We start from the raw sequence: 144,179 nt of genomic DNA, 5'->3' as shown, positions 1-144,179 counted from the left end.
CAGCAGGGGCGTAATGCTGTTGTTACACTCACCATCACAGATCGGAGAGGCTGCACGCTGTTACATTTATTTGACATTTTGTATATCATTTAAGACAGAAAAGAGATGAGTGGTAGTCAGGGGCTGGGGCAGGAGGAGGAGACGCACAACAAAGGTCTTTTGTATCTTGGTCGTAGTAGTTACAGGACCGTATGAATTTGTCCAAATTAGAATTCTACACTTAAAGTGAGTATGTTCTACTGTGCTAGTTTTTAAAAACTCATGAAATTTTACACTTAACATCTGTATGTAAATATTTTCTCATTAAAAATAAAGTTGTAAAGCCCTCACCGACATAGAACTGAATTTAAACCACTTTAATTAAAAAGAAGGGGACTGGCTGGGGAGGGAGCTTAATTATGAACCAGCAAATAGAAAACCATGGGTAGAGAATATAACCTGTCGCTTTTCTTTCTAAAAAATTGGTGTGTAGGACTTCTCTTCTACTTTATATAATGCCATACTTCTCCTAGGCTTGACCAACATCTCAGTTAGTCAGGGATAATCTGACTCAAACCATCAAAGGCCTGGGTGGTATTTCAAGTGTCTTCCATTTATTTCCACTTACTGTTTACCATTGTGCATGATAGTTCAAGGAAGTGGACCGTCCATAATCCTCCCAAGCCTCAATATTCTATTTATTCTTGCCTGTCAGGATCAATCACTGTGGCTTTTTTATCCCTCTAGTGGCATGAGACGTATGGAACAGACAGAGGTCATTTGGCCTTCACTGCACCCATTGTTGTCCCTGACTGGAAGACTTTCTCCCAGGACTAAAACCTTTACACAAGCATAACTCAGAATTGGGAGAGAAAAACTATCAATTTTGAACATGGGACATTATACCCAGACATGGCAATTAGTACAAGGAAATGACCCAAACATAATGTATTTCCAGTAACTATTGTAGAGAAACCCCCACCCCATCCCTGCCTTTTTAACTTTATAAAAACAACCACTGTATTTTTTCCCTTCATTTTAAAAAATCTGCTCTCCTAATGACAAGAGCTTAAAAAGCTCCGGTGGCATTCAGCTTCTGATTTAATGATACCATTACCATTTGCCTAACAGAAGAATTCCTCCATTTGGTGCTAAAAACAAACCTCTGTATCACCAGAACCCAGAAGCATGAGATAAAGAACCAAAAGTTTTACTGCGAGTCCTTCAGCACACACCTACCCTTTCTGTAGGATTTTTAATCCATTCCTGATAAAAGTGCCACTAAGTGAAAGCCTGTTTAAATGAAAAAAAAAAGAAAAAAAAGATTCCCACTATAATGTAAAAATGATGACGCTTTTACATCCCAACCCTAAGTACTCAATTTTTGCAGATAGAAAAAGAGATCAACTGAACAGTGAACACAAGTTTACAAGAGTAAAAAATATTGCGAGCAAAAAATACAGTTAACACATAAAATGTAACCTGATGAAGATTCATCGTACTTGCTCAAGTGGAAACAGAAGACAGTGGGTTGTGGTGCCAAGGAGTCATTTTTTCAGGAAGAACATTCCTCTTTCTGCTCCCCCTCAGTGTTTCAACCTTTTGGGGGGCTTGAGGTTATCTTGTACGTTTCTGCTTGCGAGTAGTCACGTCACAGAAAAAAGAAAAATATGTAGGCAAAATATAGGCTAAAAGTGATACAAAACATACCTCTTGCTTATTGTATGCATTAAAAAGCACAATATTTGGGTTCTACACGTGGCATGCAAGTCAAATTTGTTCCACATGATAGTCCCTAACTAAAAACTGTTATGCTGAGTAAACTGGTAGTGTGCTTTGTCTGAAACCCTATGCTGAAGTACTGCTCTTTATAGTGTACTTAGTGTATCTACTTCTTAGTGATGGGGAGGGCAAGGAGTAGACACTTGCTCTTCAATATGCCTCCCAACCACTGGGCACACAGGGAACTCACTAAGGTGGCAGTTCCCAGTGTTGTCTTGGGATGTGATTCAGGCTGGGGTGACTGTTACCAAACCAAGGAGGAATAACTAGTTTTGAGTTTGTCTACCAAGCTTTAGTCAGGAAACACACACACCATGGGGTTCAGTAGAGGGAATTTAACACAGGGAACTAATTTAATAACAAAGGTGCTGGGAGAGGTGAGAGGAAGAACAGGGAGGCTACTCAGATCAGTAATGGGAGAGCAGTTACCAACCTGGAGCTTGAAGGCCAAAGGGTGGAGGGGATATTATCACAGCCAGGAACCAGGGCCACCTAGAGGAGCTAGACAGATCCATAGGGACGTCCCTAGCAGGAGGGCAGACCATTATTAGGGGTGACTGGAGGAAGGCAGGACAGAGGCGATGTAGCTATCACCATAGTCACCACCCAAAGCAGAGCAAGTGAGAGAGAAATACGCTGACTTCTCCCCAACTCTCACCTTCTGGTATATTGCTAATGCTTCCCACTTAGTAAACCAGACAGAAAACCAGCTGTCAAAGGACTCTGGGAAACATCACCTGCAGAGCTTAAACATATGCAATAGAGTGTAGAGCAGGGGATAAAGCAGAAAAAGGATCTTAGAGCGAAAAGGCAAATGACTGGCACAGGATCTCATAGGGCCCACTCTGAGCTGGACCAGGGCAAGAACTGCCCCGTAATCCTCCAGAATGACTGCAGTACATGTCCTTGTAACCTAGAATTCTTCCTGAAATGCTATTTCCTTTTCCTTAGGATGCACTTACCTTGGTAAATGGCTGCAATTCTTTTGGGGATCCTAGGAGTAAAGGTCATAGTGGTGTAATAGGAAGGTTTTCCTCGGGAGTACCCAGCCTCCTGTCCATACACCCAGATCTGGGAACATGGTGACAGGCAGTTTCTAGCATGGGTGATAACTGGACTGAGGCCTCCGTGACCAGACATGAAGTGTTTTTAGACAAATAACAAAGTAAACTTCAGTGTTTGACTACTGATCTCATTTGTAGACCTGCTGGTAATCACAGTCAGCAATCTGTCAGGCATCAGTGGTATGCTGGGTTGACGTGAAGTTTGACGTGAAGCTTCCCAAGGTAAAGAAGTGTGTGTATACTGTGTGTAGTAAGTTTATTGTAGTTTTACAGATGTGTAGTACCTATTTACAAATGATAGCAAAATATAATACTCTTGGATTGTCAATTCTGTATAGCAGTTGATTCTCTTAGGATGCCTTTGTTGACCTTTACCATGCTTAAAATTGACAAATGGGTATAATTCTGACAATGTTGGTTGATATTTTCATTTACGTTAAAGAGTAAGATCAAAGTGAAACGAGATGAGGACATAGGTCAGAACTTCGCTCGTGTCAATGACAGGACTGAGCTCTTTGATAAATAATAGCTTTTGAATACTGGAAGAATATTTCCTCTACTTTTTGCGCAGTTCACAATGTACAGACATGGCACATTTTTAAGTTTAACCTGAATTCCTAACATTTTCCCTGTCAACTTTTAAAATCGACCAGCCTCGATCTGTAGAGTATACTGTTAAATACTCCCATCAGACTTGAGTTAAAGCCACCAACATGTTGACACCGAGCGCAGAGCTGGAAAGAGGTGCACAGCAGCAACTATTATGTGGTATGTCCCCCCTACCAGTGTTAGTCGTAAATAAAATATGGTAAGTAAATGCTCAAAACTCAGTTTCCAAACTATTGTCTGTTTTTAATATAACTTACTGGTTATAATAAAAATTTAGACTATAACCTATAAACATTTGTATACAATACATACATGTTATATATTATCCAGTACAGACATGAATTTACACGTATATATTTCTACACACACATAAACACACATACGTATCTACCTTTTAACAACCAAGTTCACAAAACTTCTAAAAATATAACAATTAGCTCTTGCAAGCCAGAATGAACCTGCCCAACTGCACCACTAAACCAACTGCTTTGCTTCTGGGGAGTTATTGCGAGGGCTCCGCATTCCCTGGGCTGCTACACCTGCTAGAGATCAGAAATCGCTTTCTAAGCGCAGTCCCCCTTCCCAGCAAGCCAGACATCTTAAGGTTGGCAAGTACTCTCGGAAGATAGTGATGCTTTCCTCATGGCACAGGTTCAAAGAAAGGCATTTTGGCCCTGTCTCAGGGAGCCTAATGACAAGGTAAGTGAGAAACTCAGACATGAGAAAGCAAATTCAGCATCCCCAATGTTCCAGTTCCTTCCTGTGTATCAGGCAAGGTCATTTCTGTGCTTTAAATATCGTTCAGTTTCAGTCAGGACTTAAGAGATTTGCACTTATCTACCCAGAAAATTATGAGAAAAGCAATAAACTGCACAAATTAGCACATCAAATATGTAATACCCTACGTGTATACCATAAATTCAGCCCAGTTCAGAATTTTTTTCTAATATCTGAGGTCAAGCACTATGAAAACCCGTCTTTGCAGCCATCTTCTAGATTCTGATATAAACGATACTTTGCGGAGTCTCCCACCCTTCCCTAACCTCTTTTCTGATATCAACCTCTAGGCCGCTTTAGAATCAGATTTTCTTTCTTTTCTAAATCAATGAAGCCACAGTGTGGGTGAGCTAAAAGGGAAATAGGCTAACCTCTAACCTTCATCCACAGCTATCTCAGGCGAAGGATAATTAGTTGATACGGTTTCTTACGGGCTTAAGAGTTTTAAAATCCCAAAATTCTCCCACAAATCATCATTCCAATAACCAGGATACCAAATGCCCCTTAATGTCAAACAATTTACTTAAGAAATCTGCCAGAATTGTGAATTCACTTGGCATTGTAGCTCATTCTTTCATATTTAGCAATCAAAGAGCTACAAGGAAGAGTCTTTTAACCATGTTAAAAAATGGCTGGTGTTCTAGTCTATCCTTTAAAGCAAAAATTTTTTAAAGTCATTATTGCTTTTGCATTATATTCTCCAATTCCATTATGAACAAGCATCATACAAACCCCTCGGACTGGCATTTCTTGGCCTTTTGATTGGTCCAAAAATGATCCCGACCACAGCTGATTAGCTGTTGCACTGTTGCTATCAAAGCATGCTCCTTGCCGGCACAGAACACAAAGAGAAGCCTTATAATCCTTTGCTCCGTTTCATCCAATAACCAATCTTTAATAATAACCCACATTTTCTCAGGATGTTTTGCCTGAAATTCATTCAAGGATACCAACTTCTGTATTGGTTAGGTTTCTTTGGTTGACGGCAAAAGAACTTAATCTAAATTTTAAATGAAAACAAGATACTAGGCGGATACAAGTTGGAAAGAATAAACTGGTCAGCTCTAGTGAGCAGAGCAGCAGAAACGTAGGCAGTATAGCCTGAAGTTGTGGCCAAAGGATGACTCATTCACAACTTCCTCCTATGTCCCAAGGACAGAGTTTCTGATTGGATTAACGTGAACCAGGAACAACTGGCAACACAAAATCTCACGGAATGAGGTCAGAGCAGCCCCGGGAAAAAAATCTGTATTTCTGTGTGCCTGGTTTCAATTTGTATTGTAGACAAAAACAAATATCTGATATGTATGTATTTTCATAATTTTAATTTTATAAATTTTTGGTATTTATAACCATGCAATCATATTATAATTATGAAAATATTTCCCTCAATTAGTAAATTATAAGATGTCTTTCTGTGAGTATGAAAATCCACCTCATTCTTTTCAGTGACTGTGTAATCTACTGGATTTTCTATAATTTAACTGATTAGTTTACTAGTGCTAGACATTTAAGCTGCTCCAAATTTCTTGCAATTCTTTTTTTTTTTAATTTTTTTTAAAGATTTATTTATTTATTTATTTAACACAGATAGAGACAGCCAGCGAGAGAGGGAACACAGCAGGGGAGTGGGAGAGGAAGAAGCAGGCCCACAGCGGAGGAGCCTGATGTGGGGCTCGATCCCGTAACGCTGGGATCACGCCCTGAGCCGAAGGCAGACGCTCAACCGCCATGCCACCCAGGCGCCCCTGCAATTCTATAATAAATGTGCTTATGCAACTATATTTCTGCACTTGTGCTTTTCAAGAAGATAAATTCCTAGATTTAGAATCACAGCAAAGTGATTAGTCACATTTAAAATGTTGACAGGTAACACATTAGCTTCTAAAATGGCTTTTAGGGGCGCCTGGGTGGCACAGCGGTTAAGCGTCTGCCTTCGGCTCAGGGCGTGATCCCAGTGTTATGGGATCGAGCCCCACATTAGGCTCCTCTGCTATGAGCCTACTTCTTCCTCTCCCACTCCCCCTGCTTGTGTTCCCTCTCTCGCTGGCTGTCTCTATCTCTGTCAAATAAATAAATTTTAAAAATCTTAAAAAAATAAAATAAAAAAAAATAAAATGGCTTTTAACCAATTTATCCTCCAAATGTATAAAAATATATTTCTCACATCTGCAACAGTACTGGATATTATCCACAGAATTTGTGCTGATTTATGTTGGTGGCAAGGGCTTTTTAAAATTTCAATTTATCCGATCATTGCTGCAGTTAGGAACTTCCTCTATTTTATTTGACAATTTCACGTTCCGCATCTGCGAGTTGCTTGTTGGTGTGATTTTCAGACTGTATCTTACTTATCCTTGCTGCTTTTCAACAGCACTTTTTAGAAGGGCTATATCCGTCATAATATGTATATGTTTAAAATATCTCCCAGCCTGTCATGTGCCTTCTAACTTTGCATAGTGCCTTATATCATGCAAATGGTTTAAATCTTTCATGTGCTCCTTCCTGTTACTCTCTCTTCATGGCTTCTGGACTCTGTGTTCAGCTTACCAAGTCTTCCTGAACTCAAACGGATAGAAATGTTCTATATTCTCTTCTAGAATTTTGTGTTTCCTATTGCATCTTTAATCCATATTCAGGGAACTTCTTTGTAAGGAGTAAAATGTGGCTCTGACTTTCCTTCCAGCTGGATAACTAACTGTCAAACACCATTTAAATAATCCATCTCCCCCACTGATAGATCAAAAATACCATTTCAGTGGGGCGCCTGGCTGGCGCGGTCAGAGGAGCACGCGACTCCTGATCTTGGGTTGAGTTCAAGCCCTGACTATAGAGATTACTTAAAAATAAATAAAAAGAAACATAAAAAAATACTACTTTTACAATACACTGAATTCATGGGTATATGATCTTTTCCAAAAATTTCCTATGCTTGCCTACTTACCACTCTATGTGATTTTCAGAACAAAACTGTCAACGTAAAAATATCCTACAGTTATCATGGCTGGAACAGTGAATGGAGACATCTTTACAGTATTGAGACTTCCATCTAAAAACATGTATGGATCTCCATTTATTCAGAACCTCTGTTCTCCTTCAATAAAGATTAATAAAATTTCCTTTCTATATAGAACCGTAAGTAAATGAATCTATCATTTCATTTTGGGGGAGGGGGGTTGATATCAGGACTGAATTAGCCTCATGAAAGTATTCCAAATGCTTCAAAGTATTACGTTTTAAATAGTTTTTCTATACTCTACAACAATTTAATTAGTGGTTCCTTGGAAATTTAGAACTAATCTGTGAACCCAGGTGTCTTAAAACAGGGCTAGACTATTCAAGTTCTCTATTGCTTCAGTTTTAAATATTAAGGAATTTTTCTTTTCTGTCTTTGATTAACTATAGTCTTACATTCCTGGGTTAATTCTAATTATTTTGTTTCAGTCTTATCCAGAGCTTTCGATACTTCCTAAAACATATTCTATGTCCCAGGTCACACTAAATTTCTGCACCAACAAAGGCATACAGCCTTGGAGTCACGAGAAAGCCACTATGTTATTCTGATGTCAAACTTTAAAAATACTAACATGCTAATCCCCATTATCCATCTTAAGATGTAGTTTCAGTTCCAAAATTAGTATAATCTCCTAGTACTGATATACTGCTTTCCAGAGTTCACTCTTTAAAAATAATTTTGAACAGATTCTGAATGATACTGACTTAACATTTACCAAGCACTTAGTCTGGGTCAGGCACTATGCTAAGCACTTTATATGCATCGAATAGTTTAAATTTTCATAATCAGGGTTTTAAGAGGAGAGGAGTTTAATTACATTTACACGTTTAAAAGACCACCATGCCAGTAATGTGAAGAATGAACCTGAAAGGAATAAAACAGGATGTAAGACCAGTTTTTATATTGGAACAGTCCAGGTAAAATGAGTGTGTTTTGGAGTAGGACAGTGAGAATTCAAAGAAGTGGATGAATTCCAAAAATATCTAGCAGATATATCCACGGGGCTTGGTGACATATGGGATGAGGAAGAGCTGGATGCCTGAGATGACTCAGCAGCATGAACTTTCTGATGGTGAGTAAGGTGCGCACTTTGTCTGAAGACTTTTCCACATTCCTTACATTCATATGATCTCTCTCCGGTGTGAATTCTTCTATGTAGATTAAGGTGTCCAATCTGGCTAAAGGTTTTCCCACATTCCTGACATTCATACGGTTTTTCTCCAGAATGAATTCTCTGATGAACAGTAAGGGACTGACGATGGCTAAAGGCTTTACCACACACACTACATTCATAAGGTTTCTCCCCAGTATGACATCTTTGATGACAGATAAGGGATGACTTTGTTCTAAATGCCTTCTCACATTCAACACACTCATAGGGCCTTTGGCCGGTGTGGAGTGTCCGATGCTGGGAACGAGATGAGCTGTCACTAAAAGCCTTTCCACATTCGCTACATTTATAGGGCTTCTCTCCAGTATGAACTCTCTGATGTTGAATAAGGCGGGTAGTCTGGCTGAAGGCTTTCCCACATTCGTTACACTCATAAGGTTTCTCTCCTGTATGAATTTTATGATGTTGGACAAGGTGTGCCCTCTGGCTGAAGGCTTTACCACATTCCTCACATTCATAAGGTTTCTCTCCAGTATGAATTCTCTGATGAGTAGCTAGCTGTGAACTGATGCTAAAAGCTTTCCCACATTCTTTACATTCATAGGGTTTTTCACCAGTATGAATTCTCAAATGACTAGCAAGGTGTATACTCTGTCTAAAGGCTTTCCCACATTCCTTGCAATCGTAAGGTTTCTCTCCAGAATGTACTCTTTGGTGCTGCGTGAGTGAAGCATGATGGCTGAAGGCTTTCCCGCAGACAACACATTCATAAGGTTTCTCTCCTGTGTGAATTCTCTGATGGACAGTAAGGGATGAGCCATAACTGAAGGATTTTCCACACACTTTACATTTATATGGTTTCTCTCCAGTATGAATTCTCCTATGCTGAATAAGGCCTATGTGATCACTGAAGGCTTTCCCACAATCGATGCAATCAAAAGGTTTCTCCCCAGTGTGATAATACCTCCAGTGACGGATAAGGGATGTATTCTGCCTGAAGGCTTTCTCACATTCAATGCATTCATAGGGTCTTTTGCCAGTGTGACACCTCTGATGTCGGGCAAAGGACGAGCCGTCACTGAAGGCTTTCCCACATTCCTTACACTCATAGGGCTTCTCCCCAGTATGAATTCTCTGGTGCTGAGCAAGGTGTGCAGGTTGGCTGAAGGCTTTTCTACATTCCATACACTTATATGGTTTTTCTCCAGTATGAATTCTTTGATGTTGAATAAGGTGCACATTTTGGCTGAAGGCTTTCCTACATTCTTTACATTCAAAGAGTTTCTCTCCTGTATGTATTCTGTGATGTTGCACAAGGTGCTGACTCTGGTTGAAGGCTTTCCCACATTCTTTACATTCATATGGTTTTTCACCAGTATGAATTCTCTGATGAACAGTAAGGGAGGAACTGTGGGTAAAGGTTTTCTCACATTCGTTACACTTAAAAACTTTCTTTCCTGCATAGACTTTCTTGTGTTTTACTACCACAGAATTCTGGGAAAAGCTTTTTTTATCTGACTTTTGATTATAAATATTTTCTTCTACACTGCCTAGATGGATAAATTCCCCAGATTTGTTATAGTTGTGACCTATCTCCTTAGTAAGGGTTTTATTATGAGTGGTTACTTCTTGCCTGATAAATGTCTCTTGACTTACCAACTGCCTCTCAAAAAGATCTTCACATTTCCAATTTTCTCTGAAAGTGGAACACTCAAGTCCATAGCCTGTAATTCTCTCTATTAAAACATCATCATACATGAAGTGCTTCAGAGATAATTCTTGTGTCTCATATATAGATCCCGAATCTGGAAGATACCAAAAAAGCAAGTGCTTCCTTTATCATGGACAAAGGAAATATTTAATGTGGACAAGGTGACTCAAAAATAGTGAATCCCACAAAATCTATTATGCACCAGCACATCAACTGAAAAATATGCAAGTGGATTTCAGAGCTCAGGGAAACATGGAAAAGGTGATTAAGAGAATTAAATGTCAGATAATGAGGTCCTAGAGAAGTAGACTACAGTAGTAATATTTTCTTTCACTTTATCCTGTATTAACATAACAGACTATACAAATTAAACACCATTCCTCTATTCTTCCCCACTTCTGGTTGACTTGCATATACTGGTAGCTTACTGTTGTTTAAATATCAATATCATCACATAACTACTGCTGATCAAAAATCTCTACAGATCCCCAGCAACCACAAATACCGTAAGCTTCACGACTTCCCTTGGGGTTTAGGTAAACTTCTAGACTCATCTTTTCATAACCAGAAAATAGTGTTTATATGTACCACTGCTACATGTTTTAGGACAGTGAACTCCTTATTTCTCAGAGATCCCTGAACTTCAGGCTGCATAGTAAGGCATTTTTCCATTCATCTGCTCATTTTTACCAGCCTACGAAGAGTGTAGGCCCAGGCCACATCTTAATGGGGTTTTGCCATAAGTCTTTTTGAAAAAACTAATTTGACAATGGTATATAGGTAGGTATTACTATTATTAATTAAGTTCTTTTTACTGCCACTTAAAATGCCTTTCTTGCCTTGTGAGCTAGAATATAAGCTTCAGGGAAGGAATAATATGCTTTAAACACTGCTACCAAGTCACTTAACATATATCACAGAAACTCAGGCATATTTAAGGCATCTCAATAAATACATACAGAAATTTGCATTGAAGAGATGATACTGAGAGAAAACTTCAGGGAAAAGGCTGGTATCAAGAAAGGGCAAGAGAAAGTGCTTTCCTTTCCTATCTTATCCATAGCAAATTACAGACTAATCCGACGCTCCCTAAAGCAGTTTTCTACTATGTGTTAAGTGTTACGGACACTAATGTAATAAAAGACCAGCTGTTCCTTAGGCGTATAGACAGTAATTAGAAAGGCCAGACCAACAAAGAAAGTAATTTGAGAGGAAAATAGGAAATATCAAGTGAGAGCCCATGTGGTAAAAAGTAAAACTAGTATAAAAGTTCAGAGATGGAAGAGATCAAATCTACTAAAGCAGTTAAGAAGGACTCTGTAGTGTTAACAAGCTTCCTACCCCTTCCTACTTCCTTCTTTCCTTCGTAAGACTCAGGCTTCAGTAATTCTAGAATTGAGGCCATGAGAGTTCAATGAACCAATTACCTATGGTTTTTCTTACATAGACGACTGAGGGGAGGAATATTAGACAGAAAAACAGAAAGCTAGATACATCATGGATTCCTCCCATGAAGATAGTCTTCAACACCCCAACCTCCCACAGGGAACCATGGTTGTCCCTTAGCTTTTTGGCTTTTCTCAACACAATAGCTGAGATATCTTACTCACTTAATAATAGTTAAATCTACACTACGACTCAATATCCCACCAAATGTATAGGCTTCATCCCGCTTCCTTCTACCTACCTATTCTTCACAAGGCCAATTATTACTTCTTATCAGGAAAGTTCCTCTATTTCCCTATTTAAGGCAGGTAGTAGATTCCTATACAACCGAAGTATAAAGCATGTCTAAGCAGGGTTAATTTATCTTCCAATATTTGGCTATTTGGAGAACCCTGAAAGTCTAGGATCCAAATCATCTCAAAATGTAAAGATCAAATACTGTTATGGAAGTGAAAGGAGAATTTCATAAAGGCACAATTATTATGTATGATCTCAACATTCCCTTGTCTTTGTGAACATTCAGATCAGTAGGGGAGGCAGAAAAATAAACATATAAACCATAAACACGTTAATTATAGGCTTTCCTGAGTGTTACAAAGAAAATAAACAGTGCCTTGATAGAAAGTAATTGGGTTGGAATAAAGGAATGTTCATTACAGAAGATGGGTAGAGAAGGCCTCTGATGAGATGATTTTTGAGCTCTGGCTTGAGAGTCTGTAGGAATTCACAGTGCCTGGCTAGATAAGATTTAATAAACACATGTCTCCCTGGATGAAACTAGTTGAAAAGCAAAGGACTATAGAGAAAACTGGGTCCCTTTAAGGTTTCTGGGCTGAAAACAGCCAGAACCTCATTGCAGCTCAATGCACTCATCCAGGGAGTAAATGCTTGACTTGGGAGAAACGTTTATCTTTGGAGGTCACATACTCCACGCACGCCCTGTCTGCACGTCCCTCACAAGCACAGCGTGTTCTATTCACGTGTCACTCGCTATACCACTGTCCTGATTATTACAGCTTCACAAAATTCCTTCCTGTTTTTCTTACTCCCATGTTGTATTGATAACATTCACAATAAAGGTGGAGGCAGAGTCTGGCTCGGGAACTTTCGCCACTAGAGCATCTGGTCCCCAGGCCCTCTCCTTTCTCCTACGAAGGTCTCTGGAATAATCTTTTCATTTGCCATCTCAGGGTTTGCTGGCCAAACCCGACAACAGTCAAGCATGGACAGACAGCCAAGAGAAGGGTATGCTTGGCAGAGAAAACAGGAAGTGCAAAAGCCTGAATCAGTAAAGAGCTTGGTGAGTTCAGAAAAGGTGACCAACGGGTAAGAGCAGTGCTTCTCAACTGTACCGTCAGGCACCCATCAACATTTGTGAGGCAAACAGAGACAAAAGAAGATACCACCTGTGATCATAAGCAACCAAACTTGGAATTCAGACTGCCTCTGGCCTCACCTGGTCTCCCAAGGCTTAGAGATTCAGTATGTTGGCATACCTTTAACATACTTGAATATCTGGGTACCTCGCATAGTTTAGAAAACTCTGTACTAAAGTAGAGTGAAAAAGCTAAAAAATCATAGAAGATAAGGTAAGAGAAGTAGGATGGAGCTGGTTACATAGGGCCTGGTAAGGTCTGGGTCTTTCCTGTTTGCAACAGGAAAGCAAAGAAAGATTTAAAGCAGCGGGACAGATTATGATTCTCAAGCAGCACCTAATTTAGGAGTTAAGATTTAAGAAACAGAGAAGCTTATATAAGTCTATATGGCAAAAGGAAAAAGGGGATGGGAAAGAGCTGGATACAGATTTTTGCCAAATGAGTTAGTTATTGAAGAGATATCTAGACATTTGGGGAGCCTAGGCTAAGTAGTAAAGTTTTAATTTTCTCCTCAGGCTTGGAAGACTTGAGAAGAGTTTCTAAATAGCATAAGAAAGGAGAAAGTGTCACCTTTGAAAATAGCTGAGCCATTATCTAGAAAGGATTCCCCTGATTCTCCCACGCTCACCTGGGAATAGGCTTCTTGTCATCTCTGTCTTCGTCTCCCAAGGCTCTTTCCCTTGCTCCAATAAGGAGATCACATATGGCTTAGAGACGCAAAGACCTGCATACAAAAAAAAAAAAAAAAGACATGAAAACTGGCCACGTTTTGGGTATTTCAGAACTATAAGTCAGTTCCTTAATACTGATGGAATGACATAACATGAATGATTAGATCAAAGGATAAAACACATTTTAGAGACAGATTACATAAAGCTTCTGGCAGTCTAGTGGGACTGCCAACAGTCAACTCTATAGAAGTTAAACAATTTTCTAAGGGACTCGGGGAAGAAATTCTGCCCAGCATTTTCACAGGATCATCAGACAGCCAGTAAGTGATGCATTGTAAAGAGCCCCTAGAGACAGAGTTTGGAGTTTGAGTCAAGTTAACTGCCTGCTTTAAAAGAAGGGGGAATGAACCATGAGAGATTGTGGACTCTGGGAAACAAACTGAGGGCTTTAGAGGGGAGGGGGTGGGGTATTGGGATAGGCCAGAGATGGGTATTAAGGAGGGCACGTATTGCATGGTGCACTGGGTGTTATACACAAGTAACGAATCATGGAACTTTACATCAAAAACTTGGGATGTACTGTACGGTGACTAACATAACATAATAAAAAAATTTTATAAAAAAAGGGGGGAAATGCTGTCCACATTTAGTTTCTATTTTTTTTTTTAAGATTTTATTTATTCATTTGACAGAGAGAGAGACAGCCAGCGAGAGAGGGAACACAAGCAGGGGGAGTGGGAGAGGAAGAAGCAGGCTCCCAGCGGAGGAGCCTGATGTGGGGCTCGATCCCAGAACGCCAGGATCACGCCCTGAGCCAAAGGCAGATGCTTAACGACTGAGCCACCCAGGTGCCCCTTGAGCCACCCAGACGCCCCTAGTTTCTATTTTTTTGATTCCTAATAAAATTGTTTTTCCCTTGGAAAAAAAATAAAATAAAATAAAAGACAAAACAAAACTCTTCACAGATTAATATAACAGAATCTACAGCCTCTACAATGTATTATTTATAGTGTCTGAGATAAAATCCAAAATTATTACACCTAAGTAGAAAGAGGAAAAAGTGAACCACACTCAGAAAAATAAGCAATTAATGAAGAGCTAACCAATGATAACACGGATGTTGGAATTAGTAGACCAGCGTTTAAAAACTGCTATTATATCCATACCCAAAAACGTAAAGGAAAATATGCTTAGAATTTCTCAGCAGAAAAACAGAAATTATAAAAAGAGAACCAAGTGGAAAGTATCCGAAATTTAAAAATTCAATACATTGGGGGTGCTTGGTGGTGCAGCTGGTTAAGCATCTTGGTTTCGGCTCAGGTCCTGATCTCAGTGTCGTAGGCCAAGCCCCGCGTCTGGCTCTATGCTCAGTGCAGAGTCTGCTTGAGATTCTCTCTCCCTCTCCCCTCCCACTCGTGCTCTCTCTCTCTCAAATAAATAAACCTTTTTCAAAAATTCACTACATTGCCTTAACAAGACATTGAAGAAGACACAAAAAGAGTAAGTAAATTTCAAGTTAGGTCAATAGAAATTATGTAATCTGACATACAAAGAAAAAAGATTTTAAATAATGAACAGATCTTCAGTTACCTAGGACATAATATCAAATACTTGTAATTGAAATACCAGGAGAGACAGAAGAAAAAAATTATTTGAAGAAATAAAGCCAAAAATTATTCAAATTTGATGAAAGACATACATTTAGTTTCAAGAAGCTCAGTGAACCACCAGCAGGATAAAAGGGGCTTCTCAGAGAAGCATTGTGCATACACTGTTCACTCATACATGAAACACATCTTTTCGGGGCACCTGGGTGGCTCAAATGGTTGGGCATCTGCCTTTGGCTCAGGTCATGATCTCAGGGTCCCAGAATCGAGCCCCTGAGTCAGGCTCCCAGCTCAAGCCGGGAATCTGCTTCTCCCTCTCTCTCTCCCCCTCCATCCCACTTGTATTCTATCATTCTCTCTCTCCCAAATAAATAAAATCTTTTAAAAATAAGTTTTAATAATAAATAAAGATGTAAAGAGTCCCTGATGTAATCCTAAATTATGCAGAGGGGAAAATATTCTTACCCAGGGACACCAGGTTCTGATAGTTCTCCAGCATCATATTCTTGTACAAATTCCTCTGAGCAGGGTTTAGCCACTCCCATTCCTCCTGGGAAAAGTCTACTGCCACATCCTTGAATGTCACCAAGTCCTGAAATGACACAAATAAGCTCTTGATCAACCAATGCTCATCTTCATGCATAACTCCAAGCTGAAGCTTTAAATTCTTTCTACTTTATGTGAGAAATAGCCCTTGGAGGAGAAAAAAAATTAAGCCATTACAATATGAAGTTCCAACCTAAAATAGTAGTTATTGAAGTGTTAAATTGCACTGTATGCACGGATGCTAACCTATTTCCCAACATGTGGAAATATGGACAAGTGGCCACAGGGCAGTAAATAAGAGCCTCAAGGAATGGCTTATACTCGTGGTTGAACCTTTAAAAACAAAAAAGATTATCTAAATTGATATTTTCCAAATGGTACTCTATGAGATCCTAGTTTCAGAAGGGAGGGGCAATGAACTGATGGGGCTGATTTTTTTTCTAACACAGTAAAAATAATGAACATAATTAGAATGCAATTTTCTCATGCTATTTCATTAAGAACTAGCATGACATGCCATACCAGCATAAACTGGGTAATAGCATGAGAAATAACCCAGCGTTAAGATTACAACACATTCAATTTGTATACTGAGTCTGAGTACAACAAATCTATATATTTAAGACAATATCAAAATGAAACTGAATAAGTAAAATTTTTAGTTTCTTTTTAAAATACTTTTAAAAAGATTTATTTATTATAGAGAGAGCAAGAGAGCTATTAAGCGGGGTGGGGGAGAGGCAGAGGGAGAGGGAGAGAGAGTCTTAAGCAGATTCTGTGCTGAGTGTAGAGCCTGACGTAAGGCTCAATCTCACTACCCTGAGATTATGACCTCAGCCGAAACCAAGAGTTGAATGCTTAATCAACTGAGCCACCCAGGTGCCCCTAATTTTTAGTTTCTTAAATAATTAAATGTGTTAAAAGAAAAATAAACATCTAGTTATAATCATTAGCAGGTTGTAAGAAATTTAAAAATATTATGGGCATTTTTCATCTTCAGATTTGTCTATTTCCATGGAAAAGAAAAGTCTTCATGCTCAGTGCCTTGTACAATGACATTGGTAACTGACTATATAAAAGACAAAGCTATACACAGAACATCTTAATTTGCTTTTTGACAGTGAACGCTTTAAGTTTAGAACAAAGGCATGATACAAAGATATGCAATGTACGGGGCTTTAGAGGATATACACACCTTTGAGAAAATGTTTAGTATATTTTTCACATAAAGGTATTAAATATTTCTTTTGTTGTTTATTTTTAACCTCTACACCCAACGTGGGGCTTGAACTCATGACCCCAAGATCAAGAATTGCATGATCTTCTGACTGAGCCAGCCAGGCACCCTGGTATTAATTTTTTTTTTTTTAAGATTCACTGTGAGCTACTGGTTTTCCTGAATTCTGGTTTGCCCCTTCTAGCTAGTTGAGGCTGCCATTTTGGCTGATACCCATCATTTCACATGTTCTTTTTTTTTTTTAATGTGCTCATTCTATGGCACATTAACATAGTATCATATTGAATCAGACAACAACTTTTTTTTTTAAGATTTTATTTATTTATTTGACAGAGAGAGAGGCAGCGAGCGAGAGAAGGAACACAAGCAGGGAGAGTGGGAGAGGAAGAAGCAGGCTCCCAGCGGAGGAGCCTGATGTAGGACTCGATCCCAGGACTCTGGGATCACGCCCTGGGCTGAAGTCAGACGCTTAACGACTGAGCCACCCAGGCGCCCCCACTTCACATGTTCTTATAAAACCAAATTCATTCACATGAATTTACCAATGCAAGCAGAAGTAGTCACTTTTTTCCCAATATTTAGTATAATTTGGTCACTAGTAAGGAAATAGGTGGTTATTCCCACAGAAAAATAAATTTGATTGCTTGTGATCCTGGTACTCACGGCTAGTTATTTGGTATGTACACCATCAGACTTTTCCCAGTGTTTATATAAGTATCTTTATATGCATGTATGTCTAGTTCTTATTTTTTACAGTAATCTTATATTCGGTTAAATAAATTCTAATTTATAGCATTTGAAGAGATTATAATTATTTTTTTAAGAAGAAAAACATTTATTGCAAAGTATCAGACAATATATGGGATTTCCAGGAGGACTAAAGAACAAAGTTTGCATGCTACACAACCAAAAGCTACACATCAGGAGAAAAGCCCAATTAGACCAAGATGGTATTTTTAAAAAATCCCATTCTCCAGTGTCACCCACAGATAAGCACCTAACATGCTAGGATTCGACCAGTAGGAACTTCTGCCAGAGTTGCCCCAGAAAAACCAAATCCCTCTGCTGCTACGTTGGCTTTAAAATCCTATTTCCCTGAACTTAGCTACTGCTTCCTGTTGCTAACTTCTGCCTTCCACACATTGCATTGGAAGCCTCTACTTGGCATATATAAGTCATATATAGAACCCTATTTGCAGGGGTGCCTGGGTAGCGCAGTGGTTAAGCATCTGCTTTCTGCTCAGGGCGTGATCCCAGCGTTCTGGGATCAAGCCCCACATCAGGCTCCTCCACTAAGAGCCTGCTTCTTCCTCTCCCACTCCCCCTGCTTGTGTTCCCTCTCTCGCTGGCTGTCTCTCTTTGTCAAATAAATAAATAAAATCTTAAAAAAAAAAAAAAAAAAAGAACCCTATTTGCAAAGAAGTCTGGGTAATGCAGTTTTTAGCTTTCTGGTATGCCCCAATATTCAGTAAACAAATACTGATCTTATACTAGGCCAACAAAAGCATTAACAAATTTTAAACCCCAAAATTTTCAGGCTATATTCTCTGCTCAGGCTTCAGAGCAACTAAAAACTGTGAAAAGATGAATTTAAAACCTTATCTACTTGAAAAATCTATATGTAACCAATAGACAGTAATAAATTATTATTTTTTTTAAAGATTTTACTTGACAGAGAGAGAGAGCACAGCAGGGGGAGCAGCAGAGGGAGAGGGAGAAGCAAACTCCCCAACTGAGCAGGGAGCCCGACATGGGACTCAATCCCAGGACCCTGAGACCATGACCTGAGCCAAAGGCAGGCGCTTAACCGACTGAGCCACCCAGGCGCCCCATAAAATAAAAGTAGTAAAACAGACAACAAACTTAGAGAGGATATGGAAAAATGGGAACCCTCATACACTGCTGCTGAGGAGGTCAAGTGGCATGGCCCCTTTGAAAAAACAGCTTAACAGTTTCTTTTTTTTTTTTTTTAAGATTTTATTTATTTGACAGAGAGGGAGACAGCCAGCGAGAGAGGGAACACAAGCAGGGGGAGGGGGAGAGGAAGAAGCAGACTCCCAGCAGAAGAGCCTGATGTGAGGCTCGATCCCAGAACTCCGGGATCACGCCCTGAGCCGAAGGCAGACGCTTAACGACTGAGCCACCCAGGCACCCCAGCTTAGCAATTTCTTCAGTTAAATATGAATTTACCATACAACCCAGAAATTCCACTCCCAGGTTAATCTACCCAAGAAAAATGAAAACGTATCTCCAAATAAAGACTTACACATTTCACTTTTCTAATTTTATGTATACTAATTCATTTATTTATGTCTATTTTCCCCCTCTGCCCCAAAAGGGCAGTCTTTGACATTTCTTGCTGCACTGCCAGAACCTAAAGACCACCTGGCGTGTACAAGGTCAAAAAGTATCTACTAAATAAATGACTTTAAAATAACCAGCAGGCTATTTAAAAAAAACTGCTTGATTCTAAAATTTGCTAGAAAAATAAACTTATAAGAATAGTCATGAGAATTCTGGAAAAGATGAGTAATGGGAAGAATACTAGCCCTGCCACATTATAAAATACCGTAAGTGCCCAAAGACAAGGCAAAAATTTCCCCAAATGTGTTTTATACCATAAATTATTTCCAAGGTCTCCAATGTCAGTATACCCAGTGAGATTTTATCCAGAGATCCCAAGCAGAAGTAGACTGATAAAATATTCACAGCTGACAAGTTGAGGACTTTTGAAGAATAACATGTGAAGAGAAACAACAGTAATAAATGCTAATCTAGACTATTCACAGATTACTACAATCTGCCCAAGATAGGTTCTGGTAAATAAATACCCCAGGCTTTCAGTTGAGAACCCAAAAAAAGGACTATACCCCAGAATTGACGGTGAACCAGAAATAACCCAGCTTTCAGAAGGACTGAGGCCCTGCCTCTAATCATTTCAGCTCCTGACTAGACTAAGATTGAGCTGTTCTTAGCATAGCTGTGTGTCTGAGGCAAAAGTAAACTGTCTCTACCATGGAGAAATGGCTCTTTGTAGGACTGGTACAGAAAGTATACAGGATGAACCTAGATATGCAGTATCGAAGTCGGTGTTCAACAAACAAAAAATATCCCACAATGATGGGGTATGTTACTGGGACACAGGAGTTGCTAAAATAGCTCCTAATAACCAAAGCTAGAATAATTTGAACACCACAATAATGTAGTATTGGATTATAACCTAAAGTATAAAATAAATAACCACGAGTCCATGCTAATACAAATAAATGACTGGATAAATAAATGGTGGACTTAGGCAGAAAACAGGGAACTACATAAAACGATCAAACAGACTTCTAAAACTAAGAATGCAATAATGAAAGCTAAGATTCAATGATGGATTTAACAGCAAATCAGAGAGTTGAAGAGAATTAGAGCATAAATAAATATACACAGAGTAAAAAAAATTTACCCTCTTTGTAATTGTAACTTTAGAAGGAGATAAGGGTCTGAGCTAAGGTTTGAAAAGATAGTGGTTGAAAATTTTCCGAAATTAGTGAAAGACACCAAGCTACCCTAAACAGACCAAAACTGAAACAGTAATAAAATAATGTTGGAAGGTTGATAAAAAAGAAAAGTGTATGTCTGTTTGGGGTTATTACTGAACAGAATCTTTATTATCTGTAGTAGTAGGTTAATAGGTAATATCTAAAACTAAAATAGTTAGGGAATAGTGTTCCAAACATTTTATTCAGGAGTATGAAGTTAAATATCACAACAACTAAGACATAAAGTAGTAACATTGTGGAGATCCCCAACTTTTCCTATAGGACAAATGAAGCACAAAAAAAAATCTTAACAGTATGCAAATTGGTTCTTATGATCACATAAAATTTCAATAACTCATACACACAAATTCTAAAAGTTCTGTATCTGGAAAATTATGGTAGATGATTCATAAAGTGTTTCTAATGCCGAGAAAGACACAGATGCCCAAATCCATGTATTCTTTTTGAATATTTCATTAACCCTGATAGTGGGAGATGGGGGGAGGGCAATGTTTTAAAATTAATTTAATGTGATTTTTAATATAAAATGTGTAATTAAATATTAATAAGTGGACATTTGATTCCCATCCATATAATGAAAGCATGTTTTCCACTTGGAAAAAAATCTGGAATGGAGAACTTCTCATCTGGAAAACTAAGGTCTTCCTTTACATTCATAGTTCCTTTCACAAAAGGTAGGTTTTAAAATTATAAGATTAAAAACAAATACAAGGGGGCACCTCAGTGGCTCCGTCAGTTCAGGGCCTGACTCTTGATTTTGGCTCAGGTCATGATCTCAGCATTCTGAGATCAAGCCCTGCATCCAGCTCCCCGCTCTGCATGGAGTCTGTTTAAGATTCTCTCTCTCTCCCTCTGTACCTCCCCACTTGCTCATGCACTCCCTTTATCTCTCAAATAAATAAATAAATAAATAAATAAATAAATAAATAAAATTAAAAAAAAAAACAAACAAACAGAAATACAAGTAAAACTGAACGTAGTCTGGAGCACCTGGGTGGCTCAGTCAGTTGAGCCTCCAACACTTGATTTCAGCTTAGGTCTTGATCTTGGGACCATGGGATCAAGCCCCTAGCTGGGCTCTATGCTCAGCAAGGAATCTCCTTGTCCCTCTCCCTCTGCTCATCTCCTGGCTTGCTCTCGCACTCATTCCCTCTCTCTCTCTCTCAAGTAAATAAATATCTTTTTAAAAATGCACAAAAACCAAAAAACCCAAAACTGAATGTAGTCTAGCAACAGAATCAAGTGTAAGATGAAGGGAGCATTCCAAATCAGTTAAGAAAGAGATAAATTATTCAACAAATGCCACTGGGTCAACTGGAGAGGCAAGTGGGGGAAAAATGAACCCTTGACTCACTTATGATAGGGTAAACATTTAATGCAACAATTTAACATAAATTAAATTTAATATAACTTTGAACCTTATCCGCACAGAAAAAATCATAAAAATGAAATATAAACTTATCAGAAAACCACGAGGGGTAAAACAAATCTACAGATCCTGGGGTAGACATGGATTTCTTAAACAGGACCCAAAAAAACACAAGCTGTGAAGGGAAAAACCTATCTATGTATGAATAGATACCCTGAATGATATATCTGTCTCCTAAGAACTGAAAGGCAAACGGGAGGTTTTAGGTCTTAAGCTTCATACTATATATATCACCTATTTAAATTTTTTAAATTTGTAAAACTTAACTAGAATAAGGTTTTTTAGGCAAACAAAGAAACACATTTAAGAACTTAAGGATAAAATCAGAGATCTGAACAAAATTCAGCCAGGAGGAGGATTCTTTTTTTTTTTTTTTTAAGATTTTATTTATTTGACAGAGAGAGACACAGCGAGAGAGGGAACACAAGCAGGGGGAGTGGGAGAGGGAGAGACAGGCTTCCCGCCGAGCAGGGAGCCCGATGCCGGGCTCGATCCCTGGGATCGAGACCTGAGCCGAAGGCAGACGCTTAACGACTGAGCTACCCAGGCGCCCCACAGAAGGAGGATTCCTTCTTCTAAAACTAGGAGAGGGCCAGCAAATGCTCATTTTACTTGGAACCCAACTCACCGGTACCAAGACACCTCTATTTCACATAACAGAAACCAAATCTTTTCAGTCAACACTTTATTAAAAATGAAGTGGGAAGAGGGGACTCAGAGGAGGCTCTATGCCTCATCATACTCAGTTTTACTTACCCATCAGGCAGTTTGAGTTAGTGCACTCTGGGAGAAGTGGAAATGAGGCCCGTCAACACCGTTGTTAATCAGGGAATTTTCAAAAGAAAAGAGGGATTACTAAGTCCTAAAGAGTAAGACTGCCTTTCACGGATGAGAATGGAAATAACTAACCTGGGATATGGCTTTCACTAGTTCAACAGTCATTTCCAGCTTTCCTTCCTGGCTTCTCTCTTGGAGAACAGCAGTGTCCTGGAGGACAGGCATGGAGGGAGAGAAAGGAGAGTGAGATGAGGCCAGCTCTCCACTCCCAGAATCATCAGCCTAAAAATTCTGTCTTCCCCTTCTTCCTCCCAGCTTTCCTTGATTCCACTGCCCAAATAACTGGAATATTCTAGGCAACCTATGGCCACTGAGGACTGTAACTTATAATTGTTTCTCTTTACGCTTGGGTTCCTAAATTTAATCTCTTTTCTAAAAGTTGCCTTCCCATTCTTGGTCTTATTTTATAGGCAATAGGAAAGGTGGCTCTTTCCCTTCCTGCATCTCTGCTTCATGCTTTGACACAGCCTACAATTTGAAAATCTGACTCCTTAATGCATCAGAAGCCAGGGTTATCATTCTCCACCCAAATCCCCATAGGACTCGCCTGCCTCTCACACTGGGACAATGGACAATGGACCAATTTAGCATCTGATTCTGCTGCCTTCACTCTCACCTCTGCCTTCAGTCCCTTCATTTCCCCTCCCTTTTGTCACCCAGAACTGAAGGTATCTCCTGCTCCAGTCAGGGGCTCTAGTCAGTCACCCCACCTATTGCTTTTTACTGGAATTCTTGAACTGGGAACAGGGAATTCTACTCTAGGATTCTGACCTCTGCAACACACAATACCAAAAACCAACACACATCAAGTAGCTAGTGTTATCAACCTTCCAAGTAGTCTCCCCATACACATCAGTCACTCTGGGCCAGATACAAGCACGCAGCGTGACACGTGATCACTGACACAAGATCTCACCGGCTTCCTGACCACAGAGGACACAATCCCAAGCACTCAAAGGAAGCCACATCATCTGCAGTCACATACACTATGGTCGCAGAGAGGCCTGTATACAAACACACATGGTGATACACAAACACCACACATACACCCCCAATCTTATTCTCTCACACATAACACGGCTCACTGTGCCCTCATCTCTGCCTTGCTCAGGCGAGCACATTCCGCAACCTAACAGAAGCTGTATCTGCAAGCCTTCAAGGGACAATCTGCAGTTCACATGATCTCGGTCCTGCTCACTCTGGTCTCACACACAACCACGTCACTAGCTTTCCTCTTTCTCACACACACAAACATGATGATCTCTCACACTACATACACACACACACATTCTCAACAGACACTTTCAAAGACACCTGGATTTCTGTCACACATAGATATCGTTCAAGAACAAAATTCAACAGAGGAAAATTTAAAGATCTAACTGGGTCTAGTCATCAATTCAAGAAGAGGGCTACATCCCATCCTGCAGGTAGAGGGGCGCTCCAAGTTGTACCAGACATTTTTACAGGAAGGAGGGTGGGGCAAGAAGTTACTAGCAAAAGAAAGGAAAGGACTGTTTCACACAAGGTAACTTTCCCTTAGTGAGAATGTAAGGGGTCTTATGCAGATGACCTCAGCTTCCCTTTGGGGGATGGAGAAGGCCCATGTGACAACGAGATTACCTCACTGGTGCCCTCGAGAAAATTCTTGACTGGACAGTTAAAACTCCATTTCCGGGGTAGGTTGAAACTGCATTTAGGATGGGTATTAACTGCCTGTCTGAGGACTTGGCCTAAACGGTGCCAAATTGGGCCTGGGTTTGGGTTTTTTTGTTTTTTGTTTTTTTTACCACCACACAAACACATCCTGGTGTCTTACATTGTAGCTGCGCCCCCTTCCCCCACGCCTCGCACACACCAAATACAGAGTGCCCTCTCTCACACTCAGACACCTCATAGGACACACATACATACTGCAGTCTCCCATTCTCACACCAACATGCTCCTGACATCTGTCTCTCACACACACACCTCCCACCGTCTCTGGCAGCTCACACTCTCACACACACCTCCTACATCTCTGGCATCTCACACTTTCTCTCACACACACACACCTCCCACCATCTCTGGCATCTCACACTTTCTCTCACACACACAGGTCCCACATCTTACACACACATCCCATATCTCTGGCAGCTCACACTTTCTCTCACACACACTCACCTCCCACCACCTCTGGCATCTCACACTTTCTCTCACACACACAGGTCCCACATCTCACACACACGTCCCATATCTCTGGCAGCTCACACTTTCTCTCACACACGCACCTCCCACCATGTCTGGCAGTCACACTTTCTCACACACCTTCAACATGTCTGGTATCTCACACTCACACACACACCTTCCACTCAGTCTCTCCTGGAGCGTCTCACACGAGCTCACCTTCCACGCACAGGCACACCACTTCTCTCACTCTCTCACACTCCCGCCAACATACCCTGCTCGCTCGCAGGCCTCTCGGGTCCAGCCTGTCGCACACACCCACTCCCCGCACTCGCCCCGCCCCGGCCGCCCCCCAACCCCGCAGGCAAAAGCTGCGGCTCCGCGCAGCGATCCCTCGAACCTCAGGATCTCGCCTCGCCGCGCCGCGCGGACCTCTGGGAAATGTAGTCCGCTCAGGGAAGGCTCCGCGGCAGCGTCCGATCGGGGAGTACACCGCCGGGGTCACGGCGGCCCGCCTCGCCTACCCGGCCCGGCCCCCAGGCTCCGACTGCCGACCCGCGGGAACAGTCCACCGGCCCCCGCCAGAAAACCACCGCTCTCACCCGAAGGGCCGCAAGGGCCAACGCCCGGGCTCCGAGCGCGCAGGCGAGGAATCTCCCGAGAGGGGCGGTGTAAGGGGGAGGAGCCCGAGGGACGAGGGGTGGGGTGGGGAGTGGCTTAATGGAGGGGGCGTGTCCTTGGGCTGTAGAAGACCGGGGGAGGAACCCGAGCGCGGGAGCGTGCGTGCCTGCGATTGAACAGCGCGGCACTCAGGGGCGTGGCCCAGGGGTTAGGGGCGTGGCAGAGCTGGGCGGCAGTGTGCGCAGGCGCCTAGAAAGCGCACTCCGCCTCCCCTCGCCTGGAGACCGGAAGCGTCCCTAGTTACCTGGCGGCAGGTGCTGCCTGAAGGCCGCGCTGCGCCTGCTCCCTGGGCGCGCTCAGGTGCGGATTTTCGAGGCGATGCTGTGTCCGTGTGAGCGTGGAGTGGCTCCGAGTGCGGCCTTCGAGGCTGGCAGTGGGATCGTGGTTTTCTTCCTGCGCTAAGTTTTGCGACAGTAAGAACAGCGCTCGGGAATCCCGATCGTGTCCTATCCCCAAAGTGACGACAGCAAATTAGTAAATGACTCTCCTGCCAAACGGGCGCGTCATCATTATCCTTACTGTTGAGAGGCAGTGAATGAGACGACGTCTCTGCAACCAGACTGCTGGGCTTGAACACCGTCCTGCTCCCCGACAGTGGAAACGGTCCCTGCTATGGGGGACTAAGAAAACAGTAGAATTAGGCCTGCACTGGAAGAAAAAGTCATGCAGAGGGATACAAAAGGGAAAAAAAAACAGACAAAATTCCCTAGCGTCTTGAGATCTGACTTTTAAGTGGATGGAGAACACAAATGAATGAGTAAAATAAATAGTGTATGGAATGGTGGAAAAGACTATGGAGAAACAAACCAGGGCAGAGGAATAGAGAGTGGAGGAAATGAGGTTTGCTTTGGAGAAATGAAGAAAAGAGTGAAAATGAGTGGTTTTGGAATATCGGTGAGGTTTAGGGGAGTGAAGTCTGGAGCCCACGACCAAGAAAGAATTCTTGAGATGTCTTTGGTGCAAAATGGTGATTTACGAAAGCACGGGGACAGGACCTGTGGGCAGAAAGAGCTGCTGCTCTTTCTCAGAGGGGTGGCTGATGATATACTAGGGGGTTGGGGGAAGTAAGGAAAAGGGAGGTTTCAGAAGGATTTTCACATGTTAAAGAAGACTCACAGGATACCAGAGGCCTTGCCATTGTCAAGTTAAGGTTGTTCTTCCCTCTAGCAAGACATTGACAGTCGGGAACTTCCTGGAGGAACATTATGCTCTGCCCACTTCAAGTATCTGTCAATGGGCTGCAGGTTATAAAGACATTTAATTCTATTTACATTCCCTTCTGGAAGCTATTGCTAAGGCTTTTGTAAGTAAACTGAGGGGAGACTCTTGTCTTGTAGGATTGTGATCTCTATTAGTTAACTATTTGTTTTTCCTTTGCTGAGTTTTAGGGCAGCCCGGAGTGCCTGAGGAATGTCACATATAACCCATGGGGGGGGGGGTTGCGGGATGTCAGCTTCTGCTTTGTCCTCAGCTTGCCTTCTGTTCCCTCATCAAAAATAGAGAAAAGATACCATCCATAATCCCACAACTCAGAACTGCTGCTAACACTATTAACATTTGTAGCATGTCACTAAAAACATATTTTCCTGGGGCGCCTGGGTGGCTCAGTCTGTTAAGCATCTGCCTTCAGCTCAGGTCATGACCCCAGGGTCCTGGGATCAAGTCCGGCATTAGGCTCCCTGCTCAGTGGGAAGCCTGCTTCTCCCTTGGCCTCTGCCCCTCCCCTTGCTTGTGCTCTCTCTCTCTCTCTCTCTCAAATAAATAAACAAAATCTTTAAAAAATTTATTTTCCTTTCACATCCTGGTTGAGATTTGTATACCTAAATAAACAATTTAGAAAAATGGGAGTATATAGTATACAATTTCCATAACATTTTTCTCTATTATATTATCTTTCTGTGTCAAAAAGCATTCTTTAGTCAATTTTTAAATAATTGCAATGTCAAAATTATTGATTGCCACAAGTAATTTGAACAAAAGTGCTGTTGTTGGGCTCAAAATCCTGAATACTGAGCAAATTCTTAGTATGCTTCTATCTCAAGTCTTGGCCAACTGACCCTCCTGTTGGTGCAGTGTGGATGCCTGGTAAGTAAGTGCCATTCACTTCTGCGGTCAGAGAGTCTCAGATTCGTGAGGCTATGTGAACCACAGAGAATTGTATACTGTCATTTGTTACTGGAGAACTACACAGAGCATTTGGGTTGGAATTCATTACATTCTCCTTCCCCAACATGTTGGTCTACCCTCCAGAGCTTCTAGCATCTTTCACTAGAACTATCTGGGCCAACTCTACAGATTAAAATAGAAACTCTGCACAAAATATGAAAAACAGTTACCTGAAAGTACCAGAGAGTTACCAGAGGAGAAAGAAACTGAAGAAATAATGACCAAAATTTTCTCAATTTGATGAAAGTATAAAACTGCAAATTCAAAAAGTTGAGTGTCCTGGGGAATCTTAGGCAGAGGAGGGACCCAAACTTTTACAGTTGGGTTGGATTCAGAAGCCCTCTTCTGTGGCCCCACGGCAGGAGGCAGTGCTGGGTATTGGAAATGGAGAAAAAAATGCCTCCTCATTTCTTCCACCATCCAGACTACTCTCTCTTACCCTTACTCCTTGCCCTTTTTCAAGCTCCCATCAAAGAACAGCTAATCTGGCAGCTACTCCAAACCCCAGCATGCATGTTAAACTCCTTGGATCTGCATTTCTGTAGGAAAAAGTCCCCAAATTCAGCTGATAAGATGTAAGCAATGTTTGCAATGGGGATTGACAGCTAAAGTGATCTTGCTTTAGTATATAATGAGAAAATAGCACTATCTAGCATAATGTCCTATCATCGTGCTTTGGGAATGCCATTATACTTGTTAGGTTATATATTGACTAATTTATCTGTTTATTGTCTAACTCTTGCTAAGTGTATGCTCCAGTGTTTGTTTTATTTCTATTTATAACACTTCCTGGGACAAATTGGGTACTCAATAAATAGATGTTGAATGGATGAATTTTAAAAATTGATGTGTTCTAACACAGGAAACAACAGATGTTGGCAAAGATGAGGAGAAAGGGGAATGGAATCCTCTTACACTGTTGGTGGGAATGCAAACTGGCGGAGCCACTCTGGAAAACAGTGTGGAGGGTCCTCAAAAAGTTAAAAATAGAACTACCCTGCAGCCCAGCAAATGCACTACTAGGTATTTACCCAAAGGATGCAAAATAACTAATTCGAAGGGGGACATGCACCCTGATGTTTATTGCAGCGTTCTCAACAGTAGTCAGATTATGGAAATGATGAGGTTGTGGAATATAGGTGAGGTTCAGTGGGGTGGAGTCCGGAGCCAACGACCAAGAAAGAATTCTTGAGACGACTTTGGTGCAAAAGGTGGTTTTATTGAAGCACGGGGACAAGACCAGTGGGCAGAATGAGCTGCACCGGGGTCATGAGGAGTGGCCCATTATATACCCTCAAGTTGGGAGGGGGTTAGGGATAGCGTGAGTCTCTAAGGAATTTTGGAAGCCCATTAAAGTAGATTTACAGGATCTTGGGGGAGGGGAGGGGGTCAGGCTAGGACTGCCTTTTGCCCTTAGCAAAGTATTAACACGGAGGCCGCTGAGTTCCTAGAGGAATGTCACCGTGCCTCTTTCAAGGACTTGTCAATGGGCTGTAGGTAGTAAGGAAATTTAAGTGTCTACATACATTCCCTTCTGGAAGCTAGGTTACTGATAGCTTTGTTCTTGTAAACTGCTAAGACATTTGTAAACTGAAGGAGACTCAAGTCTTGCAAGATTGTGGTATCTATAGGTTAACTGTTTCTTTGTCCTTTAGGGCAGGCAGGAGTGCCCGAGGAATGTTGCATACATGGGGGGGGGGGGTTGCAGGGTATCAGCTTCTGCTTTGTCCTCAGCTCGCCTTCCGTTCCCTCATCAGAAAAAGCCCAAAAATGCGTCAGCTGAAGAACGGATAAAGAAGATGTCCTGTATATATACACCATGGAATATTAACTCAGCCATCAAAAAGAAAGAAATCTTGCCATCTGCAAGGACATGGATGGAGGTAGAGTGTACTATGCTAAGTGAAATAAGTCAGTCAGAGAAAGATAAATACCACATGATTTCACTTATGTGAAATTTAAGAAACAAAACAGATGAACATTGGGGAAAATAAGAAGAGAGAGAGGCAAACTATAAAACAGACTCAACTATAGAGAACAAACTGAGGGTTGCTAGAGGGGAGGTGGGCGGGGGATGATGGGCTAAAAGTGATGAGGGAACAGAAGGCAAGCTGAGGACAAAGCAGAAGTGGACACCCGCCCCCCCCCATGGGATATATGTGACATTCCTCAGGCACTCCGGGCTGCCCTAAAACTCAGCAAAGGAAAAACAAATAGTTAACTAATAGAGATCACAATCCTACAAGACAAGAGTCTCCCCTCAGTTTACTTACAAAAGCCTTAGCAATAGCTTCCAGAAGGGAATGTAAATAGAATTTAATGTCTTTATAACCTGCAGCCCATTGACAGATACTTGAAGTGGGCAGAGCATGATGTTCCTCCAGGAAGTTCCCGACTGTCAATGTCTTGCTAGAGGGAAGAACAACCTTAACTTGACAATGGCAAGGCCTCTGGCATCCTGTGAGTCTTCTTTAACATGTGAAAATCCTTCTGAAACCTCCCTTTTCCTTACTTCCCCCAACCCCCTAGTATATCATCAGCCACCCCTCTGAGAAAGAGCAGCAGCTTTTTCTGTCCACAGGTCCTGTCCCCGTGCTTTTGTAAATCACCATTTTGTACCAAAGACACCTCAAGAATTCTTTCTTGGTTGTGGGCTCCAGACTCCACCCCACTGAACCTCACCTATATTCCAAAACCACATCAAATGGGCGATGGGTATTAAGGAGAGCATGTGTTGTGATGAGCACTGGGTGTTACAGGTAAGTGATGAATCACTAACTTCTACTCCTGAAACTAGTATTACACTATATGTTAACTGACTAGAATTTAAATAAAAACTCGAAAGAAAAAGAAATAATAAAAAATAATAAAAATCTATGTGTTCTATGTGTATTCTCTAAATACCCACAAAGGACCAAAAAAGCTTGTCCCACGCTGAGATATGATTTTTGTCCCTTCCCCGGAGATCTAAAGAAAATAAAATGAAACCCCAGAATGAAAGAAAAAAGAACGCATTAGCTAAAAGGAAGCGCTCAGTGGCTGTTTTGCAGTACAACATCGCCACCTGCTGGACACGGGCAGCACATACAACAGCTCCCCTGGAAGCTGAGGTTCTAGCAGGCAGGGCTGGGGGTTCTTTCCCTGACGTCCCCATTCCAAGTAAATTTAGACTGAATGACTGGCAAGCAAGACTTCGCTGGCTGAATGAAATACTCTATTTAGGGGTGTAGCCAACCTCGCCATGGCGTCATGTTTTTTGGGGTTTTTTTTGTTTGTTTTTTTAAAGATTTTATTTATTTGACAGCCAGAGAGACAGCCAGAGAGAGAGGGAACACAGCAGGGGGAGTGGGAGAGGAAGAAGCAGGCTCCCAGCGGAGGAGCCTGATGTGGGGCTCAATCCCAGAACACTGGGATCACGCCCTGAGCCGAAGGCAGACGCTTAACGACTGAGCCACCCAGGTGCCCCCATGGCATCATGTTTTTTTGGGTTTTTGTTTGTTTGTTTAAAGATTTTATTTATTTGACAGACAGAGAGACAGCCAGAGAGAGAACACAAGTAGGGGGAGTGGGAGAGGAAGAAGCAGGCTCCCAGCGCAGGAGCCTGATGTGGGGCTCAATCCCAGAACGCTGGGATCACGCCCTGAGCCGAAGGCAGACGCTTAACGACTGAGCCACCCAGGCGCCCCCATGGCGTCATGTTTTACTCGGAGGAACGGCAGACACCTTTTCAGGGAAGTTTTATCCTTCCCTAAAGAGCCACTAGCTCAGCGGAGATTTTGAATTACAGAGGTTCCCCTGAAGTGCCTGGGTGCAATTCATTGACGTTTCAGCCAAGTGAAGGCTGACGGCGTCTGTCGATGGTGGCAGCTACCCACACGGATGCAGTAAGGTCAGGTGGGGCTAACGGACACGCCATCAGCCTCGCCTTAGACAACACTCTAAGGACCAGACTTTATGAAACACTAAGAATCTGGAGGCGCAGTGGCCTACTTACTACCCAGACAGGAGAGAAGAAACGGCAACTAATCTTATTGTAATTTTTCATAATTTAAAAATCACAGGGTGCCTGGGTGGCTCAGTTGCCTAAGCAGCTGCCTTCGACTCAGGTCATGCTCAGGTCAGGCTCCCTGCTCAGTGGGGAGTCGGCTTCTCCCTCTGCCCCTCCCCCATTTGCTCTCTCTCTCTGTCAAATACATACATAAAATCCTTTAAAAAAAAAAAAAAAGGAAAGTAAAAGGTGACACTTCAAAACTAGGCTACCTGGTGTAAGGTGCCCACTCATTGCTTACCTGGCTTTCCCATAACATGAAGGAACATGTGCTCCTTTCCCCCTAACAGCTGGGTCTGCAGATTTTCCCTCGAGGAAAGAGATTCTGTTTGGCTTGCTGAGGTAGCCAAATGCAGGTGTGATTTCTCTTCTTTTTTGGGGGTGGGGGGGTGGGGAGTGGGCTTGGGTTTTTTTTGTGTGTGGTAAAATATACATAATATTAACCATTTTAGTCATTTTTAGGTGTACAATTCAGTAACATTAAGTACATACCCTTACAGCACAACCACATAAGGTTTCTCCAAGGAATGCAAGGTTGTTTAAATATCTGAAAATCAAGCAAAATAATTTACCATGTTAAAAAAACTCAAAAAATTAAAAACCATGATTACTTCAATAGATGCAGAAAAGCTTTTCACAAAATGTAACATCCAATCCAGATAAAGACTCTGAGCAAACCAAGAAAGAACTTACTCAACTTGATAAAAACCATTTTCAAAACCAGCTAATTTGATACAGAATGATAAAAAACCTGGATGCTTTTCCCCTAAAATCAGGAGCAAAGCAAGGATGTCTGCCCTCACGTCTACTTACTTCTGTACTAGAGGTTTCAGCCGGTGCAATAAGGCTAGGAAAAATAAATAAGACATCCAGATGGGCAAGAAAAAGTAAAAATGCCTTTATTTGAAGAAGACAGGATCATCTTAGGTTGAACAACCTATCCAATGTTCAAAAACCAAAACAAACTAGACCAACTGAGTTTAGCACGATTGCAAGATACAGACGGAATATACAAACATCCACTGTGTGTCTGTACCATAGCAATGAACGATCAGAAATTGAAATTTAGAAAAGACAAATAGAATTATTGATCTACGTGTCTGTTCTTGTGCCAGTACCAGACTGTCTTGATGATTAGAGCTTGGAGTCTGGCATTGTGATGCCACCAGCTTTAGTTTTCTTTTTCAACATTCTTCTGGCTAAAAATAGAGCTACCCTACGACCCAGCAATTGCACTACTAGGTATTTATCCCAAAGACACAAATATAATGATCCAAAGGGGCACCTGCACCCCAATGTTTATAGCAGCAATGTCCACAACAGCCAAACTATAGAAAGAGCGGAGATGTCCATCAACAGATGAATGGATGGAGATGTGGTCCATATATACAATGGAATATTACTCAGCCATCAGAAAGGATGAATACTTACCATTTACGTTGACGTGGCTGGAATTGGAGGGAATTATGCTGAGCAAAATAAGTCAATCAGAGAAAGGTAATTATCAAATGGTTTCACTCATATGCAGAATATAAGAAACAGCACAGAGGATCATAGAAGGGAGGGAAAACTGAATGGGAAGTCATCAGAGAGGAAGACAGACCATGAGACTCTTAACTATAGGAAACAAACTGAGGGCTGCTGGAGGGGAGGTGGGTGGGGGGACAGGGTAATTGGGTGATGGGCATTAAGGAGGGTACATGATGTGATGAGCACTGGGTGTTGTATGCAACTGATGAATTATTGACCACTACATCTGAAACTAATGATGTACTATATGTTGGCTAATTGAATTTAAATTTTAAAAAATGAGCCTCGTGGGGCGCCTGGGTGGCACAGCGGTTAAGCGTCTGCCTTCGGCTCAGGGCGTGATCCCGGCGTTCTGGGATCCAGCCCTGCATCAGCCTCCTCCGCTATGAGCCTGCTTCTTCCTCTCCCACTCCCCCTGCTTGTGTTCCCCCTCTCACTGGCTGTCTCTGTGTTAAATAAATAAATAAAATCTTAAAAAAAAAAAAGCCTCGTGTGTAGTAGAAATATATATAAAGGCTGTTGCCCTGTTTTCTGAGTGGGAAAAAAGCAAATAGGATTTAAAAATATGAAATATGTAGGGAATAATGTGATAAAGGTTATGCAAGCTCTATTAACTGGAAACTACAAAACACTGTTTAAATCAATTAAAGGCCTGGCAAGTTCTGTTTTGCACTCTTGGGAGCTCTGATCTACCCTGTAAGGAATCCAGCTGTTCTGTCCAGACCACAGGAAGAAGCCAGTGAGGGTAGGGGCTGGGACTTCATGGAGAGGACCGAAGCAGCAGCTGATGGTGCAATTAGGAGCCCCATAATTATGATCTCACCACTCCGGCTTGGTGTCAGACATGTGAATGAAGAAGCCATCTTCCTGGCAGGAACCACATAGACCAAAGGTTAGATACCCATCCCCCAAGTAAAATATGAATGCTTCACATACAGAATCATGAGAAATTTATAAAAAACGGTTCCTGCTCTAGCTCCTACGGTTTGGGGTAGTGCGGTAAGCAGCAAAAAAGTCAAGACAACATGATTCTGAAAACCACAGAAAGGTGCTATTCCACCTCATCTGCCTCCATCTGGAAAGCTTACCAAACTCCAACACACGGAACACTTTTTTCTGCTGCGTCAACCCAACGAACATCAAGGTGCTTCATGGTTGCAGAAATATATACTTTCACATTTTTCAAAATGTTATTTTAAAAATCACCTTTTATTACTATTTTTAAAAATCAGGTTTAAATGAGTGTATATACATAGATCACCAGTTTTGCAAATTCCATGCTCACACAATGTGAAAGAGATGAGGGGGTAAAAATGTATCTAAGTTTTAAATTAAAATGTGAAAAGTAGCTCCCTGAGTTATGAGATTACAGATAACCTTTGTTTTGTTATGTACTTGTCCTGTCAAAGTTCTCGCCAGTATATGGCATTTTATAATGATTGAGAAGCAGGGGGATAGTGGTTACACCAGGGGAGGTGATGGTGTCTGGAAGGGGTTCTGGGGACATTTGAAGGGTGCTGGTATGTTCTGGTTTTTATTCAGAGTGCTGCTTGCATGGATAGATTGCCTTGTGGACATTCATTAAGTTGTGCACCTACAATTTCTGCCCTTTCTGCTGTGTATGTAAATTTTTCTTCAAATTTAAGGCAGTGCATGCATTCATGCTGAAGAGGTCTTAAGTATGAGATTCAGCCTCATGACCAAGTGTGAGAAATGGAGAATCTCTACTGTTTTTTCCCTGGGAAAGAGAAAGGAGCTTCCATGTTCCAATTTCAATTCTCTTTATAAAATGCCATATACTTACTGGTGCTCGCTCTCGCTCTCAAATAAAATCTTTAAAAAATGTTCACAAGAACTTTATAATTAAAACATCCAGAAACAACCCAAATGTCTGCCAACAGGAGAATGGATAAACAAATTATATTAACAGAACAGACTACTACTCAGCAAAGAATAAATGCTGAAAGACACAAAATCAATGCCTCTCAAAATACTGAGTGAAGGAGGCCAAAGAAAACAAAACAAACAAAACCCCCACAGTGCTTGATTGCATGTAGAAGGAAAAAACAGCAAAGCGGCCTTCCCTGAGCATGGAGGTATGAGCGCGATGGGGTTATATTTGTTACGTGGGTGAAATCCATCACCAACATGCATCATACCTGTGTAGTGAAGTTACCCAAGGAGTTCCTGGGATCAGAGATCTCTCAAGAACAGTGCCATTCTCTGTGAACATGCTTTTTCAAGAGTCTGCTAGGGTTGCCTCATGCAAATGTCCACAGAAATCTTCCTGGATCACCCACTCCAGCACTGTAATTCACTGAACCCTTTCAAGTCCTGTCAGGATAGTATGGAAATGGATGTGTCATGTCATTCACTATCCCATATATTATCTAGTACATGTCTACACCAGTCACTCCAGAACCTGTAATGACCTCTCCTGATTTAATCCATGTCAATATATTTTGGTAAGCCAAAAGTCTGATCTCCTTTCTTTGGGTGAACTCCTCCAAATCTATGTCCACAAACATTTCCTTGCTTGCTTAGGATGAGAAGTCCTAGTGAATGCTTTTAATGATTCTTGAGTCTCAATCATATCTTTCCTATTATCCTTCCACAACTCAAACTCTGGGCAGTATTAGAACTATATTCGGGATACTAGCCAGGCAAACAACGAGGTGGCCTAAGAGAGGTGGGGCTTCTCCATGAGGACCAGTTTTACACATTGTGGCTGAAAGCTCTCTAGGCCCTCTGAATCCTGACAGATGTACTTATTCCAACAACAATGATCTCAGTCTTTTTCACTGAATGCTCTGAACATCACACAAGCTACCAAGATAATCCAAATTATTAGTGCAGATGGGACCACTGTGTGAATGTGTTTGACAGCAGTTACAGTCCTAAAGCTTATAGCAATAGGAGACTGTTTCAACAGATCTGCATAAAACCTAGAGATCAAGTCAATGAATCCAGTCATGAATCCAGGCCTTCCATTCATTTATTCACCTACTAATGACCTACAACATCTAAGTCACCTTTCCTGTCCTCATGGAGATTACATTCTGGCACTAAGTGATACACAAATATTAAATGGTTTAATGAGTAAAATAAGGGTTAGAGAGAAAAATAATGCAGGCAGGGAAGCAGGGCACACTGCCGGACACGGTTGAACGTAACATCTAACTTTTACTGGGAGAGTAGAACTCAGGTCTTGACTTTCACAAGCCCAGTGAGTTTGCAGGCCTTTCCCCTCTGACTTGAATGCATTTACTCAACTCGTCTTTGAAAACACCTGTTCATTTTTAAAAGTCTAGCCCATGTGACATTTCTCTGAGAACCTTTCTGGATTTCAAAACCATTCAATATCGATCTTACTCCCCTCTTGATGTTAACTCTAGAGAGCTTTCATTTTCTTGTACCACTTTGCACACTACACTGTGGAATTGTATATGCAATTTGAATTCTGTAAAACCTAATTATCTGTCACACAGATTTAAATTAGACTACCACCTGATACTTGCATTTTTTTTTGAAGATTTGAGAGATAGAAAGCGTGGAGGAGAGGGGCAGAGGGAGAGAGAGAAACCCAAGAAGACTCCACGTTGAACTCAAAGCCCGATGCAGGACTCGATCTCACGACCCTGAGATCAAACCTGAGCTGAAACCAAGAGTCAGATGCTCAACCAACTGTGCCATCCAGGTGCCCTCTCACATGGTATTTTAGAGTCCTGTCATTAAGAAAAAGTAAGGCAGTGTCATGATACTGAAATCATGAGACTGAGGGTGTTACGTAGTAACTCACTAATCTATTTTCATGGCACGTGAGGCAATGTCTAAGAAAGATCTGAGGAGGACAGTGAGCACCAGCCCACAAAACATGCTGGGTTTCATCTAGGCCTTACAGTCACCTGAGGCCACATGGACTTAGAATGTACCCATTCCTGGGAACTCTTTCCACTGCAGAAATACTGCCAAGAACACAGCATCTATAGCAGCACAAGGACCTGGAAAACTTGGTGAATGCGGAAGTCCACTATCAGAACTCTACTCTGGAGACGGTCTTGTAAATGGGCCCAGAAGACATGGAGATTATCGGTGGATTTTTTGGAACAGCAAAGACTGAGAAACAACCAACCCAGGTATTCAGCAACAGAGGAATGGAGCCAATGGCTGGTGCATTGGTACAGGCTGGCTCTGCTGTGGAAAAGGGGAACCTCATTTAATGCATACGTAAATCTCAAAATCAGTTTCAGATTCAAGTCACAGAAGAATGCAGAGCATGATTCCCTTTCAAGTTCAAAACCAGAACATTTCATTTAGGATTACATTAACAGGTAATAAGACAATAATGAAAAGCCAGAGAACTGTAACCTAACTTTGTAAATTAGTCACCTGAGGTACTGAGGCTAAAAAAGGAATGGCCTTTCAAGGACACTCAGTGGATTCTGAGTTACTGGCAATACTCTCGTTAGCTTGGTTGGTGAGTCCATTGAGTATTGACTCTTCTTGAAATTGGCACATGTAATTTACAAATGTTTTTATAGATGCAGTTGAGAGAAATTCAAGAAAAGAAAACCCATGTGTGTTCACTTCAGGAATATTTATCCCTAACATCTACTTGTGACGCCTCTTACAGCTAGCCCTGGGGACGCCCCTTTGTCTGTCTCTGCCTCTCTCTGTTCTTGTTCATGGGCAATGAAAACAGTGACAAGCTCGTTAAAATGCAGCAATTGCAGGAAGTGTGGGAGAAAGTTCAAGTGACACCACGGTTAGGTAATCCAAACCTACATTTGGAACCATATTTGGGCACCATTTTTAGGATACAAAGCATCAAGTGTTAGCTGCTTGTTCTTTCATATTATGTGATGTCTAACGTCCTCCCATTTGAGGGGAGCTCCCCATTGCATGTAAATGTGGTAGGTAGGACATAATGTCTTTCTTGTTAGGAGAGAAGCAAGCCAAGAGATGGTCTCCTTGCCTATTCTTTGGCAGTTAGGACACAAGCACTGTGATCTTGGTTTCAAAATACTTGATGTGACGTGACAGAGACTGAGGACCAGTGAAGTTTCATTCATACAGCACTACTGCTCATTACTGATGGCACAGTGGAGGCCTTGTGTGGGGGCATGAGGCCAGAGCTGCCCAGGTTATGGGGTAGTGGTTTCACTTCCTGCTCTTAAAATGGATTTCCTTTGTTCCTCTACAATTTCATAAGTGGGTTCACTGCTATTCCATCCATACAATGAGAACTTGAGACACTGTGAATAAACTTTTTTAAGAGAATCCGCATCATTTATTCTACTTGTTACCAAGATCTTGACTGATTGTTAAATAACTAGATATTCACATTTCCAAGCCCAGTTAGTTTTCACTAATATTCCTCAACATGGATTCGCTGATGTCGATTAAGCTGAGATCTGCATCTAAAGGACTTCCCACATTCAGGGCAATCAGAGGGCTTCTCGCCAGTATGAATCCTCTTATGCTGACAAAGTGATGAGGAAGTAGTAAAGGCCTTCCCACAAGCATGGCACCCAAAGGGCTTCACTCCACTATGCGTCCTATCATGTGTGACAAGTCAAGAGTGGTTACTAAAAGTTTTCCCACACACATGACATTCGTAACGTCTTTCTCCTGTGTGACTCCTCCTATGAATGACGTAATGGGACCTACAGGTAAAGGCTTTTCCACATTCCTTACATTCATAGGGTTTCTCGCCAGTGTGAATTCTCCTGTGTAGGGTAAGTTGCATGATACGGCAAAAGGTCTTTTTGCAGTCCTTGCACTGATACGGTTTTTCTCCAGTGTGAACTCTCCGATGCTCAATCAGGGAAGAGAGACGTACGCAGGACTTCTTACACTTACTACATTCATAGGGTTTGTCTCCGGAATGAATTTTCTGATGTCTGATGAGCTGTGCACTTTGAGTGAAGGCCCTGCCACGGTCCTTACATTTGTAGGGTTTTTCCCCACTATGAATTCTCCGGTGATCAATCAGAGCTGAGGAACGGCTGAAGGCCTTTCCACCTGCACAGCACTCGTGGGACTTTTCTCTAGTATGTGTACTCTGGTGCTGAGTGAGATGAGTCATCTGGCTGAAGGTCTTCCTACATTCCTGACATTCACACGGTCTCTCACCTGTGTGAATCCTCTCATGTTGCTTAAGGTGTGCCCTCTGATTGAAAGTTTTACCACACTTACTACATATATAGGGTCTCTCTCCTGTGTGGATTCTCTGATGTTGAACGAGAGTCAATCGACGGCTAAAGGATCTCCCACACTCGTGGCACTGGCAGCACTCCTCCTCAAGAATCTTCTGATGGATGAAAAGGCGCGTACTGGCGCAGGAAGGTTTGGCATATTCTTTACATGTGTTGCTTGTTCTTTTCATCACTATTTCATGTTGGAATGTTTCCTCTTTTATACCCTTCCTTAGAGATAATTCCCTGCTCTCCCATATTGATTCACTCTCTGAAAATAAACATACAAATATATTAATGTGACTAAACATACATACTCCCACTGTTGACAATCTTGGCTTAAAGACTCTAGTACTTAAAAATACACATGTACAAGGACATTGACTGTCAAACTATTTGGCTGGAAGCAACCGATAAAAGTGTCTGTTTGAGTTGATGACATTATGTCCAACAGTCCGGCTCATTTACGAAGCTATTAAAAATAATGAGTTTCCGTTATATTGACTGAAAGAGATAAAGCTGACTGACAAGACCAAGCTGCAGAGTAACAACTGTAGAAACCTATCTATTCTGTAAGAGCAAGAAATAAAAAGATGCTCCCTGGGTGTGTGTGTGTGTGTGTTGTGTATTAGCATGGATAAAAATGTGAATGTATGCCTACTATATTATTACCACTGGTCCTCTAGGATAGTGAGAATAAAAACACAAGGAGATAATTTTTTTCTTTTTACAGCATGTCACTGAATACGATAATTTTTTTCTTTTTACAGCATGTCACTGAAAGAAAGAAAGAAAGAAACCTAGAATCAAAGCACCCAAGATTCATCATCTTGTTACTCCATGTGTCCTGCAAAACAAATGCTGGTGTGTTGCTCTGAAGAAACAGCATACTAAGAAAAAAGGAAGAGGCTGCAGAATGTGCTAAACTTTTGGCCAAGAGAATGAAAGAAGCCAAACAAAAACACCAGGAACAGATTGCCAAGAGACAGAGGCTATCTCTAAGTCCCGTCCATAATGAGATTTTCTAAGAGTAACAGATAAATAAGATCAGACATCAAATCTCAAAAAAAAAAAAAAAAGTTGTGCCTATGAATGTATACATTAGGATATTCCTTAGGATAGGATATCTCATCTGTCCCCTAATAGGGCCTAGAAACAATAACATCCAAGCAGTAATAAGCACACTCAGCCCCACCCTTTGGTTTCTAAGCACCAGTCTCAAGGAATGAAGGAACAAAGGAACAAGGGAAGGGAAGGAAGGGAAAAAAAGGGAAGGGAAAGANGAAGGAAGGAAGGAAGGAAGGAAGGAAGGAAGGAAGGAAGGAAGGAAGGAAAATAAAACACACCCTAGGATGCCATGAGAAATAGAGACTCCAGGGCTAGGTCAGTACAAAATGTGCCTGTATCATCTCACAGTGCCAGAAAGTAAGAAAGTACTCATAAGTAACAGGGCATGTCTAAAACACACAGGAACCAAAGAGAGGGTGCTCCTAGCAGCAAAACCAGGGACAGCTTGAGCAAAACAAGTAATTATGAGTACTTCCTCTCAAGATACTTGTTAATTACAAGGACTAAAATAATGACTTCACAATGGAGAAACCTGTCAGACATCCCCTCAACCCTGGTATCAAAGTAATCACTCCCAGTTGACATCATGTACTGCCTGACAGATATGCTCTCAGGAGGGCACGTGACTTCTGTGGTATTCATTTCCAAAATGAACCACCTCAATCTAATCATGAGAAAACATCAGACATACCAAAGTTGAAAGTCTTCTTATTAAATAACTAGCCTAGACTCCCAAAAGTGTCAAGGTCATGAAAGACAAAGAAGATCTAAGGCACTGTCATCAGTTGGAGGAGACTTGGGAGACATGCCAACTAAATGCAATGTGGATTGGATCCTGGAACAACAACAATAACAAAATACAGGAGCAGGGAAAGCTGGCCAAATGAGAATAAGGTCAAGAGATGAAGTAGTAGGGGCGCCTGGGTGGCACAGTCGTTAAGCGTCTGCCTTCGGCTCAGGGCATGATCCCAGCGTTATGGGATCGAGCCCCACATCAGGCTCCTCCCCTATGAGCCTGCTTCTTCCTCTCCCACTCCCCCTGCTTGTGTTCCCTCTCTCGCTGGCTGTCTCTGTCAAATTAATAAATAAAATCTTTAAAAAAAAAAAGAGGGTGGCACAGCGGTTAGCGTCTGCCTTCGGCTCAGGGCGTGATCCCAGTGTTATGGATCAAGCCCACATCACCTATGAGCCTGCTTCTTCCTCTCCCACTCCCCCTGCTTGTGTTCCCTCTCTCGCTGGCTGTCTCTATCTCTGTCAAATAAATAAATAAAATCTTAAAAAAAAAAAGTTAAAAAAAATACAAATAAAAAATAAAAAAAAGAGACAGAGATGAAGTAATAGTATTTTATCAATGTTAACTTCATGGTTTTGTGATGGTTATGCAAGATGTTAACTTCAGGTGCAGCGGGATGAAGGGAATGTGGGAGCTTTGTACCATTTTTGCAACTTTTCTCCAAGTTCAAAATTATTTCATAATAACATTTTATTTATTTCTTTATTTGAGAGAGAATATGAGGAAGCAGGAGGAGGAGCAGAGGGAGAGGAAGAAGCAGACTCTGCGCTGAGCACAGAGCCCTAGGCGGGGCTTGATTCCACAACCCCAAGATCATGACATGAGCAAAAATTAAGAGTTGGATGCCCAACTGACAGAGCCACCCAGGCGCCCCATCATAACATTTTTAAAAGAGGGATGTCATGAAATACAAAGGCTGAGGAAATGTCAGTTTCAGATTAAAGAAGACTAAAGAGACATGACACTTCAATGCAATGTATGACACTCAATTTTCTTTTGTTATAAAAGACATCACGAGGATAACCAACCTAGGATTAGAGGACAGAATTATATCAGTGTGAATGCTTTTTCAAAGATTTATTTATTTGAGAGAGAGAGACAGCGAGAGAGAGAGAGCATGAGCAGGGGTGGAGGGCCGGGAGAGGGAGAAGCAGGCTCCCCAATGAGCAGGGAGTCTGATGTGGGGCTCAATCACAGGACCCTGAGATCATGACATGAGCCAAAGGCAGATGCTTAACTGACTGAGCCACCCAGGTGACCCTACATCAGTGGGAATTAACTGATCCTGATAACTTCACTGTAGTTATGTAAGAAATTCACACTGAAATACTTAGGTTAGGTAAAGGAGCATCATGTCAGCAACTTTCAAATGGTTAAAAAAAATAACTAAAGTACTTTTAACAAATGGCAATCACAAAACTGAATAAGCCTCCCAATGAGGTTATTACATGGCTATAATGATGATGATTACTTTGCTCTCAGAGAGAGAGGGAGAAGCAGGCTCTCCATTGAGCAGGGAGCCTGATGCGGGGCTTGATGCCAGGACCCTGGGATCATGACCTGAGCCAAAGGCCAGACACTTAACCGACTGAGCCACCCAGGTGCCCCAAAGTTGTGTTTTATTTTCATTTAGTTCAAAATATTTAAAATTTTTGTGATTGCCATTTGTTAAAAGTACTTTAGTCAGCTATGAAAAGTACAGCAGAGGGAATATAGTTAATAATATTCTAATAACTTTGCATGATGAACAGATGGTAACTATACGTATTGTAGTGAACATTACAGACATACTGAATTGTTTAATTACCATGTTGTACACCTAAAACTAATATAACATTGTTTGTCAACTATACCTTGATTTTAAAATTTTAACTAATTTTAAAAAGCATTTTTTAAAAGATTTTATTTATTTGTTTGAGAGCGAGCATGCAAGCATGAGCAGGGGGAGGGGCAGAAGGAGAGGCTGAATCCCCGCTGAGCAGGGAGCCTGACTCGGGGCTCAATCCCAGGACCCTGAGATCATAACCTAAGCTGAAGGCAGATGATTGACTGAGCCACCCAGGTGCCCCTAAAAAAAAAAGTGTTTTAGTTAGAATTTGCTACCCTATTATTTCTTTTCTTTTTAAAGATTTTATTTATTTATTTGAGAGACAGAGACAGAGACAGCCAGCGAGAGAGGGAACACAAGCAGGGAGAGCGGGAGAGGAAGAAGCAGGCTCCTAGCGGAGAAGCCTTATGTGGGGCTCAATCCCAGAACGCTGGGATCACGCCCTGAGCCGAAGGCAGACGCTTAACAACTGTGCCACCCAGGCGCCCCCTACTCTATTATTTCTACCTGGTTCTATTTCTAGAGTTCATAGAAGAATACAGCAATTTAAATTCCTTTTTACCAGAGACATACTTCCACATAGCTCTGCAACTCTCTCCTCTCCAGGCAAACATACACAGGTTTTTCTACCCCTTCTCATGAGACATAATTTCTAGACTCTCCATCATCCTGGCCTCCCACCTTAGTATAGGCTTAGTTTGTATCAAAGTCCTTCATAAAATGCTGCTTCCAGTATCAAATTCAATCCTGTGGTAGTCTAGTCATTACAGGACACAGGAGCACTATGTACTTTCAACTAAATACCATGAGGTAATGGAAAAGGTAGAATCCTTAGAGTCTGCCAGATGTGTCTCCCAGCCGTGGTACCACTCCCACCTGGCATCACTGAGCCTACATTATTGCAAGGAAATGACTCCAGGTTCACTGGGATAGTCATTTTCATCTTGTCTTTTAACCATTTCAATTCTTTAGTACTTCTTGTCTTCACATTTTTTATCCTTTGCTTCTATCCTCTATTCTAGAGAAGTGGAACGATCAAAGTAAAAAAAGATATGGATGAAAGAGTGATTGAGCCAGGTATAAAAAAGTTTCTCACAGCAATTTTCCTTACAGAAATTAGGTACACAAATTATTTTCAATTAATAAGTAATGTATCCACTTGATTTGCTGAAGAAACTTTTCTGAAGGTATAATGAATGCTCAAGAAGGGCACGGGACACTTTAGGCAACAATGCAAACTGGCCTGCCTACCCAGAGTCCACCAGTAAAGCTAGACATGGCATAAGAGTATGAACTGCTGAAGAGTTTCTGGGCTGGAGAAAAAAAAATCTCCAGGGAGGGCAAGTAATATATTGAGGAGAGACAGGACCTGCAGGGTAATGGCACTTTTCCCAAGGTCATTATTCTGCTGCAGGATTTTTTGAACCAAGTGTAAGGAACAGGCATCTTACCACATGAACTTGTGATATTGCTAATGAAAGAATTTGAGAAAATCACTTGCCTGTGATTTTGCCCTAGCTTGCACATCCCTAATTGCGAGTATTTGCTATTTCTGGAACATACAAAAAAAATTTTTTTAATGCCCGTAAAATAACTGATTTTTGTTTTTAAGGTTAACATTAGGCAAGTAATATATCAGAATATTAAAATTAAATTTGCTTCTTTAAAAAATGACGTATTACGATATACACTTAGTTTGCACATATTTTAATAAAGCATTTAAAAAAATAAAACCGTCTATCCTTGGGGACAGAACAGACAGGCACGGCCACACATGATTACCCACACACTAATGACTGAGGGACTTTGGTATAACCGGCCCATGAAAGTCAGAAAAAGAAACAGGATCAACGTAATCTGGGTCTAGGCCTGATACCAAATTCGGAAGGGAGCTCTGGGGCAGAATCTGACGGAGCGGCGAGCTCCAGTGGCTGCAAGGACAACAACTCGCACGTTCCACAGGTGTTCAGGCGCGTGCTTCACCCGCCCATGGCTCTGTCTATCCCACCTTTAGTAACAGTAACAGCCGTACTATCATAACCGAAGTGCGCCCTCCGCATGCCATCTCTTTAACCAGCACAACTGCTATAAAACAGAGATTTAGTTTTCCTCATCCGACAGATTGAAGCGCCAGGGTTGATTCCGAAAACCCAGCTCTGGCTGGGAAAAAAAAAAAAAGAAAAGAAAAGAAAAGAAACCATTCCACTCCAACCAGGCCCCTGCTTATTTGGGGCTAGGTTCCGTTTCAGGCACTCAATCCTCACGACACTATTTAGTGTCCCGTCTTACGCTGGAGCAAGCCGGAGCTCCGAAAGATGAACGGTGAGCGACACAGCGTCTCTGGAGCTCCAAAAGTGGTCCCCGCAACACCCACACTGGCGCCTCCGCGGCCACACGGAGAGCCACCCAGCGCGTGGACCCCCGGTCCCACACCCCTCAGCAACCACCCGTACCCGTCACTCCGACGGTCCCCCAGAGTGCCTGCCCCACAGCCGCCGAAGGCCCTACCTGCGACTCCAGAACTCCTTTACCACTCCTGCGAGCAACTGCGTGGTACTCCGACCGCCTGCGCAGCAACACCCCCCGCACCACCCCACTACCGCACGCATGCGTGTTCCCTCCCAGCGCACACCCCGGAGACGCAGTGACCCGAGGCCCCGCCTCTGCTGTCGCCAGTACGCACGCGCGTTCTCCTCCGCGAAAACTTTTCTTTCCACCCATGCCAGCCCCGAGACACGGGGAGAGGAGACCACGCTTTTTTTGGATAAGGACTTCTGGCTCGTTTACCAGCCCAGGCATTCCCGGCTCTACATCAGCCCCTCACTACTGAAGGTCAGCCTCTGGCTGGCCAGAACCGCGGCGCGTTCCTGAGTCAGGGACCACGGCCGTGGAAACACGCATGCGCACACCGCGGCTTAGAGGACACCCAGAAGCCACCGCGGCACGAGGGCGTTGCCAGGTTGTGAAGGGATACTTCCGGTCGGCCCGGAACCTGGGAGACCTTGGTGGGGTGCATGACTTCTCCTCGCTTGGTGGTGGTTTCACCACCCCCGCGTGTTGCCAGGACCGGTATGAAGCTTGGGCGGGGCGGCCGGGGCTCAGATCCTTTCATTCCATGTTCAGTACCGTAAAATGTCCTAAGTGTTGACTTTCTGTGATACTGGTCCAAGCAGACGGTGCGGTGGACGTGTACGTGGAGAGGACCGTGCGGGGCAGTTACAGCTGATTGAAACCACGGTGAACCATCGTTGTGAGGATTTAACGAAGCCTCGGACTGTTGGAAAGGAAGACTAAGCTATAAGCTCGGCATCCTCTGCCCTTCCCTGACTCGTTCTCCGTAAGCAGCGGAAGGTGGAACGGAACTCCTTGCTCCTGTGGCAGGCTCGGATGGAGGCGGATGAGGGGACACGTCCGCTCCAGTTTCGGAGGCACTGTTGAAAAACAAAATTCGACCGAGGAGATTGAAGATCTAATTGACCTTGTTAAACGATTCATGAATCTGGCAGCAAACTAGCGAGTACAGGGAGCACTGAGGAGCGCTACAATATGGAAGGTTTTTATTGGAAGGGGGGGTGGGTTGAGAAAGTTATTAGCAAAGGAAAAGAAAGGGTTGTTCCAGGCAGGGTCATCCTCCTTTGGGGGAAGGGCAGGAGGTCTTATTAGGTGGATTATCTCTTCTTCCTTTGGGGGATAGAGGGCCCATGTGACAGATTACTGGTGGTGACCAGAAAGTTCCTGCCTGACAGGTCAAGACTACATTTCTGGGAGAGGAGGAAAGTGCATTTAAGTTAGTTATTAAGCCCCGATTTGGTGACTTAGCCTAAGTGACACCATTTGGGGCCAGAGGTTTTCTTTTTAAATGTCTTCAACGTTTGTTGCTACATAACAAACTCTACCTAAAATGTAGTAGTTGCTAGAGCAAGGACCGTTTTATTATTTCATATGTTTCTGGGGCTGAGGAGTTCAAACTGGGCAGGATAGGAATGATTTACCTGTTATTTGATACCTGCTGGCTTGGAATACTCTAGATGGCCTCTTCATTCAAAGTGTGGTACCTAACGGGAAGTCCTATATGTCCGTCGGTATCTACGGACTGTTGGAAAGGAAGACTTTCAGGCCATCTCTTTATTTTGTGTAGTCTCAGAACCTGTCCCTCTTAATTTGGCCTCTTACTGGCCTTTCCAGTGGGATGGCTGGACTCCTTCCCTGAGCTTCCATGAGGGTAAAACAGCCTTCTTAGTTTCTGACCTGGAGCTGGCACGGTGTCGCTTCTGTCACATTCTGTTGATTAAAGCAAGTTGGAAGCCCAACCCAGATTCAAGGAAAGGGAGACTGCATTTCATTTTGGCAAAAAGAGTAAATTAACCTGATAGTCTTCCTGGGGATCCACTAAACATAATCCGCTTTAGATTGCCTAAAGTAGAATTGATCACAAGTGGCTTTCAGCAGAGTCTGGGTGTGTTCATATTATGCATATGTAGGATTCTAGAAACAACTGTGGTAGGTATTCAGTTCTTTTTAATCACCCTGTTTATCTTGAACTTTTCCCTTATCATTAAATATTTTTCTGCACCCGAATTTTAATGAACAGATAGTATGTCACAGTATTGCCCTTTAGTGATTTAGCTAAGCTGCTCTTAAGAGACACAGATTTCTGATCACCTTTCCATGCCTCCCAATTTCCTGTTATTTAATTAGGCTCTTTTAAGAAAGTGTGTGTCATTTCAGGGATCAGTGAAGTTCAAAGATGTGGTCATTGGCTTCTCCAAGGAAGAATGGGCATTACTGAACCCTGCTCAAAGAGACTTGTACGTTACTGTGATGTTGGAGAATTATCAGTATTTGATTTGGGTGGGTAAGTGCATCCAATCCTTAATTCAGCATCTGATCTTGGATGTGTCTTCCTGTTCTACTGGGAATCTTTGGTGAGGCTCTGGTGAGCAGCTTTCTTTATCCCATCTGCCAGATATTTACCAAGACTTTTCTTGTTTTATAATGGCCTCTGTCCTTATTACAATGTGGCTGTGTCAAAACACTTAAGTAACAACAGCATGGCCAATTCTTTCTCACTATTTTCATAGGTCTTTCATTTATCAGTCTGATGTAGTTTCACTATTAGATGGGAAACTGCCCTGCATGATAGGGAAANNNGAGATGAGAGGCCCAATGCCAGAAGCATAAGAGGAACCAGGTAGGGGTAAGCCATGAATACCACAGGCCAGCTGATTGTAGAGGGCAGCCCCTTTAGGATATGAAAGATGCTCTTTTCAGATGTTTGAAGCATATGCAGAAATTGAGGCTTCTTGAATTTGAGTTCTTACAGGAATACTAGCCATCTTCTGCGATTACCCAACGTTCATATCGACCTTTATAAATGCCTACAGCCTCAGAAACTATAGGTGTGTCTTTCTTCATTAATCTTTGGTAAGGTTCTTTTTAACTCCTGATCCTGTTCCTGACCAGCTCATCCTTATTTCTTTGGTCTTGTATAAGGCTCTATATTTTTATGAAACATACTCTTTGCTACTACTTTTTCTTTATTGTAAAATGACCTGTATAGTTGTCTGATTGTCCAAATGGATGTATTAATTGATCAGTTATTCACTAACAAACATTTATTCTTCTTTAAAAACTGGCCAAGTGTTACAGGTCCCCAAGATGACCTCCAGGTTTGATGACTCACTAGTAGTCGTCACAGGACTCAGCATAAAGTTACACTCACATCTGCAAAGTTAGGGAGTAGTCCCGAAGAGCACCCTCATTTCTGGTACAAATTGTACATTCAGGGATCCCCAAGATCACCCTCAGGTTTGATAATTCACTAGAAGGACTCAGAACTTAATTTAAAAAACCTTCTACTCATGGTTATCGTTTATGAAAGGATACATATTAAAATCAGCCAAGTGAAGAGACTGATGGGGCAGAGTTCAGGAGAATTGTAGATGCAAGGCTTCCACTTGTCCTACAACAGTGGAGTCATGGAAAGTATAAATTCCTCCCAGTAACAGCATGTGATGATATGCAGAATATGGCCATCCAGAGAAGGTTACCTGACCTCAGGCATCCACTCTTTATTGGGGCACTGTCAAAGATATGGTGGGTTGCTTATGTGGCTCACCTCAGTCTCTAGGCCCTATGGAGGTCACACTGATGTGATGATACAAAGCCCCAATCAATCACATTGTTTGACTATCTCTGTGGATCAAGTTTCCTACACAAACAGAGATACTTTTATCAGGCATGACATTTCAAGGAGTCAGATTACCTCCCAGGAGCCGAGGGCTAGGGCTAGATCTCTTTGGGAAAGATTAAACTCTTTACTGCACAACAGCTAAGATTTATTTTAGCAAAGGATAAAAAGCAAAATCGGCAAAGAGAAAAGGCTCATGGGGCAAAGTCTGGAGGAAACTAGGTACAAGCGTCACACAGGATGTGCTGAATTCTAATAGGCAAAAGTTGTAACATATGTATGAGATGTTGGCTGGACAGCAATAGAGATTCACTGCCCAAGGGTTTTATTGGAAGCTGGTCACAAAGGTTCTCTCTGCCTATTTTAGCACATGCTAAAATTCCAGAGTCTTATATGATAGGTATTTTGCATAAGCTACATTCACACAAATAATGTAGGTGCAGGGAGACACTTTTAGGCTAGGAATGGCAGGAATTCTCCCCAAAACCAAGTTGCTAGAGAACATCGAGGGCCAACTTTGTAAGCAGGACTTTCTAAGGAGAGCATTCCCAGGCTTGCTATGTTAATTCTTTCCTGAGTTTGTTTAAAAGTATAGAAACTTTTGGGGCACCTGGGTGGCTCAGTCATTAAGCACCTGCCCTTGGCTCAGGGGACCGAGCCCCACGTCGGGCTCCCTGCTCATCAGGTAACCTGCTTCTCCCTCTCCCTCTGCTGCTCCCCCGATTGTGCTCTCTCGCATGCTCGCTCTCTCAAATAAAATCTTTTTAAAAAATAAAAGTATAGAAACTTTCAGTTTTACTTTTGAGTGCAGGAACTAAGACTTGCTTCCATTATCTGCGCAAACCAGAAAGTTTCATTAGAAGGACCTAAATTGGTTGTTTTGATGTCTAAGAGTGAATATAGTTTTAGTTTTGAATCTTGGTGATACTTAAGTTGATAGAAAGAGAGGAAATGAAGCACATTTGTGATGCATTTATTAAGGAATCATTTAGAGTTGAGCTGTAGCTTGAACCATAAGCTGGAAATGTGTAACCGGGTTTCAGTAGATGAAACTCAGGACCTGAGATGAATGTGTATTTCATTCCCATATATACATACACACCACATACTCTGGTGATAGAGCCCTAGGAACGGGAGAAATGGATTGCCTATGGATAGCAGAGAATCCAGGATGGATTAGCTGATAGGAGGAGAAACAAGAAAGTCATATGTACAACTCCAAGGCCTACTACAAGAGGAGATGGATTTAGACAGCAAAAGAGCGTAGGACCTGGCTCATCAGACACCACATCTGCTGGCACCTTGATCTTGGACTTACCAACTCCACAACTGTGAGAAACGTTTGTTTTTTAAGCCACTCAGTCAGGCATGTTGTCATAGTCACTCAAGCCGACTAAAACAGTGTATAGCCAACATCATATTTGTGGATGCTTATCTCCTAAGATTAAGAAAAAGACAAGGAAGTCTGCTCTCACTGCTTGTATTAAACATTGTCCTGGAGGTTTTCACCAGTGCAATAAGGTGAGGAAAAAACAGAAGGCAGATTGGAAAGGAAGCAGTAAAACTATTTGTAGATGGCATGATCATGTAGAAAGTCCTATGTATTATACAGAAAGTTACTTTAGAGCTAAGTGAGTTTGGCAAGGTTGAACATTATGAGTATATAAAAACCAATCACATTTCTATATACTAGCACTGAAAAATTCAAAATTGATACTAAAATACCACTAATAGCACCAAAAATATGAAGTACTTAATCTGTACACTAAGAACTACAAAACACAGTTGAGAGAAATATTGAAGAAATAGGTATGTTACGTTCATGCATTGGAAATCTCATTATTAAGACATCACTTCTCACCAAAATTCATTTATATGTTCAGCACCATCTCAATCAAAATCCCTGTAGGCTTTAAAATAGAATTCAACAAGCTGATTCCACAATTCACAGGGAAATGCAAAAGCTACAGTAACCAAGACAATTATTGGCATAGAGACAGAAAAAGAGATTAATGAGACAGAGTCCAGAAATAAATCAGTACATGCATGTCCACTGATTTGGGGGAAAAAAGGAAGGGCAATTCATTAGAGAACGAAAAGTGTTTTTTCAATTAGTGCTGGAACAACAGGATATTTATATGAAAACAACAACTTTGATCTCTCTCTTGCACCATATATAAAAATTAACTCCTAAATAGAGCTAAATGTAAAACCTAAAACTACAAAACTTCCAGGAGAAAGTATTTGTGACCTTCGGTTAGGCAAAGATTTCTTTGATATTTCACCATAAACTGTAAAAATGTAAATATAACCTCATCAAAATTCAGGATTTCTGGGGTGCCTGAGTGGCTCAGTTGGCTGAGTGTCTGACTCTTGATCTCAGTTCAGGTCTTGATCTCAGGGTCACAGGTTCAGGCCCCATGTTAGGCTCTGCACTGGGTGTGGAGCCTATTTAAAAACATTAAGAATTTCTACCCCTCAAAAAACACAACTAAGATAATGAAAAGACAACAGCCTAGAGAAAATTATTTACATATCGCATATGCAAATAGGTACTTGTATTGGAATATATACAGAACACTCAAAACTAAAAAGAAGGCAGACAAACCAATTTATAAATGGGTAACAGATTTGAGCAGATACTTCACTAAAGATTAAGTAATGGCAAATAGGCCCATGAAAACACGCTCAGTATCATTAGTCATTAAGGAAATGCAGATTAAAACCACAATGAGATACCATGATACCCATTAGCATCCATAAAATTGTAAGGAAGGACTATATTACAATATTGAATAAATACTGAAAAACACTAAATTAGTATACCATTTGTAAGCATGTCAAAGTGTATATTAATATAAAAATATGACACTGGGAAGGAATAATGTTCATGTATTAGAAATCTCTTTCACACATAATTATTCACAATTAGGGGTACCTGGGTGGCTCAGTCGGTTAAGCTGCCTTTGTCTCGGGTCATGGTCCTGGGGTCCTGGGATCGAGCCCCCCATTGGGCTCCCTGCTCAGCAGTGGGGGTCTGCTTCCTGCTCTCCCCCTGGCACTTTCCCTGCTTGTGCTGTCAAATAAATAAAATCTTTAAAAATAATAAAGGATCCTCACGCCTAAAGAAATTCCCACATATATGGCATTTAAAGGGTTACTTTCCCATGTGCATCCTTTTATGTAAATTAGAGTTAGCTTAAGGTAATGGGTTTCCAAAATTTCTCCACTTACATGGTTGCTTTCCAGTGTGAATTTTCCAATAAATAATAATTGATAGGTGGTATCGGGGAACTTCTCTACATTACCATTTTAATGTGGCCTTTAGTGATGAATGTGATGGTCTGAATCCACTGTTAAATGTAACATGAGTTGAACCAAAAAGCATTTCCACATTGTACAAGGTTATACATAATTATAAATTATTTAACATTCCTTGAGAGACAAAACTAGTGAAGTCTTTCCTTCACTTATTTATAGGAATTTTCTGTAGCATGAATTCCGTAAGGTTGAGGAAGATGACAGTATCTGAAGGCCTTCCATACCTAAAGAATGATGCTGACTAAGTTGTGAACACTGACCAAAGGCTTTCTCACGTTCCTTACATACATAGGGCTTTTCACCAGTATGAACTTTCTGACATTGAATAACTAGTGTTAAGCGACTAAAAGCTCTTCCACATTCAGTACATTGATATGGGTTCTCACCAGTATAGTTGGTAATATATTCATTAAATTGTGAAATACAACTAAAAGTTTTCATTACTTTCATTACATTTATATGGTTTCTCACTAGTCTGAATTCTCTGGTGATGATGAAGTTGTGAGCCCTGCTTATAAAGGCCTTCCTACAAACCTTATATTTATAAGGTGTCTCACCAGTATGGATCCTCTGATTTGAGGGAGATATGAATGATGACTGAAGGCCTTTCCATGTTCATTACATTTATATGACTTCTCACTGGTATGGATAATTTGATGTTCATTAAGTTGTGGGATACCTGTAAAGGCCTTTCTGTATTCCTTACAGTCAGGGTTTTTCTCCAGTATGAATTCTCTCATGTTGAATAATTAATGAGAAGTGACTAAAAGCTTTTGCACATTCAGTATATTGATAGAATTCCCCCCCCCCACTATGAGCTCTATGATGTACATTAAGTTTTGAGAGCCAATTACAGCTTTTTTTTTTTTTTAACAATCCTTATATTCGCAAGTTTTCTCACCAGTATGAATTCTCTGATGTTGGGTAAAGAGTGAAACAGGACTAAAGGCCTTTCCACATTCTTCACATGCATAGGGTCTTTCCCCGTGTGAATTCTATGATGTTGAGGAAGATCAGGACAGTGATGGAAGGCCTTCCCATATTGCTTGCATTCATAGGGTTGGTCAGAATTATTTAACTCCTTAATAAAGAACCGGCATGACAGCAAAGCTGCTTCAAAGGAGAAGTCGATAAATGAACGCACAAGCACAAAGAGATGCTGAAATACATCAAAAGCTGGTTAATGTCATACTGAGTCTGAAAATCAGCATTTTCTGCTATTTTTTCTGCTGGCCAGCAATGTCCAAGTTAACAAGCTAACTGCATGAGTCTAAGTCCGAATTAATAGTGTACAGTAAGTCAAACAAGGGTACAAATCCTCTAGAAAATGAAACAGCCCTTGGGAATACTTGTTAGGCAATTTCCTAGTATGATATTTACAAAGCATGAGTCTTGCCTACCAAAATCCCACATCTAGGAATCTATCCTGATGATATACTTCCAACAACGTGAAAATACATATGCACAAGACTATTCGTTACAGCATGACCATAATTCTAAACTACTGACAACAGTCTAAACACCCACATATAGGAGAGTGGTTCAATAAACTAGGGTACGTCGACACAAAGTGTTATGCAGCTGCATACGAGAATGCAAAGAAAATCTTGAAATTATAAGGAATTTCCAAGATATATTCTTGGGTGAAAAAAGCTAAGTGCAAAAGAATACATAGAATATGTGGCCCTTTTTCTATAAGAAAGGATATATAAGAAAATATACAGGTATCTGCTCATTTGTACACAAGAAATACTGGAAGAAAAAGAATGGAAAATAACGAGATTGGTAAACTACAGAGGCAGTGGGGATGAGGCTGAAAAGAGGAGAGTGGGGGCACTTGGGTGGCTCAGTCAGTTCAACATCCAACTCTTAGTTTCAGCCCAGGTCATGATCTCAGGGTGGTGAGATCGAGCCCTGTGTCAGGCTCTACCCTGGGCATGGAGCCTGCTTAAGATTCTCTCTCTCTCTCTCTCTCTCTGCCCCTTCCCATCCCTCTCTAAAAAAGGAAAGGGCCCCAAAAAGAATGTACAAAAGCTGAATCTGGAAAAACACGTCAAAGGAAAAATGACTGGGCAGTAACCAAAATAAACTATTTTTAGAAACAGTTTTGGATGGAAATAATGATCCTACTATTAAAAAAAGAATGGGGGAGAAACTGGGAAGAAATAATGTTCCCTGGGTAGGTAAAGTTGTCCTTCAAAGAAAGCGCCTTCCTCTTTGAATGGAGACAGGCACAGGGAGTGCTGTGTGTGAGTACGGGAGAGGCCCCTCCAGGAGCTCACGCTGATGGGAGTACTGCCCTGTTGTGACCATTAGGGACTCTGATGGGACCTTCTGGGCCATTACCTACAGCGCCGCTGCCCTTCTTAATCATCCTTCACTCACCTCACACGGGCTTCCTGTCACATCTCTTTCTGCCAACCGGGGTTCCTTCCCTTGTTCCAGTAAGGAGATCACATTTGGTTTGGAAACTGAAAAACCTGTGTACCCAAGAAGAAATGCAGCAGAGTCACAAATTCATGCAGAATTCATATCGGAGACACCCCCTCAAGAGTCTTGAAAGGCGCCTCAGAAATTCACACCGAAGGCAGCAGGTACTCCAGTGGCCACATTTCAGCCTTCCAGGGGCACTAACATCCTACCTAGAGATGAAGCTGCTCAAGTTCTCCAGCATTCCATCTCTGCACAAATCCTAGCAGGGTCCGGCCTGCCCCACTCAACCTGAGAAGACTCGCCACATCCCTAAACATCACTGACCCTTGAAACAACAAACTGAGAGTGTGTGCCATTGAAGTAAGTATTTAGGACTAGAAAAACAGAAGGATGAAAAGGACGTTGCAGAGCTGAAGCCAGCGAGCATGGCAAGGAAATTGTGGCAATTCAAGGGAAGGGCCGGACTTGATATTTCTATTGAGAGCAGCACAACTTCCTTCATAAAGGGAGACATGTCCATCAAAAGATACTTCAAGGAACAAAAAGAACTCAAGTTCAGTGGTTTCCCAATAAATTAAACTGTGGAAGTTCAATGTACAACTTCTTAGTATGTCTGAATTGCCTTTATTCCTTCTGTTCAGAAATTAGGCAGTGACTATGGAAACAGTGATATATTTTTTAAGTGTGTGAATGCTTTCATAATGTTTCAGGAAAATTCAAACGAGAGAAATGGTTCTTAGGGGCAATTCAGCACCCCCGGAAGACAGCTGGCGACACCTGCAGACATTCTGGTTAGCACCCCTGGGAGAGGGGATGCTACTAGCCCCTAGTGGGCAGAGACCAGAGATGCTGCTCACCGTTCACCAACGTATAAGACAGCACAACGAAGAATTCTAAGCCTAAAATACCAGTAGTGAGCTTGAGAAATCCTGAGCTAGAGACTTTTCTTTTTCCTGGAATCATTGCAAAATGGTTAAGAGAGCCTCTGTTAGGAATTCTGAGAGTTGTGTTCATCACTGTCTGAATGTCACCTTTCCTCACTACGTCAACTTCCGTAATACAGATTGACTTTTATTAGCTGCACACTTTCCCGTGACACTGCACTAAGTGACTCTACCTTTCTCTAACTTTGGGTCACTTGAGGTATCTTTAGGGACATTCCTAGCTCTGCTGGTTTATGATTTTCGGCCCCTCATGCACTCTGGCTACTCTCACCCAGCCCATCCCCAGGTGTGATTTTTCCTTGTTCCAGAGCAACAGAATGCTGATGGGGGATAATCCAGGCTCACACAGATGTGGCCCTCTACCCACACATGTGGCTCACCATCAGATATGACCTTGGGTCATCCATCTGGAGGGACTGCTGGGCAATGTCTCAGATTCTATAACCAAATTCCCAACGCCACCCCCAATTCAAAAGGTCTGAAAAAGCACTATCATTACATCCTGAGGCTGAGACCCATCTTCATCTGTTCTGTTTGCTGTAACAAAGTATCCTAGTTTGGGTGGCTTATTTACAACAGAAGTTTGTTTCTTACAGTTTATGGAGGCTGGAAGTCCAAGATCAAGGTGGCAGCGTGACTGGGCTTTGGTGAAGGCCCTCTCACAGGTTGCAGATGGCCAACTTCACATTACATCCTCATGTGGTGGAAGAGGGAAAGGGATGGCTCTGGAGACTCTTATAGGGACACTAATCCCATTCATCCTGACCTAGTCACTTAGGTAAAGGTCCCACCTCCAAATACCATCACATATGAATTGGGGGAACACATTCAGACCAAAGCAGAGACCAACCACCACCACTGCCCATCTTGTCTAGCTGGGAAACCCTGGTCTGTAGATGACCATTAAAGCATTATTATGTGTGGTTCCTTTAAACACTGATTAGTCCATTCAATCATATTTCACATAGGTCTTTCATGTTTCACTGAAGCAACGCATTTCTTGCTCCTGGAAAACTGAGTCCATAGGAGATGTGAACACATGAACCCAGGTCAGAGAGAGAGGGATTCTTAGCAAGAGCTTAGGGCTGTTTGAGCCTTTTGTGCATGGGGGAGACTTGGGCAGGAAATCCCAGGAAATTTTCCTACATTCACATAAAATGAGCACAATTTGAGGAAGGAGAAAGAAAGCATGACTCACCTAGGCCATGGCTTTCAGAATAGCAAGGACCATTGAATCCTCCTCCAGGTTCCTCTCCTGGGGAAGGGTGAGTCCTGAGAAGGCAGAACCAAGGAGGGAAGAAAAAAATATGAAAGGTCAGGCTTGCCTCCTGGAAGGACAGGTCGCAATTCTCTTCTTCCCTCATCTTGTGCCAGCCTTCCAGTGTTCATGAAAATACTGAGCAATATGGACAGACTTCTGAAATGTCCCCCACCCCCAAATTCTGCTCCTCCCATGTTACATGCCCTGCATGATTATAATTTTAATTGAGACACCTGGGTGGCTCAGTCGGTTAAGCATCTTTAGCTCAGGTCATGATCTCAGGGTCATGAGATTGACCCCTGCATCTTTTCCCTCCCCTCCTCCTTCCCCTGCTTGCACTTTGTGTGCAGGCTTGCACTCTTAAATAAATAAATAAATTAATTAATTAATTTTTATGTTTCAAAATAGGAATTAAATAGAAGAATTGAGAAGTCCTAATTAATATTTAGAAGAAAATTTTCTTGAGCTAAAGAAAAAAGACATGGGACTATCTAAGCATATCTACTTAAGTTCCTGAATCCTAAGGCTAGAAACTCTTGCCAAATGCCAGGACAGAAGCAGTTACTATGGTAGGCAGAATGACACCCCCCCAAAGATGTCTCTGTCCTAACCCCAGGAACCTGTTGTTAGTAGCAAAGGGGAATTAGGTTGCAGGTAGATTTAGGATTGTTAATTAGCTGAATTTAAGATTATCCTGGATTGTCCACAGGAGCCCAGTATAATCACAAGGATCCTTAAAGGTGAAAGAGGCCAAAGAATCAGTATCAGAACGATGCAACGTGAGAAAGAGTCAACAAGCTATGGCAGCATTGAGGACGGAAAGGGGCCACACCGAGGAGTGCAGGCAGCCTCTAGAAGCTAAAAAAGTGGTTCCCTCCCAGTCTCCAGAAGAGAACACGTCCCCATCAACACCTTGGTTTTGGCCCAGTGAGACCTATTTCAGACTTCTGACCTCCCAACGATAAATGTGTTGTTTTTATTAACTTGTTACTGCAGCAAAAGGAAACAAATACACCTACATGAGGTAAGAAAAATCAGATTACTGAGACAAAACTGTAATCCAAGAAGGTTCTACCAAACAGAAGTATAATTTGTGAGGGTCTAAGAAATCTTTCTGGACATATAAGGATTCAGAGAATACCATGTATATACCATTTGTTGAGAATTAGAACTACTCAATAAAATAGTCTAACCAAATAGCATTTGAAATAAAACTGTCACCACAAGACAGAGAAAAAAAGACGAAAACAGCGGCCAGCAATGAATGTTACTTTCCCTGAGTATTTTTAAAAAATTTTTTAAAGATTTTATTTGAGAGCTTGCAGAGAGGGAGAAGCAGACTCCCCGCTGAGCAGGGAGCCCGATGCGGGGCTTGGTCCCAGGACCCTGAGATCGTGACCTAAGCTGAAGGCAGATGCTTAACTGACTGAGCCACCCAGGCTCCCCTACATGAGTATATTTAAATTTAAATGGAAATCTTTTTTTTTTAAGATTTTATTTATTTATTCGACAGAGACAGAGACAGCCAGCGAGAGAGGGAACACAAGCAGGGGGAGTGGGAGAGGAAGAAGCAGGCTCATAGCAGAGGAGCCTGATGCGGGGCTTGATCCCATAACGCTGGGATCACGCCCTGAGCCGAAGGCAGACGCTTAACCGCTGTGCCACCCAGGCGCCCCTAAATGGAAATCCTCAGTGGGTCTGGCACTAAGTAATCTAAGCATCAAATAAATGAAGTAAGGGCGAAACTAAAAGCTTTGGATTAAGTTTATATTACGTTAGTGAAATGGAGGAAATGTGAAAGAATAAGCTGTGCAGGAAAGAGAAAGCACGAGTGCTCTCTTCTTGGAGGAGACTGGCAAAGGAAATCAATGGTGGATGAGAAAGTAAAATACTGCTCTCATTCTGCCCAAATAATGATTACGAACGGGGAGATAACCACTACCCTAAGCACAGTCGGAAGTTCCAATTTAGCAAAAGGGGACATGATCAGCCAACATAAGGAAAGGGAAAGACCAAAACACCACAAATAGGACATACAATGTAAAACGAAAGAGATGAAGCTGAATTATGCCAAAATGTGAATTTTATAAAAATTTCGTATTTTGAATCTTTAAAAATCAGCTCTATGTTTTCTTTCAGTTTTAAGAAATAACTGAAATGACGGTGGTTGAGAATAAAGGGATGAACAAAAATATACCAGGTAAACAAAGACAAGTCGTTAGTAGCGTTACCCAGTATGGAAATAAAATGCCAAAAGGATTACACTAGGCCAGGGTTGGCAAACCTTTTATCTAAAGGGCCAGTCAATATAGACTTTATGGATATAGTTTTTGTTGCAAACACTCAGTTCTGCTGTTGTAGTGCAAAAGCAGTAGACGATGTGTAAATAAATGAGCATGGCTGTGTTCCAATAAAGCTTTATTTATAAAACAGGCAGCAGGCCAGATTTAGTTTGTCAACCCCTACACCTGGCACAATAGGATATTATATAACGATAAAAAGTATGATCAACAGGGGTTAAGTTGTAGGTCTTTGAAAATCAAGCAATGTAAATTAAAAAGTAAAAATCTCTGAAAATTCAAGATTTTGGTTTAAAAAATTCGTTTTAGGAAATTCTGATCCAGTGTGCCAAATTATATAAGAACCTGGAGAATTTTATCATTAAAATCCACTGGCTTAAACAGACTCTTGTACCCAAGAAAAGCAGAATATATATTCTTTTTCAACATTACAGAATATATACAAAAATCAATCCTGTATTTAGCCACCAAGAGAAATGTCAAATTCAAAAAAGTTATTTTTCAGGTGACATTTACCAATCATAGTAAAATAAGATTTGAAGTTACATAATTTAGGATGATTTTGGCTACAAGTTTACAAAATATCCAACTAAAAGTAATTTCAGCAATAAAGGTTTATTTTTCTTACATAACGAGGCTTCACAGAGACAGTTCCAGAATTGGCTTGGTAGCTCTGGGTCAGCTTCTCTGAGGTCCTTGGTGTTCTCCTTTTGGTTCCAACATGGCCACAACAGCTCCAGGCATTATGTTCTCATAGGAGAATGTTTAAAAGCAGATGAGAGGAGAGGGAGTCTTCCTAATAGATCTCTCTCTTCTGAATGAGGAAAATCTTTCCCAGAAGCCCCTGCAGATCCCCAGAACATACTGGCCTTACCCTGGAACATGTGAGCCACCCTGAGCTGCGGAAGAGGCTGCAAAGTTAGCATCTGATCATCTTCAGAGTCTAAGGCAAGACACAGACGCTGCCAGTAGGAAGGGGAATCAGGTATGGCCGCTATGTAGGCAACCAGCCCCTTCTGTTTGTGACAGAAGTGATGAAAGATAATCTAAAACAACATGGAAATTGAGCAGCATTATCTTAAATTTTGTTTATTCTTGGGTCAGGAAGAAATAAAAGCTGAGATTATTGTAAGATAACCACTTTCTAATTTCGTTATTTTCTCTTTTTATTTTGTATCAATTTGTTCTTTCATCACTTCCGTGTTTGGTATTGTCTTTTCTGGCTTCTTGAATAGTACATTTAATACATTTGAGAATCATCTTTATGGTTTTCATGCTCTGCATGCATTTAAAAGCCATAAAAATTCTTCTGAGTAACTTCAGCCACATCCTACAACTCCTGGAACGTAAATCTCTCGTCATTCTTTTTCATTACCATGCATGATAAATTGCAGGATTTATTTCTTTATTAACCCAAGAACAATGGGGTGCCCGGCTGGCTCAGTTGGTAGAGCATGTGACTCTTGACCTCAAGGTTGTGAGTTTGAGGCCCACATTGGGCGTGGTGCCTACTTAAAAAAAAAAAAAAGTTGAAACCAAGAGTAATCTGGTTGGGTTTTCTTTTTGATTGCCAAGAAAATTAAAACTTTTGGCTGTTGTTAAAATTGTCATGGTGTGGTTAGAAAATGGGATCCCGTAATGTGTTAGAGACAAAATTCTTTTCTTGCCTTTTTGATAATCATGGTCTAAACAATTTATATCCGTAACATTTTTCATTATGAATCTTATGACTTAGGATAAAGAATAGCTTGAATGAAGGCGTTCCCATTTGCATTACATTCTTCAAGTCTTTCTCCAAAATAGGAGGACTAAGTTGTGACTAGCCTAGGCTAATGGGCTCTCCCCATTACTTCCATTCAGACGGTTGCTTGCTAACATAAATTCTCTGATGATTAGTAAAGGATAAGTGCTGATGGAAGGCTTTTCCACATTTACTATATTCACTTGTGTTTCTCTATTATGCATTCTCTGATGTTGAACAGTAGTTGAATCATGACGTAAAGTCCTCCCACATTCCTTATATTCACAGGGCTTTTCCTCAGCATGAATTACCTGATGTTGAATCAGTTGTGAGCAATGACTGAAGGCCTTCCCACATTCCTTACACTCATATGGCTTCTCGCCCGTATGAATTCTGTAATGTACAGTAAGATGTGAGACCCGTTTGAAAGCCCTACCGCATACCCTACATTGGTAGGGTTTCTCTCCAGTGTGAATTCTCTGGTGTTGCTTAAGTTGTGAGCTCACCCTAAAGGCCTTCCCACATGCCTTGCATTCATAGGGTTTCTCACCAGTATGGATTCTCTGATGTCTAATAAGAGTTGAGCCTTGATTAAAGGCCTTCCCACATTCCTTACATTCATAGAGTTTCTTGCCTGTGTGAATAGTCTGATGTTGAATCAGCTGGGACCGATGACTAAAGGTCTTCCCACATTCCTTGCACGCATAGGGTTTTTCACCAGTATGAATTCTATAATGTACTTTAAGATGTGAGATCCTATTGAAGGCCTTGCCACATTCCTTACATTGATAGGGTTTCTCACCAGTATGAATTCGTTGATGTTCAATCAGCTGTGAGCTTCGACTAAAGGCCTTTGCACAATCCTTACATTCGTAAGGTTTCTCACCAGTATGAACTCTCTGATGTTGTATGAAATTTGAACCGGAATTGAAGGCCTTTCCACATTCATTACATTCATAGGGTTTCTTGCCAGAATGAATATTCTCATGTTGAATTAGTCGTGAGCCATATTTAAAGGCCTTGCCACATTCCTTACATTTATAGGGTTTCTCATTGGCATGAATTCCTCGATGATTAATAAGGAAGTCCTCCTGCCAGAAGTCTTTTCTACATTCGTTATATTCATAGGGTTTTTCTCCAGGATGAATCTTCTGATAAAAAGGAAATGATGCTTGTTGGTTTAAAGTGGGTATTTCTTCATGACTGATGATCACTTGACTCAAATGTCCCTCTGGATTTCCCTGCTGTCTGTCAAACTGGCTTCTGCATTCCCAATCATCTTGGAACCTTGAGCACTCAAGACCGCAACTAGTAAGTCCTTCCATTATCTCCCACCGTGGCGACTGTATTTCATAAGTGTGCTGCTCTGGAGACGGTACGTTGGTATCACACCTGGACTCCAATACTGGGGGGAAAAAAAGCAAGTACGTGTTTTTTTCCTTTTCCAGAAAAAGGAACTTCTATAATGAAAACCAGAAAACTTAGACTCATGATTACACCTATAAGCTCTTGAATGCAGCTAGGCAATTAGAAAATGAGTAAGTACAACAGACAGTGGAAATACCGTACATTGAGATGAAGTAGTCAGAGGGAGGTTATAAGAGTAGTTCTAAAATGTTAGTGTGGATCAGAATCACCTCTGAACCATGTTTTTTAAAAATGAGTGTTTCTATGAACCCCTAGAAAACACAAATATAATCTAGAGTGACAGAAGGAATCATTGGTTGCCTGGGGCTGGGTATATGAACAATTGTGTGGGAAGGAGAATAAGGGAACTTTTCAGGGTGATGAAAATGTTCTCTAGTCTGTGGCGATGGTTACACAAGTGTATACATTTGTCCGTACTCATCAAAATATTGTACTTAAAATGCACGCATTTTATTGAATACAAATCCTGCCTCAATAAAGCGGATTTTTAAAAACGATGGGGAAGGGTGGCTGGATCTTCATCTGACCAGAGGCACAGGATGGTGCACCTGCTTGCCAGGGGAGGTGGTGGGACGGAGGCGCTGGTCTCACCTGTCCACTGGAAGTTTTAATAACACAGCTGTGCTGTTCTGTTGTGATGCTTTCTAGCTCTGAAGTGCAACTGAATACCATGACTTAGACCCAGTGTCTACTAAGCCAGTCTCTCCTGGAACTTTCCGTTGCCTAAATGTGACCTTGGAAAAAGAAGGGCCCTGTTCCTTGTTTAGAGGATTGGGCCCCAACTTAATGAGGGCGGCTTCTTGAGAGCAACATTCTTTGCTGCCTATTCAAACTGCAAGGAAAAGTCGAGCGGTGTATTTGATCCTGATTTTACTTAGTACACGATTTCAGTTGCAGTGGCCTGTTTTATTGTAACCACAGCCACCAATCCCATTTGACTAATAAAGAATTGGTTACAGCTTAATGCAAAGAACTATGGGGAAAGCAAATGGGTGCTTCTGAATGTGGTTATAAAGTGTAGTAGACGGGGGGTGCCTGAGTGGCTCAGTCAGTTAAGCATCTGCCTTCGGCTCCGGTCATGATCCCAGAGTCCTAGGATTGAGTCCTGCATCAGGCTCCTTGCTCAGGAGGGAGCCTGCTTCTTCCTCTGCCTGCTGCCCCCCACCCCACTTGTGCTCACTCTTTCTCTGACAAACAAATAAATAAATAAAATCTTTAAAAAAAAAAAAAAAGGGTAGCAAACAGATGACCAAAGAAGACCTTACTGGAGCAGGTCCGCTTCATATGGTGGCATATCACACAACATGATTCACTTGGTTATTTGTGAAAGTATTAAGCACAAACTACTAGAATAAAAGATTAGTTTGACAACAAAATATGATGAAGAGTCTATGAAAGAAATACCAGATTTTGTGGGAATGAGGCCGCTGTCATCTCAAAACCTTGTAGTGGAACCACAGTGCGTCCACATGAAGCTGTAAAACAAGACTACGTGAAGAGGACGCAAAGTACAGACATTGTTTCAGACACCATGTTTGGTTGTTCAGAAGGAAGGTTTTGGGTCTCTTCACTGTGGTCTGTCCATTCTGGTAAGCCAGATTCCAAATACAGCCATCATGATGGCAACCTGTGAACTGGTGGTTGACCTACTCAACGGTTAGCAACACCTGCCTGCAGTCCTGTAAAGGACAACCAAAAGACTGCAGTGGAACATGGAACTTAAAGCCAGCTTGGCAGAAAGAGAAGGGTAGTTTGGGAACAGTTTACTCTGCCCAAATGGAAATTTGGTAGTAAGGCACATTACTTGCTTTTTGGGCAATGTGGGAAGAACCCTGGCTGCCTCTAAGGACATGCCACTAAAAACACTCCTCTCTCCAGACCACCACTTGTTCCATTTCTCTCGCACAGACACCTGACACAGTTGTACTGATTTATGGCACAGTATAGTATTGTTTATTACACGAGCCCTTTTACACACATCTAAATTAAGCCACCCCTAATTATACGCTGTGTTGTAAGCATCCAGAAATGGTACTGACAGGCGTAATTTTCTGACTTCTGGCTTCCGTTCAACTCCCTATAAAGTTGCAAAATAGCAACAAGAATAGTGACGTCTTCTGTATTAACTCAATGTTTTCCTGCCAGGGACTGGCAGAGTATTTTAAAGTTAATTATTTAGCATTAGAAGTCACTGCTTTGGATAACCGAAGAAATAGGTCTAAAAATCTTACATATAGTCTTAGCATCAAGATATTTTATTTCCTCATATGGGCCTCAAGGGATCCCAACAGCCAAAATAATCTTGAAAACAAAGAACAAAGTTGGAGGTCTCACACTTCCCGATTTCAAAACATGCTGCAAAGCCACAGTAATCAAAACAGTGTGGTAGTGGCAGGAAGGCAGATATATGACAACTGGAACAGAACAGAGAGCCCAGAAATAACCCCCACGCATTCAACAGGATGCCAAGATAACACAGTGAGGAAAGGCCAGTCGCTTTAACAAATGGTTCTGAAGAAACTGGATATCCGAAAGAATGAAGCAGGACCCTTACCTTACACCATATACAAAAATTAACTCAAAATGGATTAAAGACCTAAATGTAAGACCTAAAAATGTTATGTTCCTAGAAGAAAGCACAGGGGGAAAACTTCATGACGTTGCATTTGGCGATGATTTCTTAGATATGGCATTAAAGGCCCAGGCAACAAAAGCAAAAACTGACAAATGAGACTACGTTAAACTTAAAAACTTTTGTGCATCAAAGGAAACAATCAAAAAAGTGTAAAAAAAGAAAAAAAAGTAAACCTTCAGAATAGGAGAAAATATTTCTAAATCATATATCTGATAAGGGGTTACTATCCAGGATATATAAAGAACTCCTATAATTCAACAACAAAAAAACTACCTTATTAAAAAATTGGCAAAGGACTTGAATAGACATTTCTCCAAAGAAGGTATACAAATGGCCAAGAAGCATATGAAAACACCCTCAACATCACTAATCATTAGAGAAATGCAAAGCAAACTTCTAATGAGATAATGCTGCAAAGCCATTAGGTTGGCCACTATCAAAACAAAACAAAACAGAAAACAACAGGTGTTGATGAGGATTTGGAGAAACTGGAACCATTGTGCCCTGATGGTGGGAATGTAAAATGGTGCAATCACTACAGACACAGTATGGAGGGGCGCCTGGGTGGCTCAGTTGGTTAAGCGTCCAACTCTTGGATTTTGGCTCAGGTCGTGATCTCATGGGCTGCGAGATCAAGCCCTGCATGAGGTTCCTTGCTCAGCAGGGAGTCTGCTTGAAAGAGTCTCACTCTGCCCCTCCCACCAGCTCTCACATGAGCTTTCTCTCTCTAAAAATAAATAAATAAATGTTTAAAAAAAAAAAAAAAAAAGGAAGGAAGAAAGAAAGAAAGAAAACAGTATGCAGGGGCACCTAGCTGGCTCACTTGGAAGAGCATGCAACACTTGATCTCAGGGTCATGAGTTCAAGCCCCATGTTAGGTGTAGATTACTAAAAAACAAAACAAAACAACAACAAAACCCAGTATGGAGAGTTCTAAAAAAATTAAAAATAGAATTACCATATGGTAAAGCAATTCCACTTGATTATATATCCCAAAGAACTGGAAGAATCTGAAAGAGACACCCGCACACCCATGTTTCTTGCAACTTTATTCACAATAGCCAAGAGGTGGAAACCACCCAAATGTCCACTGACAGATGAATGGATAAAAAAATTGTGTGCCTTAAAATGGAAGGAAATCCTGTCACATGTTACAACATGGATTAACCTTAAGGACATCATGCTAAGTGAAAGAAGCCAGACTCCAAAGGCCACATATTATATGATTCCATTTATGTGAAATAGCCATAGTAAGCAATTCCACGGAGACAGAAAGCAGATTACCAGCTGCCAGGGGCTGGGGGGAGAGGGCCATGAGGAGTGACTACTGAATGAGTATGGGCTCTCCTCTGGGGTGTGCTTAGGAAAAACACACTAAACACACCTCTCAACAAAACTCCACTATCCCTACTTCCCTTCTGACCCTTCTGGTGACAAAATGTGTGTTGGTTTCTCCCTCACACCAAGCAATTTTCCAACTCTGTTGGATACTGATTGGGGGTCCTACAGATTTAAGTCAATTTTCATAATGTCTTTCTGCAGACAGCATCAGATCCCACAGGTTAAGGGCTCAGGCCACAGACTACCTCTGCTCCCTTCACCCCCCACCCCAATAAACTGGAGGTTCCCACAATCCCTTCTGGGGTTCAATCATTTGACAGAATGGCTTACAGAATTCAGGAAAACGGTCTACTTACTAGATTACCAGTTTACTACAGAGGATATATCAGTATCAGTCAGACGAAAGAAATGCAGAGGACAAGATGTAGGGGGAGGGGTGTGGAGATGCTACACCCTCTCCAGGAACACCACCCTCCCAGCACCTCCACGTGTTCGCCAACCCAGAAACTCTCCAAACCCTGTACTTGAGGGATTTTTTTTATGGAAGCTTCATTACACAGGCAAGATTGATTAAGTCACTGCCCTTTGGTGATTCAGTCAACCGCCAGTCCCTCCAGAGTTTGGGGGATGGAGCTGAGAGTTCCAACCCTCTAAATTCGTAATTGGTTTCTCTCTCAACCAGCCCCCATCCTGAAGCTATCCAGCAGCCCCCAGCCACAGTCATCGCATCAGCATACAAGACTTATTACCTCAGGGACTCCAAGGGTTTGAAGAGCAGTATGCCAGAAAACAGGGGTGAAAAACCACACAGTGATAACAATATTCTGAAACTAGATAATGGTAATATTGCACAACACTGTGAACGTACTAAATGCCAATTTACGAAACACTTTAAAATGGCTAAAAAGGTGAATTTTGTTATGTATATTTTACAGTGATTTTTTTTTTAATTAAAAAGAGCATTTTCCAGGAAAAATACAAATTATCACAACTGACTTGAGAAATGCAACATCTGAATGTTTAGATTCAGTATTCAGTATTAGGAGTTCAGCATTAGGAAATCTATTCATACCAGACTTCATAGACTACAAAAAGGAAACTTAATATGAAAACGTGGTTGCTGCTTTAACCAAATAAAATATCTCTATTTCATTCCTAAATGTGAAATTATGCTTCCTGAGAAGACACAAAAAACATTCCTATTCAGGTCAAGAACAAGATTAGGAGGTAAACTACCCCCGTTAATGTTGTTCGGGGTACTACATAATCAGTTTCCTAATCAGGCAAAAGGAAAAAAACCCAAGAGCTATAAAAATGCAAAAAGATTATCACCACTTGCAGATGATACGACTACTTGGAAAGCTCAAGAGTATTACATAAAAAACTGTTATAAATAATAAGAAAATTCAGTAAGCTGGGTTAACTACAAAATTAAATCTCAAGATATGAATGGCTTTTGCCATATATGAAAAACAAGGGTTGGGATATAATAGGGATGAAAAAGGCCCCATTTTCAATGACAGCAATAAATATATAATATCTAAGAATAAACCTAATAAGAAATGTACAAGATCCACATAAATAAAAGGGGGTAGACATAAATGAAGGGAAAAGCCTATCATTTTCTTAAGTAGATAAAAATCAATAAAAAAATAAGTTTTCTCCTCAGTCTGAAAATTTGTTGTGGTCTCAAGTAAAAATAATTACATGATTTTTTTTAAACCAGATATTCTCATTTTAAAGCTCAGATGGACAAATAAATGAGTATAGCCAGGAAAATTCTGAAAAACAAGAATGAGGAGGAACTAGTCTACCAGATATTTAAAACCTTCAATAATTAAAACAGTATGGTGTCGGACACAGAGTTAGACAAAGAGATTAATGAGACAGAACCAAGAGTCCAAAACAGATGCAGAGGCAACAGAGTAGATGGTAAAGGTGCCTATTGCAGATCGGCGGAGAAAAGATAAAATTAGTGAACAGATGCTGTTTGAATAAATGGATAACCACCTGGAAATAGTGTAAAATCACATCTTGCACTCAGGATAAACTCCACAGGGATCGCAAACAGCACCATAAATATACTCGGAAAAAATCACAGGAGACTCATTTATGATGTCAAAGGGGGAGGTCATCTTGATTATGATGTAAACCCACACATCTAAGAAGTAAATAAAACTCAGCCCCTCCAACAAACAAACAGAGGCTGTCAGACTAAAAGGACAAAAACAAAAGCAAAAATGACATCACGGGCGTGGCTGGCAGAATAACGGGCTCCCAAAGACGCCCATGTCCTTATCCCCAGAACCTGTGAAGACGTTGGGTTACACAGCAGCACTTATCTTCTCTCCTTTTATTTTTTTTTAAAGATTTTATTTATTTTTTGTCAGAGAGAGAGAGTGAGCACACAAGCAGGGGGAGCAGCAGAGGGAGAAGCAGGCTCCCCGTGTGGAAGAAAGAGGGAAGAGCAAATTGTTAGGGAGGATCAAGGACTCCTTTCTGGACTTGTTAAGTTCGAAGTTGCCAGTGAACTGAAGTGGACAGGATGAGAAGGCAGCTGGATATCAGTATCTGGAGTTTAAAGGAAAAGCGGAAGGTGATGGAAATGTTCGGCACCTGCACTGTCCAGTACAGGAGGCACGAGCCACAGAGTGGCCACTGAACTTCTGAAATGTGGCAAGTGCAACTGAGCTACTGATCTTTTTAATGTATTTAATTGTGACTAATTTAAATTACAATGGCCACATGGGGCCAGTGGCTCCGTACTGGACAACACAGGTACAAAGAGTACTTAAGGCGGTCCTAGGGGGTGAAAATGGGAAAGATGAAACCCAAGACTGAGCTCTGGAGGGCTCCAACATTTAAAGAGAGTGAGCAAATCCCATCAAAGGAGGCGGAAGATGGTTTAAGGAGGAGGTGGTGCTGACCCAAATACACAGAAATGTCTCAGGAAGAAAGAAACAACCACTTTTGTGAAATGCTGCTGATAAGCTATGAAAGATGGTAACTGGGACCTGACCTCTGAGTTTGGCATCTTGGAGGGAAAATTTTCTACCTCAAAGGTCCTGTTTTCTCGTCCATGCACTAGACGGTTCTCTGTGGTGGCTTCTGTCTTCCCACACAGGCCTCACTCACCTGGGCACAGGCCTCCTCTCGCCGCTTTCTCTACCATCCAGGGCTCCATGCCTTGCTCCAGGAAGGAGATCACATCAGGTTTGGAGATGGCAAGACCTGGACATGTGGAAAAAAACACGCCACCCGGTTATGGTGTGGGGCCCCAGAATTCAGATCCAGGACCTGGTCAGTGAGCAGGAGAGACCAGAGAAAGATGTGACAGTCACCTGAGGGTTGGGGGAGATGCAGTGTCAGCCCATGGAGCTGCTCTTTGACCACTCAAAAGGAACCCGGAAATGGAAAAGGAACAGATATGCCCAGGGTAACACACAGATTAATATACCAGGTCGTCTTACCCAGTGAGACCAGGTTGCTATAGGTTTCCAACATCACGTCTCTGTACAAATCCCTCTGAGCAGGTGTCAGCTGTTCCCATTCTTCTTGGGAGAAGACTATGGCCACATCCCTGAACAAGTCTGACTCCTAAAACAACAGGCAGGTATGTTATCGGCATATTTCAAGGAAACGTTTCTTGGTGGGATGAGAGGAGACGAAGGAGGTCTTTGCAGGAATGGCGTGCTCTGGTGAAAAAGAAGGCTGGGGCTGGAGGCCTCCAGTGTGAGCAGGTGACAAGAGAGGGTGGGCGTGAGTAAAACAGTGTCGAAATGTTCTTGAACATTCCTTTTTACTACAAACCCAAGCTCTGTCCATAGATCTGGGAGGAAAATTAAAATTCAGCCGAGTGGAGTTTCCCCAGTTGTGACAAGCAGTATAATAAAGCACGTTGCCTACTCCATCCTTGGCAAATGATAAATTCGCAACAAGAGACCTATAATTTCTACTTTTGTACAATAACAACAACAACAACAACAAAAAACCAACAATTTTCGATAAGACTTATCTTCAAATGTTTTATTAAAGAAATGTTTTCTATCTTAGAAAATATGATTTTCACATACACTGAGAATTAGTTGAAGACATGGGTTCATCATTATGTCAGAACACATCAAAGCATTCTTCCTTATGAGAAAAATCTTAAATGAAAATTACTCTTATTGGCTGTACAATTTTCTATCAAGTGAAAAAATGACTCAACCATTCTCTTATTTTGGATGCAGAGGTTGGATCAGATCTCTGAAGGCTCTTCCAAGCTCTGACTATCCAGATTCTGAAAAATCCATCCATCTGGTTAGTGCTTCACAAACCCCTCACCTCTGCACTTCTCTCGCTCTCAAGTTGAATTAGCCCCTGTAGGATGACCCACATTCAAATGCTCTGTTCCACCTCAAACCCGACCTTAACTGTGGCATCTAATCTCTCACAGATACCCAGCTAAACCTCAATTACACAGCCAATCACCGATCCCTCCCAATGCAAGAGATCGTGCCTCACACTGAAATTGAGACCAACCACCACCTGTTCCTGCGCTTTTCCATGTCATATCCCTCATAAGTATTCATCTCCATTTCATCAAACCTTGGTTTTCATTTTCTACAAGGAAATGGATTTCTGCTCTATCTAGCCTCTTGGCAGAATACCACACCATCAGAAGATATGGAATGCTATACAGAATGAACCCATGGGCATTGGTCAGAGTGGACGGGGCAGTGGGAGAGGGTACCACCTGCCTGGTCTTTTTAGTCCCTAAAATGGGAACCTCTGAGAACCAGATTCTTGGATGAAACCCAGGTGGGAGGCTTCAAGATAAACAAAGCAAATATTTACATGATTTTAAAACTCACAAGGGACATGACTTTTAGAATTTCATGGGCTGATGGGTCCTCCTCCTGGTTCCTCTCTTGGGGAAGGGCAGAGTCCTGAGATGGCAGCGCTAGGGGAGGAAAGAGCAAACATGAGAGGCCAAACTTGCCTTACAGCTCCCAGAATACCATGGTTACAACTCCCCACCTTTTTATCCCTACTGCCCACAAAAACTAGAGTTGGAACACTGTGGCCCTTACCCAACTCTAGGAAACATAGTTTGGCTGCTGCAACGAGACAGGGAACCAGTGGCCCTTTCTCTCCCACATCCCCCAAATATCCAGAGAATTCCACCTGGTTATTGATGCAGATCGTGATGGGGATGCTCAGTCCTGGTCCAGTGACTAAGACCACATCGTGACCCAAGGACAAGATAGGCTGTCCTCAGGCCAGGGAGCACAGCCTGCCCCATGGGCATCAGCCCAGACCAGAGTGAAGCCTTCTCAGAAACAGACCGTTTAACCCTCTCATGCCCATAATGTAACACCTCCCTGGCTCCTTATTCAACTTCCAAATTCACAAAGAACCTTACAGCCCTACCTAAGGCCTCGTGGACACCACTCTGTGGACCCTGCCTTGAGTCAACAAATGGGGTGTGGTTGCAACGGGCAAATTAGATGGCTCCATTATCATCACATAAATGTGCCCCTGCACAGAGACATAACAGTGAGCAAAGCTGTGTGCACAAAATTCACTGAAAAATAGAACAAAAATTAGTACATAAGAGTCCACAAGTAGGCAAGTGGTTGAATCACTGCTGGCACAGCCATATGACGGACACCAAACAACTATCAAAAATGATGTGGGGCAACATTAACTGACAAAAAAGGATATTCATAAGTGGTCGGTTTATACAACATGAGAACATTCTGCAGAAGAGGTCAAACCACCCACCTACTGGCACATGGGCTTAAAAAAAATGGAAAAACAAAACATCGAAGAATTAAGAATGATATCGTTTAACAACTTTGTGACTTCACCATTAAACGAGCAGTATTCTGTAAAGGAACTTAGAACAATGTCTGGCATGTTACAAATATTTAATTCTAAGTAATGTGTAAATGAAGCCATTGATCGTTCTTTAACATGTAACAGAATTGTTTTTATTATGACCACTGCCTTAGCATTATCTTTAATAGCTTTATGATATTTTATTACATGAGCGGCCCATGATTTACTCAACCATTTGCCCATTGTTGGACGCAGATCTTTTACAAGATCATCTAAAATGTTCTCAAATTTAAGTCTCTGCTTCTGAACTAGTAGTGCTAAATATTTTGAGGTCTTTGAGAATCTTATGAAACAAGACTTTGTCCCAAAAATAAAAAAAAAAGCACGCGTAGGAAGGAGTGTAAAACATCCACCAGCATTTCTGGGTGTTGGGGACCCCTTCACACCCACCTAAGGGGTCCATAGACCGGGGCTATGAGCCTGGACGCGGGAAGGGGGCGCTCACGGAGCGCGCGCCGCGGAGGCCGATGGGAAATGTAGTCCAGAGCCCGGAAAGCCGCAGACCGGCGCTGGGGCGAGACGTTCCGGTTCTTCCCAGGCCGGAGATCCGCCCGGCCGTGACGCCCGCTCCCGCAGGGACCCCGGTGCGCCTGGCAAGCTCCAAAGCCCCTCACCTGCCGCCTCCTCCGGTTCAGGTGCCACCGTGGCCGCGCTCTCCGCAGCCCGGGTTGCGTTTCCTCCTCGGTATCGGCGGACCCGCCGCCTGGAGCCGGAAGATGGCGCAGGCGCACAAAGCACCGCCGAGGCGGCCTCGCGAGCGGACCGTCGCCGCGGTCTCTTCTGGGAAACGTAGTCTCTAGGCGCAAAGGCATAGCCCAGCCTCAAGGGCCAGATCTCACGATCTTTCGGGGTGGGCGGGGCCCGGGCGTGCTCGCGTGCGGTGGCTGGTAGTGCTCGAGGGAGCGCTTGGAGTCTGGGGGTCTCCCTGGACGCTCTGCGCCGCGGGTGCGCTGTGGGGCGGGGACGATGACTGGGACCGGTCCGCTCTGGGTAAACGCTCGTGTGAGACGGTCGCAGGGTCTGTGAAAATGTTTCTCATTTATTAAATCATCATTTCCGCGGAACAGTTTACCAGAAGGTTCAGAGGGAGGAAAAAGCCCGAGTTTATCCAATAACTAATTTTAAACGTTATTATCTATTTTGAAGTAAATGTAGTTTTGGAAGGAGAGTGCAGGATGAGCAAAAATATCTTAAAGGGTTTTTAAAATTTATTTATTTTAGTAATCTCTACACCCAATATGGGGCTTGAACTCATGACCTGAAGGTCAAAAGTCGCATGCTCTTCCCACTAGATCAGCCAGGAGACCCACAAAAATGTTTTAAAGGAGATGTCAAGGAGTTTCCTGTTGTGGGGTGACAGCTCTGGGCCAAGTCCTCTGGCACCACAAGTTCGACTTCAGTGTGCAAAAGCGTGAGAAGCCCCTGGACTTTGCACAACCCGAGCCCGCGTGGTCCCGCGTGGTGTAACTTCCCATGCCCTGGCTGCTGGTCAGGCCCTGTGAGGCGTGGACCCTGAGTGAGGAATCCTTCCCTGCCCATGTTGACCTTGAGCCAGCCGGGAGTCCAGAGCTCCTGTTTCTCGAATTGGTCCTGTTTCCCTTACTATGTCTTGTGTGTCATTGTCTTTGAAGCATTTTGTCTGAGATTTGACCATGTCTGCGTTGTTGCACATTTCAAGGGTGTCCGCTCCTCTAATTTAGAAATTCAGCTTAAACCCAATAAAAATACTGATACTGTTTTCCCTCTTGGAAATACATAAGTTGATAGTAGTGTCCAAATGAAAAAAAATAAACATGCCAGGATGCCTAGGAGTGCTCTGAAAAAGAAAAACTGTGAGGGTGTGCTAACCCTACCAGATAGTAAAGCATTCTAGGGGTGCCTGGCTGGCTTAGTCAGTGAAGCATGCGATTCTCGATCTCGGGATGGTAAGTTCGAGCCCCACGTTGAGTGTAGAAATTACTTAAAAATAAACTCTTAAAAAATTTAAAAATAAAGCATTCTAAAAAGTTTGCATAATTTAGATGAATGGGTAAAGAAGATGTGGTATATGTACAGCAATGGAATATTACTCAGCCATTAAAAAAAGAATTAGACCTTGCCATTTGCGACAACAAGGATGGATCTGGAGGGAGGATATAATGCTAAGTGAAAGACAAATACCATATGATTTCACTCATATGTGGTATTTAACAAACAAACAATGAAAAAAAGACTCTTCTTAAATATATAGAACAAACTGATGGTTACCTGAGGGGAGGTGGGTGGGGTGATGGGCAAAATAGATAAAGGAGGTTAAGACTACACTTTCATTGATGAACACTTTTGAGTGATTGTTGAATCACTATATTGTACAGCTGCAACTAATGTAACACTGTTAATTATACTAAAAATTTTTTTAAAAGCTTCCATGATTATAACTTTCTGGTATTGGCTCTTGAATTGTCAGACAGCAGAAGAAAATAGAAAGTCGGAAATACTACCAAATACAGAGGGAAATGTAGTGTATAATAGTTGGCAAATCACTGGGGTAAAAATGGACTTTTTAATGAATAACCTTGAGGAATACCTGGTTAGTCGTTTACAAAAAAGCAAAATTGGATTCATACTTCACATCATGCAAAAGAATAAACTCCAAATTGATCACAGGTCTAAATTCATACAAGTACCAGAAGCGTACTGAAGAGTTGAATTCATCTGTAGCCTGGATGTGTGAAAAGACTTTCTAGTTAGGATGAAAAATCCAGACTTAAAGGACTGCTACCATTGAGAATGTAAAACTAAAGCATTTTTGTACAGCAAAATACACCATAAGCAAAGGGAAAAGACAAATGACAGGCAGAGAATATTTACAACCTTGTATATATCAGATAATGTATAAAGACAAAAACCAAAAAACTGCAAGCAACTTCTGAACTAATTTAGAAATTGTCTTCACAGTAACATAGGTGTAATGATTTGGAAGCTATTTTGTATGCAATGTAGGATTGAATACATGTATTGATGGGAGCTGGTGTTTTACTGTGTCACAAGAGAGATATAAATAAAGGGTGATGGAAGGTAAATAAGAACCTGTGATGTTGGATTGATACAAACTCATGATTAAAAATTGGGGTATCTATCTCACCCAGATGATCAAGGGTAACATCACTAGTGATGTCATTTTGGTAGTTCATACTCTTGATGAGATGTGATGAAGATGGCATTTAACCTCTGTGGTCTTGCTCTTCAAAACACATAACCCTAGTATAATAAGAAAACATCAGACAGATGCCATTCAGGAACATTCTACGTACTACCTGACCAGAACTCCTCAAAACTGTAAAGGTAATTAAAAACAAGGAAAATCTGAGAAACCATCACAACCAAGAGGAGCCTAAGGGGACATGACTGCTAAGAATAATGTATCCTGAATGAGATCCTGGAACAGAAAAAGGACATTAGATAAAAACTATGAAAACGACATATGAATAAAGTATGGACATTAGTTAATAATGCATCAGTATTAGCTCATTAATTGTAACAAAAGCACCATACTAACATAAGATGTTACTAGTAGGGGAAAGTAGGTACAGGGTATTTGGGAATTCTGTACTACCTTTGCAGTTTTTCTGGAAATCAGAAACTTCTAAAATAAAAAAGCTTGAACTTCCTCATTAAAGTCTTATCATTTCCTTTCAAAAATGTGTTTTTCTATTTTCTATCTTTATTTGGTGAATGGGCCTGGAGGCAATGATGGCCTGTAGTAATAAGCATAAACCTAGTGCCCAGACCTTGGTTTCTAAATACCATTCTCTAATAAAAGAAACCAAAGCTGCTTGGAGAAGTATCTGATTCTAGGACTGGGACAGGGAAAGTACACGATGAGTATGGGATATCTCCTTGTGCCAAAAAAATAAATAAATAAATAAAAATAGGGAAATGCTCAAAAAAAAAACCGGAGGATTCCCTGTTTTGAACAATAGTGTAATTGCACTAAACCTGCCATCACACTCTAAATAAAAAACTCAATAATGCATAGTAAACAAGTCTTTTCAGATATTGGACAAGTAATGCAAGACTTTGATCCCTGAGAGAAGGGGAATAAATGAGATCCTCTAACTGCAGTGGCTTTCTCTCTCGAAGACCTATTACGTAACACAAAATAAAGAGGATGAACCAAGGCAGAGCACCGATTTGCTAAGTTGACACAAACCAACAGTGTTGGGAAACCGGAGTGACTGGAATTTGTGGGGCAGACTGTGGAAGAGTTGATATTTCCACGAAACAAAACCTCAGTATCTGTGGGTGGAGGAAATGCTATCTGTGCCCTCTGAATTGTGGAGGAGCCAACGTGGTGGAAACTTAGAGAAAGCATCCTTGGAGACAGACATTTGCTTCGTGATATTACAAAGGCCACGAGCCCTCTTGGAAACAGAACCAAACAGAGTCTGGGCTGGGACCTGGAAGAGAGGGCCTGAGGGTTCCCAGAGAAGAAGGTCACTGGGCCATTTCAGGCTTGTGCTAGGCCAGACATTTCCAAGAAATGACCACAGAGGATAGAATTAACATCAGGACCTTTGGTCGGACGTGTAGGGTGGGTGGGTTGGCCAGGCCTCCGGAGGCTCTGAGCATTAGGCAGATGGAAGACCCAACTGGGAACAAATTTGAGCTGGGCCACAAAGCCATAATGTGCTGAAGGCATGGAACCCCAGGTCCCTAAGTAAGGGCGGGTTCAGTAGCCAGCCAGTATGGCCACACTGGACACAGATCTCAAGTAGATAAACCGAGCTGCCTTCTCTGCTTGTCCTGACTTGTGGGGTCAGGACTACATTTCCCATAAGTGGCTGTGGCTCCAGGCCGACCTTCTCCCTCTTCTGTTGAATGTCTGCCTCAGGCCTAATCTGGGAACAGAATGGTGTCAGAGGAGAAGGTGAAAAGGGGTTGGATTTTGTACATATTTTGTTTTTTTAAAGGTTTTATTTTTTCATTTGAGAGAGACATAGAGACTGAGGAGGTGGAGAGGGGGAGCGAGAAGGAGGTTCCCTGCTTCTCAGGTTGCCCAATGAGGGGGCTCGATTCCAGGACCCTGGGATCATGACCTGAGCCGAAGGCAGACACTTAACTGCCTGAGCCACCCAGGCGCCCCTGGATTTTGTATATATTTTAAAGGTGGAGTAACAGGATTGGCTGATTGATTGGGTGAAACAGAAAGAGAAAGAGGAGTAGTGAACTGGAAGAACAAAGTCATCAATGAGATGGGAACGCCTGAGAGGCGACCATCTTTGGAGGCAAGATTGGGTGGTTGGGAATGTGATAGTTTGAAAGGTCTGTGAGACATACAAGTGGAAATACTGAGTATCATTTTAGGGGCAGTGTCTGCCCTAGAATCTTAAGTTAGGAAATACTTTTACCATGTAGCTAGTTTATATTGTTATGTACCGAGGCAGTGAATGTTTTTCATTTATTCTCTCTACCTTTTATTTTGCTCAGAAGTTGCTTTCCTACCCTAATTTATAAATGTTCATCTTTAGTTTTCTGTAGAACTTTATATGGATATTTTAAAATGCATTTACTTCAATCTGTTTGCAATCTGTTATGCTGTAAAGCGTGATGAATCAATGTTATCTGTAATATTTGTACTTTGAAGATTTATTAAAGTTTTCCTCATGATCTATAAATAATTAATTTTAATTACTACACAGCTATTTTAAAAAGAATGACTGGGGGCACCCGGCTCGCTCAGTTGGTTGAGCTGGGCATGGAGCCTGCTTAAAATTCTCTCTCTCCCTCTCCCCCCATTCACTCTATGATATTGTAACCTTATTTCAGAGAACTGTGTGTGTGTGTATGTTTTTAAAAGTTTATTTATTTATTAGAGAGAGAGAGAAGCAGGGGATGAGGCAGAGGGAAAGAATCTCATGTGACTCCCTGCTGAACGCAGAGCCTGATGCAAGGCTCCATCTCACCACCCTGAGATCAGGACCTGAGCCGAAATCAAGAGTCGGATGCTCAACCGACTGAGCCACCCAGGCGCCCTGAACTGTGTTGGGCTTATGTTTTAACCAGAACTTATGTTTTAACCAGACTTAATAGAGTTGCAACTAAACCACCTGCCACCACTGCCTGCTTATACTAGAAACGTAAGTGGCGTCCTCACCTCCTCTCCGCCTCATATGCCGAAGCCGGCTGAGTCTACTTTCCGTATAGAGTTTTTCTTTCCTGGTGAACAGAATGCATCTGCTCAGTGCTATAGATGGAATATTTATGTCCCTTAAAATTCATGTGTTGAAAGCTAATCCCCAATGGGATTGTAGTAGGAGGAGGGGCCTTTGGGAGATGATAAAGTCACGAAGGTGGAGCCCTCATGAATGGGATTAGTGCCCTTATACAACAGAGGCCCTGGAAAGCTCTCTTGTCCTTTCTACCATGTGAGGGCCCATGTACCAGGAAAAGGGCCTTTTCTGTATACTGTACCCTATGCATCTCTTCATCTGGAAGTTTATCTGTATCCTTTATCATATCTTTTTATAATAAACTGATAAATAGTAAGTAAACTTCTGAGTTCTGTAAGCTGTTCTAACAAATTAATCAAACTCAAGGAGGGGGTCATGGGAACCTGCAATTTATAGCTGATTGGTCAGAAGCGTGGGTAATAAATGGGACTTGAGCCCTTAGTCTGTGTGATCTGATGCTCTCTTCAGGTAGATAGCGTCAGAACTGAAACGCCCTCACATTTCTGATGTCAGTATACTGAGGTGAGTAGTAAAGGAGAAACACAAGAGGAAGAGTGTGGGTTGTCTTTGCAATAACTTAACAAAGTATGTTTGATGCATTTAAAGCAATGCTAAGAGGGAACTTTATAGCACTAAATGCTAACATTAGAAATAAGGACAGGTCTCAAGTCACTTTTCTAAGTTCCTACAGCAAGAAACTGGAGGAGCAAAAGTGAACCCAAACCAAGTAGAAGGAAATAAAACCAAGGTCTTTTGTAGATACAGATAAGCTTTTTCTAAAATTTATATGGAAAAACATGCTCTAAAATAGCTAAAATAATTTTGACAAAGAAGAACAAAGTGGGAGAAATTACCCAATATCAATACTTACTCCATTGGTACAAGACAAGGTGTAAATGGACATGTAATCAAGACCATGTAGCACAGACAAAGGGACACAAACACAGGTCAATGGAACAAGAGACTCCAGAAGTAAGGCCACCCAAATATGCTCAATTAATTTTTATTTTTAGTTATTATTTTTCTTTGAGAGAGAGCGCCTGCAGGAGTGCAAGCAGGGCAGGGGCAGAGGGAGAGGGAGAGGGAGAGAGAGAATCGTAAACAGGCTCTACGTCCAGTGCAGAGCCCCATGTGGGGCTTGATCCCACAACCCTGAGATTATGACCTGAGCTGAAATCAAGAATGGCACATTTAACTGACTGTGCCACCCAGGCGGCCCTGAACTGATTTTTGACAAAGGCACAAAAGCAATTTAATGGAGGAAGAAGAGCCTTTCCTCAAATAGTGCTGGAGCCATTAGACATCCATAGCCAAAAAAGAAAAACAAAAAGAGAGAGAGAAATCAACCTCCAGCTTCTTAAAAAATTGAAATAGACTACAGATTTAAATTTGCTCCAGTACTGGGGCGCCTGGGTGGCACAGCGGTTAAGCGTCTGCCTTCAGCTCAGGGCGTGGTCCTGGCATTCCGGGATCGAGCCCCACATCGGGCTCCTCTGCTATGAGCCTGCTTCTTCCTCTCCCACTCCCCCTGCTTGTGTTCCCTCTCTCGCTGGCTGTCTCTATCTCTGTCGAATAAATAAATAAAATCTTTAAAAAAACAAAGAGATTAAATTTGCTCCAGTACTAACCAATGAAAAAATAAATGTATTGCATTTTCCTTGTGACAACTGAAGGCAAAATAAATGGGTCCTTCTGTCTGGAGGATTCTGTATTTATTTCTACTTCTGAAGATTATGTAATTAGATTATGACATTAAACTTAGATGCTGGGCAGACATCTGTTTGCTGATTACCGATTTGAAATTGACAAATGTATTTCTTATATATAACAAAATAAATTTGATTCACTTAGTGACCACTGCCAAGCTTTGTAGAGGGTTCTGCCAACAAAAGAAACTTAAGGGATAATGGCTGAAATGAAAAATGTTAACCACAAATTTTCAGCCTAAAGATACCGATCTCTATACATTTGTGAAATGTGAAAAGGCTACAAAAACCTGGAAGTTTACTGATATGTCTTAACTTACGTAAGTTTTGTCTGTATGGTCTGAAAAGCAAGGGGGAAGATAATCAGAATTTCAATACTCAAAACCAACCACAATTTTCGTTGATTGTGTTCCTTTTACGTTTTACACAGGAACGGTTTTCCAATATTGCCGTCTTAGTGCAATTGTAACAGCTTTGTTCCTCCTTTAAAAAACTATAACCCAAAAGTATTTTGAGATATTGCTTCATCATCACACAATTTATAAGTTGTATAGTTTTCAAACCGATAGATCTACCGTTTATCACACTTCTACTCGTAGCCATATTGCTTGTATTCAACGTTTTATTACTATTAACGTTTCAATTAATCTTTTGAGAATGTATTTGCATTTTTAAAATTTCCTCAACATAAAAATTCCCATCTCATACGCTTTTTGTCATGGGTGACTCTGTTGAGACGAGTTGCAATGGAAGCACAGACAGGCATAACCCCATTTCGGAATGGTCCAGGCACGAATAGGAGTTAACGGAATATTTCTGGGGACACCTGAGTGGCTCAGCCCGTTAAGCGTCTGCCTTCAGCTCTGGTCATGATCTCAGGGTTCTGGAATCGAGTACCGCATCAGGCTCCTTGCTCAGCAGGGAGCCTGCTTCTCACTTTGCCTGCCACTCCCCCTGCTTGTGCGCGCGCTCTCTCTCTGACAAATAAATACATATAATCTCTAAAAAAAAAAAGTTGTTAATGGAATATTTTCAAAGACATAGTATGAAGTATAGAACAAGAGAGTAGGTAGAACGGAAAGAATGATCTATGAACTGCTGTTTATAACACGTGTCATTTCCCGGTATGTATCTCTTCTATTGAGTTTTTCTTTTCTGTTGAATTTCTCCCGCAGTAGACTGTCAGCCACAGGAGCGCGGGGATTCTTTTCTGCAGGCTCAAGTGTATCCCCAGAGCCTGTAACAGTGCCTGGTACACAGTCGGCGCTCACTAAGTGGCTAGTGAGTCAGAAGAAAGAACGAAAGAAAACAAGGAAGGAAACGAATGAAACCCAGCAAGCGCGGCTCCGACCTACCCGCACACCCCCTCGGAGCCCCCTGCCGCGCCTGGGGCCTCAACCGCCAGCGCTGCCAGCTCCCTCCCCGCAGCCCAACCGGCGGCGCGGGCGCGCGGCCCCGCCCACCGCGCGTGCGCACCTCGGCCCTGCCCGACACGCGCACCCCGCGCGTACCCCTGCTTGGGTGCCTTCGGGGACCGGGCTCGTTGCGCCTGCGCATTCCGAAGCGGCCCGTCCAGGCCTGGCGGGACTCCGTCGGTCTGGAGGGGCTGAGCCGGTCCTGGTTCTGGGTTGGGAGGTCCGGGGCTTGGGGAGCGCGTCACACGTCTGGGGGAAGGGGCAAGGACCACGCGCCGGGCCCACGCCTGCGGAGGGCAGTCCCAGGATGCTCCGCGCCGCGCCCGGCCCGGACTCCATTTCCCAGCGCCCCCTGCGGCCTGTCCGCTGCCCGCCGGAGCGCCGCGGCCCCTTTGTGAGCCCGCCGGTCCGGCCGAGAGCGAGGCCCCGCCCCGGCCCGCGGGGCGCTCGGCTCCCGGCGGCCGACGGCGCGGAGGGAGGTGCCGACCCGCGGGGAGGAGGCGGTGAGGACGCCGGCGGCGGGGGCGCGCCCCGGCAGGCGTGCGGGGCTGGAGCGGGCGTGCGAGGGGGCCTGTGACAGTGGGAGACCGTGTCACCGTGTGTGACACCGTGTCACCGTGTGCGTGCCCGTGTGTGTGACTGTGCGAACGTCTGTGACCATGACAGTGACGGTGAGTGTGCGGAGGTGTGGCCGGTCGTGTGAGACAGCGTGAGGTTGTGTGACCTTATGCTGGTGTGACAGTGCGACCCAGTGTGAAGGCACGGGTGCCAGGCTGCCAGGAGAGCTGCCAGCACGAGGACTGGGCGGCTTCTGCGGTGGGCGGGTGGCGGGGGGGGGGGAAAGCGTGGGGAGGCCAGTGTGCTCCAGGGTTCGGGAGACTGTGTCGGGCAGCAGAGCCTGAGAGGGACTGAGACGAAAGGGAACACTCGAGTAGAAAGAGAGGGAAGGAGAGGGGAGCCCCTGCTCCTGATCTGGAGGGCAGCAGAGGAGGCTGTCGCCCTTTACGACACAGAAGGAAGGTCTTTCCCTTCCTCTCCTAAGCTCTGCTGTGTATGTTCAGAAATAGCCCACATGTATGAACATGCATGACTGGTATTTACTGAGCACGAAGGATGTGCCGAGCACTATGCTAAACGCTTCACGTGGATCATCTCAGGATCCTCCCAACAACTGATAGGGAGTAGGTGCCATTTCACTGATGAGGAAACTGAGGTTTGGAGTGGTTACTTAAGTCCTGGAGGTTGCAGAGCTAGTGAGTGGTAGATCGGGTCCCTGAGCGTACGTGTTCTGATCCCCAGACCTGGTGGTTCTTAGGCTTACGCTGCTTCTGAGAGAATTCCTTACTCTCCGAGGTGGAGAGGTTTAGTGGAAAGTAACAAATGAATAGGGGTTTCAGTGACTGTTAATGCATAGTCCCCTTCCTCAACTCTTTTTGAGGAAATTGCTCAGAAAAGTTGAGAGATTGGTTTCCAGGTGCGGTTTGTCGTAAATCAGGACTACAAGCAGAGTGTTCTGACGCTTTGGTCCAGTGTCCTCCAGACCACATGACCCCTCTGATTCTACTCTGTGTAAAGATGCTTTCTCTGAGGCATTGTTTGTAGCTTTATCTCATTTTGTAGTAAGGGCGGTAGCATATTTTCTTTTACCATTATTATCTGGTGCGAAGACTAAAAAGTCAGACCTGGATTCCAGTTGGGCCCACTTAATACCAGGAAGCCTTGGATGATTTCAGTAATTTCACTGATGGACAGCTTTCATGTGTGGAGGGGGGAAATAATCCCTACTTGATAGTGCCATTTATGCTTTCTTTTTCCCTCTCCAGCGCTATTATTCCAGACACTGTCCTTTCAGTGAGGAGCGTGAAGTAGGAGGACAGAGGAGCTGCCATAAATTCTTAAATTCTTAAAGCCATGTCCAAGGTAAGTAAGGATTTCTTCTCCCTGACGTGCTTTGTTTTTCAGGTTTCATAGGAACATCATGCTTTTCTTCTGAAATTCCCCAGCTAACAAAGCCCCATTCATTCAGTGACCTTGTCCTCATGTTCTCCCAATCCAGTAAAAGGAGGTCCCAGTGAGCTTCCTTTTTTTCTCAGCCAGCATTTTCATCTTCATTCAAGAAATAGCTTAGCACTCCTACAGGTTAGGTGTTTCGTGCAAAAATGCACTCCTTGGTGGAATATGAAAGCCTTTAAGGTAAGGAGTTTGATTCATTGAGGTCAAGGTGTATTCTGATGTGACCACTAGCTTGGAGCTTTCTCACAGACCTAAGTTTGAGAGGAAGGCAAGACAAGGGCTATTGGGCAGTCTGAGTCATAGTACATGACAAGATCTTTTGCTCAAGGTGCTTTTGAAGAGTTGTATGTGTTGGGTTTTGAGTATTGAAGTGTGGGTCAGCTAGGGCACTCACGGGGCTCTGAAGAATAAGGTTCCATGGGAGTAATAAGGTCCTGTTACAGGGACATTCTGAGTTAATAGTGGGCTACAGCTAGGATATTCTAGGTCATCCAATTAAGATTAGTGGAATTACTTATGAAAAAATAGGACATTTTTTGAAAAAATGAGAATAGTACTTGAATCTACATTTTAAAATGGCTGCATACATCTATAATGAAACAGTAAATAGTATGGAATGGGGGCCAGAAGAAACAATTGAAAAGATCAATATATAATGTCCAGAAACAAATGCAAGTATAATTAAGAATGGAAAATATTTATTCATTCACTGAACACAGAGTTATTAAAGACTTACTATATACTAAATGCTGGAAATACTGTGGTAAATGAAAATAGACACGGTCTTTGTTTTCATGGAGTTTAATGAATACTAGCTTGTTTATTATGTGGTTATGTAAGTGCTGTTATCTTAAATCAGTGGAGACAGATGGATTATTCATTTAGAAAAAAGATTTCTTCCTCACACTGAGGTTAAATACATTCTATAGGTTAAATGTAAAAAATAAAACCATATGAACTGCTGGATGAAAATAGAGACTGGCTGTAAAGAGGAAGACGAACCAGAAGCAGCACTGTCCAGTAGAACTTCCTGTGATGACTGCTGATAGAAATGTTCTATATCTGCACTGTCCAATACAGTAGCCGCTAGCTACCTGTGGCTATGGAACACTTGGATATACTAGTGTGACTGAGGAACTGAATCTTTAATATTAATTGATTTAAATTTAAATAGCCCCATGTGACGAGGAGCTGAGCATTGGGCAGCACAGATCTAGGCTAATAAAATAATAAAGCCAGGTAGAAAGTTGTGGGTGATCTTGTCCAAGTCACTCATTTTACAGATGAAGAAAAACAGGCCGAGTGGGGGAAATGACATACCTACGTCACTAGTTTTTGTATCAGATGTATGAAGTTGTAATATATGTTGAGGGTCAGCATAAACAGATGATGGTGACTGATGATTTGAAGAGGGTGGAAATAATGGACTGTGGAACAGTGATGGAGTACATCATTTCCTTTTGCCTGGAACCCTCATTGGCTTCTCATTTTACTTGGAATGAAATTCAGTGTCCTCTCCACAGCCTATAAGGCCCTGCCTGATCCAGGTCTTGGCTACCCCAGACCTAATTTTCTCCAAGTCTTTACCTTTCTGTGCTCCAGTCACACTGGTCAACTTGCGGTTCCTCAAACTTACCAAACTCTTTCCTGTCTCTGAACCTTTGCATTTGCTCCTCCCTTTTCTGTAATTCTCTTCCTTTAGATATTGGCAATGGTTTACTCTCACTTTTAGACTGTTGTTTTAACATTACCGCTTCATTGAGGTTTACCTTGAACATCTTATCTAAAACATGGGGCGCCTGAGTGGCTCAGTCGTTAAGCGTCTGCCTTCGGCTCAGGGCGTGATCCTGGCATTCTGGGATTGAGCCCCACATCGGGCTCCTCCGCTGGGAGCCTGCTTCTTCCTCTCCCACTCCCCCTGCCTGTGTTCCCTCTCTCGCTGGCTGTCTCTCTCTGTCAAATAAATAAAAATAAAAATCTTTAAAAAAAAAAAATAAAAAATAAAACAAACACCGTTGTCACTCTACATCACCTTTTTTTTTTTTGTCATAGTGTTTAACACTACCTGACGTTGTATGACCTGATGTTTACTGTCTTTCTCCTCTGTTATAATATTAACTCCACAAGCAGAGGAACTATATTTTGTTTACCTTTGTATTCTCAATGCTTGGAACATTGTAGGTAGTAAGCACTCAGTGAATATTTGTCAAACTAATATAGAAATGAACAAGACTGTGAATTCCTCATCTATGAGTAAGACCAGAGCGATAAGAACCAGCTACCTCTTTTCTCCTGCTGCTAAACTGGTAATGGAAAAAGCAGAAAGCAGAGGATATGATGTATAAAACAGACAGAGCCCATCAGCCCAAATGCTATTTCTGGGACCTCACCCCAGAACTTATGAATCAGTCTCTGGTGGTGGGGCCCAGGAAACTGCATTTTTATTAAGTCCAAGGATGCTTTCAATGCACATTTTTTGAAAGCCTCTCGTTTCTAAAGATATTTAAAGGGTGCCTCTTATAAACACCACTTTGTTGGTTGTCAGCTGTGTGCCTCTCACAATCCCTATGCCTGCCATGATTCTCTGTACTCACGGCAAGGCACCTGAGTGGCCCTGTGTGCCTTCTATGATTGATTCCTTGTGCCTCCCAAAAGCCCACGTAATCCAGTCTGAGAATCTTTGTCTTTTAATTAGTGTTTAGTACATTTTCATTTAATGTATTATGGATATATTTAAGCCTATCATATTGCAGTTAATGTTCTCTACTTATTCCATCTATTCTTTTTTTTTAAGATTTTATTTATTTATTTGACAGAGAGAGACAGCGAGAGAGGGAACACAAGCAAGGGGAGTGTGAGAGGGAGAAGCAGGTGTCCCGCCGAGCAGGGAGCCCGATGTAGGATTCGATCCCACGACCCTGGGATCATGACCTGAGCCGAAGGCAGACGCTTAATGGCTGAGCCACTCAGGCGCCTCATCCATCCTTTCTTTGTTCCTTTATTTCTCCTTGTTTGCCTTCTTTTGAATAAATGAAGTACTTTTTCCTTATTGTCTTGTTAATTAAGCATTATTATTCTTTTAGTGGCCACTATAAGGTACCTTACCCATTTCTCATTATGTAATTATCTTCTTTCTTTCATCCTTCTGTAATCTTCCTTCATATTCTTACCACTTTCTGAACAAGATATAGTGATTTAACTCCAACTTATTATTAGTAGTGGATATTATAGTTATTCCTTTGAGGCTCTTCATTTTTTCTTGATTTTCATTTCCATTTTCTTCTATTTTCCTTCTACTTCAAGAACAATTAGTGTTTCTTTGACTGCAGGTCAACACTTTATTCCCAGGCTGAATTATCTTTTCATTAGCTCCTATTATTCTTGCTAGGTCAAAACAGTGTAATTTAAAATTTTTTCTGAGGTTAAGTAAGTTTGGGATATCCTAGTCTCATTGGAGAGAATATCTTCTAGGATTTATTTTAAGGAAATAAGAGACTTCAATTGAATCCTTAATTCAACATACAGTAGTATTATATGAGAACGTAGTGAAAAATTCAGATTCATGTAAATGAAAATAAGTAGGGGGTTAGTAAAGATACAGCATATTTATACCACGTAATGTTATCCATCTAACAAAAGTGATATTATAATGAATGTGGACAGATAATCATTGACATGTCCATATAAGGAAACATTTGAACAAATATATACTAGCTGTAAATTTTGATTGTTTCTAGGAAGTAGGGTGACATGGTGGGCAGATGTGGGGATGGAGGACATGCAATTCTTTTAACTTTATAAAAAGGAAAAAAAATCACTGAGGGTAGAAATACTGGACATTATTTGCTAAGTTTCTTTAATGATTACAAATTGTATGAATTCCTGTTTTATCAAATCAAAATAAATACTAAAATATTTTAAAGATATTTAAGTCCCATTGAATGGCTGAAAGGAAAATGTCAATCAGACAGTTGAAACCTGGAATCCATTAGTGTGTGAAGCTGAAAAAGGTCTTTTAAGAACTTTACCTAGCAGAAGCTGCCTTGCCTCTGTTTACAGAGGAAATGTGTGTAGAACAGTTTTGTTTGCACAAAATATTACAGTTTGTATTGCAAGTGTTTGATTTTTAATAGAACTGATGATTGATAGTACCCAGCCTTGTCTAGGACAAGTTTCATCTTTTAAGACTCAATTCATGTTCCCTTCCTTTCTTGAAGCTTTATAAAAAATTTTTAATATTTTATTTATTTATTTGTCAGAGAGAGACAGTGAGAGCACAAACAGAGGGGGGAGCTGCAGGCAGAGGGAGGGGGGGAGAAGCAAGCTGAACAGAGAGCCTGATGTGGGGCTCAATCCCAGGACCCTGGGATTATGACCTGAGCCAAAGGCAGACGCTTAACTGACTGAGCCACCCAGGCACCCCTTTCCCTTGAAGCCTTTACTCACTTCCCACATTTCCCTGTATTAAGTGTTTCAGAGATGGAGGCGTGTAAGATCAAGCTGATGCACGTAACTGATGTTTCTTGGAGGCATACTTCTGCTTCCCTTATAGCCTCCTTAAACATTTTTGTCCGTTACTTGGGCACTAGCAATTCACACATTAACTCCTTTTTCCATTAAAAATGTTTCTGCATAGGGACGCGTGGGTGGCTTAGTCATTTAAGGTTCTGCCTTCGGCTCAGGTCGTGATCCCAGGATCTTGGGACTGAGTCCCAAGTTGGGCTTCTTGCTTGGCAAAGAATCTGCTTCTCCCTTTGTCCTCTGCTCCCGCTGCTTGTGCTCTTTCTCTTGCTTTCTCTCTATGGCAAATGGATGAATAAAATCTTTTTAAAAAATGTTTCTGCATAAAATCATTGATGTGCTTAAATACATCTTCAATAGGACCCTTACTCTGCAGAGTCACATTTAATGGAGTGATGTTCATACCTGATAACCACTAAGGCAAGGGCACGTACCAGAACTTACCCCAGCTGGGGTACTGGAGGCTGCTGCTGTGCTGGGCACTCCCCTTAAGCTGCTGGGTTGTGGGGAGATCTGGGATGGTCACTAGCAGGGCTTAGTGCAGTAGCTGTTTACCAACCAGTGTGACATTGTTTCAGTATTTAACAAGTCAGTTCAGCTCTTCAGATGTGCACCACTAAGCGCGTCTGTGTATCAGCCCAGATAAAGAGCAGGCTTTGCTCTGTGACGTGCCAAACCAAAGCACCATATAGCAAACCATATGCGAGCCCTGGTAAGTTCGGAGCAGATTTACCTCATTAGGAAGAACACCCGTTTTGAATTTTTAGGAAGCAGACTAGGTCTTATTCCATGTTATAAAGATCCTCAATTCAACGGAGTATTACTTGAGAACTGTACTGTAACTTTTTAAAAACTCTTGCTCATGAGACATGCACAATTGGGTGTGTCCCTCTAGTGAAGCTGTAAGGACTTTTTGTTGCACATCTGAAATGTTCACTATCTCATAGTGCTTAAAATTACTATTCTTTTGTCTCTTTACATGAAAAGTTACTGTCTTTGAAACTCAGTGGGGTTATCAAGAGCTGTTAATCTTTCACTGCCCCAGTTCTGTTATGGCATACATTTGCTTAACTTATATTTTTGGAAAATCACTACAGAACTTCTTTAATATTTTTATTACCTGTATGTTTAGCTTCAGGAAATCAATATTATAAAGTCAAATATATTTATATATATCTAGCCTATTGCTATAGCTGGAACATTAGCCATTCCATCGAGGAGTTTAGAAAATGTAGGTCTAGACCACATACAACTTATAGGGCTAAACTCATGTTCCTGCCTCCTCCTTAAAGCCTTTCTTCGCTGCTCTAGTCTGTCCTGATTTTCCATATTGAGAAATGTGTTAGCATTTAGTATGAATAACAATTATTTTGCTCTTGTTTGCTATTCTCACCATCAGTACAGACTGTGTCAGAAATTGTATACTTTCCATTACAAAATATTAAAACCAAGCACACAGAAGTCATTTTAGAAATTGCTTGACATGTGACAGAGAATCTAACGTATTGCCAGAAAGTTTCACTATATGCAGTATTTCTCTCCAAAAGTACAAATTAACTTTTCAAATTATGCCAATCTGAGGTGAAGAACACTAGGTGAGCATAAAAGAATATGTTTATGTCATTTCAGGATTTGGTGACATTTGGGGATGTGGCTGTAGATTTCTCTCAAGAGGAATGGGAGTGGCTGAACCCTGCTCAGAGGAATCTGTACAGAAAGGTGATGTTGGAGAACTATAGGAGCCTGGTATCACTGGGTAAGAAGGTTCCCTAGAATTCAGAATCTGCACAGAGGGCTACTTTCCAATGTTTGGGAAGCCTCTGATGTACTTCACTAAATTTCCCTTTCTTGTGCTCCCCAAAATAGGCTGACTTTGTAGAACTGGCAGCTTCATTGGAGTATTCCTAGAACTTCATTTTCCCCATTCTTCAGAATACTTCACCTCTTCCTCTACTCCCTTCTATAATGCCCTCGACTTCCTGATGACCAAGCACCTTGATCTGATTTATGGGCCCGGCTAATTCCCCCTTTATTTCTTGTAAGCAGGAGTTTCAGTTTCTAAGCCAGATGTGATCTCATTATTGGAACAAGGAAAAGAACCGTGGATGGTGAAGAAGGAGGGAACAAGAGGCACGTGCCCTGGTGAGTGAGAAAGAACTAGGAAGGTAGAAGAGGCCATTGCAAGGAAAAGCTCAGCTATTCTGAGAGGTTTCTGCTTATAATTGATGTTTCCTGGATAATTTTTCTTAAAGGCTCAAGGCCTGGGAGGAAGCACTGAGGTTCCACTGGCATGAGCTCCCAAACTTATTCTCCTTGAATATATTCTCTAACGAATTACCGTCTTCTCTGATAACATTTTCCTGTTCTCTGGGTCCAAAATGTCAGTGTCTGCTTATTCCTGCTTTTTAGTTTTGCACAAGTTGCTCCATTGTATTTTTAAAAATCTAGATACAGCAATGTCTTTTTTTTTCATTTTCAGTAACTCATTCCTTTTAAAATGAAGGTGTGATTGATTTATTCATTCACTTATTCTTTTACCAAGATTTATTGAGTTTTGACTTTGAGAAAATCATTCTGCTAAATTCTTAAGGTTATTCAGAAGCTTATTAACCATCACAGAAAGAATTTCCAGTTACATTTTCAAGTCTGGGTAACTGGAAAGTGAGGTGGTTTAACAGAAACAAGTCAGAAGAATATGCTGCTAGGGTAAAAAGATGATAGTTTGACTTGGGACATGAAGAGACTTATTTTTACAAGATGGAGAGACTTCTGAGTGATGAAATGCAACATGTCACTAGATGGCGAGAGGCTCAGAAAAAAAGTGATTTAGAGATGCCAGTATGAATGGATGAGATCACTTAGTTTTACCGTTTGAGATAAACCCTGGTATTGGGGCCTTTGTGAGAAAGTGGATCTTTGACAACTTTCTCAATCTTCTCTCTGGTAAATGCTCTCTTTACACTTTCTGTCTTGGGTGAAATTTTATAAAGTTTTACTTTTCCAAACAATTATCTTTTAATTTAGGTTTTCAAATTTATTTCCATGAATCTGAAGAAAATAATCTTATAATTCCTTTTTATATCTATAGTTTCCAATTTTATTTTGTATAGCTATTCTTTCTTAAAAAAATTATTAGGTAAGCTAATCATTAATTTTGTTTTTAAACTCCAGCTTCTGGATTTATTAGTGTTACCATTATTCTCTTTTCCAATTCTTTATTTTCTGCTTTCCCTAATTCTATTACTCTAGTGTTCTAGGTTTATTTTTTGTTCTTCATTTTGCTGAAATAAATGCTTAATCTATTCGTTTCATTCTCTTACTCAGTTATTAAGGGCTATGAATCTTCCTCTGAATATACCTTCCACTGCCTTCCAGAGATTCTAATATTTAATGTTTTTGTTATTGCTGTTTCCTAGATATCCTACTTTTAAAAAATTTCTCTTTTACACGAGAGTGGTTTAAAATAAAGTTTTCTAGGGGCACCTGGATAGCTCAGTTGGTTAAGCATCCAACTCTTGATTTTGGCTCAGATCATTCTCTCAGAGTCATGAGATTGAGCCCTGAGTAGGGCTCCCCATTCAGCGGGGAGTCTGCATGTCTCTCTCTCCCTCTCTTCATCCCCCAATTCACACTCATTTGCGTTCTCTTTCTTTCTCTGGAATGAATAAATAAATCTAAAATAAAGAGAAAGTTTTCTGGTTTTAATGTATTTTGATCAAATTATTTTATAATTTATCAGATAGGACTTAGTATTAACTCTTTGAAATTGTAGGGTTTTGTATGGCATAATACATATTTGGTGTTTGTAAAATGTTCCATAGGTTCCAAGGTGTAAGTCTCTGTTTTCACTGTTAAGAGCTTGTTACATGGGTTTTACTTTTTTATTACGTTATTAAAGTCTGTCTTTACTTACCTTTCTTGTTTCCATCTATTTTTTTCTTAACTTTATTAAGGAATTATTATATACAGTAAATCGCATCCATATACATCATCCAGTGTGATGAATTCTGTCATATACACCCATGAAACCATCACCACAATCAAGACATACAGCATTTGCTTCACACCAAAAGACTGCCTTTGCCTCTTAGCAGTCCATTTTTGTCCTCCTGGCTCCAAACACTAATCTGATCTTTGTCATTTTAGACTAGTTTCCATATAAACTAAATGGAATCATATATATTGTTGTATCTGGCTTATTTTACTCATAATTTCAAAAATCATCCATATTTTTGCATGTATGAATACTTTATGCGTCTTATTGCTGAGTAGTAGTCGATTGTGAAGACATCCCACATTTTGTTTTCCTTTCAACTGTTCATGGACATTTGGGTTGTTTCCAGGTTTTGGCTATTATAAACAAAGCTGCTGTGAAGTGTCAATTACAGGACTTTGTGCATGTATGTTTTCATTTCTCTTGGGTAAATATCTAAAAGTGCAAAGAGTCACACAATTGGAATAGCTTTAACTTTTTAAGAAACTGCCAGTTTTCCAAAGTGACTGTACCATTTTCATTCCCACCAGCAATGTATCAGAATTCCATTTCCTCCATATCGTCCCATCTTTGTATCATCAGTTTTTACTTTTATTCATTCTAATGGTTGTGTTGTGGAATCTCATTATGGTTTTAATATGCAGTTCTCTGATGACATATTGTTCAATGTCTTTTCGTGTGCTTATTGGCCATTCATAAGTGTTGAAATCTTTTGCCCATGTTGTATTAGTTTGTTTTTATTATCAAATTTTAAGAGTTCTTTATATAGTCTTAATACAAGTCTTTGCCATTTATATGTATTAGGATATATGTGTGCCAACCATGGCTTGTGGTTTTGTTTTTCTACTGCTGTCTTTTGAACATCCAAAGTTTTTAATTTTCATAAAGTCCAATTTATTAATTTGTCGTGTTTGGTGCTTTCTGTGTCATATCTAAGAAATTCTTGCTACCCCTTAAATCGCAAAAATTTTCTTTTATGTTTTCTCCTAAGTTGTAGTTTTAGCTTTTACATTTTAGTGTATGACCCACTGAGCTAAATTTTGTGTCTTATGTGAAGTAAAGACTGAGGGTTTGGGTTTTTTTTTTTTTTCTTCCTCATTTGGATATACAGTTGCTCCAGTATCTTCTTGAAAAGACTTTCCTTTACCTATTATAATGCCTTATTGATACCTCTGTACCAAAAGCAGTTGACCATATCTACATGGGTCTAGTTTTGAACTCTGTTCTGTCCCATCTATCTATATGCCTATACTTTCATCAGTACCACAGTCTTGATTACTGTAGCTTTATAGTAACTTTTGATAGCAGATAGTTCAACTTGTAAAATCACTTTAACTATTTAGATCATTTCAGTTCCCAAATAAACGCTAGAATGAAGTTGAGAATTTCTACCCAAAAGCCTGCTAGGATTTTGATTTGGATTATATGGAATCTATACATCAATTGAGGAAGAACTGATATCCAAATTAACATCACTTGAGTTTAGTTCATGAATATGGTTTATGTAGCCATTTATTAGTCTTTTTAAATTCTCTTAGCAGTGTTCTATTGTATCCAGTGCAGTGGCTATATATATATTTTTAATCTTATGGTATTTTTGGTGCTATTACAAATAGAATTCTTAAGAATTCCATTTTCCACTTGCTTTTTGCAACTATGCAAAAATGTAAATTGATTTTTATATTAACTTTTTATCTTACGATCTTGATAGATTTATTTAATAGTTGTTCTAGGAGTTCTTTGTAGGTTCCAGGTTTTTCTGCATAGACTATCCACATTATCAGCAGTTTATTTCTTCCTTTCTAATCTTACAGGGTTTTTTTCCTTACTGCAGGGGACATCTTTTACAACGTTGGATAGAATTATTAAGAGTAGATTTACTTGGATTATTCTGAGTCTTAAGGGAAAATGTATTCTGTCTTTCACCATTAAGTTGATGTTTCATAGATGCCCTTTATCAATTTGATAAAGTTTTCTTTTCCTGGTTTGCTAAGAAGTTTTATAATAAATAGATGTTGAATTTAGCCAAATACTCTTTCTACATCCATTGAAACGATCATATGATTTTCCACCTTTAATCTGGTAATGTGGTGAATTACACTGGTTTTCACATATTAAACCAATCTTGCATTCCTGGGATAAGCTCTACTTGGTAATGATTATGCTTTCATATTTTCCTGGATTTGAGTTGCAGTAATTTTACTGAAGGTTTTACATTTATGTTCATGTATTACATTGGTTTTGTAAACCATAATAGGAATTTTAGTTTTATTATAAATGTGAGAAACCATTGGTTAGTCTTGAGCAGAACAGATGATTTGACTGAGGAATGGAAAGAAGGTGGCAAACTAAGGCCTGTGGCAGGTTAATAAAATCAAGCAGTTTGATACAAAATTACTGTTTTTCTTTTTTGTTTTTTTTTTTTTTTTAAGTAGGCTCCACACCCTGGAGCCCAATGTAGGGCTTGAACTCACAACCCTGAGATCAAGACCTGAGCTGAGGTCAAGAGTCAGACATTTAACTGACTGAGCCACCCTGGCACCCCTATACAAACTTACTTTTATGTGAATGCATTTTAGCTCTGAGCTCAATTAAAAATTTACATTTGGTTGGAATATATCACATAGAAAATGCCTGACAAGAAGACTTTTTTTAAAAAGTAGGCTGCACACCCAATGTGGGGCTTGAAATCATGACCGTGAGATAAAGAGTCACATGCCCTGAGCCAGCCTTGTGCCCCAAAAAGACATTTTTTGGCTTCAAAAGTTAATCCATATTTGCATATACAACCTAAGGCAACTAATAGTACCTGGTGTATCTTTGGGTCTATGGAGGTTTTTTAGCCACACTGACCTCATGAAATTGGCTTTCTAAAAATAATGAACTTAGCTTGAATGCAGGATAACCCGAGGCAAAAGAGGAAGGGTGTTTGGAGACTCTAATATTAAATTAGATATAAAATTATTGTGATTTTAGATAACTTTTTCAGTTTCTAATATATATCCTCTCTTAAGTTTTCATTCTTTATAATCTCATACTTTTTAGACTGCATCTTACACTGTTAAACCCCAAACTTCTTATGTATTTTATTCACCAATTTTTGTTTCAGAAGTTCTTCTCTTCTGATGAACAAATACAAAAGACCTTTGTTTTCTTGGTATCTTTTAGATTGGGAGTATACTTTAAAAACGAATGAATTTTCATCAAAGCAAGTTATTTATGAAGAAACATCCAAACTAGTGAAAATGGGAAGAAGCCATCTTAGTCATAGCCTTGACTGCCCCAGTTTGAGAGAAGACTGTAAAACTGAGGACTGGCTTAAGAACCAGTTAGGAAGTCAGGCAGTACCTTCCAGACAACCGATCATCACTCATAAAGAAATCCTCACTGAAGATCAAAGTAATGAATATACTAAATCTTGGAAAACTTTCCATCAGGATGCAATATTTGATATAAAAAAGACTTTCACCACCAAAGAAAGAGTGCATAAGCATGAGCCACAAAAGAGAAGTTACCGAAAAAAATCTGTTGAAATGAAACATAAGAAAGTCTATATACAAAAGAAACTTTTGAAATGTAATGAATGTGAGAAAGTTTTCAACCAGAGCTCATCCCTTACTCTTCATCAGAGAATTCATACTGGAGAGAAACCCTATGCATGTGTTGAGTGTGGGAAAACCTTCAGCCAGAGTGCAAACCTAGCTCAACATAAGAGAATACATACTGGGGAGAAACCCTATGAATGTAAAGAATGTAGGAAAGCCTTCAGCCAGAATGCACACCTTGCTCAACATCAGAGAGTTCATACTGGAGAGAGACCTTATCAGTGTAAAGAATGTAAAAAAGCCTTCAGCCAGATTGCACACCTGGCTCAACATCAGAGAGTTCATACTGGAGAGAGACCTTTTGAATGTATTGAATGTGGAAAAGCTTTCAGTAATGGTTCATTTCTTGCTCAACATCAGAGAATTCATACAGGAGAGAAACCTTATGTATGTAATGTGTGTGGGAAAGCCTTTAGCCATCGTGGATACCTAATTGTACATCAGAGAATTCATACTGGAGAGAGACCGTATGAATGTAAGGAATGTAGGAAAGCTTTCAGCCAATATGCACACCTTGCTCAACATCAGAGAGTTCATACTGGAGAAAAACCTTATGAATGTAAAGTATGCAGGAAAGCCTTCAGCCAGATTGCATACCTTGATCAACACCAGAGGGTTCATACTGGAGAGAAACCCTATGAGTGTATTGAATGTGGGAAGGCCTTTAGCAATAGTTCATCACTTGCACAACATCAGAGAAGTCATACTGGAGAAAAACCTTATATGTGCAAGGAATGTAGGAAAACATTTAGCCAGAATGCAGGCCTTGCTCAACATAAGCGAATTCATACTGGAGAGAAACCTTATGAATGTAATATTTGTGGGAAAGCCTTTAGCTATAGTGGATCTCTTACTCTACATCAGAGAATTCACACAGGAGAGAGACCCTATGAATGTAAGGATTGCAGCAAATCTTTCAGGCAGCGTGCCCATCTAGCCCAGCATGAGAGAATTCATACCATGGAGTCATTCTTGACTCCTTCCTCTCTCTCACCCTCCATGTCCAGTCAGTTGCCAAGACCTGTAGGTTTTATCTCCTAAATATGCCTTGAATCTGACTCCATTTCCATTACATCCTCTTTGTCCAATACATAGTAATCTATTTCATACGGACTATGGAAATAGCCTTCTGATTGGTCTGATTAACCATTTCCTTTGTCAGTTGCCTACATTGCAGTCAAACTTGTATTTTAAAAGTCTGATCATATCACTTCCTCATCGATACCCTTCATTAGTACCCCATAGTTCTTAGGTTAAAGCACACTTTCCTCAAAATAACCTAAAAGACCTGAAAGACCCTCCTGTCCCAAATACCTTGTTCCAGTATACCTTTCAAAGTACTATTTCATGTCAAAATACATCTCATTCTTTGGCTATTTGTCCAGAATTAAGAAATCATATTCCAGCATCAAACAGATCTGGGTTCCAATCCTTGCTCTTCCACTTTCTAGGCCTCTAGTTTCAGAGAAACATTTTGTTCTTTGTAAGGTTCAGTCTTTTTATTTATATTATGGAAATAATAATAGTACTACCTCAAAGGCTGATGGGAGGATTAAATGAGAGAATGCATGTAAATTGCTCAGAGTGCCTAGCATAAAGTAATGACTTAATAAACGTTACCATAAAATGAAAAAAATACTGTGGTATACAAAGAGGACCTGGTCATCTCAGCAAGGATCATCTGAGAAATAACAAAAGAAGCACCAGTTCAAGATTTAAGAGATTATAAAGATTTTTGATTAGGAACAGTAGTCATTGTTTTAAAGGTGGGTGATAAGGGTATCTGATACAGTAGCATTGACGTTAAAGTCCATAATGACATACAGTAAGATATGACTTTGTTGGTAAGAAAAACTAACTTCATTAGATATTCAACAGTTCTAAGAAGCCAGATTTTAAAAATCACTAGTAATAAGTAGGATTTACTGAGATGTATTCATCATTTACATAAAAGACAACTTAAAAAAATCAATAACCAAAGAATAGAAAATACAAGTTTGATGCCCTCTCCTAATTCCAGGTGGTTGAATTGTATTAAATCTATCTCGTTTAAAACTGAAAAGGTGGTTAAACTAGTTCTAAGCTGTAATTCCAAAACTAGAGAGGAAAAGAAAACTATATCAATACTTATAAACTGGTAGCCCACAAACATGTTTGATTTGGTACTCATCACTTTAAAATGAATACAAAAAAAAAAAAAAAAAAAAAAAAAAAAAAAAACCAAAAATCAAATACTTTTATGTGAGCACACGTTTTCCAGTTCTCCATAGTTCAAACCATTCCTCCTTCCATCTGACTTATTTTACACTTTCTATTACTTCCTGACTCCTGGAGGCTTTGAATATGCAATCACTTCAGTAACCAATTCACATATGAACATAGGTACAAAGAAAATGATGAAATGGAGAATGAAAAGGAAGACTTGAATAGACATTTTATCCTGCAGGGGAAGACTATTCTCGAGATGTTAGGAGGCCCAAAATCAATCTACAAATTCTTTGATTTCTAACGAAATCCTAAGAATTTTTTAAGGCTTGAAACACTGTGTGCATGTGAACATACACACATATACATTCATACAGATAAACACATAAAATCTATAAATAAAGGTAATTTGTCAGTGGCCTAACAGTATTGGTAAAATTGATTCTGCTCTGTACAAAACCAGTTCCTTCATTCTTTTATCCAAACGTGAAAGAGTTATCAGAGGACACAGTAACATAATGTATAATCAAAGAGTGAAAACAATCTTCCTAAACAAGACATGAAATCCAGAAGCCACACACACAGATTCTAGGTTTGACTGTGTAAGAACTTTATTAAGCTTTTATATAGACAAAGATAGTTATAAACACAAAGTTTTTAAATATCAGTATTGGAGATATTACAACATATATGAAATCCATAAGTGCTCCTATAAATCACTTAGAAAATGACACTACTATTCCCATGGGCAAAGGACCTAAAGAGGCAACATGTGACTGATGAATGAATGATAAATACTGAATCTCACTAGCATGAGAAGAAATACAAGTTAAACCAATGAACTATCCATCTGTCAATATCAGATTGATAAAATATATGCATTGCAAAAGCAGGAAAGGAGTACGTGTGGAGTATGAATTTGTACACATTTTTTGAAAGGCAGCTTGTCAATATCAGAACTGTCATTGGAAAAATCAAGATTTTCTTTTGCAGTTAACAAACAGCATATAAATTTACCTTCCTTCCATATCCCATTAAATGGCTAAAACAATGTAAAAGACCGAACAAAGATCAGAAAAGAGGGTCATCAGTGGATGAAAAGAGCTGGACAAATAAAAGACAAAATGGAGGAAAGTGTTTGTTCATGAAATGTAGCAGAGGCAGCTACAACCTGAAATGTTTGAATAATAGGGTTTTCAGTAATAGGAGCCACTCTGCCCAAATGCTCTGTACACAGCACCCCTAGAGGAGTTTAGGCTTCAATCTGGTTTGTGTATAGAGGCAGGGGCTGGGGGGGGAGGGTGGAGGTTGGTAATAAGGAGAAACAATGACAAGACTGCTAAATTCTTTTCCATGTGGAAGCCAACAGCTTTCTCACTCCACACTCTCTTCTATAAGTAAATTGAATAGAATCCTTACTTCACACCATCCACAAGAAGGGAGTTCCAGTTGATTAAAATCCTAAATATAAAACTAATGAGAAAAGTATAAGAAAAAGTAGGATATATTTATTAATTGGTGTTGGACATACGTTTCTAAAAAAGAAAGTGCTCTTAAAATTTAAAACAACAGGAAGAAAATATTTGTAACATACAAAGGGAAAGATGTAAGAACACCTATGAATAAGCAAAGGACAACTAAGCAAGTATAAAAATGGACAAAATATGAGAATAGGCAAATCGTAGAAGAAATACAGATGGATGATAAATGAGTCCCTGCTGAACCTCACTAGTATTGAGGTACAAATTTAAATAATGTACTCTCAAACAGTGGCAGCTGCATGGAGCAATGAGAACTCCTCACTGCCACTGCGGAAGCAGTGAAGTTTTTAAAACGTTCACTACAGTCTCTTTGGAGGGCAGTATGGTTAGTACATGAAACACTGGAAACCATCTAAATTTCCACAGGGCATGACGAGAAATATTAGCAGCAGTTTGAAAGAATGGACCAATGATACGACATGGATGGGTCTGATTAAAGAACGCTGAAACAGTAAGTTTTTTAGATTTGCATACTATCATATGTTAATAAAACATTTCTAATACAATTAAATAAGTATGCAAAAGTTTCAAAAAGGTTCTGGAGAGGCACATCCAACTGATAAGTGTTCCTTGTAGGGGAGGAGGCTGGGATTGGATATTCCGGTTAGGAGGAGACCTAGGATTATCTGTCGTATTTGAAGTTATAAGCAATAATGTAATACTATAAGAAATTTAAACTATGAAATAATGAACTTACTTGGGTAGCTAGCATGAGAGTTGGTGGCTAAGTCAAAAATCTTTTCAGGAATTTAGAGAATCTCTTTTTGACTTGCCAGCCCTGCATACATAGATAGCAGTAACCCTCCCTATTCAGGGAAACTCATCTACAAGGTGATCAAGCCATTACCATTTTTTTTTTTTTAAAGTAATTTCTACACCCAACATGGGGCTCAAACAACACCAAGAGCAAGAGTCACATGCTCCATTGACTGAGCCAGCCAAATGCCCCAAGCCATATCAATCTTAAATGTTGGAACAGTTAAGGATCATAACACATGAAGAAAACTATCAGCATAATAAGGTCCGAGACAGAACTAAACCTACAGTGGAGAAAGTTGTGTAATGACAGAAGAAAACTAAAAATTTATGTCAGATTTAAACAGGTAAATATGGAAAGCTATCAAAAAATAATTAGAGGGGGGCGCCTGGGTGGCACAGCGGTTAAGCATCTGCCTTCAGCTCAGGGCGTGATCCCGGCATTATGGGATCGAGCCCCACATCAGGCTCCTCCGCTGTGAGCCTGCTTCTTCCTCTCCCACTCCCCCTGCTTGTGTTCCCTCTCTCACTGGCTGTCTCTATCTCTGTCAAATAAATAAATAAAATCTAAAAAAAAAACAAAAAAAATAATTAGAGGGGTGCCTGGGTGGCTTCAGTTGGTTAAATGTCTGCCTGTGACTCAGGTCATGATCATCCTGGGATCAAGGCCCGTGTCAGTCTCCCTGCTTAGCAGGGAGTCTGGTTCTCTCTCTGCCCCTCCCCCTGCTCATGCACGCTCTCTCTCAAATAAATAAAATCTTTAAAAAAAAATTAGTATTGTACACATGAAACTAATATTTAAACACCGTTAACTATACTGGAATTAAAATGTTTAAAAATCACTCTTTTAAAGAAAAATATGTACAGAAAATAATCATGTTTTCTAGGGGGAAAAAAGGTAAGTCAGAACTCTTAAGAATGAAAAAATGTTACTGCTATAATAAACTAGAAGTTTTAAGATTTTTTAAAATTTATTTTAAGGAGAATGAGTGAGAGAGAGAACACGAGTGGGGGGGGTGGGGGGAAGAGCAGAGGGAAAGAGAGCAGCAGACTCCCCGCTGAGCAGGGAGCCCGACATGGGGCTTGATCCTGGGACTCCAGGATCATGACCCAAACTGAAGGCAGTCACCTAACCAACTGAGCCACCCAGGCACCACTTAATATAAGTTTTAAAGAAAATTAAGGAAACTTCCCAAATTCATAAATTAAAAAGAAAATAAGAAACAAAAAGGACATAGAAGTTTAATTAACAGGAGTTCCAGAAAAGCTTACAGAGAAAATATAATGGATACATCAAATAAACGATTGAGAATCTTTCTAAACTGAAGAAAATTATGAATGTTCGGCTTGGAATAGTTCACGGAGTGCTGGGAAGGCTGAACTGGCAAAAGCCTCAATTACAATAGAAGAAAAGACATCCAGAAATATGCTTGTGAAATTTCAGAATTCAGGATGAAACCATCCTAAAAAGCTTTCAAAAAATGTGAACGTCTCCTTTTTCTTTTTTAAGATTTTATTTATTTGAGAGAGAACACAAGCACGGGGACAGAGACAGTGTTAGCCTTCCCTCCTGTTAGCAATATTAGTTAACAGAACATAAAACAGCACCTTCCAAGTTATGAGATAAAATTACTTTGTATCTACAAGTCTATACCCAAATAACAATAAAGCATGAAGCCACACACTGATATCCTGTATATGCAGTTTGCTTCAGTTTACTCTCATTTACCCTTTATTAGGGTATTATAGGATTAGCTTTAGTAAAATTTGGATGGAACAGGAAGGCGGCAGCAGGAAAGGCTTCAATAAACAACGGATCTAAACTGGGAAAGTGGTGTTGAGGATGACTAGGATGATTGCTCTACAACAATCAGACCAAATTACCAGTAGGCTAGGAATTAAGGGGCTCAGTGAAGAAAATCTTCAGGAAAATTGGAATAGGTTATGTTAAATAAGTATGAAGTTGGAGGATTTTAGCAATATGGTGAAGACGAGTTTTCCTCAGGGAAATGGAAAGAAAGGCAATTACTGGCGCTGGGAAAAACAAAGGGGAAACCATACCAGTTATCATGTCTGAATATAAAACAAGCCCTCATGAAATGTGGTATGATTCTGGAAAACAGAATATAAAAAAATAAAATCCATTTGACTGATATGAGGAAGAGACTCCTTTAAGCACAGACTGGGATCCTAACATTGGACCTACAGAGAAAGAAATGTCATCACATATTGCTTGGCTCTGACTCTTCAGAGACTATTTACCTAGTGATAATGATCAAGTGCTGTTTTATTTTCAATCTTATAGAGACAAGCCACTGAAGTCTGTCTCTGTATACATATATAGACCTATTTATTGTCTACTTAATAATGTAAAAGGCAAAATGTAGCTGATAGACTGGATAGTGGGAGGTTGATAGCAATGAGAATGAATGAATCAAGGATAAGGGGCAATATTCTCATAAAGGGGATTCAAGAGATCTGTATAAAGTTGAAAGAATAAGAAATACAGGTTAGCTGTATTTCAAAGTAAAATACAACAGAAGAGTGAATATATAATTTACTTAGTGGAATGAGTTAAATTCTTATCTTTCCTAAGAAAGATTACTTAAGAGTCTATAAAGTTGATAAATGGAGAAACAGCAACTGCCATGAAGATTCTGACAGAGGGGTCCCTGGGTGGCTCAGTCGGTTAAGCATCTGACTTTGGCTCAGGTCACGATCTCAGGGTCCTGGGATCAAGCCCTGCATCGGGCTCCCCGCTTAGCGGTGAGTCTGCTTGTCCCTCCTGCCCCTCCCTTGCTCAGCTCATGCTTGCTTTCTCAAATAGAAAAGAAAAGAAAAGAAGAAAAGAAAAGAAAAAAGAAAAGAAAGATTGATTCTGATGGAAACCTAATTCCAATTAGCTTAGGAAAAAGGTATTAGTACCTATAACTGAAAGGTGTAATGTCTATATGGTACAGCTTCAGGCAGGTACTCAGACTCAGATTAATAGCTCTGCTTTCACTTGTTCCATTCTCCGGCAGGCTTTTTCTTGATAAGGAAAAAAATGGCATCTGATATTAGACTTAAAAGGTCCTTAGAGCTTTTAATCTCAAAAGGAAGGTGATCTTCTTTCTTTTAGCCTCCATGTCAGAGAGGAAAAATTGGATTTGTTCCAATTTAGGCTATGTGTCCACTCTGACCAATCACTGGGTCGATGGTATGGGATACTCTGGCCAGTCTGGGTTAAGTGCTTATGCCTCCACCAGCAGGACTGGATCACCGGATTGAACAGTTCACAAAATTCCCATGGAATGCAGGCAGGGTGGAGGGAGGCTGAGATTCAGTTCCCATAAAGAAAAAACTTGACCTGAACTGACATGAGGGCATTTATCGGTTCATTAAATGTGTGAATATTCCTATCTTTTGCTTCAGAAAGGGTGTGTTTGATTCGGTGGTGCTGCCTCAGACCCTGTCGCAAGGGTAAGTTAAATTGCTATGGGTGAAGGGGACTAAGTACCCTGTAGTTTATAATTTAGCTATGTTGCCAGTAATCCTCAACTGGCTGCATGCTAGACAAGGCAACCTCAACAGGAAGAGACTCAAGTAGTTGAGCCTCATCACCGGGACCACTCATGCCAGAAGACTTCAGGGGAGTTCCTTTTAAAACCCTCCAAAGGCGGCTTCCTCCACAGGTGTCAGAGACAACCAACAGAAAGCAAAGCTGTTATAGAAAGGACAGAAGACCTGATCTACAAAGAGGATTGCCTTCAAGTGAAAATACTTCATTTTTACCCAACTCTTCCACTCTAAGTGGTACAGAGACATAAGGAGGCAAATTCAAATGTATTTATGAGGAGCCTCTAACTGTATTTACTAATTTCTGAATTTAAAGAGGTGGAGGGGCGCCTGGGTGACTCAGTTAAGGGTCCAACTCTTGATTTCAGCTCAGGTCATGATCTCAGGGATGTGGGATTGAGTCCCGTACTGGGCGTGGAGCCTGCTTGGGATTCTCTCCCTCTGCCCCTCCCTCCCTCTCTAAAAAATTAAAAATTAAAAATAAAGAGGTGGAACCAAGATGTACCTATCCATTTCTCCTTTCTGAAACCAAATTAAAGCAACAAGAAAAATATAGGAGAGCCATCTGTGATGAAGTGAAGACATATCTACAATTCTGAGCCTCAAAATCCATAAGAAAATGCTGCTAAATGTGGTAAGAATCCTGGGAGGAAACTGATGGTGCACTGAAGACTGTAACATTCCCCCAAAGCAATGTGGTATCTGGAAGGGCAAAAGGCAATCTGAGGGACGCGTGAGTGGCTCCGCCAGCTGCATGTCTGGCTCTGTGCTCAGCACGAAGTAGCTGGAGATTCTCTCTCTCTCCCTCTGCTCCTCCGTACCCCCATGCTCTAAAATAAACAAAATCTTAAAAAACAAACACGGCACCTTGATTGGAACCAGTGTTACTTCAAAAAGTCTGACTTTAGAAGCCTCCCTAAATTATTTACAGTTGCAGAGTGGCAGGGTGAGTGGCAAGAGTTCAAGAAGGAAACACTTGGGTTTTGAAGAGGTAATCTATCATTAACAGGAGACAAACTGCCAGTGATAGGACTGCAAGGTAAAGGCTAAATCCTTACTACTCAGAGTGTGGGATACGGACTGGCAGCATCAGCATGACTTGACCATTTGTCAAAATTCCAGAATAGTGGGCCCTAATCCAGACCTACTGATTCAGAATCTGCATCTCTGTAAGATCCCCCGGTGATCTGAATACACAGTAACATCTGAGAATCACTGGGCTAGAACAAGTTTTCTGCCAGTCTGAAGCACTGCCCTTGGATAAACAGCTAGATCAAGAAGCGCTCTAGTCATTCAAAAATTGAAAGTCTAGCCCTTCAGAGACCCTATGGAATAATGTTAGACTCAGACGTACCAGAACTTCCTTCTACCAAAACTGAACAACAACAAAAAATACCACCTCACATCACACACTATGAAAAGTTGAATACAGACACGACAAGGCCACACTGGAAGAACATGCCAGGATCGCTGGCACTTTCTACCCTCTGGTAAGACTAGCAATAACGGAGAAAAAGTAAGTAGAAGAAATTCTGAAAAACCATACTAATATATCCCAACTTGGTGAGGAAGATACAGGGAGCACTGAATAAAGGTACATAAAATTCGTCTAAAGAATCCTTCATTCTAGAGAGTTTGAATAGAAAAGGCAAGTTAAAGATTAGAATTTGCCTATCTTTTTGATCTAGGAACTTCTCCAAAAATACTGGTAAAAATTTTCAAAAGCATATGTGCAAGAATGTTAATTGCAATGTTGGTTTTTTTGTTTGTTTAAATTCTACATCCATAGTGATCCCTGTTCTCGTTAAATGTGTACTTGAGATGCGCACTTCTGGTGAAGATGGAATTCTGGAGGACTAGTCTATCCTCCCACCTGAAACACTAAAAACTGGACAAAGTATATGAAACCTTGGTTTCAAGACCCCGGACATCAGGCAACGAAACTGATATATCCTTGAAATGGGAAACAAATGAGGGGAGTACTAGGATTTACCCAAATAACTGCATGAAGAGAGTTTCCACCAGGCTATAGTCTGAGTTGAGGGGAAGGACCTGGGAGTCAGGGAGACTGAGGTGGCTGGAGTTTCCAGGATGAAGTGCCTGAGAGCACTTAGAGAAAAAAACCCTAGACACCAGAATTTTTTATCTGTGTGAAAAACTAGTTTTTACCTAAACACCGATCAGTGCATGCGTGTGAGAAAATCACCTGAATTACCTGGGGAAAGAATGGACAGAATTACAAGGAGAAATGGACAAATCCAAAATTATAGTAAGAGATTCTGACACACATCTATCATAAAAACAAGTAGACAAGAAATCATAAAGGAAATTGAAGATGTGAACTGCACTATTGGCCAACTTGACCTAAATGATATTTTAAAAATAGAATACAAATTATTTCATATGCACCCAGTATAGTTACCAAAATAGACTATATTCCAGGCCTTAAAACATATCTCAATAAGCTTTAGAGAATTCAAGTCATACAAAATATGTTTCCTGACCAGAAGGATTAAATTAGGAATCAGTGAAAGAAAGATACTAGGAAAATCTCCAAATGTTTGGACCTAAATGGTAACCCATGGGTCAAGAGAGAAATCAAAGGGAAAATAGGAAGTATTTTAAATTGAATAAAACTTAGAACACAGCATGTCAAAATATGTGGGATGCAACTAACAGTTCTTAGAAGGAAATGTAATAGTACTAAATTATAAAATTTTGAAAACTCCTAGTGACTTCAATTTCCACCTTAATTAGAAAATGAAGAGCACTGAAACACCAAGTTAGCGTAAGAATGGAAATAATTACTAATAGAAATAAATGAGATAGGAAACAAAAATAAAAGGTCAATAAAACCAATAAATCTTCATTCAGACTGATGAAAAAAAATACACAAGTCACCAATTTCTGGAATGGCAAAGGTGATGTCACCACAAATTCTAGTTATGAAATGGAAAAGAGAATGTTGTGAGCTTTATGGAAATAATTTGACAACTTAGATGAAATGGGAAAACTTCTTGAAAGAAACTACCAAGCTTTCTCAAGAAGAAACAGATAATCTGAACAGTTGCTGTTTTCAAAATGGAATTTGTAATTTAAGTCTCCCAAATATTTTCAGGTGTCTTACTGGTAGTTTAGTTCTGCTACGATCAGGGAATATACTTTATGTAACTATTTGTTTAAAACATAAAATCTATTTTATGGTCTCGTGTACTTCTTCATGTGTACTTGAAAGGACGGTATTCCGCGCTTGTGGTGTTTTATAAATGTCAGCTAGTTAATTTGGTCAACTGTGCTGTCCAGGTCTTCTATATTCGGATTTTGTGTCTACCTGTTCTAGTAATACCTGAAAGACAATGGTGAAATCCCCCAAAATAGTGGATTTGTCTCTTTGCCCTTTCTGTTCTTTTTTCACTTGTGTAACCTGTACCTCTGTACTTTGATACATACACATTTAGGATTGCTGTTTACCTGGAAATTGACCCCTTCGTTACATAATGTTTTTTATCCTGATTACATTTGTTGTTCTGAAGTCAGCTTCGTCTGATACTGATATAGTGATTCCAACTTTCGTTCTGTTAGTGTTTGCATCATCTATCTTTTCCCCACTCCTTAATTTTTAATTATCTATGCCTGTATAAAGTGTATTTCTGCTAGCATATACTTGGGTCCTGCTTTTCCATTCAGTCTTACTATCTCTTAACTGGTATGCTTAGACCATCTGCATTTCTTTAAAATATTTTATTTATTTATTTATTTATTTATTTATTTATTTATTTAAGAGAGAGATCACAAGCAAGGGGAGGGGCAGAGGGAGAAGCACACTCCCCACTGAGCAGGGAGCCCAATACTGCTCAATTCCAGGACCCTGGGATCATGACCTGAGCCGAAGGCAGACACTTAACTGACTGAGCCACCCAGGTGCCCCTAGACCATCTGCATTTGATATAATTTAAAAATATCTATATTTGGATTAAAATCAATCCATCCTCTTAACCATTTTCTAATTGTTCTATTCTTTGGTTTTTGTTCTTTTTTTTTTTTTTAAGATTTATTTATTTATTTATTTGACACAGAGAGAGACAGCCAGCGAGAGAAGGAACACAAGCAGAGGGAGTGGGAGAGGAAGAAGCAGGCTCACAGCAGAGGAGCCTGATGTGGGGCTCGATCCCACAACGGCAGGTTCACGCCCTGAGCCGAAGGCAGACGCTTAACTGCTGTGCCACGCAGGCGCCCCTGGTTTTTGTTCTTTTGCTGCCTTCTATTGGGTTAACTGAATATTTTTACATTATCCCATTTTATTCTATTAACCAATTTACCTCTTTAAAAGTCTTCTGCACAGCAAAATAAACAGTCATCAAAACAAAGAGGCAACCCACAGAATGGGAGAAGATATTTGCAAATGAAACTGCAGATAAAAGGCTGATATCCAAGATCTATAAAGAACTTCTCAAACTCAATACATGAGAAACAAATAACCAAATCAAAATATGGGCAGAAGATATGAACAGACACTTTTCCAATGCAGACACATACAAATGGCTAACAGACACATGAAAAAATGTTCAACATCATTAGCCATCAGGGAAATTCAAATCAAAACCACATTGAGATACCACGTTACGCCAGTTAGAATGGCAAAAATTGACAAGGCAGGAAACAACAAATGTTGGAGAGGATGTGGAGAAAGGGGAAACCTCTTACACTGTTGGTGGGAATGCAAGTTGGTATAGCCACTTTGGAAAACAGTGTGGAGGTCCCTTAAAAAGTTATAAACAGAGCTACCCTATGACCCAACAATTGCACTACTGGGTATTTACCCCAAAGATACAGACGTAGTGAAGAGAAGGGCCATATGCACCCCAATGTTCATAGTAGCATTGCCCACAATAGCTAAACTGTGGAAGGAGCCGAGATGCCCTTCAACAGACGAATGGATAAAGAAGATATGGTCCACATATACAATGGAATATTACTCAGCCATCAGAAAGCACGATTACTCAACATTTGCAGCAACATGGACGGGACTGGAGGAGATTATGCTAAGTGAAATAAGTCAAGCAGAGAAAGACAATTATCATATGGTTTCACTCATTTATGGAACATAAGAAATAGGAAGATCGGTAGGAGAAGGAAGAGAAGAATGAAGGGGGATAAACAAGGGGGAATGAACCATGAGATCAGACTGTGGACTCTGGGAAACAAACTGAGGGCTTTGGGGGGTGGGGGAATGGGATAGGCTGGTGATGGGTAGTAAGGAGGGCACGTATTGCATGGATCACTGGGTGTTATACGCAAACAATGAATCATGGAACACTACATCAAAAACTAATGATGTACTGTATAGTGACTAACATAATAAAAAATTAAATGAAAAATAAGAAAATAAAAATAAAAAATTTTAGTGGTTAGCCTAGAGTTTATGACATGTATCTTTAAACCAGAATATATCAAGTAATGTGCCACTTAAGATCCTGCACAACATATTCCCAGTTTTTCCCTCCCATCCTTTGTACTTGTCACGCATTTTACTTTTATATGCGATAAACACACAAAGCAAGTTACGATTTTAAACAGTTATCTTTTAGGCATTTACATAAGAAAAATTATTTTACCTTCATTTATTCCATTTCTCTTCTTTCTTTTGTGCATATCCAAGAATCTGGTTTCACATTCCTTCTGCTTCAAGAACTTCATTTAATATTTCAAATAGGTCTTTTTGGCAATGAATAGTTTTTATTTTGAGAAGGTCTTCATTCCTCTATCAATTTGGAAAAACATTTCCATGAAGTTTCAATAAAGACAGCTTTTTCCTTCCAGCACTTTACAAATGTCATTATTGTCCTCTAGTTTCCATTACTTCTAAGTCTACTGTAATTTTTTCCTCCCCTAAGTCTGCTGTAGTTCTTATCACTGTTCCTCTGTAACAAAAACAAACAAACAAAAATCCTTCTTGGTATTCTCTGAGCTTTATATATCTATGTTCTGGTGTCATCAGTCATTATTATATCTTCAAATACTTCTTCTGCTCCATTTTCTCTTTTCCTTCTGGGATTCCTGTTATGCATGTGTTGGACCAGATCTTTCCCCACAGCCTTGGGTGTTTTTTGTCACTTCCCTGCACCCCTTGCCCTCCCCCCATTTGTGTGTGTGTGGGGGGGTGATTTTTATTGACCTACCTTCAAGTTCACTTATTCTTTCTTTGGCTGTGTCAAGTATCTTGATGAGTCCTTCAAAGGCACTATTTGTGTTCATTTCTAATATTTCCATGATTTGTATCTCTGCTCAAATGACCCATGTAATTTGCCCGTTGTGCAAATTTTTTATTAGAACCTTTAACATATTTTAAATTCTGTCAGTCCAACAGCTATGTCACTTCTGAGTAGCTCTGCATTGTTCTGTCAGTTGGTGGGGGTGGGGAGTGTAGATTTTTCTTGTTTTGTATGTCTTGTAGTTTTGCCACACCCCCTGCCCCAAGCTAGGTATCTTGTGCAGGACAGTAAAACCAGAGGTAAATAGATTTCCTGGAAATGGTCGTGTCATTCCTTAAGCCTTGCATGTGTGTGTCGGGGGGGGGTGTCATTAAAATAGACAGGAACTGGACTAGGTTTAAGTTTGTTTGTACTGTGTTTACCTAGAGTTCACCACAGTCCTCAAACATGACTAGTGATTCCTCAGAATGGGAGACTGTTTTCCTAAGGGTTTATCTCAGTGTCTGGGTCACCTTCAGGTTTAAGTGCTCCCCGTCGATTATGCCTCAGAGCAAATCCAGTTATACTAAAACATTTTCATTAATTCATTCATTCACTCAATATTTAGTAAGTGCTGACCACATCCTATGTGCCAGTCACTGTACTAAATTCTGAAATTTGCAATACTCCACAACCCTCTGCCACTATTTTGTGCATCTGTACTTTCTTTGCCTTCTGCAGCCTTCCAACTTTTGTGTGCCTAGCCAACTTAATGTCCTGGTCTTCCTTTAATACCGTAACTATCTCCAAGTGATCCCTGTCCCCATGTCCTCCATTCACCTTGGAGTCCACCATCCTCTTCTCTGTATTAGCTGTGTACCTTATATGTTTCCACATTTTAAAATCCTGTATTCCCTTGTAAACTCTAAGTATCTGTAAGGAAGAAGTGTCTTATTAGTTTATATTATATATATTAGGTTTGTGACCAACGATTTGGAAACAATATCTATGGCAGACTGGCGAGGAATTAAACTAAGGGAGGGGCATGGAAGGGGAGGGAAAACAGACATGCCCCTCTGTGAGCCTTTCCTGCGTTATTTGCTCACCTATTTGCTCCAACTGTCAGAGGTATTTTATGATGATTTTACAGAACTACTATGACAAATGTAAATGAAAATTAACTGTTCTATTATCCTGTGTGCATGCCTACCCTTCGCAAATCTGGATGTTATTTTCTCAGTTGTGGTCAGTTAGAGTGACCTAAAGCCATGTGGTCATACATTTCACAGTTATCTTAACAGGATATGGGTGTATTTAAAAATGGCATTTGCAGAAGAGTGCAACTGTACATAGCCTAGTAACAAGAAAGAACTCTAGTTTTATTTCTCACATGCTTTGCACAAGCTGGAAACAGACTGAAAGCGATTATATATGATCAGCTGACAAGAAGATAGCCTGGTACATAAATCCAGGGTGTTTCCCCATGTATTAGCCACCTTGCGCTACCACAACAAAATACCACAGACTAGGTGACTTAAACAAAAGAAACTGATTTTTCAGTTTTGGAGGCTAAAAGTCCAAGACCAAGGTATGACATGGTTGGATGGTAGTGAGGGCTAGCTTCCTGGCTTGTAGACAACCATCTTCTTGCAGTATCTTCACAAAGTAGAACTCTGGCATCCTTTCTTTTTAAGACACTATCCTATCATGATGCACCCTCATAACCTCATCTATCCCTAAATATCTCCGAAAGGTCCCATTTCAAAATACCATCACATTAGAGGTTAGGGGTTCGACATGTGAATTTCGAGAGGACATATTCAAGAACGGCATCTCACTTTCCACCAATCACTTATTGCACACCAGGGTTCTTACATGAAAATACCAATGTTTATTTATATAAATATAGACACATTTATTTTCAATATAACAATAACAAATAATTTCTCCCTGCTTTTAAGTTCTCATTTCTCTGGTTTCTTTTTTCCCATTAGCCTGTCTCAGGCTTGTTAGATTTTTCATCCCATGAATATCATATATCTTCATATGAAAACAATATGGTAATGAATCAATTGATTCACACACTTATGAGAGCTATCTTTATCCACGTGAAGACTCATTCTTCTTTTTTCACACCCACAATTTTCTGCAAGCTGGAAGTAGCATGCCGGTTTGCCCAGGAAATCTCATATGTGACAGTTCCAGTCCTAAGGGACAAACTCAAACTCATTCTTCCTGTGACCTTAAATCAGGCTCAAAGCCCCACCCACAAATATGGACACTGCAATTCTACTTTGTTGTATGTGACTAACAAAACAGCTTTAAATTACACTGGAAATAAAATATCAGTAGTTCTTACCAAATGGAGAGTGGTCTTCATGAAAAATGACTGATCCAATCAACTGAGCTTGCTACTGTGAAATTAAGACCTATGATAAGGTCACCCCGTCAGTTGGTTACAAATCATCTGATCAAAGTCACCAGTGACTTTTGCTCTTTGGCTTTCAAAGTGGGACACATCATCAAATGGTCCCATTTTTACAAAATTTATGTTATAGACAAATGAATTTTCCTATGCCTTGGTCTCTGCTACTTTGATAGCCTCACTCTGTGCTTTCACATATTTAGAACAAGCTTAGGCTTTTTCTTCAGAATGTGTATTCTGATGTCGAATCAGGGATGAACTCCGACTATATGCCTTCCCACATTTACTACATTCATATGGTTTCTCTGAAGAATGACTTCTTTGATGCCGAATAAGATCTGAGCCACTGCTAAATGCCTTCCCACATTCATTACATTCATAGGGTTTCTCTCCAGTATGACTCCTTTCATGTAGAATAAGCGACGTGCGTTGACTAAAGGCCTTCCCACATGTTTTGCATGTATATGGTTTTTCTCCAGTGTGAATTCTTTCATGTTGGGCAAGGTGGGCACTCTGACTGAAGGCCTTCCCACACTGATCACATTCATAGGGTCTATCTTCAGTATGAATTCTCTTATGCCGAGTAAGAGATATTCGGTGACTGAAGGCTTTTCCACATTCCTCACACTGATAGGGTTTTTCTCCAGTATGAATTCTCTGATGTTCAATAAGAAATGACTGACGGCCAAAAACCTTACTACATTTATTGCATTTGAAAGGTTTGTCTTCAGAATGAATGTTCTGATGTATTTTAAGGTTGGCAGTTCCAGAAAACATCTTTCCACATTCCTTACATTCAAACAGTTTCTTTTTCCTTGTATGAACTTTCTGATGTTGAATAAGGGATGAATGCCGATTACAGACCTTCTCACACTTACTGCATCTGTACAGTTTCTCTCCATTATGAATTCTTAGATGTAGAATAAGGGTTGAAAGCCGCCTGAAGACCTTCTCACATTTATCACATTTGTACGGTTTCTTTGACATGTGAATTCTCTGATGAAGCATAATGGATGAAATCCTATTAAAGGATTTTCCACATTCTCTGCATTTATAAGGATTCTCTAAATGGTGACTTTTCTGCTGTGGACTCTGACTTAAGGCCTTCTCACTTTCATGGGTTTTCTCTCCAGTATGATTTCTTTTATGTATAACAAGGGCTGATTTCTTATTGAAGCCTCGCCCACATTTATTACATTTATGTATTTTCTTTCCACTGTGAATTTTCTTATGAAGTAATAGAGATGACATTCGAATGAAGTCTTTCCCACACTTTCCACACTGGTGGATGTTATCAACAAAATTAATTTTCTGGCCCATGAGAGGTGGGCACTGACTCAAGGCCTTCCCACAGTCAAAGGTTTCCTTTCCATTATGAACTTTCCCATGTAGAATAAGAGATGTTCTTTGAATGAAGCTTTCTCCACATTTATCACATTCATAGCTTTTCCTTCCATTGTGAATTTTCTGATGAAGAATGAGGGATGAGATCTGTCTGAAAGCTTTTCTACAATTACTGCATTCATAAGGCTTCTCTCCAGTATGAGATTTCTGATGAAGTTTAAGAGATAAGCTTTGACCAAAGGTTTTCCCACAGTCATTGCATTTTAAAGATTTCTTCCCTGAATGCACCTTCCTGGGTTTTATTAGAACTGAATTCTTCTTGCAGCCTTTCTTTCCTGTGGAAACTTTCTGTGATGCAGAAACTGGTTTCTGATAGACGCTTTGCCCAGATTTGTTACACAGATCTGGAAGTAACTTCTTGGTCTCACATTTAGACCCTGAGTCTGAAAGACATCAAGAAATTCAGTATTTGTTTTCCTACGCTGGAAAAATGAAGCTTCTGTACAGTCATTATCAATGATAATAATAATACTAATACTCATCAAACATAGTAACAATGATGACAACTAAGACAATAACTTTTTGGTGTTTTATTATACTTTTAACAAATTATAGAAATATTTAATAATCAGAATTCACGAAATCTTGCAATTTGAAATGAATAAAGTGAAAGTTTTATTTGTAGGATAAATTCATACCATACACCAAATTAAACTCCATAGATTATTCATTGCATGAATGTTCTTTTATTATATTAGATGTCAGAAGATAAATTACAGACAGAAGGTAAATTAGTTGCCTGGGCTGGAGGTGGGAATAGGGATAAACTGTAAAAGGACATGAAGAGTTTTATTAGGGTGACAAAAATATTCTCAAACTAGATTATGGTGATGGTTATACAACTTGTTAAATTTATCAAAAAACACTGACTTATACACTTAAAATGGGTAAATTTTACAATATGTAAATTATGTCTCAGTGAAGTAAATTTTTTTTGTGAAGTTGTAAATTTTTAAATGTGTTCTTAAAATCAAATATTAAAAAACAAAAAAAACTGGATTTCTGGTTCCTCATGTAAGAAGCTTGGAAAGCACAGCTTCATCCTAACAAGTAAAAAGCTAAATAGACTGTAAAACTCACTCTTCTTGGATCTATAAGAGAGGAAAAAGTACAAACCACTGCCTCCAACCCAGCTGCTTCTAGCCATCCTGTCCCTCCTAGCAGGCAGGCGGGATGTGGATGGGCTGAGAAACTTATGATGTTCACACTCTAGAGGTAAAGGCACCCTAAAAGACTGAGCCCTAATCCTAGGACCACAGAATGCTTCCCATCCCAACATACCTCACCCACCACATCACTAAAGGGCTATTTACAACAGTTCTCTCTACCTGGTACATCACCTCTGGCCATTAAGAAAAAATTACAAGGTATATCAAAAGGCAAAACACACAATTTGAAGAGACAGAGCAAGCATCAAAACCAGACTCAGATATGGCAGGGATGCTGGAATCATCAGACCAGAAATTTAAAACTGATTAACATGTTAAGGGCTCTAATGGATAAAATATATAGCATATTAGAACAGATGGACAATGTAAGCAAAGAGATGGAAATCCTAAGAAAACAAAATGTTAGAGGCCAAAAACACTCTAACAGAAATAAAGAATGCCTTTGATGGGCTTATTAGTAGATTCAACATAGCTGAAGAAAGATTCTGTGAGCTAATTTATCAAAAGAATCCTTAAAAACCATAAAGCAAAGTAAATAAAAACTGGAAAAAAAAAAACAAAAAAACAAAAAACGACAACAACAACAACCCAGACCATCTGAAGACTGTGGGACAACTAAAAAAGAAGTAACAAATGTGTTATGAGAATCCCAGGATTAAAAAAAGAGAAATGAACAGAAGAAATATTTGAAGCAATAATGAATGAGAATTTCCCCCCAAATTACTGTCAGACAACAAACCATGATTCAAGATGCTCAGAGAATACCAAACAGGAAAAATGCTAAAAAACCTATACCCAGGCATGTCTTTTTCAAATTGCAGGAAATTAAAGATAATGAAAAATCCTGAAAGAAGGCAGAGGGCGAATAAAGACCTCACCTACAGAGGAACAATGAACTGCATCCAAAATAAAAGAGACCATGCAAGCAAGAGGAGTGGAGTGAAATATTTAAAATAGTGACAGAAGGAAACCACCAACCTAGAATTCTGTACCCTGTAAAAACAGCCTTCAAAAGTGAGAGAAAAGAAGACTTTCCCAGACAAAAAAATATTGAGGGAATGTGTGGCAAGTAGTCCTGCCTTGCAAGAGTGTTAAAAAAGGTCTGTGAGAAGAAAAATAATGCAAGTCAGAAACTTGGATCTACACAGAGAAGGGAAAAGCAATGAAGAAAGAATAAGTGAAGACAAAAAACCCCTTTATTTTTCTTACCCTTAATTGACCTAACAGTAACAGTTCATTCAAAATAACAGCAACAATGTATTCAATTATGTGTACTTTTGTATTTATCCTACCTATACACGTAAATATATACACACTTGCTTACATACATTTACATATAAATGAAGTGAATGACAGCAATGATACAGGTGATAGGAGGAAGGAATTAGCATTATTTTATTATAAGGTACTCACACTACTACCCATAAAGTGGTATATCTGAAAGTAGACCTGGATTAGCTGTAAACGTATAAATTCTAGGTCAACCACTTAAATATAGACTTATATATATATGCTATCAGATATATCTATATCTGATATGCTAAGGAAGGACAGAAAATGGAATCATAGAAATGCTCATTTAAAACCACGATAGGCAGGGGCGCCTGGGTGGCTCAGTCAGCTAAGCATCTGCCTTTGGCTCACGTCACAATCCCAGGTCCTGGGATCAAGCCCCTCGTCAGGCTCCCTGCTCAGTGGGGAGTCTGCTTATCCCTCTCCCCCTACTTGCACGCACTCTCTCTCTCAAATAAATAAATAAAATTTTTTAAAAATTAAATTAAATTAAAAAATAAAACCACAATAGGCAGAAAAAGAATGGAAGACAAAATCAGGAACAAAGAATAAAGACAATAAATAAAAATATTTATTATATATATAGCAGATAGCAATCCAACTGTATCAATAATCACTTTGAATGTCAACAGTCTAAACCAAGTAAAAGAGATTGAATTCAATTTGACTTAATTCAGAGTGAATTAAAAAACATGGTCCAACTGTGTGCTGCTTGTAAGAAACTCACTTTAGATATAAAAACACAGAGTAAAAGTAAATGAATGGAGAAAAATATACCATGCTAACACAAATCAAAAGAAAGTAGGAGTAGCTCTGTTAATTTTGGACGGAGCAGACTTAAAACCACAGAAAGTTATAAAGGGGGGGCATTATATAATGACAAATCAATTCTTCAGAAGACATAACAATTCTTAATGGGTATATGCCAAACAACAAAGCACCAAATTATAAGACACAAAAACTGATAAAACCATGAGGAGAAATATATGAACCCACTATCACAGTTAGGACACTTTAACATCCCTCTCTCATAAATGAACAGATCCAGGAAGCAGAAAAATCAATTAGTGGAACTCAACCATACCTTCACTGAACTGGATATAACTGACATCCATAGACTACTTCATGCAACAATAGCAGAAGTCACATTATTCTCAAGTTCACACAGAACATTCACCAAGATGGACCACACCCTGGGCCTTAAAACACACCTTAACAAATAACAGAAATGATGCAATGCTCTCAGACCACAGTGAAATTAAACTAGAAATCGGTAACAGAATAATCACTGGAAAATCCCTAACTACTTGGAGATTAAATAATAAATTTCTAAATAACACATGAAATCACAAAATAAATTTTTAAATATTTTGAACTAAATGAAAATAAAACACAGGGCGCCTGGGTAGCGCAGTCGTTAAGCGTCTGCCTTCGGCTCAGGGCGTGATCCCGGCGTTCCGGGATGGAGTCCCACATCGGGCTCCTCCGCTATGAGCCTGCTTCTTCCTCTCCCACTCCCCCTGCTTGTGTTCCCTCTCTCGCTGGCTGTCTCTCTGTCACATAAATAAATAAAATCTTAAAAAAAAAAATGAAAATAAAACACAACTTTGGGGCACCTGAGTGGCTCAGTTAATTGACCGTCTGCCTTCAGCTCAGGTCATGATCCCAGGGGTCCTGGGACTGAACCCCAGGTCAGGGTCCCCTGCTCAGCGGGGAGTCTGCTTCTAACTCTCCCTCTGCCATTCCCCCTGCTTGCGCTCTCTGGCTCTCTCTCTGTCAAATAAATAAATAAAATCTTTAACAAAAAAATAAATAAAACACAACTTATCAGAATTTGTGGGATGTAATGAAACCAGGGCTTATAGGGAAATTTGTACACTGTATGCATACATTAGAAAAGAACAAAGATCTAAAATCAGTAACCTAAGTTTCCCTCTTAGGAAACCAGAAAAAAAAGAGCAAATTAAATTCAAAATAAACAGAAGAAAATAATAATTACAACAGAAATCACTGAAAATGGGGTGCCTGGGTGGCTCAGTTGGTTAAGAGTCTGCGTTTGGCTCGGGTCATGCTCTCAGGGTCCTGGGATGGAGCCCCACATTGGGCTTCCTGCTCGGAGGGGAATCTGCTTCCCCTTCTCCCTCTGCTCCTTCCCCCTGCTCATGCTCACTCTCTCTCTCTCAAATAAGTAAATAAAAAAAATCTTAAAACAAAACCAAACCAGAAATCACTGAAATTGAAAACAAGAAATAGAAATACCACAAAACCAAAAGCTGGTTCTTTGAAAATCACTAAAATTGATAAGCTTCTAGCTAGGCTAAGAAAAAGAGAAAAGACACAAATTACTAATATCAGAAATGAAAGACAGGCCAGAAAAATACATTTCACGGAAATTAAAAGAATAGAGGAAAACTACGAACAACTTCTATGCCCACAAATTTGATAACCTCGATGAAAGAGACCACTTTGTTGAAAGAACAGTCTTCCAAAAGTCACACAAGAAGAAACAGACAATGTGAATAAGGTCTATCTAACCTTCCAAAACAGAAAGCACCAGGCCCAGATGCATCTGCTAGTGAATTCTACCAAAAATTTAAGGAAGAAATCTTGTACCAATTCCCCCCACCTTTTCCAGAGGGTAGAAACAGAGGGAATAGTTGCCAACTCATTATATGAAGCTACTATTAATACCAAAATCAGACAGACAACACAAGAAAACTACAGACCAATATCTCTGATGAGTATTCATCAGTTGATGAGTATGTGAAAATCCTACACAAAATACTAGCAAACTGAATGTAACAGCACATTAAAAGGATCACACACATGAGCAAGTGGGATTTACACCTGGAAAGCAAGGAAAGTTCAATATGGGAAAATCAATCACTGCTATACATCACATTAACAAAATAAAGAACAAAAACCACATGATGATCTCAACTGACGCAGAAAAAGCATCTGACAAAATTCAGTACCCTTCCTGGGCACCTTGGGTGGCTCAGTCGGTTAAGTCTCTGACTCTTGATTTCGGCTCAGGTCATGATCTCAGGGTCCTGGGATTGAGCCTCTCGTTGGGCTCTGCGCTCAGAGGGGAGTCTGCTTGAAATTCTCTCTCCTCTTCTCCCTCTGCCCCTCCCCCAACTCGTGCACACGTACACACACTCTCTCGCAAGTAAATAAAATCTTAAAAAAAAAATTCATTATCTTTTCATGATAAAAACACTCAACAGCCTAGGAATAAAAAAAAAAACTACGTCAATATAATAAAAGCCATAATTGAAAAGCCCACAGCAAATATCACAGTAAACATGTAATGATCCTAAGATCAGGAACAGGTCAAGGATGCTCACTCTCTCCACTGCTATTCAACACAGTACTGGAAATTTTAGCCAAAGTACTTTTTTAAAAAATAAAAAGCACTAAAAAAGGAAAAGAAGTGACAGATGACATGATCTTATATCTAGAAAACCCTTAAGATTCCACACGGACACAAAAAATGTTTGCACCAATAAACAAATCCAATCCAACAAAATGGCAGGATACAAAATCAACACTCACAAATCAGCTGTATTCCTCGGGCGCCTGGATGGCTCCAGTGGTTAAGCGTCTAACTATTGGTTTGGCTCATGTCATGATCTCAGGGTTGTGAGATCAAGTCCCAAGCTGGGCTCTGCGCTCAGCACACAGTCTGCTTGAGATTCTCTCCCTCTCCCTCTCCCTCCTCCACTGGTCCCCTCCCTGCTTGCACACACATGTTCGTTTTCAAATAAATAAATAAATCTTAAAAAAAAAAATCAGTTGCGTTCCTATACACTAACAATAACCACTCAGAAAGGAAAACAAGAAAACAATCCCATTTACTATAGCATCAGAAAGGATAAAATATTTAGGAATAAATTTAACCAAAAAGACAAGAAACTTACACACACAAAACTACAAAATACTGCTAAAAGTCATCAAAGAAGATACAGATAAGTGGAAAGATATCCTGTGCATGTGGATTGGAAGATCTGATAGTGTAAAATGTCCATACTACTCAAAGCGACCTACAGATTCATTGCAGTCCCTATCAAAATTCCAATGACAGTTTTTACAGAAATAGGAACAAAAAATCCTAAAATTTATATGGAATCTCAACAGACCCCAAATAGCCAATCTTGAAAAAAAAAAGAAAGTTAAAGGCCTCACATTTTCCTGATTTCAAAACATACTACAAAGCAACAGTAATTAAGACAGCATAGTAGTGGAAAAAAGACGAAGACCAATAGAACAGAATAGAAAGCCAAGAGATAAACTCTTGCATATCTAGTTGGATGATTGTCAACAAGGGAGCCAAGATTACTCAATGAGGAAAGGACCATCTCTTCCACAATCAGTGATGGGAAAACTGGATATCTACATGCAAAAGAATGATGATCTTGGGCCCTTACCTTACACCTTATACAAAAATTAACTCAAAACAGATTAAAGACCTAAACGTAAGACCTAAAATTATTGAACTCTTAGAAGAAAACAATGGGGGGAAGCTTCAGGATATTAGACTTGGCGCTGATTTCTCAGATATGACACCAAAAAGCATAGGCAACAAAACAAAACGAAAAAATAGACAGATGGGACTACGCCTGCGTGTCAAAAGAAACAATCAACAGTGTGAAAAGGCAACCCATGGAATAAGGGAAAATAATTACAAATCATCGATCAGATAAGGGACTGATACACAGAATATATAAAGAAATATAACTCATCAACAAATGACAATCCTTTTCTTTTTACAACACTGTTTTTAAAAACGGGCATAGGATTTGAATAGACACTTCTCCAAGGAAGATAGACAGATGGCCAATAAACACATGAAAAGATGCTCAACCTCAGTAATCATTAGGGAAATGCAAATAAAACCCACAATATCACCTCACACCCATAAGGATGGCCACTATCAAAAAATCAAAAATCACAAGTGTTGACAAGCAGTTGAAACACTTGCATACTACTGGTGGAAATGACAAATGGTGCAGCCACTATGGAAAACAGTATGGAGGTTCCCCAGATAATAAAAAACAGAGCTATCATATGATCCAGTAATCCCACCTCTGGGTACGTATCCAAAATACCTGAAATCAGGATCTTAAATGCATAGCTGTACTCCCATGTTCACTGCAGCATTACTCACAGTAGTCACGAAGCAGAACCACCCAAATATCCATTGATAAATGGATAAAGAAAATATGATACATACAATGAAATATTATGCAGCTTAAAAAAAAAAGAAAGAAAATCCTGTCACATGCTACAAAATGGATGAACCTCAAGGACATTATGCTCAAAGAAAAGGCCACTTACAAAAGGACAAATACTGTATAATTCCATTCAAAGTATCCATGGTAATCAAAATCAGACAAATACAAAGAAAGGTGCTTACCAAGGGCTAGGTGGAAGGGTGGAGGCAGAATTAGTGTTCAGTGAATACAGTTTCAAAGTTATTAGAAGATGGAAACGTTCTGGATATCTGTCGCACAACAATGTGAATATACTTAACTGTACATTTTTAAATGGTGAAGATGACAAATTAAATGTTATGAACTTTTCACAACTAAAAAAAAACCCAGGGGTGCCTGTCGGTTAAGAGTCCGACTCTTGATTTCAAGGTTATAAGTTCAAGCTCCATGTGGGGTTCCACGCTAGGTGTGGACCCTACTTAACAAACAAACAAAACAACAAAAAACCACTCACATGTAATTAAGTAAAAATAACCTAACCAAAGAGAAATCTATCAGAAAAGGAAATAAGTTCTTAAGTAGTCGTCAAAATGAACAGCTGTGGAAAATACTTTCTTTTTTTTAAAGACTGAAGAAAACGATGCAAGTTTGAACATTATCATCCGCAATGCTATCATGAGAGAAGGCAGAATATGCCGAGGCAGGGAATGTGATGGCATTCCAGGTGGGGATGAGGGCATTACGAGCTGACCTTCTGAGACCTGAATTTGGGGTTCAAACCCAGCTCTCTGCCACTTCCTAGCTGGGTTACCTTAGGAAAGTCACTGAACCTCTCTGATCTGTGGTTTCCTCATACATAAAACAGGAATAATCATCATACCTACCTTATAGGACCTGGAGGAATCTATACTTAGAAGCATGTCTCGTACCTAGGAAGCGTTTATTAAATGGTGGTTATTCTCCTTCTGGGGGCTCACACACAAGAGACTAGAATTTTCTTCCCAGGCCTGGGGCCTTTAAGGTATGGAAACTGGCAGTTTGCAAACATCTTCAAGAGGTTGCCCTTACAAACAATGGCAACATATAAGCCTTGGTTCTCTGTCACTCACCCACGCCCCGGCGTTTCCTCGCTGGCTCCACCATCCAAGGTGCTTTCCCTTTCTCCAACAAGGTGATCACATTTGGCCTCCGAAAGGAAAGTCCTGCATTCGGGAAAAACATCAGAACTGAGCATGACATGGGTGCCAGAGATGTCAGAGCCAAGACGCCTGTCAACAGGAATGGGGGTTTGAGCACAAAGGGAACACAAAAGATATGAAGGGCAGGTGGAGGGGAGGATGAAAGTTCAGCTACAGCAAGCAGAATTGCTCATTTCTAGCTCTACAAAGCCAATTATTCTCTTGAAAAATCAGACCAGAAACTCCTGGGGCTGGATATTAAACTACTGCCTTTCAGCTCTCAATCCCAATCATCTCTGATCTGTTGTGTGCAGGGGCTGGGCCTCTGCAAACTACACTTCTTCACCAGAAGCTCCCTGTCAGCATCCACCAACAGGGGCTTTGCTGGGTTTGACTCTGCTTCTTTTCTTCCCTACATTCTCAGAACTAGCCTCATCCTGACCCTTCATGAGTGTAAACGGATGAATGAACACACCTCTCTTCCCTTCCTCTAAGTCCTAAAAACCCCAAACTCTTCCCTTTGCATCCCTAGCCCAAGGATGGTAGCTGTATCCTGCAGTTACCATCTCTGCATTACCTCTGTCCACTATTTACCTTCTAACCATACCTGTTAAGTAGATTCCTCAAACCAATCAGGTGTCCTTAAAAGGTTACATATACAGTTACTATATGATAGCAATTCCACTCCTAGGGATATACCCAGAAGAAATGAAAACACACGTCCACACAAAAACTCGTACATTAATGTTCACAGCAACACATTCAAAATAGCCAGAGTGAAAAACTGCCCAAATACCCACCAACCGACGAATGGATAAACAAAATGTGGAATACTATTGGCCATGAAAAGGAAGGGGGTACTGATACATGCCACAATGTAGACGAACCTCAAAAACATTATGTTAAGTGAAGGAAGCCAGACACAAAGGACCACATAGGTATGGTTCCATTTCTATGAAAGGCCAAGAATGGGCAAATTCACAGAGACAGAAACCAGATTAGTGTTTGCCTAATCTGGAGGGATTAGTGAGCAAAGGGAAATGAAGACTGATTGTTAATGGATATGGGGTTTCTTCTGGGGTAATGAAAATGTTCTAAAACTGACTGGTGATGGATCTACAACTCTGTGCATACATTAAAAACCATTAAATTATATACTTTGTATGCAAAGTATGTGAATTATACATCACTAAAGCTGTTAAAAAACAAAACAAAACTGCAGCGGCTTCTGTTTTCCTAACTAGATTAATTTATGTCCCACAGTGGGTGGGTTGTGGATTATGGGGTGGAGAGAGCCTTACCGAGAGAGACCAGGTTCTGGTAGTTCTCCAACATGACATCTTCATACAGATCCTTCTGAATGGGGCTCAGCCATTCCCACTCCTCCTGGGAGAAGTAGATGGCCAAATCCCCAAACGTCACTGGCACCTGAAACAGAAAATCCCATGTCCTTTCACCACAGGCTTATGCTTCCATATGGCTGGAGACAATGACGAACTTGTCCCAAATATGGGAGATCCATGGTGCCAGGAATCTATTCAGGAAACATTTGAGGTTCTGAGGCCAAGAGGAGCAGATGTATTAAATAAAATAAATACAACACAATACAATATGGCATAGCTATTATTAAAAACTATGTCCCATAAGCGCCTGGGTGGCACAGCGGTTAAGCATCTGCCTTCGGCTCAGGGCGTGATCCCGGCGTTATGGGATCGAGCCCCACATTAGGCTCCTCCACTGTGAGCCTGCTTCTTCCTCTCCTACTCCCCCTGCTTGTGTTCCCTCTCTCGCTGGCTGTCTCTATCTCTGTCAAAAAAATAAATAAAATCTTAAAAAAAAAAAAAAAAACAACTATGTCCCGTAAAAAGCAGTATCAACTTGGATTTATTGGGCACTGACAAAGCATTTTTCTAAGCACCCTACTCATGTTAGCCAGTGACTGGGGCACTGCTGAGAGAATCACAGCGATGTTACAGATCAGAAAATGGGAGGCCCAGAGGCAGGAGGGTGACTTATGAAAGGTTCACAACTAGTGAATGGAGGTGCTGGAGTTCAATCTGGGCAGTCTGGCTTCTGATTCATGCCCCTAACCACATACTCTCTAAAGAGCACATGACTGAACTACACAGGGCTAAAGGTTCTTTGTAGATGTAACCAAGATTACTGATCACATGACCTTAAATAGGGAGATTATTCTGGATTATCTAGGTGGATGATGTAATCACAGGAGCCCATAACAGTAGGGAAATTTTCTCCAGCTGGAAGAGGAGAGTGTAAAGGGAAGTCAGAGAGATCTGAAGCCTAACTCGACCTGTTACTGCTGGCTTGCAGATGGAAGGGGGCCACGTGGAAAGCAGAAGAAACTGAGTATGCTAATAAACAATGAGTTCTGAAGAGCCTCAGATGTGACCACACAGCCAGCCAACAGCCTTTTTCAGCCTTGTGAGACCCAATGCAGAGGACCCAGTCAAGCTGCACTGTACCTGATCTCTGACCCACGAGCCGTGAGCCATAAACATGTGCTGTTTGGAGCAGCCAAGCTTGTGGAAATTTGTTACAGCAGCAAGACGGACGCATAACTTAGAGGGCAAAAGTGTCTGTTACAGAATCACATTCAAAATGTTTATTTTAGAAAATCATTTCATCATCTGAAGTGGTAAAGCATGTTTTATAACAGAAGGTTGACTCACTGGCCTGGTTCCAACAAACCCAATGTGAATACAAGGTTATGTGGAGTCTCTTAAACTCAGAGAGATTTCCTCCTTGTATGGGCTATACAAGTAAAAACAAAGTGACGTTAACAGATTAACTCTAGAGCACAACCTTGAATCCTCCTCTGCCTGAGCAGATCCCGCCTGGGCACTCACGTCTACCTTGAGGAATCATGGTGGCTCTCCTCTTCCGTCTAGGGAGCAGCCCAGGCAAGCACCCTGGAAATGCTAAACAAATAGGTGAATGGCCATGTGCACAGTGAGAAAAAAGGAGAGGAGGGTGCTGAGTGGTTACGTGGGTTGCTGGAGCTCTTCCCACGCTCCTACCCTCCATGGTGATAGGAGGAAACAGAGACTAGATCTTGGATGGGATTCTGTCAGGCAAGAAGGAAAACAAATGACCCATGTCTTAGAAGATGGGACCTCCCCACAAGAACAATCACTATTTACCTTGGACTTGGACTTCCCTCGTGCAGCAGGCATCCTTTCCTCCCCCTTGAGGGTCCGCATTTGGAGAAGGACAGAGTGCAGAGAAGGCGGGGCTGTGGGAGAAGAGAAGTCATGAGGATGACAGGGCCTTTTCCGCAGTCCCAGAGTCTCTAGGATAAGAATCCCCTGGTCCCTCACCCTGGTCACACATGCACATGCATGCACACATATACACAGGTACACGGACACACATGGCAGGAAGTCAGATTATCTTCTGCAGCATTCTTGCCCCTTCTCAAGGTCGGGAAGGGGCAAGGGCCAATGCTATCTGTTCCCAAGATTACAGAAGGCTCCAGATCAGGAGGCAAATGAGACATGAAGACATCTATCCATCCATTTGACAAGCATTTGTTGAGTGTCTACTATGTGCCAGGCACTGTCCCAGGTGCTGGGGAAAGAGCAGAGTTAGAGCAGAGAAGTACCAGCTCCCCTGTACCTTACATTCCAACAGGGATGGCAAGTTCATGAACAGAGTGTTAGCTGAGATCCTTGCATTAAAAAAAAAAAGACCAGAGCAGGGGTGGAGTGATGGGATGGTTAAGGGAAGCCTCTCAGAGGATGCCACACTGAGTGTAGGTTTGAATGTAGTGCAAGTGTGAGGCATTTGGATGCTGGGGAAGAGCATTCTGGGTAGAGGTACAAAAGGTGCAAAGGCCCTGCAGCAGGTGCGTATTTGGTGTGTCGAGGGAAGTCAATGGCGTGTTGAAGCAGAATGAGTGAGGTGGGGAGAGGCAGTCTGTGAGATGGCTGAGTTCGGGAGGGGCCACATCATGAAGGGGGTTGTGAGCAGTTTGGAACTGATCCTAAGTGTGATAAGACATCATTGAGGGAGCAGGAGTCTGAGGAGTGGCACATCCGACTGAACATTTAACAAAACTTGTTGGGTGGTTATGTGGTGAATAAACTGTGTATGCTGGTGAGAGGTGGAGGGGATGCAAGAGCTGAAGAGGCAATTCACTAGGCAGGTATGTGTAAACCCAGCAGGGAGATTCGGTGGGATGGATTAGGCCCCTCTATCACTGAGTCACTCTGTACCCATGCTGTTCTACATGCATGCCATTAGCTACTGGTAACAACTGAGTTCTGGAAATAAGGCTACTGCAACCGAGGGCTTAATGTTATTTAGTTTCAATTAATTTATTACTAAAGTCTTAATAAAATAATATTTAAATCAATGACTTAAAATTAATCTAAAATTAAAAATTAATTAAATTAAAAATTAAAAACTGATCCTCGATTTAGTTACTATTAAACTTTGAAGAATGTCTGAAACAACTGGGTGTGTGAATCTACTTTTCAATGATAAGTTTTATGAAATTTAAATATAGATGAAGGGGCACCTGGGTGGCTCAGTCAAGTGTTTGCCTTCGGCTCAGGGGTCCTAGGACTGAGTCCTGCATCTCCCTCTCCCTCAGCCTCTCCCCCTGCTTGTGCTGTCAATAAATAAATAAAATCTTTAAAAATAAATAAATACAGATCAAATAATAAGCTATCTGAGTTGAAGTGTACTGCATGTGTAAAACACAGATTTCAAAGACTTAGTATTAAAAAAATGCAAAATATCTCACTGATAATTGTTTATATTGATCACAAGTTGATGTTTAGGATATACTAAGTTAAATAAATTGTGCTAAAATTAACTGTAATGGTTGTTTCTTTTCAATTCTTTTTTTCAACGTGGCTGCTGGAAAATTTAAAATCTGTCTTGCGTTACATTTCCACAGGACAACACTGCTCTGTACTAGAGTCTATACCCTTCTATTGCCCCATTTTCTTCATAGCACAACCTGCCTCCCTAGAACAACTTGTTTATGTTTGTGTTTATGGGGGGACAATCCCCCCCACCCCGACTCGGGCCCCATGAGAGCAAGCACTTTGACTGTTTTCGTTCGCTGCCCTCCTAGGAGCTGAGAATGTGCCTGGCACAGGGCAGTGCTCAAGAAATACTTGTTGGCTGAATCAATGAACATCCAGAATGCTTCCTGGCACGCTGAAATTGGGGTGGAGTGTAACCATTTAATGCCAACATCATCTTACACAGAACACTTCTGCCAGCAGCACTCCAAGCTCTCTAAGCTTGTCTTTTGGAGAAGGCCAGGGTCCAGAAAAGGCAGAAATGGGAGTATACTTTATATATCCCCTTTTTGAAAAATTTGAAATCTGGAGAAAAGAACAATATAAAACACCTGATGACTTTTCCACCAAATGTTAACATTTTCCTTTTTTTCTGAAATCATTTCAAAGTTATAAACATGATCGAAGTTCATGCCTAAATGCTCCAGCACATACCTCTAAAGAATGCCATCAATATACTCCAGTGCCAACAACAGTGAATATGTCATAAAAATTTTTTGGTGATTTTTCTATGAAAAAGGTACAGCAGTATACAGTCTGGAAAATGGAAATATGAATGTTTCTCTCTACAGATTTTTTTTCCTCCCTTAAGGGTGGAGTTAGGGAGAATAAATGAAACCAAGGCCATAATTAAGTTCCGAGTTTGGTAACGGGTATGTTTTGATTCAAAATGCAAGTCATAAGATGACCCCGTACGGTTTAAAGGAACCCAGCCAAAAGAACATTTAGTTTATAACACGCTTCTCTCTTTACAAAGAGAAAAGCAGTAGTAAACAATAGTAATAATACTAAGATTAATACTAAAATGAATAAATACCGAGTACTTAAACATGCTAGGTATCACTTTATGAAGCTTACCATTTAATTCTCACTCCTACCCTGGTGGGGCAGGTACTCTCACTGACACTATTTCCAGATGAGGAAAGTGAAGCACAGAGAAGTACGGATCACTTGCTCAAGGTCATAGGGCAGGAAAAGTGGCAAAACCAGGATTCAAGCTGAGGTTGACCCAAATATCCTGCTAACCCTCTGGGTCAGAGAAAAGGGCTGTGTTAAACACATCACTCTGAGGGCACCTGGGTGGCTCAGTCCCTTAAGCATCTGATTCTTGATTTCACCTCAGGTCATGATCTCAGGGTCCTGAGATGAAGCGGCACTTCAGGCTCCACTCACCCGGGGGTCTGTTTGAGATTTTCTCCCTCCTCCTCTGCCCCTCCCCTTGCTCTTTCATACTCACTCTCTTAAATAAATAAATCTTTAAAAAATAAGTAAACACATCACTCTGGAGTCAGACCACCTGGGTGTGATGACTGTTTTCATTAGCTGTGTTACCATGGGCAGATTACTTAACCTCTCTGCCATTTCCCTCCCCTGTTATATGAGAATACAGAACTACTGGAATTGTCATGAGGATTAACACAAGTTGAACTCAGGTCCTACATCTCTCTCCTTCGTCATGCAGCCCTCCTTGCCAGTCCCAGAATGTACTACCACAGCCCTGCCTCAGTTCCTCACTCCTTTCGCTCCATGCTCCAATCTCACTTCTCTGCCAGTCTCACCCTAACTCTTCTAATAACACTGCAACCTGCCTCCCACCCTCCTATCACTCTCAGTCTTCCTTGTCCAACCTTGACTTCTTTTCTCCATAGCTCTCGTTGCTAATGTGCTACATCTGAGAGAATAAAAAAGGGGTATATTGGTCTCTGCCCCCCTCCTTGGTAGCAAAGAACCCCTAAAACCCTTGTAAATTCTTAAGTGATAAGAACACTAAAAATGTCTCTTGTTCTAATGAGGTGACTCTGGGTGGGCTCCTGGACAGGGCATGGTCACCAGAAAGACCAAGCCATGAGTAGAAGCATGAAATTTTCAGCCTCATCCTACCATCTTCAAGGAGAGGGGCTACAAGAATTAATGACTGATCATGCTTACAAGAGGAAGCCTCCATAAAATCCCTATAGTACGGGGTTTGGAGAGTTTCCAGGCTGGTAAACACATCCACACTGGGAGGGTAGCACACCCCAATTCCACAGGAACAGAAGCTCCTGCACTTGGTATCCTCCTAGGCCTCATCTATGTAGCTCACCTATGTAGCTCTTCATCTGGCTGTTCATCTGTACCCTTTATCATAGCCTCTAATACACTGGCAAATGTGTTTCCCTGACTTCTATGCGTTGCTCTAGCAAATCAGTTGAACCAGAGGAGAGGGTCATGGGAACTTCTGATTTGTAGCCAAGTTGGACAGAAGTTGTAGGTAGCCTGTGGACCTACTGTTGTGATTGGTCTGTGAAGTGGAGGGGCAGTCTCATGGGACTGAGTCCTAAACCTGTGGGATCTGGCACTATCTCCAGGGAGATAGGGTTAGAACTGAGTTAAATTGTAGGATACCCAGCTGGTGTTGCAAAATTGCCTGATGAGGGAAAAACCCCACACACCTGGTGTTAGAACCACATTGCTGCAGCAATGGCAGAGTAAAGGACACACACAGGGGAAGACTGAATCCTTCCCAAAATACTATGTAACTTGTTTATTCTGTCTGGTGCTACAGTCTGTCTCCTCCCACATTAAGTACACACACCAAGTGCTCTGGACCCGTGCCTTCACTTCTTCAAGGAGCTGTCCCGGCCCTATCAGGTAGGGAAGGGGGGGTCCTCTTCAACCTGGGTGCAGTCCACTGTGTGGGATACTAAAATCATGGTCAGTGCTCAGGTAAGGGTAACTGTATTTACCATTATTATTGTTGTTAGGGTGGGGCCAGTGCTGCGGGCTGTGAGTCTAGGAAAGGCTGAGTCACTGTGCTGTCCACTTGCTCTGGGGAAGTGCTCAGGTGTGCGTGTTAAATATGCTCATGCCCGGGTGACATCAACCACTTCCTCGGCTAATAAGTACAAGAATGAGGACTGTACTAGATACTTTTTTTTTTTAAGATTTTATTTATTTGAGACAGAGAGGGGGAGAGAGAGAATGAGTGGGGGGGGGGAGCAGAAGGAGAGGGAGAAGCAGACTCCCCACTGAGCAAGGAGCACGATGCGGGGCTCGATCCTAGCACCCTGAGATCATGACCTGAGCCGAAGGCAGACGCTTAACCAACTAAGCCACCGAGGCACCCCTGCACTAGATATTTTAAGTGAATCACATGATCTCCTTTCATCTTTAGAGCAAACTGACCATCTGTGGTTAGGATTTTCCATTCTGAGGACGAAAAAAGGAACCTCAACATGGGCCTGTTGTCACAAAGCTTTAACTAATGGCACCTAGGTCTGAGCCCCTATCAACATGCAGCACAATCTGCCCTCTTGATGTGAGACAGGAGTCTATATAGGAAATACCTCCACTGTCCTCTCTGGCAGCGTTTAGGACACATCCGTATGGCACCATAGTTACGAGACATTTACCTTTGTTATATCAGAATGGCCACAGGACTTGGGGAGATTTGCAGTACAGCACATTAAGGCTGAAGAGTTGTGGCTCAGTGACCAACCAAGTTGGCTGGCCTTTCATTCTGTGACTGTGCTGAGCAAGGCTTCCCTCATGCAGAAAGTGGAGACAAAGGGGCCTACCCAGAGTCCGAAGATGCCTGAATTCTCCCTGCATTAGACTCCAGGGTAGGGTTATGCTCAGTGATCTGTAGCACCTGCCAATTTCCATGCTGTAAACAATCCCACGAGGGCCCCACTGTAAGTTACAAACTCATGCCATTGAGCATAGAACTGGGGAATGGTGTACACAACAGACTGGTGATCTAGTGTGAGCCAGCCCAGCACTCCACTGCCACACAGTCTCTGAGAACAAAGCTGTATTCTTTGCCTGGAGTTCTCGTACTTGTAGCTAATATCCCCAAACTGTAGAGGTTATTCATTGTGGCAAGGCTTGTAGGAAGAGGCAGTATGATTCCACAGTGAAGGGCATGAGCCTGGAGGCTGTCTGGGTTCGACTTCTAACTCTGCTATCCTTCTCTGGGTGAACTCTCATGTCCTCTCTAGGCCTCGGCTTCCTCAACTGGCAAATGGGGCAAGTAACAATGACTCCACAGGGCTGTGTGGAAAATTAAATGAATGAAAACATGTAACACGCTTAGAGCAGTGCCAGTGCTTACCAAATATAAGTTATCAAGAGACAGGAGATAACCAAAATGCCCATAGATAGGTAAATGGCTAAGTGATTGTTATGTACACATGATGGGACACCATGTCGATCTTAAAAGGAACAAAGCAACACTCCGTCAGTGCTTCTTCAGTGGGGGCACTGGCAATGTGTGGAAACATTTTTGCTTTCACAGTTAGGGCAGGAGGGGATGCCACCTGGTGTGTAGAGACCATGGATAATGCTAAACATCCTACCATAGTTAGGGCAGCCCCTCCCCCCCCATATACACAACCCTAAACAAAAAATTATCTGGCCCGAAGTATCCACAATGCAAAGAATGGTCTAGATACAGAAACATCTCCAGATCCCTTTGTTATCGGGAATGCTCCTTCCCAAACCAGGTTATTCACCTCACAGCCTCCCTAGGGACATCTCCATCCTCGAAGACCCTGTACTCCTGGTCTCCCCTCCTACACCCCACTACTGCCCTCCCAGGACCCTGACTAGAAAATTCCGAACCTGAGCTCCAGCCTAGACTTCACGGTAATTTTATATGTTGACCTGAAACCTTTACTCTGGGCTCAACTTTACTTTTCTTCCTGTGGATTTTGCTCTCTAGGTAGGTGTGCGATCCTTGGGGTCATTATTTAATAATTAAGCACTCACTTCTATGTTGCTTACTTGTGTCAGGCACCGTTCTACTTAATACTCGCCAAAAGCCTAGGATCGGTATTACTATCATCCCCGTTTGGGGAGCGAAAGAAGGGGCAGTGAATTTCAGAAACCCCTCTCGAAGTCCCGCGACTAATGAGTGATGGAACCTGGAGTTCGAGTCTGCTCTGCGACGCTGGTTAGAAAGGAGAGGAGCAGCCCTCCGCATCCACAGGTCCCAGAGGCCAGGGTGGGCCTTGCTCTCCCTTCAGATAACACACTAAGGCAGGCTGCGCTCCTGGGAGCACTGCTGCTCCACTGGGGGAGGTCGGACCTTCATCTCAAGTTCTGAGATGGAAACTCCCCCAGCCTTCACCACCACGCTCCTACCTCCCAGGAACCTGACCCAGCATTACGACCCACGGCACCGACAACTCTGCGCTGGTGTCTCCCCGGTGTCACCCGCTTACTTCTCCCGCGCTGGGGTGCCCGCCCTCCCTCCCTGTCTCTCAGCGGGGCGGGCAGCCCGCGCAGCCGCTCAGAACCCTCCAGCCGGCAAAAGAGACGCCAGCGCAGCAGGAGCAGACACGCTCGCTGGGTCGCACAATCACCCAGTGCAATCCCACGGCCGTCCCACAGCCGTCCCACACGGTGAGCACCGGCCCCACGGGCCCGAGGCGCACACACGAATGCGCTCCACCAACAGAAGCCTCAGTGCCGCCTGCGCACGCCCGCTGCCAGCGCCCACAAGCATCCGCTCCCTCTTCCCACACGCCCCGCGCCGCACAGGGAACTACACGGTCCTGGGACACGCGCCCGTCCCCACACCTGCCGCCCGTCTCACACACAGCACGCGACGCCACCACGCGTCCCAAACAGTCCAGGCCTTCACGGCACACGCAGCCCGGGGCCCGCAGCCCGAGCCCCGTCTCAAGACCCCGCCCTACATCACCACCCCGGGACCCGCACCGCCCCCGGCCCACGACTCTGTGACGCCTCACGACCCTGCACCGCCCCCGGACCCACGACCCCGCGCTGCCCCACGACCCCGCACCGCCTCAAGCCCGCGCTTTGCCTCATTGCACCGCCCCCGACCCACGACCCCGCACCTCACTACCCCGCACCGCCCCCGGCCCACGACTCCGCACACCCCCAAGACCCCGCGCCGCCTCACGGCCTCGCACCGCCCCCAGCCCACGACCCCGCACTACGTCACCACCGCGGGACCCCGCGCCTCAAGACCCCTCGCTGCACGACCTCGCACCGCCCCCGGCCCACGACTCCGCGCCGCCTCACGACCCCACGTAGCCGCATAACCCCACCATCTCACAGACACTCACATTCGCCTCAGTCCTCAGGGGCCGCGTCCCGGCTGCGCCCACTCCAACAGCTGCGCAGCGCAGCGCCCCACGCCCCCCGCGCCTGCGCACTCTCCTCCGTAACCCCAGGCACACCCGCCGGCCCCGCCCCCTCACACGAGCAACACGTAGACGGGCCACCGCCCCGCCCCCTGGGCGTCCTAAAGAGCGCCCGACCCCGCCCCTAAACAAAGCCACGCGGCGCGCACGCGCTCACTCACCTCTCCCGGGACCTTTCCGAAAGCAGGGCCTGAGCCTCGCTCCCCCGCCGCCCACGCAAGACACGGACTAAAACACTCTCGCGCAATCAGAGCCCTCCTTGGGGCGCCGCCGTGCGCGCCACGCCAGGCTCCGCCCCCGCCCCATCCCAGGCGGCGCTCAGTGCCGCGCGCACGCACAGACCGTACTATGCGGTCGGGGGGCCCTCTCCTGCTAAGTCACGCAGATGCACTCAGGCGCTGTCTTTCCGCGATCCATTGAACCAAACCCAGCCTCCGTGGCTGGCGGCCCTCATTACGTGCATACCCGCAGATTCCCGTCCGGGGGGCTTCCGGACCTAGCACCCTCCCCTTTGCACTCTAGGCCTCAGCAGTACTGGGATTCGGGCTCACCGCGGATGCTGCCGCACGCACTCGCGCGTGCGCACTGCGAGCTCAGTCGGCCATTTCTGGGAGCCTTCGGGCCGCCGTGCGGTGCGGCCCTGGAGGGCCAGGCCCAAAACGTGCGATTGAGGGACCCCGGCCTGCGCTGGCAGAGATCTGTCAGGCCCGTCGTCGAAATGACCCGGAGAGGGACGGAAGGATGCTGCTCCAGGCCAGCAGTGGACTCTCACTGGCGCCTACGTAGAACGAAGAACGCCAGGGTCCTTTGCGTGGCGCGTTCCCGGCCCGCAGCCTACATTTCCCAGCAGCCCCTGCAGCGCGTGGTGACGTAGCGGCGGGGGCGCGGCGACGGCGCCCGAGGCGGGGAGCGCCGGTGGTAGTGATTCCTGAGAGGTGTGCGGTGTGGAGCCGCCCCTGCCACCTGGGCGTCTGCGTACGTGAGGCCCAGGTTGTGTCGTTGTGTGTGTGTTGTGGGGCCTGTGTTTGTGATCGTGTTGTTTTGCGTGTGAGGGGAAACCCTGGTTTTGAGTGTGTATGGTCCGAAGGTGTGCAGACCCTGCCTGCTTTTGCACAACGGCAGAGTAGCTGACACGAATTTGTATGGCCCACAGAACCCAAACTACCATCTGACCCTGGATCCCCGTTTTTGTGGTTGTGGGGTGTGTGCGTGTGTGTGTGTAGGGAACCCCAGAAGATACACGTGTGTGCGCACAGGAACTGCCGTTTGTGCGAGCGTATGCGTGTGTAAGTGTGTTGCGGCCCTGTGTGTGTGTGTGTGTGTGTGTGTGTGAGAAAACGCTGTTGGTGACTGCGTGTGTAGGCTCCGTTTTTGCGTTTTTATTCCCTTTGCAATGTGTGGATTTTCTCTCCACCATCAAACAGTTCTCTGACACCAGCGGGTGTCCTACCACTCAACCTGATTCTGACACCATCTCGCTGGGGCAACTCAGATGCCCTCAGTCAAGAGCCCAGTGGCCAGGACTGCCCACCCCCTATGGCAGACGCCAATTCCCAGTCCGCCGGTCAGACCGCTCCCTGGGTTTGATTAGTACGCTAAGAGCGGTCCACAGAACTCGGAGGACTGTTTTACTTACTGGATCACCAGTTGTTCGAGTGGCCAGATGAAGTTCAACGGCCAGATGAAGTATCTGGGAAGGGGCGCCCAGCTTCCACTCTTCCAGGACCTCCACGTGTTCGCCAGCCTGGAAATCTCTCAGCCTCCTCCCGTTTTGGATGGAGGCTTCTTTACGTAGGCATGACCCATCAAACCATTGGCCATTGGTGACTGAATTCAATTTCCAGCGCCTCTCCCCTCCACAGAGGTGGGGGTGGGACTGAAAGTTCTTACCCTCTACTCACTTGGTTGGTTCCCCTGGCAACCAGCCCCCACCTTAGGAGTCCCTTGTCCCTCCCTCCCCCCCCACCCCCTACATTCCAGTTCCTCAACATAACAAAAGATCCCCTTCACTCTCTCACCCCTTAGGAAATTCCAAGGGTTTGGGGAGTTCAGTGCCAGGAAGGGGCAAACAAATACACATTTCTTATTCTAAAGCACGAAATTGCAGCATGTGTGGGGGAAACCCAGGGTTTGTGGTTCTGCTGGTGTGATTCTATGAATATTCGAATGAGTTCCTGGGGCTGGATATTGAGTAAATGTGTAAGGGACTAATTTTTGGGTTCCCAATTGTGAGAGGAGGTGGTGGTAATAATCAAAATAGCAGTTAACAGGTATTATTATTAAGACTTTTACTACCACCACCACTGCTAGCAGGTAGCACATCGCAGTTCCTGGTCAAAAGTGTCATTTCCGCTTAGGGTTTTTTGTTTTGTTTTAAGATTTTATTTATTTGAGAGAGAGAGAGAGTACATGAATGGGGTGGAGGAGGGCAGGGGGAGAGAGAGATGGAGAGAGAGGGAGAAGCAGACTCCCCACTAGCAGGGAGCCCAATGCAGGACTTGATCCCAGGACCCCAGGATCCTGAGATCACGACCTAAGGCGAAGGCAGATAGATACTCAACCCACTGAGCCACCCAGGCGTCCCTACACTTAAGGTTTTATTTAATCCTTTTATCCCTACTCAAAGTTGTTTTACTGAAATCTCCGGTTTCCAGGTGCAAAAACGGAGGCACAGGGAGGTTAGGTAACTCACCCAAACTCACAGGGCTAGTAGAGGTCAGAGCTGATTTTCGAATCCAGGTCTTGCTGACTCCAAAACCCCTGCCCTTTCCACCCCTTCCGGGGTTTTCCCTTGGAGCAAGCGGCTTCTTGAACTGGAAGATTCTTCTGAGTACCTGGTGGTGCCAGAACAAAGGGGATGGCCAAGAAAGCCAAGAAACCTCAAGATAAACCTGCAGTTTGACAGTTTTTTGATGTTTTCCTTAGACCACCTCCCAAGAGTATCATTCTTTCTGCTGCTTAGGGAGACTTTGGTGGGAAAGTTTGGGAAGCCCTGAACTGAGGAAAGCTTTATGCATCCAGAGACTGCATGGCTATAGAGAAACCAGAGGTCCTGAATCCTGATAAGGCCCTGTTCTGCCCATTTCTCTGAATGAGGCAGCCTTCCCCCAAGGATCCTGTGAACTTGTCTAAGGCAACAAGCTTGTCCCAGAACCAGGCCCACAATCCATTCCTTGTCTTTTGTTCTGTCAGTTTCCCTCTGGCCTCAGGAATTCTGCTGACACCTTGAAGCTAACACCTGCTGTTGGGGAAGGTGCTTTCCCTAAGGAATTCACCGAGGGGTGGGTATCCGCAGGCCCTGAGGCTGCTAAATGAATTCAGGAATGAATGCATGGATAAATAAATACTGCTAGCTTAAGCACACAAAACTGAGCTTCAAAGACACTGCACAATTTCTTAACAAATGAAAATTTGAGAGCCCCGGTTCAAGCCAGAAATTTCTGACACAAAGTCACAATGATATTCTAGAGCTTGATCTTAAGCCACTTTTGTATATTTCATTTATTCTTTTCTTTATTCAATATATTCTTTAGTTTCTATTATGTGCCAAGTATTTTGCCAAGTTGGTATAAAATAATAAAATCATAACAAAATAGAGGTGGTCTCCAAAATCATGGAGATTGATGTAGGAAAGATGTTAGGGTTCGAAGCCAATGGCCAAGAAAGAATTCTTGAGACGTCTTTGGTGCAAAAAGGTGGTTTTATTAAAGCACGGGGACAGGACCTGTGGGTAGAAAGAGCTGCACTGGGGGGGCTCCTGGGTGGCTCAATTGGTTAAGCGTCTGCCTTCAGCTCAGGTCATGATCCCAGGGTCCTGGGATTGAGTCCTGCATTGGGCTCCCCACTCAGTGGGAAGTCTGCTTCTCCCTCTGCCCCTCTCCCCCCACTTGTGCTCACACACACACACACACTCTCTCTCTCTCAAAAATAAAATCTTTAAAAAAAAAAAAAGGGAAGAGCTGCACTGGGGTCAGGAGGAGTGGCTCATTATACACTTTCAAGTTGGGACGGGGTTAGGGATAGTGTAAGTCTCTAAGGAATTTTGGAAGCAAGCTTTTCAGGACTTCAGGGGGCTAGCTATTGTTGGGAAAAGGTCATTTATTACTGTCTGATAAAACCTGAGTCATGAGACCCTTCAGATGTATATCGGTCGGTCATATGCTTGGGAGATGATTGCCAACATGTATCTTGGGCGGGGGGAGTGGTTAGAGATAAAGGAAGTTTTCAAAGGAATTTTTATATGTTAAAGTAGACTTACAGGATGGGGGGGGGTGGGCTAGGACTGCCTTCTGCCGTCAACATCTGGGCAGCTGAGTTCCTGGAGGAAGGTCACTCTGCCTGTTTCAAGGACTTGTCAATGGGCTGTAAGTAGTAAGGAAATTTAATAATTTTTCTTCTGCCTTTGTTTCCCCCATCAGAACTATAGAAGAAAGCGTTCTGGAGGATTCAGGAAAGGAAAGGAAGGATGTCTCTTTCTCTGACAGAAGAGAGTCCTACAGAGGGGTATGCCAGCCACATGTAGCCCTCTGCTTGTCTTTAATGAGCTGAGAGGACCTCCTGCCCTCTAGCCCAAGAGGAGAAGGCCCATACAGTCACACATGCCAGCTCTTCCTGGGCACTGACTCACGGAGCCTTTGACCCAAGGGTAACAACTGCCTATTTTGAGACATTTTGTTGTGTGATAAAAACAAACTCATTTGTTTTAGAAGTATTAATCAGGTGTCCCACTACGTGTAGCCATCTCATCTGCGGTCCTACACTTGGTTTACGTACGCCTGTCCCAAGAAGATCAGCAGAAGTTATTGCTTGCCCAAAATGTTCTTAAGGAAACACCTTCGGGCCACTGCACAAATGCATTTCACAGCAGTCACTCTTTTTGTTGTCACTTTCAATCCTCCCACATCCCCCCTTCACTCATATTCATGTATGTCAAAACTGTTGTTTCTCTTATTCTTTATGATGGCAGTTCCTTTAGCTGTGGTTTTCTTCTCATCTCTCCTCAGCACGAGAAGTGTCACCATGCAGGTGGGGCAAATGGAAGAGTCAGCTTTAAATCGGAGTTGTCAGCAACTATATTGCATATGCAAAGAGTAAGTATTCCAATCAAAAGGCAGAGACCGACAACCTGGGTACAAAAACAATCATGTTGTTTGAAGAAAACAACTCCTATTTAAGGTTATATAAGGACACCGACAAGTTAATCGTAAAAAAATGGGAAAACTTTATGCTGTGTTACTTAGTCTGCTAAGATTGGGCTGCTATTATTAAACCAGATGGCTTACAGACAGCAGAAATTAAAAAATAAGCAGCAGAAACTTATTTCTCATGGGCTGGAGGCTGGACAGGAGGATGTTAGTGTTCCCAACCGGCAGGCACAGGCACACTCTTGCAAATCGTTTCATTTTCTTGACCCTCCTACATAAAATGTACCCTTACCTACAACTGCGAGCCTATTGTATTTCGTATCGTAGTGCAACCAGACAGACAGGCAGAACTTCATGTCCTCGGATGACCAAGGACCTGGCTCCTGTTTCCCCTAGACTTATGTTTTACTTCTCCAGTCGCTACTGGAAATTCTTGCTGTTGACTGTGATGTAATACGCATGTGTAGGAGCGCCTGGGTGGCTCGGTCGGTGGAGTGTCTGCCTTCAGCTCAGGTCATGATCCCAGGGTCCTGGGATCGATCCCCGAATCCGGCTCCCTGCTCAGTGGGAAGTCTGCTTCTCCCTCTGCCTGGGGCTCCCCCTGCTTTTGTGCTCTCTCTCAGTCCAATAAATAAATAAAATCTTTAAAAAAATGCATGTGTGTATATGAGTATTATATATATAATATAAAACTATAAACATAAGCTATATAAAAAACTTAAAACAACATATTTATATATAAAATATATAAAGAAAACATGTTTATATATAAAATTTATGTGAAAAACCTACACTTATGTAAAATATACTTAAAAACCTATAAACATAAACTATATAAACATTTAAACTATAAATATACAGGGGCTCCTGGCTGGCTCAGTCCATGGAACGCGCGACTCTTAATCTTGGGGTTGTGGGTTTGAGCCCCATGTTGGGTATAGAGATTACTTAAAAAAAAAATCTTAAAAAAAACAGGGGCACCTGGGTGGCTCAGTCGGTTGAGCATCCAACTTGGTTTCGGCTCCGGTCATGATGTCTGGGTGGTGGGATCCAGCACCACATCGGGCTCTGTGCTCAGTGCAAAGTGTGCTTGTCCCACTCCCCCCGCTCCTGTCTCCCACTTGCTCACTCACTCTCAAATAAATAAATAAAATTTTTTTAAAAATTAAAAAAAAAGAAAAAAGAATTTAAAAACAATAAATATATAAACAAAAACTCAAAATTGTAAACCTATTTATACATAAAATGTATGTAGAAAACATGTTTTATATATAAAATTTATATATAGCTTATATAAAATTTATAAATATGAATATATGACATTTTATAAAAAATATAAAATAAAACTACAAAACTATAAATGAAACTACTTAAACAAAAACTTGAAACTATAAACATAAAATATGAGTATATGTGCTCATATATAATTTTTATGTTCATTTTTAATTTGTGTGCAATTTTCATAATTTTCATTTATGTTTTCCTTTTTATCCTCGAGTTGTTAATGGAAATAGTTTATAATTTCCAGTTGTAAACATCTTTTATTTATGTTTTCATTTTCTCCTTTAAATCTCTTCCTTTCTTGCATCATGTCACCTGTAATTTCAATTTTTGGAGTTACTGATGCATACTTTGTAACCTGACTAAATATGTGGTCATTTAAAAAAGATTCTATGTATGTTTGAAAAGAGGTTTATTTTCTATTATCTGTGGTCTGCTCGTCACACTCCCTGGCCCTGAGTAGGAAAATTTTGAAGAAAGAAGGCAGAGATAGGCTTCCCTAAAGGTGTCCCTGGGTGGACAATTAGCCCTTCGTTAGGAACGAGGGAATCAGGAGAAATCGTGGCTGCCTGAACACTCTTCAATATAAACCTGCCCAGAGAAACAGAACCGAGAAGAAACAGACCAAATTGTTAACAGTGGCCATCTATATAGAATACCAATTATTTTCAATATTTATCTTGACAGCTTATGCTACCCTCCCCTCTTTTTTTCTAAAATAAGCAGTTATCACTTTTCCCAATGGTAAAGCCAGACCACATTATTAAGGCTAAAAAATGGGAAGTCACACTTATCCATTGACCACAGTTCTATCTGATAGTAAATAAATTACCTTTGAGATATTTCTTCCTCTAAGATATTTCTTCCGATGTTACTGGAATGTGCAAGCAGATAATTGGGTATTCAGGAAGCATGAGATCCTCTCTCTGGAACTTAGAGAAATGGCCCATTGCCTCGTGCTCCCAAAGGAGAGAGTCAGCAATAGCACCCTTTTTATTCAGCGGGATGAGAAGGATTTTGGCGGGAGTGAATGAGCACAGACAGTATTTGCGGTACTGACTCTGATGGCAAAAATCACATGCCGTTTGGCTCTCGACGCACACGGTGTAATAACCCCGACTCCCTTCTCACGTCATTTTCATGTGCGTGACATGTTCCTGGCACGTGGGTGGCACTCAGCGGCCAGACTGAACATACGTATAGATGTATCATAGTCCTCTACACCACCTGGGGTCCTAACCCTCCGGGACCGCGAGGCAGCGTAGACAGGCAGTTCTGCTTGACACGATTTGGGGAGGGGCCCGACTCTTCTGCAGCACAGAGCGGGTGGAGGCCAGGGGTACTGCTAAACATCTTACAATGGACATGACCGCTCTCCCCTGAAGAGCCACCCTGCCTGAACTTCAACGGTGAGGAGGTGCACAGCCCTGCTTTACACTGATAGAAGCTTGCTCCACAGGACTTTTCAGTGGAGTCCTAGTTTTGTAATATACTCGAATTTAACCAATCCTCTTAACCATTTGTACTTTTCCTCCTTTAAATATACTGTCACTACTTTCTGTGCGTAACTCCGGTAAGCAACTGCCGTCTCTGCTTGTTTTTCTTCCTGAGTCTACCCAGGCAGCAGCAAAGAGCCGGTCACAGGCCTGCGGCACGTTTTCATGTCCTTGGGGAATGTACACATCTGCCCTGAGTTGAGCCACTTCCTCAGGGTCTTAGGCTCAGAGCTCATGGCTGCGCAGACACACAACTCTGCCTTGAGGGAAAACTCCCAGGAGCGTCAGTCGTCCTGGTTCTTCAAAGCTGATGAGCAGACAGAGAACCCAAGAGAAACACACATCGTGTGGCATGACTCTACAAAACCAGCAATCACTCCGATTTTGCCTTCAGAAGCCTTCCTCAAGGCTGAAGGGAGCACCAGCCCCCCGGAAAAGGATGCCTCACCTGCTCAGTGGGCTGAGGTGCAGATGTCCCTCTGGACTCTGCCGCGTTGCCTTCTGGGCTCTGCACCTGCCTCCAGCCCACCCAAGCAAGGGGCCCTCAGCCCTCGCTTTGAGAGGCCCGGTGACGTGGTTATCGGTGGCATCTTCGACCTGACTCTAATCCGAAGTGATTCCCTCCTTCACTTCCCCTCAAGACCACTTTGCAGAGCTCTGCTGTGACTAGGGAAGAGGGGTGTGGGTGAAGGGGACGAGGATTGTGGGGGGGCTACGCATGCCTGCGGGGACACTTCCCACGCCCTTTTATGAAACACAACCCCTTGTCAACTTCCCTTCTAGTCTGCTGTATCTTACTCATGACACCCTGGGTGCCTCCATTCTGGACTTCAGGGACACGGTGTCCCTGGCCCTTCGGAAGACTGAATCTGCACGGTCACAGGCGCCCCATTCCCAAGTACAGCAGTCACGGCAGCCTCCCTCTGGCCGTAGTGGTTGGACCAAGCAGATCGGCTCTTTCTATTCCAACGGCAAGACATCTGGGACTTTACGAATTCCCTGGTGAGTAGCCCTGAAACCTCCATTATTGTGCTTAACTACATCCCTATTACAAGCATCACTGGCTTTCTTAATTTTTTAAAGATCTATTTGATTTGAAAGAGAGAGTGCACGTGAGTGGGGCAAGGAGCAGAGGGAGAGGTAGGGCATCCTCGAGCAGACTCCCCGCTGACATGGGGCTCAATCTCACGACCCTGAGATCGCGACCTGAGCTGAAATCGAGAGCCCGATGCCCAACCGACTGAGCCACCCAGGCGCCCCCGGCTTTCTTACTTATACGAAATTAGTCAATTCTTTTTGAGCCTCCTTGTCCTAAACTACAAAATCAGGAAAACCATCGTCTTCCTGTAGGTTGGTGGAAGGACTGAGGGATCGATGTGAAGGGTGAAAACAGACGAAGTCCTAAAGTGGTGTTACTGTTTTGCTTCTTCTCCTCCTCCTCTTCTTCATCTTCCTATTATCAGTGACAGTTTTATCACCATACAGTGAAATATCAGAAATCATATTAAGATCTCGTACCCTCTGATCATCAAGTGTACCAACCTTTCAAATTCTTGGGTGATAGGTGTCTTGTCTAAGAGATACTATGTACAAATCACTATCATAACAAAACAATCATATAGTAGCATCCGTTTAAGAAGAACTCTGTGGTTCCCGGAATTTTTCTAAGAAATTCTCATCTTGGAGAATCTGTGGTAGAGAGGAATTGTGCCTTCCCTCTACCTGCGGATTTCAGAAGCGAGCCCAACCCCTGTACCAACCAGGAGAGGAGAACAGAAATGGTGCATGGAGAGTTCTCAAAAGAACACCTGACTTGACTCTCCATTCTTTTATGTGTGCCTGCCTGCCTGTCAGAGAGAGGTCTGTGCCCATGCTGTTTCCACGCCTCAGACTTGGATTCAAACGCAGCTTTTAAAAAGAAAGATGTGCAGGTGAACACCGAGGTGT

The 144,179-nt window shown here is 41.7% G+C and overlaps 4 protein-coding genes across 8 annotated transcripts; 1 reads left to right on the top strand and 3 right to left on the bottom strand.

Annotated features, from left to right (window-relative positions):
- Window positions 1-7,870: 7,870 nt before the first annotated feature.
- Window positions 7,871-25,544, bottom strand: LOC103680396 (zinc finger protein 471-like). 2 transcript variants are annotated; one of them, XM_040633728.1, is made up of 5 exons: window positions 25,313-25,544; window positions 22,819-22,896; window positions 15,615-15,741; window positions 13,500-13,595; window positions 7,871-10,143 (listed from the first exon to the last, which is right to left on the bottom strand). In XM_040633728.1, exons 2-5 carry the CDS (start codon window positions 22,849-22,851, stop codon window positions 8,126-8,128), a joined length of 2,274 nt encoding a protein of 757 aa, XP_040489662.1. In that variant the 5' UTR covers window positions 22,852-22,896; window positions 25,313-25,544; the 3' UTR covers window positions 7,871-8,125. The 2 variants fall into 2 exon arrangements, with proteins under 2 accessions (XP_040489662.1, XP_040489661.1); XM_040633727.1 differs by lacking the exon at window positions 25,313-25,544 and having other exon boundaries at window positions 22,819-23,249.
- Window positions 25,545-38,599: 13,055 nt separating this feature from the next.
- On the bottom strand, window positions 38,600-73,450 carry ZNF582 (zinc finger protein 582). The gene is given in 8 exon segments (XM_040633774.1): window positions 38,600-39,574; window positions 52,971-53,112; window positions 53,628-53,712; window positions 61,705-62,818; window positions 69,953-70,048; window positions 70,288-70,414; window positions 71,674-71,762; window positions 73,094-73,450. Coding segments are annotated over 8 exon segments (2,535 nt in total). The 5' UTR covers window positions 73,107-73,450; the 3' UTR covers window positions 38,600-38,705.
- A 9,008-nt stretch (window positions 73,451-82,458) lies between these two features.
- Window positions 82,459-98,794, top strand: ZNF583 (zinc finger protein 583). 3 transcript variants are annotated; one of them, XM_040633743.1, is made up of 5 exons: window positions 82,459-82,539; window positions 83,860-83,956; window positions 90,200-90,289; window positions 90,617-90,712; window positions 95,733-98,794. In XM_040633743.1, the coding sequence occupies exons 3-5, from the start codon at window positions 90,247-90,249 to the stop codon at window positions 97,208-97,210; spliced, it is 1,617 nt and encodes a 538-aa protein (XP_040489677.1). In that variant the 5' UTR covers window positions 82,459-82,539; window positions 83,860-83,956; window positions 90,200-90,246; the 3' UTR covers window positions 97,211-98,794. The 3 variants fall into 3 exon arrangements, with proteins under 3 accessions (XP_040489677.1, XP_040489675.1, XP_008708156.1); XM_040633741.1 differs by having other exon boundaries at window positions 90,200-90,326; window positions 90,614-90,712; XM_008709934.2 differs by lacking the exons at window positions 82,459-82,539; window positions 83,860-83,956 and having other exon boundaries at window positions 90,188-90,326.
- Window positions 98,795-112,496: 13,702 nt separating this feature from the next.
- On the bottom strand, window positions 112,497-135,109 carry ZNF667 (zinc finger protein 667). Of its 2 annotated transcripts, none has more exons than XM_008709938.2 (5): window positions 134,863-135,109; window positions 126,267-126,358; window positions 124,407-124,533; window positions 123,037-123,129; window positions 112,497-114,632 (listed from the first exon to the last, which is right to left on the bottom strand). In XM_008709938.2, the coding sequence occupies exons 2-5, from the start codon at window positions 126,324-126,326 to the stop codon at window positions 113,056-113,058; spliced, it is 1,857 nt and encodes a 618-aa protein (XP_008708160.1). In that variant the 5' UTR covers window positions 126,327-126,358; window positions 134,863-135,109; the 3' UTR covers window positions 112,497-113,055. The 2 variants fall into 2 exon arrangements, with proteins under 2 accessions (XP_008708160.1, XP_040489673.1); XM_040633739.1 differs by lacking the exon at window positions 134,863-135,109 and adding an exon at window positions 134,234-134,325.
- Between the last annotated feature and the right edge of the window lie 9,070 nt (window positions 135,110-144,179).

The sequence above is a fragment of the Ursus maritimus genome, unplaced genomic scaffold (assembly GCF_017311325.1).
Source record: "Ursus maritimus isolate PB19 unplaced genomic scaffold, ASM1731132v1 scaffold_19, whole genome shotgun sequence".
Classification (NCBI taxonomy): domain Eukaryota; kingdom Metazoa; phylum Chordata; class Mammalia; order Carnivora; family Ursidae; genus Ursus; species Ursus maritimus.
This window is presented reverse-complemented; position numbering and strand designations above follow the sequence as displayed.

Coding starts and splice junctions, on each gene's coding strand:
- LOC103680396 (XM_040633727.1), bottom strand. CDS start 22,911: ATGCCTGTCCTCCAGGACACTGCTGTTCTCCAAGAGAGAAGCCAGGAA. Junction 13,596..15,614: donor TCAGAACCTGGTGTCCCTGG/GTAAGAATATTT, acceptor TTTTGTATGCAG/GTCTTTGCGTCTCTAAGCCA. Junction 10,144..13,499: donor GACAAGAAGCCTATTCCCAG/GTGAGCGTGGGA, acceptor GGTATCTTCCAG/ATTCGGGATCTATATATGAG.
- ZNF583 (XM_040633741.1), top strand. Junction 90,327..90,613: donor TAGGAGCCTGGTATCACTGG/GTAAGAAGGTTC, acceptor ATTTCTTGTAAG/CAGGAGTTTCAGTTTCTAAG. Junction 90,713..95,732: donor AACAAGAGGCACGTGCCCTG/GTGAGTGAGAAA, acceptor GGTATCTTTTAG/ATTGGGAGTATACTTTAAAA.
- ZNF667 (XM_008709938.2), bottom strand. CDS start 126,326: ATGCGGACCCTCAAGGGGGAGGAAAGGATGCCTGCTGCACGAGGGAAG. Junction 124,534..126,266: donor GAGGGAAGTCCAAGTCCAAG/GTAAATAGTGAT, acceptor TTTCTGTTTCAG/GTGCCAGTGACGTTTGGGGA. Junction 114,633..123,036: donor GAGGAAACGCCGGGGCGTGG/GTGAGTGACAGA, acceptor GATGTCTTTCAG/ACTCAGGGTCTAAATGTGAG.